Source organism: Coregonus clupeaformis, chromosome 29, assembly GCF_020615455.1.
Source record: "Coregonus clupeaformis isolate EN_2021a chromosome 29, ASM2061545v1, whole genome shotgun sequence".
Lineage (NCBI taxonomy): Eukaryota > Metazoa > Chordata > Actinopteri > Salmoniformes > Salmonidae > Coregonus > Coregonus clupeaformis.
The window spans coordinates 31,781,942-31,910,543 of NC_059220.1; the positions used below are offsets into that span (position 1 = coordinate 31,781,942).

The 128,602-nt window shown below is 43.2% G+C and overlaps 3 protein-coding genes across 5 annotated transcripts; all 3 read right to left on the reverse strand.

The window, feature by feature from the left end:
- Positions 1–6,576: 6,576 nt before the first annotated feature.
- LOC121545037 (collagen alpha-1(XII) chain-like) lies at positions 6,577–92,085 on the reverse strand. 3 transcript variants are annotated; one of them, XM_041855386.2, is made up of 66 exons: positions 91,908–92,084; positions 90,809–90,914; positions 77,244–77,360; positions 76,981–77,124; positions 76,664–76,720; positions 74,971–75,234; positions 73,105–73,269; positions 72,781–72,954; positions 72,287–72,577; positions 71,472–72,074; positions 70,201–70,479; positions 69,708–69,983; positions 69,307–69,582; positions 62,590–62,859; positions 59,450–59,716; positions 58,961–59,153; positions 58,641–58,762; positions 56,232–56,381; positions 55,948–56,067; positions 55,405–55,569; positions 54,994–55,140; positions 54,074–54,213; positions 53,047–53,176; positions 43,412–43,557; positions 42,794–42,923; positions 42,449–42,585; positions 40,949–41,078; positions 40,649–40,788; positions 40,333–40,465; positions 40,189–40,212; positions 39,859–39,998; positions 38,226–38,355; positions 37,835–37,974; positions 37,465–37,594; positions 35,617–35,759; positions 33,770–33,899; positions 33,521–33,663; positions 33,225–33,354; positions 32,646–32,765; positions 32,316–32,462; positions 32,108–32,224; positions 31,285–31,437; positions 31,029–31,103; positions 30,785–30,924; positions 30,117–30,240; positions 29,766–29,909; positions 29,303–29,467; positions 29,142–29,180; positions 28,871–29,009; positions 27,676–27,818; positions 27,049–27,158; positions 21,718–21,876; positions 21,293–21,370; positions 20,350–20,436; positions 19,745–19,798; positions 19,120–19,215; positions 18,680–18,733; positions 17,258–17,311; positions 16,754–16,807; positions 12,855–12,926; positions 12,474–12,509; positions 12,326–12,392; positions 12,043–12,225; positions 11,459–11,536; positions 9,007–9,177; positions 6,577–7,512 (listed from the first exon to the last, which is right to left on the reverse strand). In XM_041855386.2, the coding sequence occupies exons 2-66, from the start codon at positions 90,876–90,878 to the stop codon at positions 7,355–7,357; spliced, it is 9,363 nt and encodes a 3,120-aa protein (XP_041711320.2). In that variant the 5' UTR covers positions 90,879–90,914; positions 91,908–92,084; the 3' UTR covers positions 6,577–7,354. The 3 variants fall into 3 exon arrangements, with proteins under 3 accessions (XP_041711320.2, XP_045065095.1, XP_045065094.1); XM_045209159.1 differs by having other exon boundaries at positions 7,417–8,564; positions 91,908–92,085; XM_045209160.1 differs by lacking the exons at positions 58,641–58,762; positions 58,961–59,153; positions 59,450–59,716; ... (10 more) ...; positions 76,981–77,124; positions 77,244–77,360 and having other exon boundaries at positions 91,908–92,078.
- A 2,492-nt stretch (positions 92,086–94,577) lies between these two features.
- Positions 94,578–110,974, reverse strand: LOC121545038 (cytochrome c oxidase subunit 7A2, mitochondrial-like). Its single transcript, XM_041855387.1, has 4 exons — positions 110,867–110,974; positions 96,016–96,105; positions 95,039–95,123; positions 94,578–94,800 (listed from the first exon to the last, which is right to left on the reverse strand). Exons 1-4 carry the CDS (start codon positions 110,882–110,884, stop codon positions 94,745–94,747), a joined length of 249 nt encoding a protein of 82 aa, XP_041711321.1. The 5' UTR covers positions 110,885–110,974; the 3' UTR covers positions 94,578–94,744.
- Positions 110,975–111,489: 515 nt separating this feature from the next.
- Positions 111,490–121,057, reverse strand: LOC121545039 (cell cycle control protein 50A). Its single transcript, XM_041855388.2, has 7 exons — positions 120,589–121,057; positions 120,300–120,419; positions 115,736–115,843; positions 115,520–115,607; positions 113,490–113,636; positions 113,193–113,405; positions 111,490–112,893 (listed from the first exon to the last, which is right to left on the reverse strand). Exons 1-7 carry the CDS (start codon positions 120,829–120,831, stop codon positions 112,700–112,702), a joined length of 1,113 nt encoding a protein of 370 aa, XP_041711322.1. The 5' UTR covers positions 120,832–121,057; the 3' UTR covers positions 111,490–112,699.
- Between the last annotated feature and the right edge of the window lie 7,545 nt (positions 121,058–128,602).

A 128,602-nucleotide genomic window follows, 5' to 3' on the forward strand; every position in this document is an offset into this window, starting at 1 on the left:
ATTTTCACCTTTCAATATTCCATGTTCGATGCATTACTGGGTATTTAATTGCCTTTTTTCACATTTCCACAGTCTTGAAACTCACAAAAGTAAAACATAATGTGTTTTTTAAATAAATGCCAAACCAAATTCTTGATTTAAAACTAATGTATTTAGTTCCTAAATCGTAGAGGAAAACTAACATGAGAGTTAGTTATACTGTAGTTTACAGTGTTTTCAGACTATGAAATTATAAATGGCATGGTTCAACACAAAGCCAGATTTTATATAAAACCCGCATAAATGTGGAGCCTGTCAGTCTATCCGATAGCAAAACACAAAGATAGTCTGATACTTGGAGCTGCTGTCTGTGTGGTAACATAATAAAGATACAGAAAACGACGTATTGATATCCACACAGTGATCAAGACCAAACGCAGAGTTGACTAAGGCATATAACATAATATGGGTGCTACAAATGGACAGAAGTAACTAAAGACTGTTTAAAATAGTCATTCAGAGAGTAATGTTGATATTAAGGTGGTTAACTCAATTCACACATCTTTGACAAGAGCAGTGTTCATAATTTTCCAACTTACAATAAAATACCCAAAAGTAAGGTCACTTGTTTCATCAAGAGTTCTCCACTCCTAATCAGTTGTGGTTCTTTTGTGTGCGCATCTTTACCCTACAACAACTGTAACACATTACAGTATATCATCAAAAGGCACTGACCATTAACACGGTTTCATAAAAATTTTAAGATTTTCCACATGTATGTTCTCATGTTCGTTTTTATGTGTAATTTCATTTTCTGAGCCTTGATTCCAACAACTCCTCATACTAGCCTTTTCATAGACCTCTTAAAACTAAAGTTTGCTTCTCAATCACTTTTAATGCATTTTTCAATACTGGGTACATTTCGCTCATGGACTGTCCAATGTCCGTGCTTGGTCCAATTATTTTTGCCCGTTTTGGCTTAAAATTATGTGTGGTGCTTTATGCAACTACTCACTATAAATCAGACCATTTGATTAATAGCTTACAATGAATTGTAAATGGTTAAACAAAGATACAAAGACAACTTCTCAAACGTTTTTTAAACATTTATTCAGCTCTGTGGTTCGATTGTAAATCAGAAACTTGTGGGAACCACTGTGGTTATGTTTCCATCTCTTTGAACCTCCATACACACACACACACAAAGACAGACAGACAGGGTGTTTTGACTTGCCAATGTGTCTGACATTATGTCTCCACTAGGATCAGTCCTCATGGGGTCGATGTGAATTTAGTACTGTCATATCACACCAGGGAGAAAAGCCTTTGAAACATGCAAAGGTAGGCATCTTAGTGATGATGTTATTCTTGTAAGAGGGTAAATCAAAGCAGTGTGGTAGACTGTTTGGAATAAAATGCAATATCAAGTTACTTATTCAATAGAAAGTGAATCTAACCACATACTGTACCTATCAGTCCTCATATGGTAAGATATCGATATAGGTCCCACTTTATGTTTTCTACCTGTGACTGACGGTTGTCCGCTGTGAAAAAAAAAAGAAGGAAATGTCACCCAGTCAGATCTTCGTGAGTCAAGTGTCAATTAGTGTTGAGTGTTATGAGTCAAATCAAAAGACAATTTTCCATCATATGTACATGTTGTTGGACAATAAGCTTTTTGAATGGAATTTAGAAGTGCAACGAGGACAAGAGATTTTCTTTCAAGGAATTCTATTTTCTGAACATAAAACTGTCAATGTCATTAGGAAGCACGGCAGACATGTCATCCCATCCGGCAGACCAAATACAGTATAATCAATGAAATCTGTCTTGTAGTCTACAGAGAAAATTAGACATAATTGCAGGTCTGAGCCATATGAAGCTAGTACATTGTCTGACAATAAGGGAGACAACTGGAAGTGAATTAGGGAGCCAGTAAAGATCTTTCACAACCAGAGTCTCTGAGACATAGCCCACTTTAAACACTTGCCACAAATTGATCACAGAGGCACATTGGGTTTTGGCGGATTCTGACAAACAACCAGACGGTAACCAGACATGGTGACTTGTACCAGGATGTTGCCAAAACTGAGTTGGACTTATTTGTGTGTAGACAATATAATTTTATGATTTGGGGCTATGGTTGGTTATGATGGTTTTATGAAGAACAATGAAATAGCCATTGTTTAGTCTACTAAAAGTAGTCATGATTCAGAAATGCTGAGGAGTCAGGTTTTGAAGAGCATGGAATGTGGTGTTTTCTGTTGATTTTTTACTTATTTCCGTAGTATACTCCCTTCCTAATCAGAACAGTAGTGCTTATCGGCTTCAAAGAACAGTTGGTTTAACATCTTAAAAAGAGAGAGGATTGGTTTTTATTGCACTTAACAATATCTTATAAACAAACTTATTTTTGTTTCACTGCTCTGATTCTCATATTTCCTTTGATAGTTAATGATCAAAACCCCTAAAGGGTTAGGCTACATACATTAGTGGGTATGGTACTCGGATTCCATTTTTTTCCCCAAGTTTTCTCAAATTGTTCATGGCTAACACAAATCATCTGGTCACAAAACCTTACCTGCAGGCAGTTTAGCACTCACTGTTATAAGCAGGGCTCTATCAAATAAAAAGCTTGTATCTAATTTATTTGATGATCCAAGAAGCAAATAAAATGTTTTTAATAAGCCGTTTTACAGCCGTTAATGTTTGCATCCAGGCGGAGTGTGAAAACACTTGGATCCTTTGACTGCTGAGAATCCAGTGTTTTCAACAGTTTCCCATGTCTGCTGGGGTAGAAGTCTTGACCTCCAAATGCCTCTTCTCCCACTCTATCTCAAGGGCTTTCTTCTATAGAACTCCCCCTGTAAGGCATTTTCCCTTCATCATGATAAATATAAATAATCTCATTTGTTCCTTACAGTGCATTCGGAAAGTATTCAGACCCCTTGACTTTTTCCACATTTTGTTACATTACAGCCTTATTCTAAAATGGATTAAATCGTTTTTTTCCCCTCATCACAATACCCCATAATGACAAAGCAAAAACTGTTTTTTGGATGGGGAGTGTCACTGCACAGCTATTTTCAGGTCTCTCCAGAGATGTTCGATCGGGTTCAAGTCCAGGCTCAGGCTGGGCCACTCAAGGACATAGAAAGACTTGTCCCGAAGCCACTCCTGCGTTGTCTTGGCTGTGTACTTAGAGTCGTTGTCCTGTTGGAAGGTGAATCTTTATTAGTCTCCCAGTCCATGCCACTGAAAAACATCCCCACAGCATGATGCTGCCACCACCATGTGTCACCGTAGGGATGGTGCCAGGTTTCCTCCAGACGTGACGCTTGGCATTCAGGCCAAAGAGTTCAATCTTGGTTTCATCAGACCAGATAATCTTGTTTCTCATGGTCTGAGTGCTTTAGGTGCCTTTTGGCAAACTCCAAGTGGGCTATCATGTGCCTTTTACTGAGGAGTGGCTTCCATCTGGCCACGCTACCATAAAGGCCTGATTGCTGGAGTACATCAGAGATGGTTGTCCTTCTGGAAGGTTCTCCCATCTCCACAGAGGAACTCTGGAGCTCTGTCAGAGTGACCATCGGGTTCTTGGTCACCTCCCTGACCAAGACCCTTCTCCCCCGATTGCTCAGTTTGGCCGGGCAGCCAGCTCTAGGAAGAGCCTTGGTGGTTCAAAAATTTAGGAATGATGGAGGCCTCTGTGTTCTTGGGGACCTTCAATGCTGCAGAAATGTTTTGGTACCCTTCCCCAGATCTGTGCCTCGACACGATCTTGTCTCAGAGCTCTGCGAACAATTCCTTCGACCTCATGGCTTGGTTTTTGCTCTGACATGCACTGTCAACTGTGGGGCCTTATATAGACAGGTGTGTGCCTTTCCAAATCATGTCCAGTCAATTTAATGTACCACAGGTGAATTCCAATCAAGTTGTAGAAACAACTCAAAGATGATCAATGGAAACAGGATGCACCTGAGTTCAATTTCGAGTCTCATAAGAAAAGGTCTGAATACTTATGTAAAATAAGGTATTTCTGTTTTATATTTTTCTTACATTTGCAAAAAATTCTAAAAACCTTTTTTTCGATTTGTAATTATAAGGAATTGTTTGTAGATATATGTTTTTAAACCAGACATTTAAAAAAATTATCATTTTAGAATAAGGCTGTAACGTAATAAAATGTGGAAAAAGTAACTTTCCGAATGCACTGTACATCACAGTTCTGACCTTATTCAGGTACTCACATGGAGGTCATTTCGATAAGTGCTTGTTTCTATTCTTTGGATAGGGATCTGCAGACATTTTCCAGGTGCTCTTTGAGCCCAAAATTGATAGGAGTAACAACCTGATCACTATCACATAGTTATTATTAAGCTACATGTACAATCAACCATTGATTGTACTTTAAAACAAGTGGTTCTGATAGAGCCTACGTTTTTAGTTAGGAGAAAATGATGTATTCTTGGATTCTGAACATTCTATCTTTAGACAGACCCCTTTGGTGGACTCCCATATTGTATTCCACAGAGTGTTTTTCTTCAGATAGTGTACCATGTTTGAAGTTTTTAACCTTGTGGTCATGGCAATATAATAAAGGCTTTTAAACTTTCCACAATTGAAAGAGTGCCTGGGAAATGTTTTGAAAACTGAAGTAAGCTCCAATAACTCCAAAGAGCACCTTGTTTAAACACACACCCAAGCACTGCTCATAACTTTGCTTTCAGTTCTAAGTGTCTTTGATGAGTACATCCCTGTTCCAAGTCTGCATGTTTTCAACGTTATTTTAGGGGGTAGATCAGCTTTAATATTGCAGATAGATTGTAACTTCAATCAATGTAATTGTCTGCATCATTTCCAAACCCCCATATACAGTACCAGTCAAACGTTTGGACACACCTACTCATTCAAGGGTTTTTCTTAATTTTTACTATTTTCTACATTGTAGAATAATAGTGAAGGCATCAAAACTATGATAAAACACATATGGAATCATGTAGTAACCAAAAAAGTGTTAAACAAATCAAAATATACTTTAGATTTTAGATTCTTCAAAGTAGCCACCCTTTGCCTTGACGACAGCTTTGCACACCTGTTAATTGAACTGCATTCCAGGTAACTACCTCATGATGCTGGTTGAGAAAATGCCAAGGGTGTGCAAAGCTGTCATCAAGGCAAAGGGTGGCTATTTGAAGAATCTCAAATATAAAATATATTTTGATTTGCTTAACACTTTTTTGGTTACTACATCATTCCATATGTGTTATTTCATAGTTTTGATGTCTTCACTATTATTCTACAATGTAAAAAATGGTGTGTCCAAACTTTTGACTGAGGGAAGGAGGTTCTCACCCAAGATTTGACGGTACATGGCCCCGTCCATCGTCCCTTTGATGCGGTGAAGTTGTCCTGTCCCCTTAGCAGAAAAACACCCCCAAATCATAATGTTTCCACCTCCATGTTTGACGGTGGGGATGGTGTTCTTGGGGTCATAGGCAGCATTTCTCCTCCTCCAAACACGGCGAGTTGAGTTGATGCCAAAAAGCTCGATTTTGGTCTCATCTGACCACAACACTTTCACCCAGTTCTCCTCTGAATCATTCAGATGTTCATTGGCAAACTTCAGATGGCCCTGTATATGTGCTTTCTTGAGTAGGGGGATCTTGCGGGCGCTGCAGGATTTCAGTCCATCACGGCGTAGTGTGTTACCAATTGTTTTGTTGGTGAGTATGGTCCCAGCTGCCTTGAGATCATTGACAAGATCCTCCCGTGAAGTTCTGGGCTGATTCCTCACCGTTCTCATGATCATTGCAACTCCACGAGGTGAGATCTTGCATGGAGCCCCAGGCCGAGGGAGTTCTTTTGTGTTTCTTCCATTTGCGAATAATCGCACCAACTGTTGTCACCTTCTCACCAAGCTGCTTGGCGATGGTGTTGTAGCCCATTCCAGCCTTGTGTAGGTCTACAATCTTGTCCCTGACATCCTTGGAGAGCTCTTTGGTCTTGGCCATGGTGTAGAGTTTGGAATCTGATTGATTGATCGCTTCTGTGGACAGGTGTCTTTTATACAGGTAACAAACTGAGATTAGGAGCACTCCCTTTAAGAGTGTGCTCCTAATCTCAGCTCGTTACCTGTATAAAAGACACCTGGGAGCCAGAAATCTTTCTGATTGAGAGGGGGTCAAATACTTATTTCCCTCATTAAAATGCAAATCAATTCATAACATTTTTGACATGTGTTTTTCTGGATTTTGTGGTTGTTATTCTGTCTCTCACTGTTCAAATAAACCTACCATTAAAATTATAGACTGATCATTTCTTTGTCAGTGGGCAAACGTACAAAATCAGCAGGGGATCAAATACTTTTTTCCCTCACTGTATTGGCCTATGTGTAGCTATAACCTTGGAAATTGATTTGGGTCTGCCAAGTAGCTCTTATTCCTGTGTATTAATACTCACTCTACTAAATACATTTTTGGGGGATTGGCATCTGCCATGTGATCATACTGCATCTGATGTTTGCAGCTACAGTGCATTTATCAAATAGCTGGGACATAGACGAAGACACCACAGACATGAGACTGAAACAAAATATACATTTTCAGTAGTTTTATTGAAAAATGCCTCTTCTGTTTCAGAAATAAATAAGAAAATAAGGCTGTGGAATTCACAATGTGCAGTTAAAACATGAGAAAAGCAATTCTATGTCCATAGTCTTGCAAACAAATTCCAACTGCATTTGGTATTGATACAAAACAACAACTATATTCCGTGTTAATTTTTTTTATCTTTACTAAATGTACAACACAGACATGCAATTCCACCTTTGGTAAAAATCTGCTGTGAGTTGGCATTATAAAACAGACACACATTCGGTCTAAAGTAACTAATTGAAAGCGGGATTTAACAGTCGTTGAGAACCTTTAATGGAGCTGGAACCAGTAACCCTCTTTCTGATGAGGAGGGTGGCAAACTACATGATTTCAATTGAACAGACAGAGCTTGACATTGTGAAGCTGTGAGGGACAGGGGTAATGTGGATGGGTACAGAGACATACACTTCCCCCAACGTATTTGCTGACTTTGACATGATTAGTGCATTAAACATTGGACTCTAATAAACACTTAATGCAGTTATATTACAAGCAGAGACACTTAAGGGAACAGTTAGCAAGCACACAGATTTGTAATGAAATAATGTCTAGATTCTTTATATTTTTCACTTAATCTTCCTAAACTTAGCTTGTTTATGTGTAAAAATATGCTCAATAAAGCCAGGGGTATCAAACCCGTAGATTGTATTCTCTGAATTTCACTAATACATGTAAAAATTGAGATAAATTCAATATAACAATTATTTGTTTGTTTTTGTTTATGGTGCTATCCTCTCTGTATCATCTCTTGATAGTGACCTCTTTCCTCTCTGGTTTCGTGAGTAACCAGGCGACTGTATAGCCTCAGATTCGTCTTCCGATTCTTCCTCAGGTATAGGGACTACGTAGGTTTCAGGATCGGGCTCGTAGCCGGTGGCTAGAAATATTAGTTTGCCAATCAAACAGGACTTTAGTCGACAGTCTCAGAGTTGACATGCACAATGTACAACCTAAACTTTTGACTATCTCCTAAACATGAATAATCAACCGAGGTATTCACTGTATGGACCTAAATTCTCTGTTTCTAAGAATGTTAGTGATTCCATGCACTCTAGCACTTAATGTTATTGACAACAATCAACCATATTGAACACACACCCCAAATAAAGATAAATACCAATACAAGTAATACAGCTGGGATGGAATTTGTAACAAAACACTAAGACGACACTGCCACTAATCTCTTGCTCTAGCCTATATCCTATTGCTAGTCCTAAAACCCACTGAGGTATTAGAAAACAAATGTTCTACAGCAAATGAACTAATACGATGTATATATATATTTTTTTAAATGAAGAAAATGGCAGGGAAATAACATTTAGCATAGATTAGGCAAACATACAAAGAACATCATTATTAAATCTACAAATGGCACATGCTTCAGTTTGACCAGAGCACAAGCTGTGTAAATCACTCAGGCATCATAATAAAACAGAGGTTATGCTGGCAGTAAGTCAGTAAGAAGCGGGTTATAAGGCACAAGCTCAATACAGATGTTAACTGGTTTTAGTGGATTGTGTGGTTCAAACATAATTTACAAGGCACAATTAGTTTATTTACAGATATCACGTCTACATGTTAACACTGTTGTTCTTTTGTTATGAGATCCAATTTATTAGTATTGTTTTATTTTTATTTTTTACATGCTCCTTCCTGCGTAGAGAAGCCCTCTCTCAGTTTGCTGGGGTTTTTGTTCAAGATGCAAACAGGCCAGTAGGGTTGCCATCTCAGCTTGTCTGATAGTAGCTGTGAAGTGGTGTTAGTGCCAGTCCACTCCTTTCTTTCTCGTTTTGGGTTTTTAACGTTGTTCATTAGTTATGTCCACGATGGTTATCCTTACGGGCTCATTAGCCAGTGAGCTAACATCTCAGAAACAGGACTTCAAAGTGTAAGCGGCACAGGCGCCTTAGAAAGTTTACTAGGACCGACCTGAAAACAGTTCAAACAGGGGGTTAGATCTCTCTGTTGGAGAAAGTTATTTGCCATTTCTATTTCTACTTGGCAGTGTTTTACATGCTATTATGAATATCTACTCTATAACAAACATATTGAGACCTTGGAAGTAAAGGGTTCATAATGTTGTGAAAAGCCTGTTGTGGGCACTAAGATAAGTCCACTATTCCATTTGCAGAAAGTTTGTTGGATCAAATGGAACTGGGTACTTATAGCTGAATATCAACATTGCACTTTTGTTAAAAACCCTTGAAACCCATGGTCTCCATTCATTGAACCAGAGCAGAAAGTTAGCTGTTGAGTACATATCTCTCTGTAAGTTGTAAATAAATGTGTGTGCATACGTTACATTCATACATTCACTATGTATTCAGCTATCCTGCCATGCAGATAGAGATTCAGTCAGTCGTGGACATACCTGGGTAGCCTTGCCCATTGTAAGGAATGCCAACACACTGGGAGGAGTCACAGTAGCCAGGGGGCCCAGGTGGTCCCCTCACTCCTGGGGTTCCCTGGCGACCAGGAGAGCCACGAGGCCCAGCAGAGCCCGTAGCACCTGTGGGGCCGGTCCGAGCCTCACCTGGTGGCCCTGGGAGTAGATAGAGGAAGGTGGGATGTGGGAATTAAATAACGAATGGTCAGACTCAGAGCGAAACCCCACTGACATTACCCTTAAATCCCAACTGGAAGTGGAGGTTTCTACCACTGTAATTTAGATATTTAGACGGCTCAATTAAAAGTCTGAAAAAAAGGGAGCCAGTCAGGGCTGTGTGGAGTTACCCCCTATCCCAGTCTGTCTAGACAGTACAAACCAAGGATGGAATTTTCCCCAGCACTCTCTCGCTCGCTCTTGCTCTCTTAAGTGAGCACATGTGTTGTCAATGAAGGAGCCACCAAAGCAATGCTCATTGTACAAAAATCTGATTCTCCCACTCAACAATGAGTAATCATCACTAGCTAGCTTACTCCCTCTGCTGCTCAGTTGTGTCTCACTTCATTCACAGAAACAGACTTGGCAGTGTTCGACTGGAGGGGAAAAGTAGACATCAATGACTTGCATGATATTTCCACTAGCCCCTGTGATATGAAAGCTTCTGGGGACTCAGGGCCTTTACATGCTGAATTTCAATTAAAGGGGAATGCTATGTTAAAGGGGTCTCCATGATGACAGAATAGCATCAACAGTGAATAAAACTCTTACTAGAGACTAATCCTCAGCCATTTCTAGAATGGGTTTGGGATCACTGGTGAATGAATAGAGGTACAGTGGCTTGAGAAAGTATTCACCCCCCTTGGCATTTTTCCTATTTTGTTGCCTTACAACCTGGAATTAAAATGGATTTTTTGGGGGTTTGTATCATTTGATTTACACAACATGCCTACCACTTTGAAGATGCAAAATATGTTTTATTGTGAAACAAACAAGAAATACATGCCTTTTGGCGAACACCAAACGTGTTTGCTAATTTTTTTCTTTAAGCAATGGCTTTTTTCTGACCACTCTTCCGTAAAGCCCAGCTCTGGGGAGTTTACGGCTTAAAGTGGTCCTATGGACAGATACTCCAATCTCCGCTGTGGAGCTTTGCAGCTCCTTCAGGGTTATATTTGGTCTCTTTGTTGCCTCTCTGATTAATGCCCTCCTTGCCTGGTCTGTGAGTTTTGGTGGGCAGCCCTCTCTTGGCAGGTTTGTTGTGGTGCCATATTCTTTCAATTTTTTAATAATGGATTTAATGGTGCTCCGTGGGATGTTCAAAGTTTCTGATATTTTTTTATAACCCAACCCTGATCTGTACTTCTCCACAACTTTGTCCCTGACCTGTTTGGAGAGCTCCTTGGTCTTCATGGTGCCGCTTGCTTGGTGGTGCCCCTTGCTTAGTGGTGTTGCAGACTCTGGGGGCTTTCAGAACAGGTGTATATATACTGAGATCATGTGACAGATCTTTATTTAACTCATTATGTGACTTCTGAAGGTAATTGGTTGCACCAGGTCTTATTTAGGGGCTTCATAGCAAAGGGGGTGAATACATATGCACGCACCAAACAAGTTATTTTTTCATTTGACTTCACCTATTTGGACTATTTTGTGTATGTCCATTACATGAAATCCAAATAGAAATCCATATAAATTACAGGTTGTAATGCAACAAAATAGGAAAAACGCCAAGGGGGATGAATACTTTTGCAAGGCACTGTAGATTATTTTGATAAGAGAAAATAGGAGCTATAATGCATCAGCACATATTGAATCCTTCATTCAGAAATAGACCTAGGCCCTCAGTCATTTGTTGTATAATACTGTATGTTGATCTTCCATCGTCAGACTTGTGGTATGTTGATCAAGAGGAACTTTAATTCCCATGGCAAACGTGTGAACACATCTGTGTGGACCGATCCCATGAAGAAGAAGCATAAATTCTCTCTAGAAAATAAAAGTGTTTTGCTGGGAATACATTTGACCGTTCACTAAGAATTTATGAAGCACAGCGGCCCAAACGAAGGTTCTTGAGACACAGCTAGGTAAATCTTGGCCTGCCCCTTGGGTCTGTCATTTAGATTGCACTGGGAGGAGTTCTAAAGGTCACAAAGAGAGGTCCAAGTAGAGGATGTAGAACAAAATGGCTGCCATGGTAAGACTAGGTTAGAACTGTAGTGAATGGGAACATACTGTCTCCAGCTGTTGAAAACAACCGTTTAGAGTAAATATGCAGGAAGATTCTTATGTTCCATGCCTGATTGTTAAGGTATATGAGGTTAATTAGAGTCAGAGGCTTGCATTAATGGTCCCTGTTTTCTTGTGAGATGGGGGGGACCTTGGAAGAGGCATTGGGTTATTGTACATGAGAAGTGAGGAGTGAGGTCCGAGGTCTTACCAGGCGGACCACTGAGTCCTCTCTGTCCTCTCTGTCCTGTTCCAGGGGATCCTCGCTCTCCCTTTTCTCCTGGCGTCCCTGCAACAGAACAATCAGACACAGAGAACGGGTTATTAGCAATGACAAAAGATCCCATTGTACAGTACAATGTATCTGTTACAGAAAATAACTGTTCTTGAAACCACAAATGAGCATGTTTGAGGATGGAGGAAATTGTAGCATACAGTAAATCAGATTTACTGTAGGAAGTGAAGCATGATGGCAGATGACCATCAGGTCTTAGCATGATGTCACGTTCCAACTTCAACCCTATATGTTCAGACTACTGTAGATGGGGTTATGCACAATTGCTTGCAATCAAAACTGCCATTTGATCTCTGTGCTCTTGTCATTATTTAATTATACCATTGTTGTAAAAGTTGCAATGCTACTCCAGACGTTTTGCTATGAGGTTACATAGGATAAACAAGAGCACAGACTGTGTCCTACATGTAAGTCACAACTTTAAGTTCTGCATCTCTGATAGGTTGTAATTTTAACAGGCAAACAAAAAACAACAGATAAATGGCACATCTCACACTCACCTCTCTCTCCTTGGTTTCCAGGTAAGCCGGGGTTTCCAGGGAAACCGTTTCGGCCAGTCTGTCCAGGTTCTCCACGAGGACCCGTGTTACCGGCAGGACCAGGGGGGCCGGCAGGGCCCGGGTTGTTGCTACGGTAACCAGTGGGGATCTGGTTGATCATATTATCAATTCTGCTCATTTGACCTGAGAGGAATGAATAAAGATATGATGTCAGACAATGAATCCAGTGTGTGTTTGTGTACCAAACCAATGCTGGTTTATGAAGTTCTAAATTGCCACTCACTGTTCACAAGCTGTTCGCAAACTTGTCTGGCAATGGAGCGCATCAGATTTTGAGATGCAAAGTCTCCCTGGAAAACAGACACATTTTGGTGAGACAAGGTAATGCTACTCTGAAAAGTTATGATGTGTCCAAAAGATACAGTACATACCCTCTCTCCCTTTTCTCCCTTTATTCCAGCCAATCCCTGTGAAAGAGAGGAAACATGGATTTCTCAATAACAGGAATGACATTCATTTGCATGAGATTTGCAACGTTTTCCAACTGAATCGAATGCAATCAGGGGTAAATGTTCCGAATAAGGTCCTCCAGTCAGAACCAGAGTAAAATCCAAGACACAATGCAATCAACTGATGCAGTTTCCATTGTTTTTAACCAAACCATCCCTTCATGCTTCCACAAATGAGGTTTAGAACTGAATTACTAGAGTGGGAGGAAATTCTGCAGAGGGGCACTATTTTGGCACATCTTGGCCATTGTCTCCTTGATGACCCATGCAAATCACCATATGACCACTTGTGTTTGTACATACTGGGTTTCCTGTGTCTCCTGGTTTTCCTTGGTTGCCTGTGTTTCCTGTGTTTCCTGGAGATCCTGGACTTCCCTGGATGATGGAAAGATAACAGCGTTATTGTTACATCTACTTACCAAAGTTACCAATGAGTAAATACAAGAACAACAACCACTCCCGGTCTCTGTTAAATAACATGTTGTATAATAAGGTCCAGCCCTATATTGTGTTGTATATCCACAGTAAAGGCACCATACAGTATACTGTGCCAAGACCACTAAAGTGGGTGGAAACACTCCCAAGAGGAATAGGATGCTTAATGGTCTTCAGAGCAGTCCTTATGGTAAAGTAGGCTGTATGTAAATTCAGCGCTGTCCCTCTTCCTATTTGCATGGTGTGGCCATTAACTGGAGGCAGGCCTCCACCACAGTATAGAGAATGAGACGCACGCTTTATCGTCAATACTGACTGAAGGACTGAGTTTGTCTGTGTTTTGACCACGTGCTGCAGGCTAACTAACAGAGGCAGTTTGATCTGGAGCCAGAGTGTCTTTTCAAATCAAATCAAATCAATTTGCCACATGCGCTAATACAACAGGGTGAAATGCTTACTTACAAGCCCTTAACCAACAATGCAGTTTTAAGAAAAAAAAAGTGTTAAGTAAAAAACAGATAAGTTAAAAATAAAAAGAGCAAATAATTAAAGAGCAGCAGTAAAATAAAAGAACAGTAGGAAGGCTATATACAGGGGGTACCGGTATAGAGTCAGCATGCGGGAGCACCGGTTAGTTGAGGTAATTGAGGTAATATGTACATGTGGGTAGAGTTAAAGTGACTATGCATAGATCCAATTTGTAAGTCGCTCTGGATAAGAGCGTCTCCTAAATGACTTAAATGTAAAATAATATACAGTCCGGGTAGCCATGATTAGCTGTTCAGGAATCTTATGGCTTGGGGGTAGAAGCTGTTAAGAAGCCTTTTGGACCTAGACTTGGCGCTCCGGTACCGCTTACCGTGTGGTAGCAGAGAGAACAGTCTATGACTAGGGTGGCTGGAGTCTTCGATAATTTTTAGGGCCTTCCTCTGACACCGCCTGGTATAGAGGTCCTGGATGAAGGGAAGCTTGGCCCCAGTGATGTACTGGGCAATACACACTACCCTCTGTAGTGCCTTGCGGTCGGAGGCCGAGCAGTTGCCATACCAGGCGGTGATGCAACCAGTCAAGATGCTCTCGATGGTGCAGCTGTATAGCTTTTTGAGGATCTGAGGACCCATGCTAAATCTTTTCAGTCTCCTGAGGGGGAATAGGCTTTGTCGTGCCCTCTTCACAACTGTCTTGGTGTGTTTGGACCATGATAATTTTTTGGTGATGTGGACACCAAGGAACTTGAAGCTCTCAACCTGTTCCACTACAGCCCCGTCGATGAGAATGGGGGCGTGCTCAGTCCTCTTTTTTTTCCTGTAGTCCACAATCATCTCCTTTGTCTTGATCATGTTGAGGGAGAGGTAGTTATCCTGGCTCCACATGGCCAGGTCTCTGACCTCCTCTCTATAGGCTGTCTCATCGTTGTCGGTGATCAGGCCTACCACTGTTGTGTCGTCTGCAAACTTAATGATGGTGTTGGAGTCGTGCCTGGCCATTCAGTCATGGGTGAACAGGGAGTACAGGAGGGGACTGAGCACGCACCCCTGAGGAGCCCCCGTGTTGAGGATCAGCATGGCAGATGTGTTGTTACCTACCCTTACCACCTGGGGGCTGCCCGTCAGGAAATCCAGGATCAAGTTGCAGAGGGAGGTGTTTAGTCCCTGGGTCCTTAGCTTAGTGATGAGTTTTAAGGGCACTATGGTGTTGAACACTGAGCTGTAGTCAATGAATAGCATTCTCACGTAGGTGTTCCTCTTGTCCAGGTGGGAAAGGGCAGCGTGGAGTGCAATAGAGATTGCATCATCTGTGGCTCTGTTGGGGCGGTATGCAAAATGGAGTGGGTCTAGGGTTTCTGGGATAATGGTGTTGATGTGAGCCATGACCAGCCTTTCAAAGCACTTCATGGCTACAGACGTGAGTGCTACGGGTCGGTAGTCATTTAGGCAGGTTATCTTAGTGTTCTTGGGCACAGGGACTATGGTGGTCTGCTTGAAACATGTTGGTATTACAGACTCAGTGTTGAAAATGTCAGTGAAGACACTTGCCAGTTGGTCAGCGCATGCTCGGAGTACACGTCCTGGTAATCCGTCTGGCCCTGCGGCCTTGTGAATGTTGACCTGCCTAAAAGTCTTACTCACATCGGCTACGGAAAGCGTGATCACATAGTCATCCGGAACAGCTGATGCTCTTATGCATGCTTCAGTGTTGCTTGCCTTGAAGCGATTATATAAGTGATTTAGCTCGTCTGGTAGGCTTGTGTCACTGGGCAGCTCGCGACTGTGCTTCCCTTTGTAGTCTGTAATAGTTTGCAAGCCCTGCCACACCCGACGAGCGTCAGAGCCAGTGTAGTACGATTCAATCTTAGTCCTGTATTGACTCTTTGCCTGTTTGATGGTTTGTCGGAGGGCATAGCGGGATTTCTTATAAGCGTCCGGGTTAGAGTCCCGCTCCTTGAAAGCGGCAGCTCTAGCCTTTAGCTCAGTGCAGATGTTGCCTGTAATCCATGGCTTCTGGTTGGGGTATGTACGAACGGTCACTGTGGGGACGACGTCATCGATGCACTTATTGATGAAGCCAGTTACTGATGTGGTGTACTCCTCAATGCTATCGGAAGAATCCCGGAACATATTCCAGTCTGTGCTAGCAAAACAGTCTTGTAGCTTAGCATCTGCGTCATCTGACCACTTCCTTATTAACCGAGTCACTGGTGCTTCTTGCTTTAGTTTTTGCTTATAAGCAGGAATCAGGAGGATAGAGTTATGGTCAGATTTGCCAAATGGAGGGCGAGGGAGAGCTTTGTACGCGTCTCTGTGTGTGGAGTAAAGGTGGTCTAGAGTTTTATTTCCTCTGGTTGCACATTTAACATGCTGGTAGAAACGAGGTAGAACAGATTTAAGTTTCCATGCATTAAAGTCCCCGGCCACTAGGAGTGCTGCCTCTGGATGAGCGTTTTCCTGTTTACTTATGGCCTTATACAGCTCATTGAGTGCAATCTTAGTGCCAGCATCGGTTTGTGGTGGTAAATAGACAGCTACAAAAAATATAGATGAAAACTCTCTTGGTAAATAGTGTGGTCTACAGCTTATCATGAGATACTCTACCTCAGGCGAGCAAAACCTTGAGACTTCCTTAGTATTAGATTTTATGCACCAGCTGTTGTTTACAAATATACACAGACCACCACCCCTTGTCTTACCGGAGTCAGCCATCCTATCCTGCCGATGTAGCGTATATACCGCCAGCTGTATGTTATCCATGTCGTCGTTTAGCCACGACTCGGTGAAACATAAGATATTACAGTTTTTAATGTCCCGTTGGTAGGATAACCTTGATCTTAGGTCGTCCAATTTATTTTCAAATGATTGAACATTGGCTAATAGGATTGATGGAAGAGGCAGTTTACTCGCTCGCCGTCGGATCCTTACAAGGCACCCCGATACCGTCTCTTTCTCATGCGAATGACAGGGATTTGGGCATTGTCTGGTGTCTGTAGAATATCCTTTGCGTCCGACTCATTGAAGAAAAAATCTTTGTCCAATACGAGGTGAGTAATCGCTGTCCTGATATCCAGAAGCTCTTTTTGGTCATAAGAGACAGTGGCAGAAACATTATGTACAGAATAAATTATAAATAACGCGAAAAAACACGCATAATAGTACAATTGGTTAGAGGGCTGTAAAACGGCAGCCATCTTCTCCGGCGCCAATAATTCCTGTCAGGCATTAAAAGACACTCCCAGGAGGTTTTACTTCTCTTGGCTGCAATCCAGTACTCACCATCGGTCCCGTTGGGCCTCTAGGTCCCGATGGGCCTTCCTTCCCTGGTGGTCCCTGGGGAAAGAAGATGGGCAATCACAAACAGGCAACAATAAAAGTCACACTTCATTAAAAATAAGTTGGCATTAAGTTTTAATTGTAGTCATTAAGTTGTTGCTATAAAGTTGTTGTTGTTTCAAAGTTATGTTGTCGTTCCAAGAGATGGGACTATAAAGATATAGTGAAATAAACCAGGACCTCTCTAATCTCCCTAGTGACCCATCTCTGTACTGTATTTTACTGCAGCAGTCCAATGGAATCAAACTACGTCATCTGACATGGGTAGTAACATCACTAACATGCAACAGAATACTATGAGCACACAACATTTTAACTGCACACGTTGAGTTAAGTAGGTGATCACATGCACACGTGCTTAAGTAGGTGCTGGCTAGATTCATGGCCTTTCAACAGGGCCTGTACACTGAGCAGCTCTGTGTAGAGGCACAGAGAGGCAGATCTTACCCTCACTCCACCTGGTCCAACAGGACCCATAGGACCAGCAGCACCAGCAGGACCCTGCAGGAACACAACACACTCAATCAAACTGTGATAACCAGTAATAACACACACATCGGACTTGTCCCAAATGGCCCATAATTGCATTTTCATATTGCCAGAAATTATAGGTACTCGTTTCTCCCTGTAATAGCGGCTCTCTAGTTTCCTTGTGATTTAGTGAGAACATAATACACTTCGCTGATGCATCTTACGGCCAGTACATTAGGATACGTTGTCTGTTGAAATGCATGTTGTTAGCAGGAGCTTTTGACAGACAAGGCTGCTATAGCCATAATCATCTTAATGCGATGAGAAATTCTCAACAAAATTATTCTTTAGTATTATTAACTTCACAGGGTAATTGTTAGGGTTCAGGGGAGTCTCATATTCCAAAAATAAAGTCGTCCTTGATGGGATGCGAAATTCTCAACTATGTAAATGATGCTCATGTCATTGTAGTCCCCTGTAGCTAGTTGGTAGAGCATGGCGCTTGCAACACCAGGGTTGTGGGTTCGTTTCCCACGGGGGGCCAGTATGAAAATGTATGCACTCACTAACTGTAAGTTGCTCTGGATAAGAGCGTCTGCTAAATGACTAAAATGTAAACATTTTAAAAAATTGTTAACGTTACAGAATACTCCCTCCAATCGTTGGAATTAAGGGGCCTCAGATCATTCAGCACTGGAGTTTTCAGTTTGTAAAGTCCCTGGCCATGGTGGATATTGTGTGGAGGACCAGTTCCAAAGAAGTATCACAGTATGTTGTGGTCCCCTTCTAAGATGGACAAGGAGTCCATCTATGAGAAGATGAAGGATATCTTCCAAGAAAACTCCTGATCTTTAGTCCCATTGTCTCCAGAAATCGCTCTTTGGGCTTTTGATACAATGTATGCTCCAAATACGCTTTGAGAACATAATCATGTGGTCATTGGCAACCTTGAGGGATGTACTCATCCAATACTGAGGTTGTTTGTCTTCTCAATACATTCTTTCCCAGCTATTTAAATCCAATTAGTGGTACCTAAGTAGAGCAATGAATCGTCTGCAATTCCCTCTTTTTGGCCTTGACTGCAGGGTTTAGAGTATGTGCAGTTGCAGGACAGTAGTGGAACGTGTACAGTTCATTTCAATCCTCAACTCCCATTGGCAAAACCATTCTGTTTCCCATAATATCTTAACTGGTAGCCGTCCACTGAGTGTCAAACAGCAGGTTGATTGGAGAGAATACCCCACTCTGGGGACTGTATGGTCTACCTCCCACTTTGAAAGTGGTTGCAGCGTTGCCATGTGGACAGATTCCAGGCTCCAGTAGCGCTGTTTCTCTCAGTGAATTGCCTCCGGTTTCCTGTTCGAAACCACAGCTAATGAAAAAGAGAGCTGTACTCACTTGCAGCCCAGTCAGGCCCGAGTCTCCGGGATCTCCCTTTGGTCCGGGGCGTCCCTGAGAAGACGAAGAGAAGGAGAGGATTAGAATTGAGTCCAACCCTGAACAACTACAGGGATCTGGTCTTTCTCTTGGTCATGTAGTCTGTCACTGAGAGTGAATTTACACCCCAGCTTTAGGAGAATTTCTAGGAGGAAGAACTGTCTAGAATAAATAGGGTCTTCTTAACGCTCAGTAACTGTGTGTGTAAATCATAAGCCAGGGAGGACGTCCTACAGTCCCCACACACTGTGAATCCTACAGAACACTCCAGATGAAAGATAGCTGCAGTGACGGTCAGAGACATAGAAATAGAATCCCTTCAATGCAATTATATTTCTATGTTCACTAACACAAACCCCTAAGACACCAGTGTCCTCATAATCTAAGGGGGTGTTACTTACAGGTTCTCCGGGCAGAGACAAGCCGTTAGGGCCTTGTGGACCTGGAGGTCCGGATGGTCCTGGAAGTCCTTGTTCTCCACGGGGGCCCATTGAACCCTATGGTAGAAGCATAATGACAAAACCAAACATAGTCCCATTACTTTTAAACTATTCACACCATATCTCCCTGTAGACCTCAACAGCAGGGCTGAGAGAATGAGAAGGAACCAGAACAGTCAGTAACTGTTGGTGAGAAACATGTTCTATTTCTCATCAGACCTCTCGACACTGGCCTCCATAAATCAAGCTGGTGAAAAATACACAGTACAAATCAAGCTGAAGAATATACAGTACATTCAATAAGTGAGTTCAGATGTGAGCAATCTGTTTTGTCTGATGGGGCATGCGAATGGTGGACTGTACAGTTCAGTGGTAACTGCTTTGAGATCCCTACTGCATTAGGCTGAACTCTGCTTTATTGTAAATGAGTTGGGCCTTGTTAGCTCAGTTGGATATGGCTTGATTCAACGTTTGATTGCGGCTCGGCCACACAACACCATAATATCCAATGACTCAGACTCATTAATCGCTGTGTGTGTTAAGTGTGTGTTAAATAGCTTGATAATGATCCAAATTCTTGACTTACAGTTGGGCCTGAGTCTCCTCTTTCTCCTCTGGGTCCTTTAGTACCTGGTCCACCCTGGGAAAGTCAAGATAGAATGAAAGACAGAGTCAGAGACTGAGAATCAGAGCCATCCCCACAACAGGAGCTGCTTCCAGACCTAAACCCCAAGCCGGCAGGAATTCCCACAGGGGCTTAGTAAGGTTGCAAAGTGAAGCATACATATTCCAGACTCCTCTTCAAGGTTTTTCCAGTTTTCTTTTCAGATGGGCATTTATCTTTTGACACATCTCTAAGCCTGATAGCCCACACCTCATCGCACGCCATTCATCTCATCCCCCTCTCATTCGTTTTCCATGGGAAAAACACAGATACTCACATGAGGGATGTCCCCACTCTAATATCCACATGCTTAAACTTTAGAGCAGGGCAACAATTATGAAGAAAAAAGAATACCCCTGTAACACTATTCCTATATGTCCACATCATCATAGTGGAGACAGAGGTATCATCATCATTATTATATGAGAGAGTAGAGAGAGAGCTTTGCTGCCAGGCGAGGACAGACCGAAGAAGAGAGAACCCTGCCCCAAGACGAGGAGAAATGGAGGGATGGTTCATGTCTTTACCGAGGGGCCGGGTGGCCCCGGAGGACCAACGCTGTCCTGTGCACATGTGCAGGCATGGGGAAGAGCCGGGCACTTGAGCTCATCTCTCTGCAATACAGAAAGGAAGGAGAGGGGGAGGGTAAGGAAGATAATGAGAATGTAAAAAATACTTTACTAAAATACAATATTAATAGTATGTCCCATTGGGCATCTCTTGACATCAGTGGGCCTTTCTGGTAACCCACAAAATACAACAAGTGCAGATAGGAGTATCTGTATTGAAAATGAGTGCCACTGCTCTGACAACCCAAACCAATAAAATGGTGCCTTGAAGTTTTCTTCAAGGAAACCCTTTAGAAAAGCTACTAAAGCCATTAGAAAACGGGGGTGCATACTGAAACATGACTGCTGCAATAGTGGAGTGCATGGTCTACACCCAACTGTTTTGTTTGAAGGAAATATGTGACAACTTACACAACACAGCCTTCTTTGCCATGATATATGAATATATCATGCAAATGACACAGAGAGGGATAGATGGGTAATTGGCTACAGTCAAGTAAGTAAGTGCACATGTATCTGGTAATAAACATGTCACAGATGAGTACAATGATTCATCTGTTCACCACATGATCAAAAGGACCAGTTGTTTTGGTGGGATTGGAATTGTAAAACTGTACTGAGATTAGTCCAATTAAAGAGGAATACAATGGTCTATTCAGGCCTGCCAATGCAATCATTTCATTTAAAAAAAATTCCCAGCTAGGCTTCAGACAAAGTCTATACAGCACGTGCACACTTTAGAAATTACATAGAACCTCTGACACATGCATGCATGCAAGAATATAATGGCTCTCTTAATTTATAGTCCATGCTAGAATGCGAGTCAAAGTGCAAAGGCTTGATGGTACTGTACAGCTATGAGGCCTTACTGGAGGGCCGTCCACAGCGAAACTGCTCTTACCGTGGCTGGGAGGTCACAACATTTGTCTCTGCTGGTCCAGCTCAAGCTGCACACAATATCAAACATCTGGAGCTGGAACTGTACAACAGAACGGAGAGAAAAAAGAGATTAGAACACAGATGGGCGTTACACATGGCTTCCATTGAGCTCCAGCGTTGAGGACTCAAAAACAACATGGCTCCAGAAACAGGCCATCACCCACAGAGAGCTGGAACACAAGTAAAATGAGAGGGAGAGAGAGCAGCGTCTTTCATTCATCCAACAATGACTGTGAGTTGTAGCTCTTAATTGAGCATCAACAAATGAACAGCTAGGTGTAAAATCTGGGCACTTTGCACTTCACACCAACAGCTTGTGTGTGAGTGAGGGATGCATTTCCTTAGAGGTTTTCCATTTTGAATTAGTGTTGTACATTTTTCACTCACTGTTGCCGACTCCCTCTTTGATCCTCCTGACTTGGCCATCTTTCCCAGCACCTCATAGCCGTCTGTGGAGATGTTGTTGGCCTCCTTGATGGGTTTCTCTGCCACCTCCTGGCAGTCCACGTTCAGTTTGACCCTCTCGGGAGAAACACTGATGTGAAGCTGTAGCAGGAGGTGGAAGAGGAGAGGATTATTAGTCAAGACCACTCTAATCTCAATATGAAATACTACAGCAACAACAACGGGCGGCAGGTAGCCTAGCAGTTTGAGCGTTGGACCAGTAACTGAAAAGACACTAGTTTGAATCCCCGAGCCGACAAGGTGAAAAATCGGTCAATGTGCCCTTGAGCAAGGCACTTAACCCTAATTGCTCCGGGGTCACCTTGATAACGGCTGACCCTGGCAGTGACCACAGTCTCAGAGGGTGTCTCAGGTGGAGTTGGGATATGCAAAAAAACACATTTCCAAAGAGAAGTTTTTATTATTTTATTACAATGTTTGGACATCCAGGCTTGCCAAAGAGGACTGAGAGCGTCCAGTGTTTTTGACATGCCATTTCTGCATTAAAAGAGAACCTCTCTCTACAATGGAAAGACATAACAAGCAACATTATCTCGTACCATAAACCTATAGTCTAACTGATATTTATTAAGATGCTGATACTGTATTTCACTAAATCACCACTATGATTTGTTATTCAGTCCTCCTCATAATTAAGTTATTATATAGCTTAGTATCATGTAAGAACATTCTGGTTGTAGGTCCCTTGGAAGAAAGTTCATTTCAGCCACTTTCACTGATCAACGGAACATTAAATAATCTAAAAAATAAAACAAGCTATAAGCTATATATGAAACAACCCACAGAATATGGGCCTTTGAAATTATGTTATTTGTGGTACACCATCAAAAGTGCCACACTTTACATACTTTCCTGCACAGTTGCATTTTTTCGAACAGTCTGACAAGCTTTCACCCTGACAGAGAGAGCAGGCTAACATTCCTGTCCTACAGAGCAATAACAACCGCACTTGGCAAGCACTTACGAAATTACAGTGGACTTTCTTGGCAAGAGAACAGACTATCTAGCCAACCACAGGAGAGGGGTCTGATACCTCAGGATGCTGGCATGGACATAGATATACTATGATTCACTTGAGGGCTTACCAAAATAATTCTCAATGATGTACTGCAAGTGCAAATAATACGAATGTATACATAACTGGAAAATATTACTGGAAAATTAGGATTCACAAAAACACGGGCAGTGTCATTCATTTTGTCTCATCATTTGAAAGTAACATGGAATCCCATCAACTGAAACAGGCTGATGTTGGTGAACAGGAAGCTTATTCAATTGGAACACAATCAATGAATCGCACAATGACTGATTCTCTAACAAAGGCCTGAGCAAACTATCACACTGTAGCTCAGCTGGTAGAGCACGGCGCTTGTAACGCCAAGGTAGTGGGTTTGATCCCCGGGACCACCCATACTCAAAACATTTATGCACGCATGACTGTAAGTCGCTTTGGATAAAAGCGTCTGCTAAATGGCATATTATATTATTATATTATACAAAGATGATGAAAATCATCTGAATGGATCAAAAACCACAGGAGTCAAGACAGACCAGACCTTGACTTCCACCGTGACCGGCCAAGTCACAATTACACTCAATTAATCCTCACTTCCTCTGCCCATAGCTCTTCTGAACATTGGCACATCTTGGACACATCTTTTTCTTAGCACTCTATTCACACTAGAATGGATTATCCCATTGGTATACTGTGGACACCATAATAAAGGCTATATCAGAGCTAGGTGTCCAGTCCACAGACATAGCACAGTAACAGTGCATATAGTCATATTTTGGCTTCTGTTGCGTTCTTTCCCCCTGGTTCCCCTGACATACGTTCATGATTTCTATCGGACTCCATTTTATTGGTATTGGCTATGTCTTCACGGCTCCTCCTGTTTCTCACTCCTGAGCCCTGATGGCTGGGGAAATCACAATTCACATGCAGCCTCGCTACCTAAGATAGGATTCCTTAATTAGTTTGATTAAAAGCAAAAGTGGACATATCTCTCTCTCACTTATCTGACATTTTTTGATGCACTGCTAAATTGCATTCACAGATCGACAACTTTTATCAGGAAGAGACATAATCCTAGTTTATGTATACTACTGCCACCATATCCAGTCTTGGAGGACGATGCAATATTCCCATCCAGGCTTCCGAAAAGGAGCTTGCTTAGCCTTGGTTGTAAAGTCACCATTTCATTTCTGAGTGGCTTCCTCTGGTGCTGGAATGGTTGTATGCGTCATTAAATCTGCTTGGCTACCTCACGGAATGGAAGGCTTTTAAAGAAGGCATCAGAGGAAACACTGTAATACCGAGAGTACAAAGAGGGCAGTCAGGGCTATGGCAAAGTATCAGTTAGAGATTGACCAAAGACCAACGTTTTAAACAATTTGGGTTCTTTGGAGCATTTCTTCTTCCACAATTAGTGCATGCAAATACTGGCAAAACCTAACCACCCAATCCCCGAATGGAAAGTTTGAGAGAGTTTGGGTCCTCTCAGAGAATAATAGCTGCATTTGTGAAGCTTTAAGTATGGGGAAACTGCAGAGTGGGTGGACTGAATACATCTAGCTATAACGAAAACCACCAAAAACGTTCATATTTCCACTTGATCGCAAACAAAATGCAAAACCCCCAATGGCACCAATGATACATACAGTATATGAGTTGATGAAAAAACGTTCACCCTGCAATTAAACTATATGAAGTAGCTACACCCTACACATTTTACTACACTTGGCAAACATCAGGACTATAGTTCAAATGAGAGCATGGGTCAGACTAGGAATAGAGATGAGGGTTGTTTTGGGTTAGTTGTCTCATATTTTCCCATGGACATGTCTAATCTTAGTATTAACTATTCATTTGGTGAGTGAAATAGTTGAGGGGAGGAGAAAACCTCAAATGTATTGTGAGTCTAATAACAATCTATTCTGAGTTCATATAAAAGATATGAACTGCTCTGAGGTAGAGCACACTATACATGTTAAGGGCTACATTTGAGCATTTGTGTGACAGCTGGACTTTCCCTGTATTTAAGATCAGCTGTCTTTTCTGACCTCGCTGGTCACTAGTCACTAGCTACACGCTGAGGTCACTCCAAACCACCCATGGATGAACCATTGGGAACCCACAATATACACAAACAGACAACCACACCAGTCAATAACTACAGTACACACATGCACCAGACCAGGAATTAATCTGGTAGGTAGACAGCTGTAGATTCCTTTTGCCTCAGAGCAGTAACCACAGCACCACACACTAGCTCAGACTGCAGGCACCACCACAGCAATAGAAAAGAAACACAGACACATAGGTATCCAACTGGAGCTCTGATTATGTCATTGTGCTGATGTCACTGATGTCATCGGATATAGCCCTGACCCAACATTTTCCAGGGTCCCATTCATAACATTATCCTGTAATTAGCACTGCTGCTTAGTGGTCTGACTGAAACTACATTAACTTGAGGTTCTGTGGGCATACCATTCTCCCTCATAACTTCTAAGTGTTCAGAGTGGACTCATTGACCTTAGGAAGTACATTTGATGTGCACTACACTAGAGGGAGGGTCCTCATGATTTTAGAAAAAGAAATTACTAACGTTTTTATATAATAGGAGGGATATTGTTCCCCTTCAGAAACATTGGATACACTTGAAACATTATTCAAGTCCACTGGAAACAGTAATATCTTCATCTTAGATGTATCTTACATCTTGGAACATTCATAAAATAATATGAAAAAATACTGACGTTCATTGTTTAACTCCTTTTCATCTTATGATAGCTGAGCATAACAGAGGATGTTTTATATTTTGCTCTGCTTTGAGTTGGGCCTAGCGTTTGATGTCCCATGTGAGCTCCTCTACTCCTGCTGTGACATTGAGGTCCCCAGAATGTGGCAAAAACACTGTATATGATGGTTTTAAAACTTGGCATGTTACAAAATCATTCTAGAGAAACAATGGCTTTTTAAAACAATTATGGCATCATCTACAGTGTTATTTCAACAGGGTTGAAAGCCTTCAGTGACTAATGACTATAGGTATGTACTCCCACCCCCACTCAGACTTGACATTGTAATCCCACCATAGAAAAGTAACAGGGTGCCAATGGGAATCCACACTCAGAGGCAGGAAAATGTAAAGTATAGGAGATGCAATATATCTCAAAATATCTCCATTCATGTTGACAGATGTTTGTAAGTCTCTTTGGGCTTGTTGAATTTTTGGGTCGATTTCATCAGTTTATTCCCCCGGCTGCAAACATGGCGTGTGATAATACTTTGAGAGGATTTTCCCTGACTTTTAGAAACCATCTGTTAAAGGAGGAAATTATTGTTATTGACAGATAATTCGATTCAAGCAGCAAACTCTCTTGAAAATACTTAATTGGGCATACGCAGCTAGCTTTCTGTTTTGCGGTGTAAAATGTACGACCTGGTCTTTTTCCCAATGTATCAGGTTTTATTTATTGTAAACGAGGTAAACCAAAACAAACACTGATCCAATAACAGCCCACTTCCTCAGAATGTTCAGGAATTCCCACCTGACTGCCGCCAGGACAATGGCCAATCAGCACACTATAAGCCTCCATCGCTAGGCTAACTGGTTGCACATTGTGCAAGGTGACCATGGGTCACCAAAGTCTCCTCCAACCTTTGGAAAGATATTTATAGTGCTTCCAAACCATTCATCAAAATAACTGCCTAAAGTCTCAGAAAACAAAGCTAAATGCCAGATTGTAAAAAGGCCTGAATATGCCACTTTGGCACTACTGTAAGATGGATCACATTCAATGTCGTGAGAGGTAGGTAACCAGATCCTAGCTAGACCTTAGACTTTGCATTGATTATCACCTCAGGAGGTGAACTCAATGAGGCATAACACTAATCCACAGAAACGTCAACTATGAACAGACATGACCGCCCATAAAGACTCTTGAAACACCTAATCTATCATAGGTGGTGACCATATCAAGGTTACACATCCCAGACAGGGATAATCTCCCCTGAAAATGTATCAAAAAAATTTACCACATAAATCCATTATTCATGTGAAAATGTATCTTTGGAACCTGGTGTTTTGGAAGTTATTATTACAATTTATTGCAGATTATTGCTGATCTGTATGTCCTCAGGAAATCCAACCAGAAAGATAAGCCAAGATATGTGATTCCTTTGGCAAGCATTAATGTCATCATATGGCCCACAAACCGTTCTCATTCAAGTGAAATGGTGTTTACCTTGTGGAAGCTTCCGTGGAAAACTCTCTTCACTTGATCCTCATTAAACGTGGCTCTCTGGATCTCCCCTCTGGTGTCCTTGTTGTAGAACGTGATTGTTTTGCTGGAAGCTGAAAAGAGGGAACAATGGTTTCAGATGGCCCCCTAACCATACATTACAGGGAGAAGTCACGCAACACACATGGAAACACACAAACAGAGTGAGCTACAGGGGAGATAGCCCTCAAAATTAAACACTTACGAACAAGTAAACACTTGAATACTTAACAAGTAACAAGTGACTACTTAGGTACAATACTTGATCACAAACTTAGGCACACAAGTGAACACGTACGGACTTGGAAATACACACAGAGTGTGAAAAGTCAGTGTCAAACCAAAACACTCTATGAGAGACAGCTTGATACAGCCAAGTCCTGGGGTTAATACTTTTGCATTCAGAGGTCTGAATCTCCTTTATCCTGAATTTACCAACAGGGGATCAGTGGACCTTAGTGGCCTACAGGTCATTACACTGGTCTAAGTTTCTAAACACTTATCTGATGCAGTAAGGAGGGGAATCACACCACAGCTGTTGGGCAGCCACAGCTTACCCCATAAGAGAAACAAAGCATGATGGGGGCTTACGGTTGACGGTGACCCCGACCTCAGGGTTGTTGTTGCCGTCAGCAATCTGCCAGATATCAAATGCCTGGTTGGGGGTGTCGGGGAGGAGACGGAAGAGCAGGATTATGGTGTAGGATCGAGGAAGGCCCTCTGGGTGGATCTCCCTGGCAGGAACAAAAATACAGGTGTCATGGCAGAGCTCTTTCATGGAGCTAAGGGATTTTACTTTTGTAAGATGGTCAACTTCATAGACACCAGCCCTGAGAATATCTGATCACTAGTTTACCCACTGGGCACAGACATCAATTCAAAAGTCTATTCCACGTTGGTTCAATGTAATTTCATTGAAATGACGTGGAAACAACATTGATTCAACCAGTGTGTGCCCAGTGGGTATAGATCATCAGATAATCATAAATCTTTGAGCAACATGAGAGAGTCCACTAAGACCTGTTTGGATTAAGATGGCTAATCGTAATCTATAGAGCCTTTGGCCAGGATGAAATACTAGATCCTTTGTAACTCCTGGAAGACCAAAGATACATAGCAACAATGTTGGTACCTTAAAAGCCACACCATAAACCAAAAAGACACACAATATCCACCCTGTCACATTGGCCACACAACCTGAAAATGGTTGCCAGTTCTACCCCAACCTCGAAAAATTACTGACATATTGAAAGTATTTTTCAGTCCCTACCTAACTGCTGGAAGTGTTTTCATTTGTGCACATTAAGTCAATGGCTTACCCACGCACAAATACGAATCATTATGGACAAATTAACAAAGCATGCTCGTGCCTTAGATGTTAGAACAGAATTCTTGAGCAGCTTAGCGATTGCCTGAAGACATTTTAATGGGCTCAATAAAGAGCAGGGCTCAATAAAGAGCAGGGCTCAATAAAGAGCAGGGCTCTTGACCTCTGGCTGCTTTGGCTGCTCCCTCTATGACATATGTGGGAGAGGGCCCTACCCTGGGAGCTTTACACTCCGACCCAAATTATTTTCTCTTACTAACACCTCATATTCTACAAGCTGCAACAACAAACAGAACTGGCAAGGGGCTCTGTAGATGCTGGATGGGCGCTGGGGGGAACGCAGGCTGCCGAGCCTTTGAAGGTCATTAAAAATAATTACACAGGCCAACATTATAGTACGCAGGAGAGGAGCAGGCAGCCCGCAACGGAAACAGGCTGCAAACACGCACACACACTTACTTTGTGGGCGCAGAGAGGAATGCGTCCTTGTGAAGCCTGTAGGCTATAAAGCTGTTGAAGGAGCCAGATTCCATGGACACGCCATTCATGGCAGCGAAGGTCCTGTCTGTAATGTTGAAGCCCTCAAGCATTCTGAAGCCTGGAGAATACACATCAGGTCAATACACAATAATGAGAAAATACAAGTCAATACATAGGAAGATAGTGCACAGTACTGACTAGCCCGTAGGTGTTATCAGTAGCTGTCAGTTTATTCCGAATATTTACTTACCAGGTGAAGTAAACCCGTTGATGTAGATCAAAGGACAAGCTGAAGAGGGAGAAATGAAACAACATGATAAGTTGTAAAAGACTGGAGGGCAACAGACAGCAAATGTCAATCTGGTTTCACTTGTGTCTTAAGGTATCGTGTAATGTCAATGCCAATCTTACTGGATGTGGCCGTTTCGCAGATGAATGTGATGAGGTTGTCCTGGATCTTGGCGAATGCGTCAAAGTCATCCACAACAAAGACGTGTCTTTCACTTGGCTTGCTGCCAATGTTCCTCAACTCTGCCATGTCCACGTCAGCCACACCAACCACAAACACACTGTAACCTGGAGTGAGGTGAGTACAAAGACAACCATTATGATCCATACACCATGGCCTAATCAATCCTTAGTGGCTGTTCAGATCTATTTCACAGCGGTTGTTTAGATCTGCCAGTACTTCAAACACTCCAATTTGAAAAACCGAAAACCCCCAAAAGAGCTAAACAATGCTATACCTCAAAACAAGTTATGTAGCTAGCTACACACAAAGCATGTTTAAAGTCAACTAAGGTTTACTAAACCTTGACTGAAAAGATCCAGTTTCTGACTTCTATAAGGACAAATCCCAACGTTGAACACTTACTAGAGTGTATCAGGTTGGATGCACTCTTCTGGACCTCGTCTTGGGAGCGACCATCGGTGACGACCACCAGAACCTTAGGCACATGCTTCCTCATGCCATTGTCTGAGGTGAACACCTTCTCACCAACGTGCTTCAGAGCAGCACCTGTACACAGAGGGGTAGGACATCAGTCTCAACCTTTAACTATGGACTCATTCAACTCCACCAGCATGATGAAGACACTGTGATGACATTGACGCTGAGTGAATGTATCTAGACTTTTTGATTAACTCAACATTATGCATTGAGTGTTAAGGATGTCAGTCAGTAACATTGAGAGTAGAAGTCAGTCAGAGTGGTCTGTGGGTGTACCTGTTTTGGTGTTTCCTCCCATGTAGCGGACGAGCTGCAGCGCAGCCAAGGTCCTTCCCTTGTCTTGGTAAGTGTTCAGTTTGAACTCTGTCTTGGCACTGTCACTGTATTGCACAAAAGACACCTGTTTCCAGAAGAAGAAGAAAAAGAGAGAGAGAGAGAGAGAGAGAGAGAGAGAGAGAGAGAGAGAGAGAGAGAGAGAGAGAGAGAGAGAGAGAGAGAGAGAGAGAGAGACAGAGAGAGAGAGAGAGACAGAGAGACAGAGAGAGAGACAGATAGAGAGAGAGAGAGAGAGAGAGAGAGAGAGAGAGACAGAGAGAGAGAGACAGAGAGACAGTGAGAGAGAGAGAGAGAGAGAGAGAGAGAGAGAGAGAGAGAGAGAGAGAGAGAGAGAGAGAGAGAGAGAGAGACAGTGAGAGAGAGAGAGAGACAGTGAGAGAGAGAGAGAGAGACAGTGAGAGAGAGAGACAGAGAGAGAGAGAGAGAGAGAGAGAGAGAGAGAGAGAGAGAGAGAGAGAGAGAGAGAGAGAGAGAGAACATGATAGAGCATTGATGTGAATATACTCTTAAAAAGGAAAAGAGAAGGGAATATGCTGTAAACAGCCAGAGACTCATCACTTTCGTTTTGAAGCATTAAATCTCAGAGGATAGTCTTCATGGCTATGTACCTGCATGCCGCCAGGGTGGATGACGTCGAAGGCGCCGATCATGCTGAAGACAAACTGGATCACTTTACTGAAGCTCTCGTCTCCGATACTCCAGGAGCCGTCAATCAGGAAAACCAGGTCAGCCTTGGCTCCTCTGCACACTGTGGAACACATAGAGCAAAGTTAATGGACATGTCAGGTAGGAGACGTATAAAGAGTTTCTTCACGTCGCTCCACAGCATGCTGACTTGAAGCCTCTCCTTACCGTCCAAAGCAGGGGGGATGGTGGCGGGCGGAGGTGGGGTGGGGGGCTCAGTTGGGGCCTCTGTGGGCTTGATCACTATAACAAAGACCAAAACATAAACAGTCAGACCATTTGGACTTTACTAGAATGCCATGTTAGCCCCCTGCAAAGACACTGAGGTGTTTTCTTACACCCTGAGTGGGGTGGGGGGTATACATACGTATGAATACAATGGAAGTGACATGTGACAGGTCTGATGGTTAGTGGGGTTTCTTACGCGTCCTCTCCTTGACGCTGACTCCGGGCCCCTCCAGGTTGGGGGTCTGTGTGTACACAGTGGCATTGTAGAGGGCGTCAGGGGTCAGGCCGTCCCAGCAGTAGTGGCTCTCAGACCCAGTAATGGTGGTCTCCTGAGCTCCCTTGTTAGAGGCTGCAGGGAAGAGGAAAGAGTTACCCACATTGGTAGTGGATCAGGTGATTTATCCCCATACACTCTAAACGTATTCCCTCAGAGGGGTTACAGCCAATAGTAGCGCTTGGACTGAGGCAGCAGCGGGCTTATACAGTGTTTTGTGTTATTCAACAGATACCCTTTCAAACAAACAAGAATTCACTTAAGGTTGCAAAGTGCACTGCTTCCATCTATAATGGCTACCATACTGTAAACAGACTTAAATATGTTTTATTTTACAGTACTCTAGCATCGGAGAGTTAATACGAAACAAATGGATCATTAAGACATTTTATCAACTACACCTTTGTGATAGGGTGGTAACTTTGGCTACATATCTGATCGACAGTAGACATTCTGAAATAAATATAAAACAAGAGCTACTGTATAGAAACAGTCCTCCCCCATTGGGATCAATGTAATATGGACTGAATGGGCTCCCAGCAGAGGAGGCTGGTGGGAGGAGCTATAGAAGGACGGGCTTATTGTAATGGCTAAAATGGAATAAATGGAACGGTATCAAACACAAACATATGGAAACCATATGACTCCATTTCATTTATATCCATACCAGCCATTACAATAAGCCCGTCCTCCTATAGCTCCTCCCACCAGCCTCCTCTGGCTCCCAGCCAGGTACAGTACTTACAGTTGAAGGGATTCAGTTTGAGTCTGTAGGATGTGGCAGCCCTATGTGGGGTCCATCTCATGCAGAAGGTGTCATAACCAACATTGTAGGTGGTCAGGTCAGTGATGTTCAGGTACACTGTGAAAGACAGGAACAGTCAATCAACTAACCAATCAATCAATCAACCATTTGATCAACCAAACAATCAAACAACCAATCAATCACTTACGTGTGGTTCCTTGTCCAATGAGAGGTCCGCTAAGGCCAGTGTCATACTGGGCCAACACCTTGAGGTCATAGGTGGTTCCTGGCTGCAGGTTGGGCAGCTGGTAGGTGGTCACATCTCCAACAAACGTCTCCATGGTCTGATCAGTACCTGCAAGCACAGACAGGGACACTCCAGGTCAATAACAGCAGGCAAGCGATCACATCTTCAAAAGATATCTGTGACTTTCTTCTATTGCAGGATAGGTATTTTAAGCAAGTAAAGTGATTTGTCATCAGACAATGTTCTTTCACGGCAGAATAGAATAGTAGAATAGAACAGTAACTATCTGACCTTCAGGTGAGTAGACCAGTTTGTAGCCCACCACTCTGGAGGGGGCGGGGTCCCAGGACACTCTGAAGCGAGTGTACCACTCATCTGACACTCTCAGGTTCTGAGGCCCCAGCATGCCAACTGTGGGGAAGGAAACACAGACAGTCAAAACATATTAAAAACATATTACAACGCTCTTAACATGGATATCATAGCCATGTGATCCTAAGCTAAGTCTTTGCTTTGATGTGGTGTAATTTGTTAGTGGAAATGAGACTGGGTATTGGGCAGCTCCCGTATGAGATCTCCCATTGGAGGACAGCCAGTTCACATCTCTGGCACACACAGGCAGACTGAGCTGAAGCCAAGTCATGGAGTTTCTATTGTTTCTCAGATCCAGGATAATAATCAGTGGCTGAGTTTATAAAACCCCTCTACTGGGAATTATTTCTCTCCATTAAGTGTGTGTGTGTGTGTGTGTGTGAGTGACTATGACTTACAGTATGTGTCTGCAAATAACTGTGCGTTTGTGGAGCGCTGTGTGGGTCTGTTATTCTATCATGTTGCATTGAGGACCAAGCATATAATGTGCTAGCATACCTGTGTGTCCGTCTCCATCCAGATCTCCCCCTGGTCCGTCGAGGTAGATGGCCTGCACGTTGATCTTATAGGGAGTGTCTGGATCCAGGTTGGGCAGGATGACAGTATTTCTGTTCCCAGGAACCATAGTCTACAGGACACACAGGCAGGACACTGCATGAATATTTGAAGCTACAGGTACTTCAAACGGCGGAGAAATAAGGACTTTGGGCTACACATTGCGCCTTGGGCCATATACAATTTTGGTGGTGTTTGATGAGTATATCATCAGAGAAATCAGCAATATGTGTGCTTACGTGCTCCTCAATGGGGTCTCCAGTGGTGGGGGCGTAGGTGATCTTGTACTGCTGCACTGGACCTTCAGCATGTTCCCATGCCACGGTCAGAGAGCTGGTGGTGGCATCATACACACGAATGTTCCTTGGGCCACTGCGGGGAACTGGGCCCGGGATAATAAAGAAGTTAGCACGATATCAAGCACAAACGTGGATGTAGATAAACCTATAAAGGCCACATGATCTTATGTATGATTTAGTGGATCTTACGTGTTTTGCCCTCGTCTTCGGCCGGCGGTCCTTCTCCGTCTGTGTAGATGGCGACCACTCCCACATTGTAGGGCGTGTCTGGGACCAGCTGCTCCAGCAGGGTGGTGGTTGATGTCCCAGAAACCAGAATCTGAACAGGAACAGAGAGGACAGAGACACAGGTTTCAGTGCTGAAGGACCGGGCCCAATGGGAGGATGAAGCAAACAGCAGGCATTACAGGGGATTGGATTCAATCAAACTACTACCCTCATACCCACATGTTTGATTCTGAAAACTAGAAAAACACTGATCAATAATATAATTAACAGTAATAGCAAGGAGATCTGTGGAAGAACAGTAATCTTCTACATCAGTTAAGCTAGCCTACACTGACACATCCAGATGGGGGAGGAGTACTTCCTGTTTGAAAAGTGTGTCAGCTGTATGGGGAAAACAACAACCATGCCGTAATGCTGTTGTGACCCGCATGGTCCTGGCAGCTATGACCCCCCAGCCTGACAGCTGTTTCAGTGTGACACCTCGGACAGCTTGTCCTCACCTCACTCAACGACCACTTGTGTTGTCACTGCTCAGTGCTCACTGAAAGGGGGAACAAAAGTATGCTTTTGATGTCAATGATGTAGGACCCATCCAGACAGTCAGGGCAATAATATACTGAGTAACTAACGTAATGTGTTGACAGTTGCTTACAGCCGCCTGGCTCTTCTGACCTATCTGTCTGGCAAGCAGTCGTCTGTGTGTGTCTGTGTTAGCCCTGAGTTCACCCATACTGGATACCAGACCCCACTTGTCTGTGTCTTGCCAACATGATCTCAAAGGTAAGCTAGTCTCTTCTCTGATCTTCTCATCTACCTGCCATGTCCTAGTCACCTAGAGTCACATACTATACAAAATATACAGGAGTCCTGTCCACACCCATCTGGTTTCCCTCTCACTTCTGACCCAAAGCAGCATTGCGTCATGCTCAATGTGTGTTTTTTCTATCTCTCTGCTTCACATGACTGTTTTTGATGAGCGTCATCAAACCCTTACTCCGGTCACTGCTCTGGGTTTAATAGCAACATGTTCCTCTCAAGAGGTAAACCTAATATTACAAGGCTGCTTTCCTAATTTGGTAAAGCATACACCAAATCTCCCAGGGTTACATTTGATTGTAGGTCATGACACTGGCCACATGAATGCTGACGTGGAAAGCTGGCTCTGCCACTGGAAAAACCCAGCCCTGACTCCATCATAATATTCCCCAAGAAACAAAATGTGATGACTTTATAAAAAAAACAAGAGTACCTTTAGCTATAAATAAAATGGAACAGCATCACTCTTCAAATAACTAATGTTCTTTGACTTTAAATAGAAAACTGGGTATCAGTGTCTCAATGCTTCTCACAGATGTGGCTGTTTGCGCAGTGTCAAGTAGCACTCTATTAGTTGTTTGTGGGGCATTTAGCTTCACCATACATCCTTTATAACTCCAGAGATGTGGGCACAGCTATGCCAGAAAAGGAGGGAAAAAGCCCAGACGGGGTTTCCTGTTTTAATTAATAAACATGAACATCTTGCCTTAAACCAGTACTAGACTGTTAAATAAAACCGCCACCAGAGAGACAGTCCATATGGAGCACAGACAGAGAGAGCTTTCTTTAAATAACATTAAGTCAGGGGCATGGTTGAGGTTGATGTTGTTCCGTTCTGTTCCTTCACAAAGAGCTGTAGTGCTGTAAATGAACTGAAGCGTTGGACTCGGCCACCCTTGCACACACCCAAAGTCCCTGGACTCTAACATTTGACCTCTGACCTGGGGCAGGGTCAATCAGAGGCCCTGTGGGTCTCCTTGGTGGTGACTCACCGACTCGGAGGGCTTGGTGCCGCTCATGGGGGCGTAGACAACCCTGTACTGCACGACCTCGCCAGAGGCGGGCTCCCAGCGTACGTTCAGGGTGTTGGTGGTGGGGCCGAAGACCTGGATGTTCCTCACAGGAGTACGCTCCACTATAGCGAGAGACAGAGAGATGGAGGGATGGCGAGAGGGAGAGGGGAGAGGGGGGAAATAAGAGAGTGGGGTTGAGTGGGGAGAGAACAGCAGCTGAAAACATTAATTAGAGAGTCTGACTAAAGATTTATTGGTGCCTGAATGAGACACTAGGGAACGTTCGCAATGAAGCCATCACTGGGCCTGTGTACAATACAAAACTGCAGAAAAACACGACATAGTTGGCCAGTCTTCAATACCACACAGACTCTGCTCTAAACAGACATCAGCTTTACACTGTACACCTTTAGTGAACAACACTATAGTACCTAGCTAACGGTTGCTCAGAAGAAGAGGAGAGAAGGTCTGTAGCCCTCTGAAAATGTCCTTTAAAACTAAAGCAGATGTTTCCAGTCTTTGTACCACTCAGCAATGTACCCTCATAAAGACAGAGTGGGAAGTACATGGTGAGCTTCTTTACTTAGAGACCAGACAGTATTGGCCAGAGACAAAGAATGAAAGGACTTCATCAATGGATAGTCCATGTCCATAGCCTCTGTCAGAGCAATACATCAATCCATAAATTGAATGAGATGACCCAAGGCCACGATAAAATGTATCTGTTTAGTTTGATTAATAACATTTGTCGGACTGCCTGAAGAGACATAGATTCCACTGAGAATGAAGAATGCAGATGTAGAGTCCTATAATTCTGATTGAGATCAAAAGCTTCAAAGCTATCATTGCTCGGTGTCCCCTGGGGTACGTTCTGATGGACTCAATACAGGACAGAGGAACTAAGGTCTCTTACAGGATAGACAGGAAACCATTAGGCTATGGCTTTGGGGGGGGGTCCAGTAACAGTAACAACATAAATATAGCCAGTCTAGAGAAGACTGCTGAGTTGAATGTCAAAAAAGACTCTCTATTCATTCTCTTCACTCCTCTAGTTTTTTCTTCCATGCGGGGAGAAGATTACTCACGCCATGCTAGCCCTCCCCCCGCTGTGCTACCACCACCACTACCAGGCATTACACCCCATAAACGGACCCCATTACCGTAAGGCTGGAGACACCACTAGTGTTGCCAACGCAGAGGAATTCCTTGCTGTGCAATCAGCCCACTAAAGACTAAGTCACACTGAGGGGAGGCCCAGCCTTATAACTGGGGGAGAAACTGGGGGAGAGATGTTCTGTTCAAAACTGAAATAATAAACTAAATATAGTGTCTACAGTGAATCACACTATCAAGCATTGAAGTGGATATTTCAGCAGTAAACAGATGAGAAGCAAACCATGTTAGATCTTTTTGGCATTGCCTCCAGATATAAAAGGGGTTGGCTTATTTTATGAGGAAAATTCATGTACAATAAGACTGGGACATATTTTGGGCGCATTACAAGAGCTTACTGGTATAAGGAGTAAGCAAGCCAATACTATTCCAGAGAGTGGATGCTCTACAGATATACCAGCTCTAAAAGAATGACGAAACAAAAACCCAATTCGTAATCTGATATTGTAGCCTTTAGCATACTGTACAATCTTCTCCTCAGGAAATTCTGAACCAATAATGGTAGAAATATAACCATGTTGTATTGAACACAGGTTCTTCATTACATTCCAGAGTGGCCAGGGTATATCATGACAACTACAATGAGAAAATGGTTGTTGAAGCTGTACTACATAACATTAACCATCCTAACAGTAAACCTGTACGTGGACTCACGTGTCTTGCCGTTCTCAGACATGCGTTTGCCCTCTCCAGGGGGGTAGACAGGGACCACAGTGACGGTGTAGAGGGTGTCAGACATCAGGTTCCTCAGCACAGTGCTGGTGGTGCTACCAGAGACCTGGGACTGTAAATACACATACCCACACAACAGTCATGCTAGCTACACAGAGCTGATCTGATATAAAACTTCTGGTAAAGGAACAGTATTTGTACACGTGTGTTTGACTGTCTGAGTGAATATGCCAAGTATCCGTGTATCAGTGTGTGAGTATTCTTTCAGCAGTAGATAATGGATTTGATAACGGATGTGTGTGCATTCCATAGTGAGATTCAGTAGTGATTGGTTAGAGGTGGCCCAGCCTACCACATCCTCAGCTCCTCCAGCAGCTGGTACATAGTAGATCTTGTACTGGCGGACGTTGCCCTCGGCAGCCTCCCATTGGATGTTCAGGGTGCTGGTGGTGGGGTCAGTGACCTGGAGGTTTCTCACTCCACCTAGAGGCTCTGGAGAGAGAGAAGAGAGGCCATAGGATTCATACTATGTTGAAAAAGAACCCTGAGGTTCTGATGTTAAAATGCATGTGGAGGTGTGAATCTATGTTTTACAAAGACAGAATGTAGGGAATCTTTAACATGATCATCTAGGTAATAAATGTAACCCCGGTTCCCTGAGGGAGGGAAGGGCAGCTGAGAGGCCGAAAGGGAACATGATGTAATCATGAAGGCCTTTGACAGGCCACAGTAAGGTCACTCACTTGTCTTTCCGTTGCCAGAGATGTCCTTGCTCTCCCCGCTGCCGTAGATGGCTGCCACTGTGATGGAGTAGGGAGTGTCAGGGGTCAGCTTGGGAAGCAGCACCGTGTTCTTCTTCCCTCCGATCTGCGTCTGTTGGGGGATGAAGACAGGTTAAAATGACTGTTCTCACCTGGTCAATAATCACACTCGGGACCTAAGGGCTGACTAATTTTGCAATTTTTGGATCAACCATAAATGGTTCTTATATTCCCTTCAGATTACAAATGCATCAAATCATTTCTTCAGTGTGGCCTCAGAAGAGACGATACAGGAAAAAATAGATGTATTTTCTTATTGGATGTGGATGCCTCTGATTCCAGCTTCTCTCCCTTGACAGTTTCTGTCAGTGTCAGCAACTTGATGGAAATAATTCAAGTTGAGCAATAGCAGACTGTCAAAATTTTTGTCAGAGGATGCAGCGAGCATTTTTGGTCTTTCTTATTGTAAGAGCCAAGGTAAATCTATCCTCCAGTGGGATTTGTTGTCTTAGAGGTATGAGTGGTGAATTTAGTGCATTGTTTTTGGCCAGGGAGACACTGTATTAAAAGGAACACTGCTGGGTTGCATCGCCTCACAGAGACGGCTGACTCAGTAAACCCTGTGTGTGTGAGTGTGGGTTTTCTAGTTCTTTTTGAAGTTATGCTTTGTAGTGCCTGGGGAAAACGCTTATCAGCAGGCAATGGGAAACTGTATGATGGAAGTCATGTTATTCGGCACCAAGAAAATGTTCTGTGTACACAAGAATGGAGCGTGTCTCCCATTTCCTACACAGACTTGTTGTCACAAATGAAACAAAGCGCGGCCTCCTGAGCTCTCCATACTTGTTGAAAAGCTGTCAGTGAACCAAAAACACTTGGCTGAGCTTTGCTCATTAGCTTCCAGCTTTTCAACAATGCCTCAACGTTTAGCGTGCGATATCAAAATGGCTGGCCTATCATACATTACAAACAAGTCTGATAAGATAAGAGAGGGAAAACGTCTCAAACTGCCTCTATCCATTTACTATATCTCTCTCTCTCTCTCTGTGTGCCTCTACATCACGCAAACTCTAAGCGCCTAAACATCTGGCCTGATGAAAAAAGCCTGTCTGACTAAACTACTATCCAGCTCTAGAGTGGAGCAGCAGCAAGGCCAGACAGCATTGTGTAAACACTGTCTGAGGTCAACGACCCCACTGGTACCACACTCCCGTCCTGTTACATAAACACACACACACACTCAGACACACACATCCACCCACACACACACAACCCGGCTGAGCCCAGGTATTCCATCTCTCCCCCCTCCTCCATCTCTCCCTCTTTCCTCACTGATAACACTCTCCCCTGAGGCTCTGGTCAATGTCCCTGACCCCCACATGCTCCTAAAATGTACACTGTCATCTTTACTTGGGAGATTTCGGTGGGAGACTCCCATGGGTTTATATTATAATTCTAAAATGCCTCCCTGGACATCATTCCTCAAAGTGTTCCTTTTCCTTTCATCATCCAGAGGATGGTTAGGATTTAACAATGGCGTTAGCACTATGAAAGGCTTGGGACTGTGATGCCCTAAGGCTTAGGCTGAGCTATGTGGCTACAGGCTGGTTCTTACCGACTGGGTCTTGCCTCCGGCGGTGGGGACGTATGTGATCTTGTAGGTCTGGACGCGACCAGGGGCGTGGTCCCACTTCACAGTCAAAGTGGTGGTGGTGGCGTTGAACACCTGCAGGTTCTGGGGAGGGCCTGTGGGGGCTGGGCACAAACAGAAGAACATAACCACATAAACACACATCCAACCAACACAGATCATCTTTACATTTTAACTTCTGGATTGTGATCACCCGTGTAAAATTTGCTGAACAAAATGGAATGTATTTGATTCAAATGCATGCTCTCTCTGAGTGCTGTATGGATTTTGCTTGATTATAACAAACAAACTTACCAGGGGTGATGATGACCTTGGACACTGGCGAGAGAAACAGAAATATAATGAGCTCTTATTAGTAAATCTGATCAGGCATTGATGGGCATCTACAACTATGTATCTTGATTGATATCATTAGATTAGATGATGGACTTGTCTTACATGTTCTCTGGCTGCCCAGCAGGTCTTCACTCTCAGACTCGTCGGAGTAGATGGCGGTGACGGACACGTCGTACAGAGTGTCTGGCTCTAGGTTCTCCAACACATTACTGGTCTCATCACTGTTCAGGATGGCCTGGGAGACACAACACAATGGACCTTAAGGAGCTGGAACACCACTAAGACTTTAAACTACCGAAAGCCAACAAATGTTTTGCTTGTAAGGGTTTATTGACATTTGTTGCCTAATGTTTTCCCTCATTCGACAGGTTTTTTTTGTATATTAAAAGATGGGAACCAGTAATACTAGTGCTCTTACATATTGGAAGTTGGTTTCTCCCTTCTTGGTCCAGCCGATACGGTAGAGGGCCACATCAGGGGCCCCATAGTCCCAGTGGGCTCTGAAGCTGGTCTGGGTCACCTCAGAGAAACGCAGGCTCTTAGGAGCAGGAACAACATCTAGACAGAAGAAAGGAACATTTATATGGGTGAGATTGCCATGCCATCACTAATGTTTTTCATGGTCAGGCCTCACCTACTGTATAGTACTGAGTAGGAGTTCCATGGAGTGTAACCCCAATGTGTTAACCCTGTACTAGGCTGTGAAACTGTACTGTACCTGTGATGGCTGTGTTGAGCATGGGGTTGCCAGCTCCCTCGTCGTAGATGGGTGTAACAGCAAGGTCATACTCAGTCTGAGAGATGAGGTTGACCAGGGCCTTGGCAGTCACGTCTCCTCCCACTTCAAGCTGCAGACCAAGAAAACATCCTTGTTTAGATCAAGCTTCTCTGTGTCACAGTTATTAGGTTTTAAAGCATGCTTGTATCAACAGCTGAATTACTACTTAATTTTTTGTAAATGAAGAGTTAGGGTTAGTAATAATGAGTAATAATGTCCTCATCAAGGTCATGTTGAATGGCTTCCAAAGTCTCATTCTGGTCTCAATGATGAGTTCCAAAGAATCTGTGAGAGAACTCTGGGCGACCTTAAAGACAGCCTGTAAACTTTACTTCATTCACAGGGAATTTATAAATCCTCAGCACATCCAGAGCTGGAGAGAGATAAACAATGAACAGAACAAAAACACTGTCCCAGTAGAAGCAGTAGTATCCATTCACCATAACTTCCCCACTGCTTTCCATGCCTCTGGAATCTTATGATCACGCCATTTGGTAGAGGAGGTCATTCCCAATGTTCCTTAATCCGAGATCTCTGTCTTTCTTTTGATTTATTGTTTTTGCATTCAGAGTTGTACTGGGACACATTTCTTTGCGAGGGGCTCTGGATCGTAAATCCACAGCAAACGTTTTTCCTGGGTGCAGAAGAAGAGCCCTTCCTGTTTTCTCAGTGTCCGGAACAGCGCTGGAGCTGCTAATCCAGGCCTGCATCATCATCCATCAGCTAGCCCAGACCGCTGGCACTTTCTGGGCATGAGGTTAGCCGCTGCTCCCCTCCCCTCCACCGCATCACAATCAGACGTGTGGATGTGTTTTTTATCTCTTAAGTCCAATGGAGGGACAGAAGAGTTACGAGGCGTACCGCCATGTCATTTATACCCCAGGATGCGGGGCAGGGCCAGCGCTAGACCTGCCATGGTAGAACTCCCAGAGGCCTCGGCTGTAAAGCATAAGAAGTCCCACGCTGCTGGCGGATCATGATGGTGTGGTCCGCACCTATCACTCAAACATCCAGCAGCCCCAATTCCAACCCCAGCTCCCCCCGCCCCCTCCTGTGTTCAGGGACCTGCTCTCCCCATCTTCTGCCGACAGTGGTGTGATCCTTCCACCAGGTACCCGGTCCAATAGCAAAGCCCCAGAGGTCCCCTGCATACCCCTCTCACCAGCTGCCTTTCCCATTACGCTGTCTAATGTCATACCTCAAATGATCTGTCAAAAGTATCAATATCAATCTGCTAGCTCTCTATCCAGGTTCACTATCATGGCTTATTATGGCATAAACAGAGAATGGGCTAAGCACAGGAGCTGGTTTCTGCTGTGACCAGTAGGAGGGGTAGCTAGGCCTATACCTCAGCCCCATGGGGAGTATATATCTAGGGTGCAGAGTATTGCTTTCACTGCCGTCTGTATCCAACAGATGTATTGTGACATTGTGTCTCACCTCTTTGGCTTCTCCCTCGTCAGGCTTGTAGGTGATGATGTATTTGAGGACGGCTCCAGGTGCTGCATCCCAGTTCATCTTCAGGGTGCTGTGGGTAACGTCTCTGACCCTCAGCTCTCCAGCAGGGGGCATGGGCACTATGGAGGGGACAGAGGGACAGAAAGATGAGGATTACTAAATTCCATACTTTATTACTTGAATCACTTTAGTTCCATAGACCTGGGAGTGAGGAGCCTTGATTTACTCTGTAGGAGTTAGGACCTGTCGTCCTTTACTCCACATTATGCACTGAGAGTAAAACATGAACATGCATGTGAATGTAGAGGAGTTCTTTGCTGCACGTACGTGTGACTCCCTGCTCGGTGAGGGGGCCGCTGGCTGACTCTCCGTGCAGGGCGATGATGGACAGAGTGTAAGCCGTGTTGGGGATCAGCTGCACCAGCTGGGCATCAGTCATGTCCTCTCCAACTCTCATCTGCAGGGGGGGACCACAACGGAACAAACATTAGTTTACAATGCTTACTGTCATTCAGACAGGCAGTTTGGATGAACATGTCTCCAAAGATTACAAATCTTAGGTGGTGTCCAGTGTGCTGAAACTATCTAAGTGTTGCCAATACTACAGACGATCTTACCCTCTGGATTTGACACTATGAGCTAATAATCGTCACATCCCTCTGAGTCTAAATAATTGTGTGTTTTGTCGTCTCGGTATCCGTAAAACGAGAGTTACAACACTGCTCACTTTGTAACTCATCACTGCTCTGTGACATCTGCATGCTGTCAGGAGACATTGACAGGGGACCGGTATATTTGGTAATTGGCAGCATCTGTGTGTGTGTGTGTGTGTGCGTGCGTTCGTGTGTGTAGTGGAGACTTTGACTGTGTCAGTTCCACAGCTGGTCTGGCCTGGAGTCCCTTTCTCTGTCTCCTCTCTCTCTCTCTCTGGCCCGGCCTTCTCACCTCTTTATCCACAGAGGGCTCGGTGGCATTGAGGGCACTGTAGAGCAGCATGTAGCCCGTGGCGCCCACTGCCTCCTCCCACTTCACCCTCATGGTGGTGGGACGCTCCTCATAGATGGTCATCTTCCTCACCGCGCTGAGGGGCACTGGACAGGGGAACAGGAAGAGGTGAACACTGTAAGATTCTAAACACACATGCACACGCACACAATCCCATCCAAAACGGCATGTTCGCAGTGAGACGCAGCCATGCAGATTTCATGTAGTGAGAACTAAAGAATTAGTTATTTTATGGGAGCTTTCATGGAGAAATTACTTGCTTCATAAAATGACTCTGTTCTAGATTACAAATAAAGTACAACTGAAGAACAACGTTAAAGAAACATCTAATTCTCACTGCAGAGAGTGAGTGGGCGCAGATATACAGTGGGGAGAACAAGTATTTGATACACTGACGATTTTGCAGGTTTTCCTACTTACAAAGCATGTAGAGGTTTGTAATTTTTATCATAGGTACACTTCAACTGTGAGAGACGGAATCTAAAACAAAAATCCAGAAAATCACATTGTATGATTTTTAAGTAATTCATTTGCATTTTATTGCATGACATAAGTATTTGATCACCTACCAACCAGTAAGAATTCCGGCTCTCACAGACCTGTTAGTTTTTCTTTAAGAAGCCCTCCTGTTCTCCACTCATTACCTGTATTAACTGCACCTGTTTGAACTCGTTTACTGTATAAAAGACACCTGTCCACACACTCAATCAAACAGACTCCAACCTTTCCACAATGGCCAAGACCAGAGAGCTGTGTAAGGACATCAGGGATACAATTGTAGACCTGCACAAGGCTGGGATGGGCTACAGGACAATAGGCAAGCAGCTTGGTGAGAAGGCAACAACTTTTGGCGTAATTATTAGAAAATGGAAGAAGTTCAAGATGACGGTCAATCATCCTCGGTCTGGGGCTCCGTGCAAGATCTCACCTTGTGGGGCATCAATGATCATGAGGAAGGTGAGGGATCAGCCCAGAACTACACAGCAGGACCTGGTCAATGACCAGAAGAGAGCTGGGACCACAGTCTCAAAGAAAACCATTAGTAACACACTACGCCGTCATGGATTAAAATCCTGCAGCGCACGCAAGGTCCCCCTGCTCAAGCCAGCGCATGTCCAGGCCCGTCTGAAGTTTGCCAATGACCATCTGGATGATCCAGAGGAGGAATGGGAGAAGGTCATGTGGTCTGATGAGAAAAAATAGAGCTTTTTGGTCTAAACTCCACTCGCCGTGTTTGGAGGAAGAAGAAGGATGAGTACAACCCCAAGAACACCATCCCAACCGTGAAGCATGGAGGTGGAAACATCATTCTTTGGGGATGCTTTTCTGCAAAGGGGACAGGACGACTGCACCGTATTGAGTGGAGGATGGATGGGGCCATGTATTGCGAGATCTTGGCCAACAACCTCCTTCCCTCAGTAAGAGCATTGAAGATGGGTCGTGGCTGGGTCTTCCAGCATGACAACGACCCGAAACACACAGCCAGGGCAACTAAGGAGTGGCTCCGTAAGAAGCATCTCAAGGTCCTGGAGTGGCCTAGCCAGTCTCCAGACCTGAACCCAATAGAAAATCTTTGGAGGGAGCTGAAAGTCTGAATTGCCCAGCGACAGCCCCGAAACCTGAAGGATCTGGAGAAGGTCTGTATGGAGGAGTGGGCCAAAATCCCTGCTGCAGTGTGTGCAAACCTGGTCAAGACCTACAGGAAACGTATGATCTCTGTAATTGCAAACAAAGGTTTCTGTACCAAATATTAAGTTCTGCTTTTCTGATGTATCAAATACTTATGTCATGCAATAAAATGCAAATTAATTACTTAAAAATCATACAATGTGATTTTCTGGATCTTTGTTTTAGATTCCGTCTCTCACAGTTGAAGTGTACCTATGATAAAAATTACAGACCTCTACATGCTTTGTAAGTAGGGAAACCTGCAAAATCGGCAGTGTATCAAATACTTGTTCTCCCCACTGTATACACTGCAGGTCAAACATTTTAGAACACTTACTCATTCAAGTGTTTTTTTGTTTTTGTTTTTTTACTATTTTCTACATTGTAGAATAATAGTGAAGACATCAAAACTATAAAATAACACATATGGCATCATGTAGTAACCAAAAAATATGTTAAACAAATCAAAATACACTGCTCAAAAAAATAAAGGGAACACTTAAACAACACAATGTAACTCCAAGTCAATCACACTTCTGTGAAATCAAACTGTCCACTTAGGAAACAACACTGATTGACAATAAATGTCACATGCTGTTGTGCAAATGGAATAGACAACAGGTGGAAATTATAGGCAATTAGCAAGACACCACAGACCACTTCTCAGTTCCTATGCTTACTGGCTGATGTTTTGGTCACTTTGAATGCTGGCGGTGCTTTCACTCTAGTGGTAGCATGAGACGGAGTCTACAACCCACACAAGTGGCTCAGGTAGTGCAGCTCATCCAGGATGGCACATCAATGCGAGCTGTGGCAAGAAGGTTTGCTGTGTCTGTCAGCGTAGTGTCCAGAGCATGGAGGCGCTACCAGGAGACAGGCCAGTACATCAGGAGACATGGAGGAGGCCGTAGGAGGGCAACAACCCAGCAGCAGGACCGCTACCTCCACCTTTGTGCAAGGAGGAGCAGGAGGAGCACTGACAGAGCCCTGCAAAATGACCTCCAGCAGGCCACAAATGTGCATGTGTCTGCTCAAACGGTCAGAAACAGACTCCATGAGGGTGGTATGAGGACCCGACGTCCACAGGTGGGGGTTGTGCTCACAGCCCAACACCGTGCAGGACGTTTGGCATTTGCCAGAGAACACCAAGATTGGCAAATTCGCCACTGGCGCCCTGTGCTCTTCACAGATGAAAGCAGGTTCACACTGAGCACATGTGACGCCGTGGAGAACGTTCTGCTGCCTGCAACATCCTCCAGCATGACCGGTTTGGCGGTGGGTCAGTCATGGTGTGGGGTGGCATTTATTTGGGGGGCCGCACAGCCCTACATGTGCTCGCCAGAGGTAGCCTGACTGCCATTAGGTACCGAGATGAGATCCTCAGACCCCTTGTGAGACCATATGCTGGTGCGGTTGGCCCTGGGTTCCTCCTAATGCAAGACAATGCTAGACCTCATGTGGCTGGAGTGTGTCAGCAGTTCCTGCAAGAGGAAGGCATTGATGCTATGGACTGGCCCGCCGTTCCCCAGACCTGAATCCAATTGAGCACATCTGGGACATCATGTCTCGCTCCATCCACCAATGCCACGTTGCACCACAGACTGTCCAGGAGTTGCCGGATGCTTTAGTCCAGGTCTGGGAGGAGATCCCTCAGGAGACCATCCGCCACCTCATCAGGAGCATGCCCAGGCGTTGTAGGGAGGTCATACAGGCACGTGGAGGCCACACATACTACTGAGCCTCATTTTGACTTGTTTTAAGGACATTACATCAAAGTTGGATCAGCCTGTAGTGTGGTTTTCCACTTTAATTTTGAGGGTGACTCCAAATCCATACCTCCATGGGTTGATACATTTGATTTCCGTTGATAATTTTTGTGTGATTTTGTTGTCAGCACATTCAGCTATGTAAAGAAAAAAGCATTTAATACGATTATTTCATTCATTCAGATCTAGGATGTGTTGTTAAAGTGTTCCCTTTATTTTTTTGAGCAGTGTATATTTTATATTTGAGATTCTTCAAATAGCCACCCTTTGCCTTGATGACAGCTTTGCACACTCTTGGCATTCTCTCAACCAGCTTCATGAGGTAGTCACCTGGAAATCATTTCAATTAACAGGTGTGCCTTCTTAAAAGTTCATTTGTGGAATTTATTTCCTTCTTAATGCGTTTGAGCCAATCAGTTGTGTTGCGACAAGGTAGCGGGGGTATAGCCCTATTTGGTAAAACACCAAGTCCATATTATGGCAAGAACAGGTCAAATAAGCAAAGAGAAACGACAGTCCATCATTACTTTAAGACATGAAGGTCAGTCAATACGGAACATTTCAAGAACTTTGAAAGTTTCTTCAAGTGCATTCGCAAAAACTATCAAGCACAATGATGTATCTGGCTCTCATGAGGACCGCCACAGGAATGGAAGACCTAGAGTTACCTCTGCTGCAGAGGATAAGTTCATTAGAGTTACCAGCCTCACAAATTGCAGCCCAAATAAATGCTTCACAGAGTTCAAGTAACAGACACATCTCAACATCAACTGTTCAGAGCAGACTGTGTGAATCAGGCCTTCATGGTTGAATTGCTGCAAATAAACCACTACTAAAGGACACCAATAAGAAGAAGAGACTTGCTTGGGCCAAGAAACACGAGCAATGGACATTAGACCGGTGGAAATGTGTCCTTTGGTCTGGAGTCCAAGCAAGTCGTGTCTTTGTGAGACGCAGTGTGGGTGAACGGATGATCTCTGCATGTGTATTTCCCACCGTGAAACATGGAGGAGGAGGTGTTATGGTGTGGGGGTGCTTTGCTGGTGACATTGTATGGGATTTATTTAGAATTCAAGGCACACTTAACAAGCATGGCTACCACAGCATCCCATCTGGTTTGGGCTTAGTGGGACTATCATTTGTTTTTCAACAGGACAATGACCCAACACACCTCCAGGCTGTGTAAGGGCTATTTGACCAAGAAGGAGAGTGATGGAGTGCTGCATCAGATGACCTGGCCTCCACAATCCCCTGACCTCAACCCAATTGAGATGGTTTGGGATGAGTGGGACCGCAGAGTGAAGGAAAAGCAGCCAACAAGTGCTCAGCATATGTGGGAACTCCTTCCAGACTGTTGGAAAAGCATGCCAGGTGAAGCTGGTTGAGAGAATGCCAAGAGTGTGCAAAGTTGTCATCAAGGCAAAGGGTGGCTATTTGAAGAATCTCAAATATAAAATATATTTAGATTTGTTTAACAATTTTTTGGTTACTACATGATTCCATATGTGTTATTTCATAGTTTTGATGTCTTCACTATTATTCTACAATTTAGAAAATAGTAAAAATAAAGAAAAACCCTTAGGTGTTCTGAAACTTTTGACCTGTAGTGTATATATCTATCTTCTTTTTTTTTTATACAATAATAATAATAATGCTATCTTTAAGCCTCATATGGTATCATAAACAAAACAGTTTTGTTCTTTCTTTAACGTTGAAAACAGGGACCACACAAGCATCACAAGAACATGCACACAGTGGTGTGCTAAATGTAATGGAAGAATGTTTGTTTTACAGTCCCAAAGATGTTCATTAGTTGATCCTATAGTGATTACGTTTGGGCAGTGGCGGCTGGCCGATAGAGGGCGCTAGGGCGCCGCCCCCTTAAATAAAATTATTTTAAAAAATAAAATAAAAAATAAATAAAAATAATAATAATAATAATAAAAACATCAGTATGTCAATATTTGTGTGTTTGAAATATGGAATGCACACAGTAATATGTGTAAGATATGATAGAAAATCATATTCGCAACCTTTCCTCTGCCTGTCAAACGCCTCGTCAGCTCTGGGCGATACAGAAAGTGCCCCGAGGAGGCGGGTCTACGTAGCAGTTAAGCCAATTGCTAATTTAAGATATGAATGTATGACATAAAATGTAGCCAATCAGCGATCTTAAATCGAATCCAAGGAGGGCGATTATTTTATCGCCCCAAGCTCGCCCCCTGATAAAATAAGGACCGGGCTCCAGTGGCGCCATTTTTACTAGATGACAATGGCGAGCGCAAACGTTACTCCTCCAAGACCCAACCCTAACTCGGTGAAATCTCTCCTCCAAGATCCGTTTGAGAGGAGAACTTTGTCAGAGAAAGTTCGGGTGAAAGAGCTGGGCCCAGATCAACCTGACCTCTCAATCAGACAGCAGGCTAGCGAGAAAGGGAAGCAGTATATGCGCGGCTTCTCCCGTAGCTGGTACACCAGGAAGGCTTGGCTAGCTGGGTGCACTGATGCTAATGCTTTATTTTGCTTTCCGTGCTTGCTTTTTAAAAACGACGGGGTCAGATTCAGCATGGACAGGTACCGGAGTGAGGGATATGAAGCACCTGTCAGAGAAGGTAAAGAAACATGAGAACACCAGGGCACACATGGACAACTCTGTAAAGCTAGCTGTATTAGGAAGGGTGAACATTGCTACGCAGCTGGATGACGGCCACAGGATTGCGGTGAGGAAACACAATGAGGAGGTGGATAAAAACAGGCACATTCTATCCAAAATTATCGATTGTGTGAAGTTCTGTGGGGCTTTTGAGTTGGCCTTGCGTGGGCACGAGGAGACTGACTCCTCGGACAACCCCGGCATTTTCCGGGGCTTAGTGGATTTTGTTGCCTCCCTCGACAGTGTGCTGGAGGAGCACCTGAAGACAGCTACCGTTTTTAAGGGCACGTCAAAGACGATACAGAACGAGCTGTTGGACTGTATGCTGTCAGTGCTTAAGGATTACATCCTGGAGGAAGTAAAGAGTGCTGATTTTATCGCCATTCAAGCTGACGAGACGACTGACGTTTCCACCCACTGCCAGTTGGTGCTTGTGATACGCTACATCGATGCTAAAAGTAACGTCCAAGAGCGTTTTTTCGAGTTCATTTTGATCGAGAACGCAACCGCCGACACCATCGCTACAGCGCTGCTGGAGAGGCTCAGCACCATACTCTCACATGGACAAAAGGCCAAACTTATTGCCCAGGCTTACGACGGAGCAAGTGTGATGAGGGGAGCCACCGGCGGAGTGCAGCGTAAAATAGTGGATGTGTACGAAATGCGCACTACGTCCACTGCTATGCACATCAGCTGAACCTCATCATGCAGCAGGCTACTTCACGCATCCCCAGGATCGGCACTTTCTTTTCCGACCTTGCAGGATTTTCTGCTTTCTTCTCCAGGTCTCCCAAGCGAACCACCGTGCTTGACGAAGTGGTTGCGCATAGACTCCCCAGAGCCTCTACAACACGGTGGAACTTCCACAGACGCGCTGTAAACACTGTGTACGAGTACAGGGATGACCTCCTAACGTGTTTCCAGACCATCAGAGACTCTGGGAACTTTGATGCCCCGACTGTCAGAGAGGCGGGGGGCTTTGTGAGGATGCTCGAAGACGAGGCTTTCTGTTTTTTCCTGGCACTGTTCCACAAGATCATGCCAAATGTGGACATGCTTTTCAGCCAGCTGCAGAAGAGGAACATCGACCCTGTCTTCATTAAAGCACTTGTCCAGAGGTTCACAGACAGCATGCTAACAATCAGGTAAATAACTATATTTACTATTGGCTGATAAAGATGTTGTTAGAAAGATGAATAGTTCACTTACAACAGTTTAAAAGCCTAAATGTGTCTGGTCATCAAAGTGAGTGATTATCATAGAGCCGTCACAATTATACTTGTTTTAGTATTTTAAAAGGAAAGAGAAGACACAATCAGACGTTGATAATAATGCAGGAAAGTACTACACAGTTTGTAATAATTATTCAGGTGTCCACCAGGTCAATTTCTAGAAGAGGCCTAGTTGTTATTGAAGATTAACTTTATTGCTAAGTGCACAGCAGAACAAAATGATGTTGCATCCCTCTCACAAATGTAATAGAAAAAGGCTTTAAAACGTAATAACATCAGTTAATTATGTACATCACAGGTTAAAAGCAGTTACTAGACATAGTTTGTGTGTATATACACACATATCTGTCTGTCTGTCTGTCTGTCTGTCTGTCTGTCTGTCTGTCTGTCTGTCTATATATATATATATATATATATATATATATATATATATATATATATATATATATATATAAAAAGTCACTGGTTGTGTGTTGAGGGGGAATTACAGTGAGTTAAGAAGTCTGATTGCAAGTTATCAAATTAAACTTTATTTTTTGGACCCAGGGCCTCAATTCCCCTCTTTGTGTGGGGACAGCGCATCTGACGAGCAGCAACAGCCCATCAAGCGACGGAGGATGCTGGGACCAGGAGAACAACAGAGGTTGGCTATAGAGGTAAGTTGTGATGTAATTGTCAGTGTTTCCCCCTAGAACTTTTTTCAGGCCTGGTAGTATGTAGCCAAAACCCTGAACAATCAGCACCTTGGTAATCATATACTTGAGTTGGACATAGGCATGTGTCAGTCAGGATCACTTGCATCAAAATAGCTTAATTGCAAATTAAAGCTGATGATGTATCTTTTACAGGTATGTGATACCATCCTGAGTCATGCCAAAGAGAGGTTCTCCTTCACCCAGCACCTCATCAGCGCAACACTATTGCACGGAGAGTTGTTCCCACAACACAGTGTGAAGTTCCCCGATACAGCGCTTGAAACAACCGTGGAGGCGTACCCCATGTTGAACAAGGCCAAGCTCAAAACCGAACTGTCCCTCATCTATGAGAACAGTGAGTTCAAGGCTTGTAGTGGTGCAGTGCCCCTGTACCAGTTCTTCATGGAGAACAACCTTCAGAGCACTTTCACAGAGACTGCCAGCCTCCTCAAGATCCTCATCACCACACCCATGACAACTGCTGAGTCAGAAAGGTGCTTCTCTACACTGAAAAGGATCAAGACCTTCCTGAGAAACAGCATGACACAGGATCGCCTGAACGCTCTGGCCATGCTCTCCATGGAGAAGAAACTTGTCAGGGACATTCCTGACTTTAATCAAAGGGTCATTGAGAGGTTTGCCACTCAGAAGGACAGACGGGCAAAATTCCTGTACAAATAAGATGACAGACACACACACACAGAGCAGCTCTGGCCGCATGTTTCTTTGTATATAGTTGACCTTAGCATAAAAAATCCAGTTATATATGGTACTCTAGAAAGTCTTAATAGTGTCTTTGCTAATATTACTGTATATATGTTGTTTTGTATCAATTAATTGTTGCAGTTCTGGAGCACATTAACAATTAGTCACATTTAGTATGATCATAAAATACTGTATGCTATTCTTCCAGTCAAAGGTTTGAGTTCATCCACTTGATATCCATTTCTATATTATACATCCTTTTATACAGTGTAAGATTTCCTATAAACTTTATAATAATTTCATGTTATTGTCCACTTTCCACTCTGTTCTGACAGCATGCCTGTTGCGTTGCCTGTTTACTACCAATGGTGAAAAGTTCACTTTAAATGCAAATGAAAGGCTTGGGTTTGTGTAATATGTTTTTGTGTAAGAATGCCTCAACTTTTTAATATTGGCATTAAATAATTACTGAATGTTTCACTGAGCACTGCTGTCCTGCAGTTTGTGTTAAAATATATTGCGATGGTTACAGGAAAAAAAAAGTATGGCACAGCCCCACCGAGAATATTTTTCACCAGCCGCCACTGCGTTTGGGACACAAGTATGCTGAAGCACAGTAATGGACAGGTACAGTATAGTGCAGGGTTTCCCAAACTCAGTCCTGGGGCCCACCCTGGGTGCACGTTTTGTTTTTTGCCCTAGCACTACACAGCTGATTCAAATAATCAAAGCTCAATGACGAGTTGGTTATTTGAATCAGCTGTGCAGTGCTGGGGGGAGGGGGGGCAGGACCGAGTTTGGGAAACCCTGGTATAGTGGATCAAAGAAGAACACAGAAAAACAGATTAGGACTCACAGGTGGTTTCAGTCCCCTTCAGTGGGTCGCTGCTCTCCTCTCCGATGACAGAGTAGACGTTGACCAGATACTCAGTCAGTGGGTTCAGGTTGGGCAGGATGGCTGTGGTCACTGAGCCATCAACAAACATCTACAGCCAACAAGAGTACACATGAACCAGGCGAATACAGTATGAGGATGGAGAATTACTTTGAATGTCTATTTTAAGTAATCCGGAATGTCTATTTTAAGTAATCCGTTTGTTTCTGTTGGCGGACAAATAAGACAAACAATACAACAAACTACAGCTATCAGTGTTTTTTGTGTTGATGCATCTGGTTTCAATTGAACCACAAATTAAGTTGTAGAACTCTGACTGGTTTCAACCCAGTGTGCGTTTCTATTTATAAGAGTCAAACACAAAAACAACTTCGATCACATACTAGACCACTGCCTCACTAAACCATGAGAGCTGGACTAAAACAAACACTTTATAAAATTAAATTGGAGTCCAAGGAGTTGGAAGTGGATCTAGCAGCTAGCCTTCCCTATTCTAGTACTCTAGAGCCAATACCCTGCAGTCAAAGGGATATTACAATAAGAAAAACAAATCTTTATTGCTACTAGTACTCTAAATTGAAAGCCTTATATTTTCTCTGGTCTTACCCTCTGTCAACTCCATTTTACCAAACACCCTCACACTGAACAGCCAACACAAGCTTGAGGACGTTTCTGGGGTTTCCTTCAAGTCTCTGGCATATCAAAGAACTAAACCCAGGATAATGAGAAATACTTCCTATAAAACTGCCCATATGTCCTCAAAGCTACATGTGGGGTAGGTGTTGGGTAAGGATGAATTCTAATGTAATCTCTTCAATCTTTATTTAGCCAAGTAAGTCACAGAACATAGGCTTTACTACAACTTGCTTCCATCCTCAGGCCCAGGGTGGGAGTGACAGAGGGGTTTGGGGGGCTGATAGAGAGGGATTGACCGCGGAGATTGGGGTTGGTTGTGGTTACCGGTCGTGTGGAGGTTAGGAGTACTAACCTTCTGAGGGCGTTCAGACAAGGTCATGTACTCCACACGGTACTTCTCCACTGGACCTTCAGGGCCTGTCCAGCTGGCACGGAACGAGTAGTGGGTCACCTCCGAGGTCACCAGGTCAGTGGGCGCCTGGGGGCCACCACCTATCAGGAAAAAGGGGGGGGTCAAATCAACCCTAAGTATGTCATTGCATCTTTCACGGGTTTGGAAACAGCTCCCTAGCAGAAAATCCAGTAGACAGACATACAGACAGTCTAAGCCTTTTCTAAAAAAACGTATCTTTCATAGTATTCAGTCACAGCTTTTGAATTTGATTAAGGTGCAGACTATTTCTCATTTTAGAGAGGAAAAAATAAACTATCAGCAGGGATAAGAGGGCTTTAGATTCTAAATTATTTCCAGTGGTTGGCTGGCGTTCAGCTCCTTGTATTGGCTCCCCTGGTGCACCAGACATGCTACTCTACTGAGGGTCTCCCCTAGCCATGAACTAAACCCTGTTTACATAACTACAGCCTCACACAGCACGGCTGGCTGTAAAGATCATCACCCGTATTCACAAAGAGTCTCAAAGTAAGTCTGCTGATCTGGGATCCGGGCCCGTATCCACAAAGTCTCAGAGTAGCAGTGCTGATCTAGGATCAGTTTTGCCTTTTAGATCATAATGAATAATATTATATGGACAGATCCTAGATCAGCACTACTACTCTGGGATGCTTTAAGAATACGGGCCCAGGTCCCCCCGTTATTCATTACGATTTCAAAGGCAAAACTGATCCTAGATCAGCACTTTTATTCTGAGAAACTGTGAATATGAGCCTTGAAGGCATTAGAAATAAGACTGAGGGATAACCTACATAGCCCATTTAGACTGCCACCTTTACTGTCACGGCAGGGAATGTACAGTAATGCCAGCCTGACTGTACCTGGTCCCTTGACGCTGTTACAGAGGTTGTTGGTCAGGTCGTCCACTATGTCCAGCAGGAAGGAGAAGTCAGCCACGTTGTACATGTGGATCTCATCCGGGTCAGTGGCGATGGACCTCAGCTCATTCTCATCAGCGTTCTTCACACCTAGGAGGAGTCAAACAGGACATCAAGTCAGTTATCCCCTCAGAGCAGGTTGAGGATACATTACAGACACTGTTAATGAGGAAGATAAGTGGCGTATGGCAAAGGTGTGTAAGGAATTATCCTGGGAAACTCGAGCATTCACACTCTACTTCAAGACGACAAAGATAACTGCCATTATTCAAGTTGAGATAGATACAAGGAGCTTCAGATGTCCTATCTAGTCAAAATATGTGAAACTGCCTAGTGATGATGGCAGAGACTCACCAATGGCATACAGCTCAATGCCCTGGTCACGCAGGTTCTGGGAGTTGGCAATGATGTCATCCTGAGACTTGCCATCAGTGACCAGCACTCCGATCTTACGAGCGTTGGGTCTCATCCCAACATTTTCCTTGAAATTGTTCTGGAGGATGTAGTTTAAAGCGAGACCTGCAACGAGGGCAGAAACAATTATTCACACTGATTATATGGATTAATAATTTCTCTGAGGCCTTTCCAACACGGCAGCTAAAGAGCAAGGAGATTATGATAAAATACATTGTGAGCCTATTAGGAACAACTCAGTTTTATTCGCATAATGGAGCATACAATTCAGTTTCCTTCACCCTCTGGCTATCACACAAACAGCTCAACTGCCAAGAACCAAAACAGTGGCACAGTTTTCATTGTGAAGTTTATGAACTGGAACTTATTTCAGTAGCTGTCTAAATAGCCAATAGAAGCTTGAACATGATAGAGCTTTAAATGGGACTAACGGTATACAACAGTCTCTGAATTGAGGTTGTGGTTGTAGATTGAGTACAGTACCAGTAAGGGTGTTGCCTCCTTTGTAGGGCAGGTTGGCTACAGCCTCCAGCAGTGAAGTCCTGGTCCTGTGGGCATTCAGGTGCCACTCAGTCTTAGGATCACCACTGTACTGGGCCAGACCTAAGAGAAACACACACACACACAGAGCCTCTGCCAGATCAGATGCCTTGTATAACCATCCAACATGGTAATGCCTAGCGAACGACTAAAGAGTGGAGACACAATAGTGTTATCTGCAGCAGGTAGCAGGAATGTACATGTCCTGTGAGACAGGTTTAACCTACCGATCTGAACCCTGTCAGGGCTGATGTCGAAGACTCCCACCATGCGAGAGATGAAGGAGCGGATGGTCTTAAAGTTCAGACGGCCGATACTCCAGGAGCCATCGACCAGCAGGACTATATCAGCCCGGGCTTTGGTCTTACACACCACATCTGAGAGGTCAGAGGTTACAGCTCAGAGAGATAGTACAGAACAGTGATGGGGCACTAGTTATTATAATGCAGTTTCAGGTATAACACAGGTGAAGTTATGAGGGCAGAGGTGTTCAAAAATGCATGAGTGAGAAGGGAGGTGAAGGAGTAGGAAAGAAAAGAGGTCATTGACATGACATTGTTGACATGGATTCACAGTACATCACACAGACTTCCCAAACAGAAAACAAACACATCTCTATCTGTCTCTTTACAAGCAAGCAGTAAAAACACTTTCTATCCATTTTCAGGGTTACGAGCTATTTTCATCATCACACATTTCATTTCCAGGTGTCGATATAATTGTTGTCTTCTTTTCTTCCAAGTTGATCTCTCTCTGAGTAGTGTTCTTCTCTGGCCACTCCTCAGACTCTCCCGGGGAACAAAAAGAAGCCCTCCTGATATGATATACGAGGGTCTCCTTCGTGAGAGTTACTGTGCATTCCTCACTGGCACAGCTTTCACTGTTTTCCGGACACCTGCATGATGAGAAGAAGGCCTTGTCCGCAGTCTGTTAAGACCGCAGATGCACGGCAGCAAGACACAGACATTGCGCAATCTGCCACTGTTACATGTTTGATTTACAGACTTCTCTTTCTATCCCCATGCGACCCACAGATAAACAGATGTCCTGCGGAGTGTGAGGGTCCTAGAGTGGCTGAACCATGTGTCGTTCAGACTACAGTCTGTTTTAGTTAGTCGTAATAAAGAAAATTATCTAAGGCTATCGGACGGAGACAACAGGGGAAGATTTATTGGCCATGCCAGATGTTTGTCCTTTGACTGCAATACGCATTTCACCAAATTAATAAATTCACATCCAGTCCCTGTTAATGGCACTATAAATTCAACGTTAGGTTTACAACTTGTGCATTATAGCACATACGTATCCGTCAGTCAAGAAAAGGTTATCTTTCATTTACAGGAAGAAAAATACAAACTTTAAAAGTAGAAACAAGGAGACAAAACTGTTCATTACTGTCTGTTGTAAAATATCTTCAAAGGAGAGGGAGGCTGATGTACGGATGACTTTAGTCTCTTTTAGTGCACCCAATCCCCTCTTACTCTCAGTCCTCCTCCAGCATCGGGATGGGGGGGATTAAATTGAGGAGTACTGGGTGAGGAGGAGGGGGTAATGGGGTGGAGAAGGGGTTTTCTGCCTCCTTTATTAAATTATATTATTGTGGGCGCTTGACTGACAGGGTCTTGTCACTGTATCTGCTCCCTATTAGAGGAGGCCTTCCAGGCAGCTGAGGGTCGGGACTGGCCTCTCTGGAGCCTTCCTTAATACACATAACATTTTCCTCTCTCTCTTTCCTCTCCTCACACTCACTGCCCATGTGTCATGCTGCGTGCTCACACCCGTGAGGTTGTAAAACATTTATAATTGCAAACAGATTATATTTTTTGTCAATTCTGCTGCTCTTAGCTGCTGCTGGATCCAGAAAAATAAAAAGGAACCCAAAGTGACGAAATGCTGAAAAAGCGAGCAGCCAACAGATGGAATAGTCGTTACATCTGTTATTTGGTGAGACAATTAGCTTTGAGGGAAGTCATTTAGGGCAACTCATCTGTTTTTATGGGGAGAGGGATTATAACGGATTTTCCTAATGAAAAATGGACAATGTGATATATGTCCCACACTTCGGCTATGGCCGCAGAAGACACAACATATAATATATGTACTGTATAAGGTCTTAAGTATGATGAGGGAGATTAAAAAAGCTTTACCCACTGGGCACACAGTGGTTGAATCAACATTGTTTCAGTGTAATTTGTCAACGTTTTACCCTAATTTCAATGTTTACGACACTGGTTGAAATGAGATGAAAACACTACTGGTTGATTACTTTTTTCAAACCCAATGTATTTTCCACATTAATTCCACGTCACAATACATTGACAAATTACGGTGAAACAACGTTGATTCAACCAGAGTGTGCCCAGCGGGTAGGGCTGTTGAGTTCTTTGAGGAAAATGTGTTGTTTCAATTTTGCCTCTCCAAAATGGATCATAGCTTGTTAATACAATTCCTACAGACTAATATTCACCTTATGCATGACCTTTTACTTTTCAACATGGCTGCCGTGCCTGTTGATTGGCTGGGCATAAGGTGAATACAGTACTTTACAGTGTAGTCTCCTGTGTAATAGTGCTGTGTGGCTGGTGTTGCTGGCTATATGATAAATCATGAAGGAGGAGTTTGAGAGGAGGCATTACCTCCATCATACAGTGGTGGTTCAGGGGCATCAGAGAGAGTGGTCTTCTCCTCACCAGCCAATGGCTGGCTCTCTCCCCCCTCGAACATCCCAAACACACTCACTGTGTACTTGGTACCAGCCCTGTGTGAAAAACCTAAATCAGTTACACTTCATTCATCTCGACAAGTTTGTCAGTTTGTCTGAGAGAAATTACTGATAGATGGACACAACAAATTGGTGAACTAATGAAAAAGCAGCATAGTCAAACTTTCTTTGCAAGGCAATACAGTAACTGTGACAGTCCATCTGATATACTTTATATTCCAAGGATAGACCTACCTGAGCTCCTCCAGAACCACAGTGTTGTCATAGGGTCCGACCAGCAGCTCTCCCAGGTCTATATCATTTCCAATGGGGTGGAAGGTGACTTTGTAGCCCTTGACTTCCCCTGGAGCGTGGTCCCAGGTCACTCTGAAACTGGTCCTAGCGGGCTCGGAGGTCTGCAAGTTTCTAGGGGCTTTGTACGGTGACACTGGAACAGAGAACATGATGATTTGATATAAGCAGATGACTATAAAGTGGAAGTAAAATTAGGCTAAACGTTAGGCTAAACATTAGGTTATTACAGGAAAAATGCTAGTTCTTAGCGGCCTCTTTGGAGACCCATTTTCTCCTATCCTAGATTTAGTAGTTGATGATGATTGAGGATGAGTACATGATACGAGTCTGCATAACCCTCCAGCGACTAACTACTGTACAGGACTCCCCTAAGCTAACGCAAGCAGCACAGAGCACAGTTCAGTTGTGGTTAATGATAGACCAACGTACGTGTGGTTCCTACTCCTTGCCTTGCTTTTCCTTCTCCCTGCTTGTACACAGGCAGCACTGTGATGTCATAGGTGGTCATGGGCGTCAAGCGTCTCAGGATGGTGTTGGTGGTACCACCGGGCACCTTGGCGGCCAGCTGTCGCCCTCCTGACGCTGGCTTGTATGTCACCCGGTAGTTGACAACATTCCCGGGTGCAGGCTTCCAAGTCACCTTCATGCTCTTCTCCGTCTCCTCAGAAACCACCACAACTTTTCCGGCTGCAGACACTGAGAGCACAAAAGAAAGAAAATTAAACACCAATGCTTGATGTATTGATATCGGTATCATGATGTGAGTTTGAGCAGAGAGCAGAATTGAAATGCATGCCAAATTGCTGCCTACATTTCCAAATGGTCCAAAGCCATAACGTCTTGTGGGCAATCTAAACATTGACATGTTTGGTTACCTCTGAGATTTTTTACTGAGGAATTGGTTCAGTTTTCATATGCTTGTGAACACAAATCCACCCAAACGTTGTTTTATTTCCCAGTCAGACCATACACTGACCAGACCCACTGTGCAGATTTCCATACTATGACCCCAATGTGTTTTTGGTGCAGGAAGGACAAGTGTGAATTGTTAAAACCCTTAACGAGCTCAGGAAAATATTCAAACAGCTAGACTTCAGAGGGAGAAGTTTTATGGATGGAAAAAAGCAGTCTGTCCAGGTTTTCAGTGTGTGGCTCAACCCAAATGGACCCGTCCTGTTAGCACAGACAGAGAGAGGGCTTGTGGTTCTGGTGGAGGAACCCGCAGGGCGAAGTGACCACAGATATAAACCATACAAGCCTCTAGAGGTGCCTCAAGGTTGTTTTTGGTGTAAATTGCACCAGTCCCGCTTGCCAGAATCAATAAACAAAACGATGGAGCGACAAAGTTTCCCATTAGCACATTTTGTCTCGCTAACCAGTGGATAAATTCCCCAATCGGGGCGAGTTTCCGTCAATGTGCTTTTCTCATTTCAGTTGGTCGCTGTATTCGAGGAGAGGGGAAGCACTGTCTACTCCCATGTCTATCTGAATCCACAATCTCCCCTGATAACTGGTAGCAGGTGTGGCGTATTGCGTCATGGCCATATACTATGTAATACACATGCTTGCACAAGCACACACCGACACACTGACACACACACACACACACACACGTCGTCACCCTGATTACAAAAGCATTTCAGTGGCCTTTTAGATGGATCAGGTGAATGCCAGAAGCGGTGACGTTATCTGCAAGCTCAAAGAATGAGCCGTAACAGTCACCGTATCTCACTTTTTCCACATCACACCCAAGAATGGGGCTCAAGTTTGGTTTCCTGCATAACTCTAAAGCCTGTGTCACTCCTTTTGAAGGCTGATAGGATTGAAGTAATTTTATGTTTTTTCTTACCATGCCTAGGTTCTATTTGTGGATTATATGGGCTATGAAAGCTATGCATTCATGGTTTATTTACGGAAATAAGGTCTGTACCCAAATCCAATCTCTTCAAGGACCGAAGCTATCTTGACACGCTCCTTTTTGTCATCAGACAAATATGACCCTCTCTGCCCCTCGTCTTCGTCCCAGGTGCTCTACTTAGGCTCATTCCAGTTATATAAAGACCCACAGTGCCTTCAGAAAGCATTCACACACCTTGACTTTTTCCACATTTTGTTGTGTTACAGCCTGAATTTAAAACGTATTACATTTTGATTTTTTTGTCACTGGCCTACACACAATACCCCATAATGTCAAAGTAGTATTACATTTTTCGAAATTTTTACAAATGAATTGTAAAAATTTCTTGAGTCAATAAGTATTCAACCCCTTTGTTATGGCAAGCCTAAATAAGTTCAGGAGTAAAAATGTGCTTAACAAGTCACATAATAAGTTTCATGGACTCACTCTGTGTGCAACAATAGTTTTTAACATGATTTTTGAATGACTACCTCATCTCTGTACCTCACACATCCAATTATCTGTAAGGTCCCTCAGTCGAACAGTGAATTTCAAACACAGATTCAATCACAAAGATCAGGGAGGTTATCCAATGCCTCGCAAAGGTGGTCACCTATTGGTAGATGGGTAAAACATTAAAAAATATATATTGAATAACCTTTGAGCATGGTGAAGTTATTAATTACACTTTGGATGGTGTACCAATACACCCAATCACTACAAAGATACAGGTGTCCTTCCTAACTCACTTGCCGGAGAGGAGGGAAACCACTCAGGGATTTCACCATGAGGCCAATGGTGACAGAGTTTAATGGCTGTGATAGGAGAAAACTGAGGATGGATCAACAACATTTTAATTACACTACTCCACAGCACTAACCTAAATGACAGAGTACTCCAAAACATGCATCCTGTTTGCAATAAGGCACAAGTAAAACTGCAAAAAATATGGCAAATACATTTTTGTCCTGAATACAAAGAACTGTTGTTATGTTTGGGGCAAATCCAATTCAACACATAACTGAGTACCCCTCTCCATATTTTCAAGCATAGTGGTGGCTGCATCATGTTATGGTTGTCTAGCAATGATCAACAACCAATTTGACAGAGCTTGAATATTTTTTTCAAGAATAATGCGCAAAGGTGTTTCTACACAGTATTGACTCAGGGGTTTGAATACATATGTAAATTAGATATTTCTGTATTTAAATTGTAATACATTTGCACACATTTCTAAAAACATGTTTCACTTTCATTATGGGGTATTGTGTGTAGATGGGTGAGATAACATTTTTTGATTCAATCCATTTTGAATTCAGGCTGTAACAACAAAATGTGGAATAAGTCAAGGGGTATGAATACTTTCTGAAGGCACTGTAGATATAACACACTGCGGTCATGGGGTATTTTTATATCCTACATCTATATATGTTTTCCAGCTCTGAGGTAACCTGGGGACGAGAAACCAAGAAATGCATCTTCTCAGGCAGAAAGAGAGAGGGAGAGCTACAGAGGCAGAGCGAGAGAGAGAGAGAGAGAGAGAGAGAGAGAGAGAGAGAGAGAGAGAAAGGATGAGACAGAGAGACAGAGAAGGGGAGAGAGACACAGAGAGACAGAGAGAGAGGTCCCACAGTAAGTGTGTGTATGGTGGAAACATTAGGGAGTGACTTACCATCTGTGGTCTCAGCACCCACGAGCGGCTCCCCCTCTCCCCTGCCGTAGGCTGCGTACACAGAGACCTGGTAGCGCGTCTCCGGAGTGAGCCCCTCCAGCATAGTGGTCATTACGTCCCCGGGGACGGACTTCTCCCCTGTCTCCTCCGTGTACAGCGACTTCCACTTCAACCGGTAGGAGCGCACGTTACCGAGCGCCGCCGTCCAAGAGACAGCGAAGCTGGTGTCTGTGACGTCTTTGGTGACCAGGTCTTTAGGGGAGCCAAGGACTGTGTGGGGAAAAGGGACAGAGTTATAACCTTAGGACGCTGGGAAACATCATCTCACATATCAGTGTTAGTGCATAGAGTCTTTGACAAATGGACCAGAAGAGAGTTTGTGTCAGGTGTGCTAGTTGATATGGTTGTTTGTCTGCATCTGGGTGCTGGTGATTTCCAGGCAGACAGATGCAGTCTGGGGGAGTGTGTTCTATTGAGTAGGAGAAATTAGCTGGTATAGCGATAAACCACCAACAATCATTGATCTGTCTCTGTTTAACCCTCAGGGTGTTTTTAAAACCAGTGATATACTTTGTTCATAATCTGAGGGTTTGGAAAAAGCTCTGCAAAACCAATCACCCAATTCCAGCCCTCAGCTCAGCTCAGAGCGTCTAGCAGCACTTTCATTTTCCATCGAAACAGAAGAAACTTGATCTATTGAAGTGTGTTTGCTACAATCGCAGATGTTGCTCTCTCTCTCTCTCTGTCTCTCTACATCGCTCTCTTTCCTGAGAGACTATTGGGGTGGGTGGGGGAGGGAAGTGGCAGATGCTGAGTTACGGGAGAAGGATTTGCGGTGGCGTTAGCTGTGGTCTGCCAACAGATCTTTGGCTGTTTGGGGCGCCCCTATTGAGATCGGCTCTCTCAACACAGCCTGGCTGCGCAGACAAGTTTCACTCACCACAGGGGGAGAGACCACCTCACATCTCCCTCCCACACAACCTCAGGACAGGACAGGAGTGGACAGGGCTGTTGCTTTTACCCACACACAGCCTGCACACAGCCTGGACCTAACACTGCTAATGAGGGAACAGCTAGAGATACCAGATCAGATATCAGGTAGTTCATGTGTGCCAGTAAAGTGACTGGTTTGGCTGTAAAGCTAGCATGATTCTCTGTGTTATCAAACGTCATCAATCTAAATGAATAATCCAGGGTTCACTATTCAACCACTATTCACCAACCAGGCAGTTTGGGTTGCACAGAGAGAGAAAGAGCTGCTCCAGATCTGAGGAGTAATGAATTCAACAAGGAATGAATGGAGAATTCCAGATTTTGGAGGGCCTGTCTAGGATAATATGCTGTGGCCCCTCTAAATGCCAAGTCCTCTCTATCCAGGGTGCAGCGAGCTGCTGCCAAGCGCTAAGGAGAGAGGCCACTGACTTTCCCGGCTGTGCTGCTGCACAAGAGGGACCGGATCACACGATAATCACTGCAGACAATGGCCCACTTTTCCTCAGTACTATGAGAACAGCACAGTCATAGGGCCCTTTCTGACCAAGCACTAAAGTACACACATGAAACACATGGAACACAGAGAGCTAGCTGCTGCCATTTTGAGTTCATCATCAAAGTTTAATCAGTTGGAATTAGCTAAACTTGCAAACCAACAATTGCAAGCAGAACTTAGATTTGTAACTAGATAATTGGGCCTAGCCTCTGTGTAGCGAATCAAAGAAAAGCATTAAGGAAGTACTGAGGAAGGAGCTATCAACCAAGGATAAATTAGAGCACATATTCATCAGCAAATTGGCTAAACAGTTGTCACCATAATCTCCCAAATCTCCAATAGCCAAATAAGGAAACAGATCTGACAAACACAATGGGTCTTCACTAGATCACTGAGACACAGAGCCTAATCTGTATACTTCACTAACTGATGTATAGGAGTAGACCAGCCAGGCTCTTCATGTAACCAAGGCATGTTCGTTGATGTACCTAACATTCATATTGAATGCCAAAAGGCTTGTGAGTTTAGGCTTGAATTGGACAAACATCAATGTGTCAAGAGGATGAGTCAGATGCTCTGAAAAGTATATAAAATGCTCACCCTCTCCGCTCACATGTGGACACAAATAGCGCTCTTATCAATGTAACATAATAGCATGCATTGACTGCATTCATACAGTACATACTTTTTTGTCCAACAAACAGCCTACAGACTGTTCTACTTCTTGAGCACACAGGTAAAGAAGAAACGCCATTGGAAATGGAGAAACTCACTTCAATTTACAGATCAGCAGTTTAGTTCAGTCTGATTTGAGAACAGCTCTTTCCAGATGGCTGGTCTAAAGAGAATCCATCAAACCCACTATTCCTCCCAAGTGCCATTTTAGGCCTGGCACTCCCATTTGCAGTTCCTTCATTTAACTGCCCTGGAGCCTGGTCCACCTAGGCTCTGTGTAGGCCAGACCACGGTAAAGACACAGGGTTCACCAGCATGTGAGGGATGCACTGCTCTGCCCTTTTGCCTAGAAGGACCTTCAGTCTGGAGGAAAAACAGCTGCTACTGGCTCCGCTGCGACACTGAGCCTGGCAAATCACCGCCCCGCCAGGAGCCCAGTTTCCAAAGGGATCGTCATGAAAGGAAATTAACTCAAGCGGCTATGAATTCACCTGGTTTCACGCCACACTCTGTGGCCCATGAAATGCTTACTACTGAAAACCTCAACTCTTATGCCCTCAGACAAACAGTCACTCAACATTAGCTGTGCAAATGCATTGCACATTATTGTCTCCAGCTACTTGCACACCAGCTAGCTATGTCCTTTCATGACTGTGGTTTGCAGCTTGTACAGCATACAGTGAGCTCCAAAAGTATTGGGACAGTGACACATTTTTATTGTTTTGGCTCTGTACTCAAGCACTTTTGAAATGATACAATTATGATAAGGTTAACGTGAAAACTGTCAGCTTTAATTTGAGGGTATTGTAATTTTATGGGACCAATGATTACATTAAGCTTGTGACTGTAAAAACTTGTTGGATGCATTTGCTGTTTGTTTTGGTTGTGTTTCAGATTATTTTGTGCCCAAACAGAAATTAACAGTAAATAATGAATTGTGTCATTTTTGAGTCACTTTTATTGTAAATAAGAAAATATTATGTTTCTAAACACTTCTACATTAATATGGATGCTACCATGATTACGGATAGTCCTGAATGAATCATGAATAATGATGAGTGACGCACAAATACGCACAAATATCATACCCCCCAAAAACGCTAACCTCCCCTGTTATTGTAATGGTGAGAGGTTAGCATGTCTTATATTCGTGCATCTGTAACTTTCTCAGTCATCATTATTCTGCACAAAACAAAAAATGTGTCACTGACCCAATACTTTTGGAGCTCAATGTATATAGTGTAGCTAGTGATATGTACACCAAACTGCTCTTCAAAGGTCCAATGCACCAGGCAGGCCAAAACTCTATCCCACCACAACAGGCTGAAATTTCAGGCAGCCGTTTCACCCCACTTTAAAGGTCCAATGCAGCAGTTTTTATATCAATATTAAATAACTTCTGGGTAGCAATTAAGTACCTTAGTGTGATTGTTTTAAATTAAAATGGTAAAAAAAATTAAGCTTCTTAGCAAAGAGCAATTTCTCAAGCAAGAATTTAGCTAGGACTGTCTGGGAGTGGTCTGAATGGGGACAGGAACATGTTAAACTAGCTGTTATTGGCACAGAGGTTTATTAACTAATTTAGCACCTGGGGATGTCACCAGGCAGGCCAAAACATTATGATAATGTTCACAATTTCACAGTATTATTCCAACATCATAGGGTGGAAATATATATAAATACAGGAAAATCACAATTTGATTGCCCTGGGCCTTTAAGAGTTTTATCGAAAACATATTTTCGCCCACCGACCCAAAACAGAAGTAAACGTTTATTTATTCTTTGTTCTTCAAACTGGGTTTCGTGTGGCGTATGTTCTCTCTGCTCTTTCTCTTTCCATGTTCTTTGGGCCCCTCCCTGGCCTGGGAGGAAGTGGACAGTCAGTTATCTGCTGGAGGAACCAGCCAGCACTCGACCGCTCACAGCTTTGAAGTACAGTACCTCCTAGGTAAAACCTAACACATGTTGAGAAAGACTCCCCGCTTTAATACATATTCTCACCATTTTGTTTTCTAAAGGCTCACATTTGGAATATGAATCTCAGCAATTACTCAGCCCCCACTTTCCATGATTCGGGGCCAGAGTTGACTCCATTAATCAAGCCAATCTTTAGTGGTCAGGAATCAGGAAGTAGTAGGCTCAACATACAGTAAGCTTGCCACAGGGGGTGCTATTGTCTCCATCAGCCTGTTAGCATTCTCTACCACACAGCTTGACTGTGTCTCCGGGTTCCCCAGGTCTGCCTACATAGGCTAACTCACACGGTCGATGACTGGAAGTCTGTGGCACCCTAAACAATGAGATCAGTGTTGGCCTGTTGTTCTGACGTCAAGCTTTGCTGCTGTAACCAGAACAAATGCTTTGTCATGGAGCACAGAAAGGGGTCCAGACACTGGTTCTATTCTGGTGGGAGGCTAGGGCTAATGAGTCAGCATAACTGAAACTCAGCATCCGACTTCTGACCTTCTGACCATGCCCGGGCTGGAGGTCCAGAGGTGGACAAAGGAGGTCAGCTTTGTTGTCAAAGAAGGGGGAGAAGGTAGCCCCAGGCAGTAGAGTCCCATGGAGAAAGAATGAATGTGCACCATTCAGCTTGTGAACTGAAAATAGCTACATGATACTCCATAGCAGGATACCTCTCCATTGTCCTCAAGTGTAGGATAATGCTTCTGATATTCTCTTGTGTAGAAGCCATTTGAACTGCTAGAAATGTTGTCATTAGTGACATTTAGGTAGGAGAGACAACAAGGACATTGAGAGACAAGGACTCCCATTCTTTGGTCATGATGAGTGATATAAGCTTTGATGTATCGTGGGCTCAAACTGCTTTTGAGAGGAGAGACCATTTGGCATCCACTACCTGCATTCAACTTGGCCTCTGAATGAGAGAGGGTGACACTCTTGCTCAGAGCCAGTTAGGGTTGAAGTTCTATCTGTACAACAACAAAAAAACCTCTCTGCCCTCAATTCATTTCCATTCGAGTGATCGTCCAGTGACAAGGACTATTGATCTCTAGTTCAAACACAACATACTGCTGACCCCCAAACCAAACTAAAGCACAGCACATACAGCCTCCTGAGTGCCTGACCCCAGTCCTAGTTGGGCCTCCCCTCCCCAGAGCTTTCTCTCGTAGACCACCCTGATCAGAATGGAACTCCACTAATGTCATAAAGCTATCCAGAGACCAGTGATTGGGCTGCCACGAGCAGAATGGATTGTGGGGGCATGTTAGTTCTGGCTTGTGTGATACAGTGGTCTTTGTGGTTGTTGGGCACCCTGGGGACCAAGCCAGCGTGACCCGGACCATAACCTCCTGCTGGTCTGAAGGTTCTCCTCTAGGCAGAGCTAGAAAAGCATATATAGCATTAACAGATGTTCCTCACACTAATTCACTGCATGTCAGTCCTGACTAATGGTCAGCTTTCTAACACTATCCCCTAGGGTTAGAGAGAGTGGTATAGTCTTCAAAGGGTTTGGTACATTTTGGCTAATGTTGCTATTTATAATATTGAAGACGTAGGCCTACGTATACATCAAGGTCTATGGTTGAGGATCTTAGTTAGAAGAATAGCAGAGTTAGCCATCTATGATCAGCAGCATTGCTTACCCAAATGGTTTACAAATCGTTAAAAGTGATATCGAAAAAAAATTATACAACTCCCCATGTGCCACATAAAATAATCTCTAATAAACCATATGTCCCCGGAGTGTATAAAACTGCATGAGCTAGCCTAGCATGGCATGTGTTGGCTGTTCCAGGAGCTTTTTTAGGTTTACGAGAGTACACCCACTCATTTCCATCTCTCCCAGCTTCATGGGCGGTAAAGCAGAGCTAACCTACAGTCTGTCTGTGCCACATGAATTACATAAAGCTCCACATTCCAGCTTTTGCACAGTTTCCCTTATACACTGAGTCAGAGAAGAGGTATCCTGAGATATCTAGGAAGGATTTCTAGGGCAGTATGTTTTTCTAAAGACTTTTACATCGTATTCCGAAAACAAAGACAATACATTTTCTTTTTTTTATCCCTTTACAAAAAATGGAAGGTTAAGAAACAGAGGCATACACAATTACATTTTAGTCATTTAGCAGACGCTCTTATCCAGAGCGACTTACATTATCTTTTATTTTTATTTTTATATACTGGCCCCCCGTGGGAATTGAACCCACAACCCTGGCATTGCAAACGCCATGCTCTACATCCCTGCCGGCCATTCCCTCCCCTACCCTGTGCCAATTGTGCGCCGCCCCATGGGTCTCCCGGTCGTGGCCGGCTACGACAGAGCCTGGATTCGAACCAGGATCTCTAGTGGCACAGCTAGCACTGCGATGCAGTGCCTTAGACCACTGTGCCACTCGGTGGAGCAGGACACAATGCAGTACACAGTGCACAGAGATGGCCAGTCTAGACACTCACTTTGAAGATGGCCTCAAGCAAATTTTCACACTTTCTCTCACATCAGCTGTCAAAGAAACACAACCCCATGCTTCAAAGCAGCCAAAGAGCAGACAGTCATAATAAAGACAGACACAAGAGAGTTGTTACTGTACCTTCCAGGGTGGTGCCTGTACCCAGGAGGGGGTCTCCCAGCCCAGAGGTGTACCGGGCACTGACAAACAGCTCATATTCAGTAGCAGGCTGGAGGTTCTTCAGCAGGGCCACGGTAGTGTCTCCCTTCACAGCGATTTCTTTCCTCTCCCCGGTGCCGTCGGCTGGTTTGAAGGCCACGCGGTACTGGAGGACGTTCCCGGGAGCGGCCCGCCATGACACAATCATGCTGGACACGGTCTCATTGAAGACGTTGAGATCGCGGGGAGAACCACGGACTGAGGGGGAAAAGACACATATGGGTCAACCAATTACTGCATCTTCACTTATGTACAGTAAAAAACTGCATTAGCTACAGGTAAGGAATTTAAATGTTAATAGCCATGCTGGCTAACTGACTGACCTTCCTTGGTGGTTCCGTCCACCTGCATCTCGTCTCCCAAGCCGGAGGTGTACTCTGCAGACACTGACACGCTGTAGGTGGTGATAGGGAACAGCTCCTGGAGCACGATGGTGGTGTCAGGTCCGTTGGTCTGGGCCTCCAGCCTCTCTCCTCCCCCCGTCATGGGGACATAGGACAACCGGTACCTCACCACGGGTCCTGGTGCCGCCAGCCACGACACCCGGAAACTGTCCGTTGTCTCTTCAGACACACTCAGTCCCAGCACCGTCCCTTGCTCTGGAAGGGAGAACGTTTAGGTTTGTTTAGCAGTGGCTTGTCAATATAACTTTTAAGGATAAAGACTCTGGATAACCGATTGAATGATTTTGCATCTAAAGGAGGCAACTTGAAGAAGCCATGTAAGTTTCTTGTGAAAAAACAAAAGCACTAAAACATCTCTCTTCACTTGCTTACACTGTGAAACCCCTGAACGTGTACGCTTTTAAGCCATTACCTTCCAGAGTGGTCTCCTCCCCCGACAGAGGGAAACTGTCTCCTTTGTCGTACTGGGCGAACACGTTGACCTCGTAGGTGGTGAGGGGAGTGAGGTGTGGCAAGATTGCGCTGGTGGTGTCGGCTGGCACAGCCAGGGAGATGTAATCCTCAGTGATGTCCTCGGCCTTACGGAAACGCACCAGGTAGGACATAACGTTGGTGGCATCGGTGGCCCAGGTGGCACGGAAGCTTCTAGACGTCACCTCAGAGAACACAAGGTCCCTGGGTGCAATCAGACCTGATGAGAGGGATAAAACACAATTAAATGACTGGTTTGTGTTTTGTCCTCATAGACAATGTCATAATAATGGCTTTTGATAACATTAAGGAGAACTGTCCATCTTATTCATTCAGAAAAGCTGGAATGGAACCAATTATTTGAACTCATTCCACTTCGTTCACAGTTCCCGCTCTCAACATTTATTTTTCATGAGTGTCTTAGCAATAGGAAACGCTCCTCGTATGCTAGCATTATGCATTCAGTCGACAGGGTTGCAACACATTCATATTACAAACCCCTGGACAATGCCAATGCCTAATCGTTCTGTGTTCTTGTGACAGGGGGATCATTACCAATATGTGCAGCAGAGAAACTCATGTCATGCTACCATAGTGTTAAAAACCATCTACAGTCCTGCTGACTTTCAGAGACAAGTGGTCTTTGAATTAGCAGGACAATTAGGTCAGAATAAAAGTATCCAGTCAGTTACTATAGTGTTTAAAAACCGTAAACAATAACAAATGGTGTAACGGGCTCCCCTGAGATGCAGGCATATGGTTCTGTGGTATTTTGGAGGCAGTGTGCTCAGTCAGGGAAAGTTAAAACAATGAATATGCCTCACTTTTGTCTGCCTGAAACAGACCCAAGGCATTGTGAAATATAAGATTAAGAATTATTACTCAGCCTTTTTGTGTTGTGTAGATGTAATTACATCGTGACATCACTATTTCAGTAGCACAGCTCAGTTTGACCTGCTGTACCACATCGCAAATAACGGATTACAATAGACTGTATGGAGTTTGAGGTCCCTTAGCAGCTGCCACTAAAGTTAACCAGCATGTATGATTATACAGCTATAGTTACAGGTACATGTACAGTCCATGGTAAGCATGCTCAACTTCAAACAGGGGTATGTGTTATGAGTAGGCCTAGGAGTTTTTGTTGACCACATGCCCAGACCAAGAAAACCCTGGTCCTTTGTTATAAGGGTATGTTAAATGGCTACTCACTCCTCTTCTTGATGTTGAGGAGCTCCTGTTCGATCCTGAGGCAGATGGACTGTGTGAGCTCCTTGGAGATCCTCTGGAAAGCATCAAAGTCCTCCACAGTGTACACGTGGGTGGCTGCCGGGGCGTTAGCAATGGCTTCCAACTCGGACCTCACAGCGTCCTTCACACCCACAGCAAAGATCTCCACGTCTATATTCCTCAGGTTGGTGGCAGCGTCCTTGAAGGAGTCAGAGGACTTCCCGTCAGTGATGAGGACCATGACACGCGGGACACTGTCGCGAGACCCTCGGGTGGGGATAAAGATCTTCTCTCTGACGTAGTTCATGGCCTTGCCAGTGTTGGTGGAGCCTCCGCGGTAGGGGAACGTCCGGACAGCCTTGACCACTGAAGCAATGTCATTATAGGTGTTCAGGGCGAACTCGGTGTGGGGGTCTCTGCTATACTGGACTAAGCTGAGCCGGATCTTGTCGAGCCCGACGTTGAAGGAGTTGACCAGGACCTCCAGGAAAGCTCTGACCTTGGCAAAGTTTTGTAATCCGATACTGTAGGAGCCATCAACCAGCAGGACCACGTCAGCCTGTACGTCCACTCCAAGAGAGCATTCTGGGGAGGAAAGGACATTAGATACCTTCTGTATATGTTCTACATTGTGAAATCTTTTTTATAGCAACAATGTAATGTTTCAGTGAGTGAATGAATGAGTGAGTGAGTGAGTGAGTGAGTGAGTGAGTGAGTGAGTGAGTGAGTGAGTGAGTGAGTGAGTGAGTGAGTGAGGGACTGGATCGCTGATATGCTGTTACAGAGCATTATCTCACCCAGTGAAACCTTGACGGGCTGAGTCTTCTCCATGGCCAGAACAGCGTCACTGGGGGTCAGACCCTTCAGGGCGAACAGACTGATCTCGTACTCGGTCTCTGGGGACAGGTCCCGGACGTTGACAGTGGTCTGGGTGGGCCCCACGTATACCACCTGGCGCTTCATCCCAGCCATCATGGGCATCAGGATCAGCTTGTAGCCCGTGATCTCCCCTAGAGAGGCATCCCACGTCACCCTCATGGACTTAGAGGAGATCTCAAGCACCTGGAGGTTAGAGGCTGGTTCCACCACTAGAGACAGAACAAATAAACACGGTTGAGGTTGGAATGTACTGTAGCATGGTCGGAAAACACTTTAGCGATACATTTACAGTTACATAGTTGTTGTTGTTGATTCGTTACATTTAGCATCTATAGACAATGTACTTGAAATAAGTGAAGATTTAAATCAAACCATGGAAATGTGATGTAATGCATAATCTATAATGTCTTACCATCATCTCCGCTCACTAGAGAGTTGAGCTGGTCTTCCACACCGGAGCACACCTGAATGATGAGCTTCTGCTGCACTGCCTTGATCATATCAAAGTTAGGTACGTTGTAGACATGTATGCTGTGGGGAGTTGAGGCCATTTCCTTCAGTTCATCCTCATCTGCTCCTTTGATGCCTAAATGGTGAAAAACATCTCAGAAGTTAGCCTGAGAAATGGAGTACTGTGGAAATCAGCCATTACGGAATCTCCAGAAATTCAAAAACTAAAAGCATTATAGGGATGTTCTCAAGAGAGAGTAGCATTCAGCAGTAAAACATACAGTACCTAAGGCAAATACTTCCACTCCAATGTTCCTGAGTCGTTTAGCGTACTCCTCCACTGGGTCCTGGGATTTTCCATCTGTGATGATCATGGCTATCTTTGGAAAGCCTTTCCTGGCGCCGGCCGCCTCCGTAAATATGTTTTTCAGCAGGTAGTCCAAGGCGTCCCCTAGACACAGAGTGTAAAATGTTTTACCTATAAGAACATAGCGTTTCTTAAAACATTTTAGTGTAATACAGTGAGGGAAAAAAGTATTTGATCCCCTGCTGATTTTGTACGTTTGCCCACTGACAAAGAAATGATCAGTCTATAATTTTAATGGTAGGTTTATTTGAACAGTGAGAGACAGAATAACAACAAAATAATCCAGAAAAACGCATGTCAAAAATGTTATAAATTGATTTGCATTTTAATGAGGGAAATAAGTATTTGACCCCTCTGCAAAACATGACTTAGTACTTGGTGGCAAAAACCTTGTTGGCAATCACAGAGGTCAGACATTTCTTGTAGTTGGCCACCAGGTTTGCACACATCTCAGGAGGGATTTTGTCCCACTCCTCTTTGCAGATCTTCTCCAAGTCATTAAGGTTTCGAGGCTGACGTTCGGCAACTCAAACCTTCAGCTCCCTCAACAGATTTTCTATGGGATTAAGGTCTGGAGACTGGCTAGGCCACTCCAGGACCTTAATGTGCTTCTTCTTGAGCTACTCCTTTGTTGCCTTGGCCGTGTGTTTTGGGTCACTGTCATGCTGGAATACCCATCCACGACCCATTTTCAATGCCCTGGCTGAGGGAAGGAGGTTCTCACCCAAGATTTTACGGTACATGGCCCCGTCCATCGTCCCTTTGATGCAGTAAAGTTGTCTTGTCCCCCTAGCAGAAAAACACCCCCAAAGCATAATGTTTCCACCTCCATGTTTGACAGTGGGGATGGTGTTCTTGGGGTCATAGGCAGCATTCCTCCTCCTCCAAACACGGCGAGTTGAGTTGTTGCCAAAGAGCTCAATTTTGGTCTCATCTGACCACAACTGCCTTTAGATCATTGACAAGATCCTCCCGTGTAGTTCTGGGCTGATTCCTCACCGTTCTCATGATCATTGCAACTCCATGAGGTGAGATCTTGCATGGAGCCCCAGGCCGAGGGAGATTGACAGGTCTTTTGTGTTTCTTCCATTTGCAAATAATCGCACCAACTGTTGTCACCTTCTCACCAAGCTGCTTGGCGATGGTCTTGTAGCCCATTCCAGCTTTGTGTAGGTCTACAATCTTGTCCCTGACATCCTTGGAGAGCTCTTTGGTCTTGGCCATGGTGGAGAGTTTGGAATCTGATTGATTGATTGCTTCTGTGGACAGGTGTCTTTTATACAGGTAACAAGCTGAGATTAGGAGCACTCCCTTTAAGAGTGTGCTCCTAATCTCAGCTTGTTACCTGTATAAAATATACCTGGGAGCCAGAAATCTTTCTGATTGAGAGGGGTCAAATACTTATTTCCCTCATTAAAATGCAAATCAATTTATAACATTTTTGACATGCGTTTTTTTCTGGATTCTTTTGTTGTTATTCTGTCTCTCACTGTTCAAATAAACATACCATTAAAATTATAGACTGATCATGTCTTTGTCATTGGGCAAACGTAAAAAATCACCAGGGGATCAAATACTTTTTTCCCTCACTGTATAACATTTACTGTCTGTGGGCGGAAGCCTAACTTGAGAACAAGCGCGTAACCAGAACATGTACGTAAATCAATGGAAGACTTGTTCTAGTTACACACACGGATCTCAAGTTAGGATTCAGTCTAGCAAGAACTTACAAAACATTGCCAGTACTGTATATCCATGCTGTCTAGTCCCTCCTATCATGTATACCTGTCATGGTGTTTCCTCCCTTGTAGGGCAGGGTGTTGATGGCTCTGAGCAGCTCTCCTCGTTTGGAGTGGCGGTTGAGGAGGAATTCAGTGCGGGTGTCTGTGCTGTACTGGACCACAGCCACCCTGGTCTTGTCCTGTCCGATATCAAAGGCCCCAGCCATAGCACTGATGAAGCTGCGGATGTGCTTGAAGTTTTCCCTGCCAACGCTCCAGGAGCCATCCACCAGGAAGACCAGGTCTGCTATGGCACTGACTGAACACTCTGGAGGGGTGGAGAGGGGGATGGGGTAGAGCAGGAACACAATCAATTGTCTGGACACAATCTGGCAGATTGGCACACCTTTTCGCTACTCTAATGAATACTGTATATCTGATAGACAGTCTCTGACAGATGGTATTCCAACAGACATGAAGACAAAAATGTGTTTTTATGGACCACATAATCACTTAAACTTTCAGCTGCATTGTTTGGTTTTATGTTTTCAAACCCCCATGTTTAAGAAAAAAATTGTGACACTCTGGCTCCAGGGACTCTGATTGTGGAGCCAGGGTTGTTATTTTCATTTAGGGTGTATTTCTATGTTGGATCTAGTTGTTCATTTCTATGTTTGGTTTTGTTGTTGATTAGTCATATGACTCCCAATCGGAGGTAACGAGTGTCAGCTGTCGGCTCGTTATCTCTGATTGGGAGCCATATTTAAACTGTGTGGTTTCACCTGGGTTTTGTGGGTTTTTGTTCCTGTACAGTATTTGTAACTGTGGACTTCACTAGTCGTCTTGGTTTATTGTTTTTGTCGTTCGTGTACTTTTCTCTAATAAAGTCATGTTCGTTCAACGCGCTGCGTTTTGGTCTCCTTCGCTCATTGACGACCGTGACAGAAATAATGGATCGTTCAGATTCGCTGTAACATCCAAGATGACTGCATTGCAATAATTGGCAGGACTTCTATGAATGTCTCAAATCTTAGATCCCGTAGGTCTACTTGACTCAATATCCATCTCACATCTTGTTATTCACGACTTTTGAAGATTTCTTGACAAAACATCAAATATCAAGTTCTACGGATTTATCTGGCCAATTAGGTCAATTGTGAAAGAGTGCTATGAGCGTTCCACCAGAAATAGCATCTAGGAGCAAAGGTTTTTGGACCATCTGGACCTCTGGGTTCAATTTCCACCCAAAGCGTACATGGTGCGGGAAAAAGTGAGCATGTCTCCCTGTCAGTGCACAGACTGAACTCACAGAGAGGCACAGAACTCCAGTAAAATGACTTCTGGTCAGAGCAGTAATCCTTTCCACTTCTTTCAACATTTAAAAAGACGGAAATGCACAGAGCTGGCACGACAGTGACGTCATCCTTCTGCTTGGATTATGCGAGAACAAAAGGAACTAGGTTGCCTCCATGATGCATAACAGAACCCTCTCATTCTTAGATTTTGATGTGAAGACTGTTTTCAATTACGAACTAATTCTCAGCCACTGTCGGAACCCCCTTTCTGCTCAAATATTGACACTCAGCAGTACAGAAGGGGTATTTGAGGCTGAGGAAATTATTCCAGGGAACAATATTATGATTATAATGGAAGTCCATGGAAAAACTAAAAAAATGGACTGGCAAGATCGTAAAGCTATGTGGACAGGCAATGGGCATGGCACAGATGGGTTGACATTGACGTAAAAACATACTTACTGATTGCATCTGAAGTCGGCGGCCTCCTTTCTGTTTCACTTGTGTTACTGGACTGAACTGAAACACAAGAGAATTTGGACTGTTATCATGATATCCTGTGTGCCATGTAGGGGGAATAAATCCAAGACAATCAACAAATCATCAATCCTCTTCAATGGGATACCAATCACATACATATAAACATGTAATGGGTCCATTGTTCCTTATGACTGAATAACCCTTTTCATATCAGTCCATTTCAGCCTTTTGAGAAAGCCATCGGATTTTCCCAAAGTAATTTTTTACCTTGTAACAGCATCAGAATCTTGAACACTTACTAGTGAGCTGGCCAAAGATGGGTATACTCTCCTCTGTGCCATCATAGGAGTTGATGGACACTGAGTAGTCCAGATCAGGAGTTAGGTCTGTGATAGACGTCTTTGTAGCAGTGGCTGGGAGGCTTAACTCTCTGGCTGGTTCATCTGGGATATAGAGAATCGGTTGCCATTAGAGTTGGTGAAAATGATCATTCGGCTTGGCATGAAAAGCTATAACTAGTAAGGCAAACATCAATGAACTGATGAGATCAATAAATACAAACCTGTATCCGATACAACTTGTATTCTGTAGCCCTGTATCCTATGCGATGGTTTTCTCCATGACATTTGCACTGTGTCCTCATTTAGAATGGTAAATTTCAAGTCTGAGGGGGGCTCCACTGCAAACAAAAAAGGAACTGATGTTAACTTACATACATGAATAACAAAACGTGGGTATGAGTATAAAAATGTTGATCAAGTATTTCAGCAAGACATTTTATATCAAACATTCACATTTAGCCCAACGATAAACACTTCATGACTGAAGTTGAGACGTTCATTGTTGAGAGAGACAAGAAGAACCAACATCCATGATAAAAGTGACAAAAAAGAAACACAACAACATTTAAAAAGTGTGAGAAGCCATTTTGGAAAACAAAATGGCATTTGTTTGAGTTGCACAACCAGGTAACCCTAGTCAGCAACTCAAGCACTGGAAGTCTGGAGTACACAACATTAATACAGACCAACTCCACACAAAACTCCCCTGAGTGCAAACATTGAGTGAACCATCCAATACATGCTGAGTGCAGTCATTACCACGCATGCCCAACCAACCAGCACCAACACGTTGATCTGAACAACACACAAGTACAACAACATTTTCCTTCCAATGTTATTGATTATACAATGGAGTCAAGATTGCCAGGTAATGTTCAGGATGGCATTTGCTGAATTTAACACCCAATGTTTCACATGCTCTAAAGTTGGATGTTTTGCTGCCGCTAGGGTAGTTCAGATGGCTGGTTTTACTGAGGAATGTGTTTGTTTTTCATGATGGTGTTTTGTAAGTTACTTTTCTTAAATTACTTGTAAATGTTGTATGCTTTTATTGCATTGGAATTGTAAATATTGTGAATTTGTATGATTGTGTGCAGGGCTCCCTTGTAAAAGAGGCCTCAATGGGATTTCCCTGTTTAAATAAATACAAATACGGAGTATGTATACATAATTTGACAAAGAAGTGAAGTGTTTGTGTATAGAGAGAGACTCTAGCACAAGTAATTGGCATAGATCCATTGCAAACCTTGCAAAAAGAATACACAATGTGTCACAGGAGACTGTTGTGTATGTTCTTTTCATTGGCAGAGTGTACAAGATGGCATGAGGTGACGGCACACTGCTTACACAGTCAAAATGAAGAGAGAGTTGAGATACAGAGGAAAATAATGTACACATTGAAAATAAACAAACAAAAACCACGACAGATGCAGTCCGACAACACACGTGTCCACATTGAGCTGGTTGTCACAGCACCATGCATATATACATGAGAAAGTTGTTGAGGACAACTTCACAAATTGGATGAAAGTGTTTCCATGTACACGAGGGACCACACATAGAGACAATAAATGTATTTTAAAATGATATTCTTCCTCACTGGGGTTTCACATGCAACCTATTTAGATCCGAGTGTTGAGTGATATTTAATCTTTATGTGAGTGCAGTTGAAGGAGATGGGAAACAAAGTGTTTGAAAAGTACACATTTTTGTTTTGGACAGACAAACTTGTACTTGAGGGTAAACAGCATAGCAAGCTAAAACTGTTAGAATATAATACATTCTTAATATATATGAGGTGCTGTAGGAGTGCCTATCCTTCCTGTAGCCTATATCTGTATATGTACTTCTCATAGGCTACATACTATAGTCCATGATGATGATGACATGATCAAGACATACATACAAAGGCTGGCCTTTCAGACCATGTCAGCGGATGGATGGCATGCAAGCTGTTGAGGAGGGGCAGTGGGATGGGATGCAAGAATATCACTGTAAAATACCTGCTGAGAAAGCCACAGCTCAGGACACACTGAATGCACAGGCAGACAACATTTAGGACCTGAGCCAAGCTAGTATTGGTACACGGTAAAGGAGGATCACCAACCTGCCACATCAATTCAGGGGGCCCGGGTAAGCTGCCCTCCTCTCCAAGAAAGTATCTCGAACAAGAATCAATAAACCCACTTGGGGGTTGGGAGGGGGCAGTGGGGAGGGAAGTTGGGTAGGGAGGTTGTCTTCACTCACAAGAGCAAAGAGCTGTGTCACCTCGCTCAAGGTGTTTGATCATCGTTATACAGAAAGTCGCAAATAGTTGGAGACATTCATTACAGTTGTTACTTCACACATTTTCTTTTCAATCTTCTCATCTTGCGTTTTAATGTAATTTTTTAAAACAAAAATACTTTGAAGATATAAAATAATCATAATAAACATTAGCAGATATCTTTTCAGTCTCGTTCCCTCTGCCAGGTGTGGATGCACATCACAGCACCTTACCTGACCAGAGGACACCTCTGCCTTTCCCATGGCCAGACTTTGGCTACTGTCAGTAACCTCAGTCTGCGGCAAGTCAGCCATTCATCCTGGCCTACTGCCAGGCCAGCCAGTCAGAGAAAGAGCTCCGACTCTCCCAAAAAGGCAGAACAGATGCCAAAGTAATTCTGCAACATGTGCTGACATTAAACATTACTGCATATTAACTTTCTATATGGATTGCAACTCAGCGTTTTTGAGAATATCCGCAAGAAGCCTAAAAAGGCTCTTTGTCTTTGCCCTGTCTGAGGACTAATTTAAGATTCTCATATTACATCTTTCCATTCCGTTAGTGAAGATATATGGGAGTAGACATTGGACTCACACAAAAAGCTTTCAGGGGAAAGACGGGAACAATTGAATGTTCCAGTTTTTCAACATCAAGGATATTGATATTATGATCTCACATTTCTACAAATGATCATGACCACTAATTTTGTTTGGATATGAAATATGAGAAACACTCAAATCTAGAACTTCAATGTAACAACATAATGACAGAGGGGAATAGCTAAACCATGAAATAATTGTAGCGCTACTTAATTATAGTGTTCTCTTCTTTGAGAAAACAAAATAAAATAAACATTTTCTTCCTATCCAGGACTAACCATTGGGTCCTGGATTCTTCTACAAACCATAATGTCAATAAGACTAAGGCAACACATTGATACATGGCCCTGTGAGGACACTGACATCAATGTAAGAGTCAGATCCAACTGTTACAGTTGACAACAAGAGTCACTGATTTCTCATTGGTAGAGTTGGAGACATTTCCAGATTTTGGTTATGACATTTATAAAACCAAATTGAGAATATATATATATATACAGCTGAAGTAGGAAGTTTACATACACCTTAGCCAAATACATTTAAACTCAGTTTTTCACAATTCCTGACATTTAATCCTAGTAAAAATTCCCTGTTTTAGGTCAGTTAGGATCACCACTATATTTTAAGAATGTGAAAAGTCAGAATAATAGTAGAGAGAATTATTTATTTTCTCTTTTATTTCTTTCATCACATTCCCAGTGGGTCAGAAGTTTACATACACACAATTACTATTTGGTAGCATTGCCTTTAAATTGTTTAACTTGGGTCAAACGTTTCGGGTAGCCTTCCACAAGCTTCCCACAATAAGTTGGGTGAATTTTGGCCCATTCCTCCTGACAGAGCTGGTGTAACTGAGTCAGGTTTGTAGGACTCCTTGCTCGCACACGCTTTTTCAGTTGTGCCCATACATTTTCTATAGAATTGAGGTCAGGGCTTTGTGATGGCCACTCCAATACCTTGACTTTGTTGTCCTTAAGCCATTTTGCTACAACTTTGGAAGTATGCTTGGGGTCATTGTCCATTTGGAAGACCCATTTGCGACCAAGCTTTAACTTCCTGAATGATGTCTTGAGATGTTGCTTCAATATATCCAAATAATTTTCCTTCCTCATGATGCCATCTATTTTGTGCACCAGTCCCTCCTGCAGCAAAGCACCCCCACAGCATGATGCTGCCACCCCCGTGCTTCACGGTTGGGATGGTGTTCTTTGGCTTGCAAGACCACCCTTTTTCCTCCAAACATAACAATGGTCGTTATGGCCAAACAGACATCAGACCAGACCAGAGGACATTTCTCCAAAAAGTACAATCTTTGTTCCAATGTGCAGTTGCAAACCGTAGTCTGTCATTTTTTTGGCGGTTTTGGAGCAGTGGCTTCTTCCTTGCTGAGCGTCCTTTGAGGTTATGTCGATATAGGACTCGCCAGACGTGTCCCCCTGCTTAAGCCAGTACATGTCCAGGCCCGTCTGAAGTTTGCTAGAGTGCATTTGGATGATCCAGAAGAGGATTGGGAGAATGTCATATGGCCAGATGAAACCAAAATATAACTTTTTGGTAAAAACTCAACTCGTCGTGTTTGGAGGACAAAGAATGCTGAGTTGCATCCAAAGAACACCATACCTACTGTGAAGCATGGGGGTGGAAACATCAAGCTTTGGGGCTGTTTTTCTGCAAAGGGACCAGGATGACTGATCCGTGTAAAGGAAAGAATGAATGGGGCCATGTATCGTGAGATTTTGAGTGAAAACCTCCTTCCATCAGCAAGGGCATTGAAGATGAAACGTGGCTGGGTCTTTCAGCATGACAATGATCCCAAACACACCGCCCGGGCAACGAAGGAGTGGCTTCATAAGAAGCATTTCAAGGTCCTGGAGTGGCCTAGCCTGTCTCCAGATCTCAACCCCATAGAAAATCTTTGGAGGGAGTTGAAAGTCCGTGTTGCCCAGCGACAGCCCCAAAACATCACTGCTCTAGAGGAGATCTGCATGGAGGAATGGGCCAAAATACCAGCAACAGTGTGTGAAAACCTTGTGAAGACTTACAGAAAACGTTTGACCTGTGTCATTGCCAACAAAGGGTATATAACAAAGTATTGAGAAACTTTTGTTATTGACCAAATACTTATTTTCCACCATAATTTGCTAATAAATTCATTAAAAATCCTACAATGTGATTTTCTGACATTTTCTTTTTCTCATTTTGTCTGTCATAGTTGACGTGTACCTATGATGAAAATTACAGGCCTCTCTCATCTTTTTAAGTGGGAGAACTTGCACAATTGGTGGCTGACTAAATACTTTTTTCCCCCACTGTAGATACATTTGTAGTTGTTTCCTCCAGCATCTTCACAAGGTCCTTTGCTGTTGTTCTGGGATTGATTTGCACTTTTCGCACCAAAGTACGTTCATCTCTAGGAGAAAGAAAGCGTCTCCTTCCTGAGTGGTATGACGGCTGCGTGGGCCCATGGTGTTTATACTTGTGTACTATTGTTTGTACAGATGAATGTGGTACCTTCAGGCGTTTGGAAATTGCTCCCAAGGATGAACCAGACTTGTGGAGGTCTACAATTATTTTTCTGAGGTCTTGGCTGATTTCTTTTGATTTTCCCATCATGTCAAGCAAAGATGCACTGAGTTTGAAGGCATGCCTTGAAATACATCCACAGGTACACATCCAATTGACTCAAATGATGTCAATTAGCCTATCAGAAGCTTCTAAAGTCATGACATCATTTTCTGGAATTTTCCAAGCTGTTTAAAGGCACAGTCAACTTAGTGTCTGCAAACTTCTGACCCACTGGAATTGTGAAACAGTGAATTATAAGTGAAATAATCTGTCTGTAACAATTGTTGGAAAAATTAATTGTGTCATGCACAAAGTACATGTCCTAACCGACTTGCCAAAACTATAGTTTGTTAACAAGAAATGTATGGAGTGGTTGAAAAACAAGTTTTAATAACTCCAACCTAAGTGTATGTAAATATATATATATACAGTACCAGTCAAAAGTTTGGACAATCATTTTTAGTATTTTCTACCAAAAAAGTGTTAAACAAATCAAAATATATTTGAGATTTGAGATTCTTCAAAGTAGTCACCCTTTGCCTTGATGACAGCTTTGCACACTCTTGGCATTCTCTCAACCAGCTTCATGAGGTAGTCACCTGGAATGCATTTCAATTAACAGATGTGCCTTGTTAAAAGTTAATTTGTAGAATTTATTTCCTTCTTAATGTGTTTGAGCCAATCAGTTGTGTTGTGACAAGGTAGGGGTGGTATACAGAAGATAACCCTATTTGGTAAAACACCAAGTCCATATTATGGCAAGAACAGCTCAAATAAGCAAAGAGACACGACAGTCTATCATTACTTTAAGACATGAAGGTCAGTCAATACGGAACATTTCAAGAACTTTGAACGTTTCTTCAAGTGCAGTCACAAAAGCCATCAAGTGCTATGATGAAACTGGCTCTCATGAGGACCGCCACAGGAAAGGAAGACCCAGAGTTACCTCTGCTGCAGAGGATAAGTTCATTAGAGTTACCAGCCTCAGAAATTGGGAATTAACTGCACCTCAGATTGCAGCCCAAATAAATGCTTCACAGAGTAACAGACACATCTCAACATCAACTGTTCAGAGGAGACTGTGTGAATCAGGCCTTCATGGTTGAATTGCTGCAAATAAACCACTACTAAAGGACACCAATAATAAGAAGAGACTTGCTTGGGCCAAGAAACACAAGCAATGGACATTAGACTGGTGGAAATCTGTCCTTTGGTCTGATGAGTCCAAATTGGAGATTTATGGTTCCAACCTCTGTGTCTTTGTGAGACGCAGAGTAGGTGAACGGATGATCTCCGCATGTGTGGTTCCCACCATGAAGCATGGAGGAGTAGGTGTGATGGTGTGGGGGTGCTTTGCTGATGACACTGTCAGTGATTTATTTAGAATTCAAGGCACACTTAACTAGCATGGCTACCACAGCATTCTGCAGCAATAAGCCATCCCATCTGGTTTGCGTGTGATTCATGATTAACGACTTATGGTATACCCGACCTAGAATACCTCACAATCAAATGCCAACCATATTATCTCCCAAGATAATTTTCCTCCGTTATAGCCACTGCCGTATCCCCTCAAGTTGATACCACGACGGCCCTCAAAGAACTTCATTGGACTTTATGCAAACTGAAAACCACATATCCTGAGGCTGTATGTATGGTAGCTGGGGATTTTAACAAAGCAAATTTGAGGACTAGGCTGCTGAAGTTCTATCTACATATTGACTGTAGTACTCGCGCTGATAAAACTCTGGACCACTGTTATTCAAACTTCCGCAAAGCTTACAAGACCCTCCCCCGCCTTCCTTTCGGCAAATCTGACTACGACTCCATTTTGCTTCTCCCTTCCTATAGAAAGAAACTGAAACAGGAAGTACCCGTGCTAAGGACTATTCAACGCTGGTTTGACCAATCGGAATCCAAACTTCAGAATTGTTTTGATCACGCGGACTGGGATATGTTCTGGGTAGCTTGCGAAAATAATTTTTATGAATACACTGATACCGTAACTGAGTATATCAGGAAGTGTATAGGAAATGTCGTACCCACTGTGACTATTAAAATCTACCCTAACCAGAAACCGTGGATAGATGGCAGCATTCGCGTGAAACTGAAAGCGCGAACCACCGCATTTAACCATGGCAAGGTGACTAGGAATATGGCAGAATACAAACAGTGTAGTTATTCACTCCGCAAGGCAATCAAACAAGCAAAACGTCAGTATAGAGACAAAGTGGAGTCGCAATTTAACGGCTCAGACACGAGACGTATGTGGCAGGGCCTACAGACAATCACGGACTACAAAAGGAAAACAAGCCACGTCGCCGAGACCGACATCTTGCTTCCGAACAAGCTAAACACCATCTCCGCCTGCTTTGAGGATAACACAGTGCCACTGACGCGGCCCGCTGCCAAGGACTGTGGGCTCTCCTTCTCCGTGGCCGACGTGAGTAAAACATTTAAACGTGTTAACCCTCGCAAGGCTGCCGGCCCAAACAGCATCCCTAGCCGCGCCCTTAGAGCATGCGCAGACCAGCTGGCTGGTGTGTTTACGGACATATTCAATCTCTCCCTATCCCAGTCTGCTGTCCCCACATGCTTCAAGATGGCCACCATTGTTCCTGTACCCAAGAAAAAAAAGGTAACTGAATTAAAACGACTATCGCCCCGTAACACTCACCTCTGTCATCATGAAGTGCTTTGAGAGACTAGTCAAGGATCATATCACCTCTACCTTACCTGCCACCCTAGACCCACTTCAATTTGCTTACCGCCCCAATAGATCCACAGACGATGCAATCGCCTTCACTCTGCACACTGCCCTATCCCATCTGGACAAGAGGAATATCTATATAAGAATGCTGTTCATCGACTATAGCTCAGCATTCAACACCATAGTACCTACCAAGCTCATCATTAAGCTCGAGGCCCTGGGTCTGAACCCCGCCCTGTGCAACTGGGTCCAGGACTTCCTGACGGGCCGCCCCCAGGTGGTGAAGGTAGGAAACAACCCCTCCACTTCGCTGATCCTCAACACTGGGGCCCCACAAGGGTGCGTGCTCAGCCCACTCCTGTACTCCCTGTTCACCCATGACTGCGTGGCCAAGCACGCCTCCAACTCAATCGTCAAGTTTGCAGACGACACAACAGTAGTAGGGCTTGATTACCAACAATGATGAGACAGCCTACAGGGAGGAGGTGAGGGCTCTGGGAGTGTGGTACCAGGAAAATAACCTCTCACTCAACGTCATCAAAATAAAGGAGATGATCGTGGACTGAAGGAAACAACAGAGGGTGCACCCCCCTATCCATATCGACGGGACTGCAGTGGAGAAGGTGGAAAGCTTCAAGTTCCTTGGTGTACACCAGGGTTCTTCAATTCCGGTCCTGGAGGGCCGAAACACTTCTGTTTTTTATTTCTACCTGGTAGTTAATTGCACTCACCTGGTGTCCCAGGTCTGAATTAGCCCCTGATTAGAAGGAGAGGATGAAAAACAGAGGTGTTTCGGCCCTCCAGGACCGGAATTGAAGAACGCTGGTGTACACATTACTGACAAACTGAAATGGACCACCCACACAGACAGTGTGGTGAAGAAGGCGCAACAGAGCCTCTTCAACCTCAGGAGGCTAAAGACATTTGGCTTGGCACCTAAAACCCTCACAAACTTTTACAGATGCACAACTGAGAGCATCCTGTCGGGCTGTATCACCGCCTGATATGGCAACTGCACCGCCCGCAACCGCAAGGCTCTCCAGAGGGTGGTGCGGTCTGCACAACACATTACCGGGGGCAAACTACCCGCCCTCCAGGACACCTACAGCACCCGATGTCACAGGAAGGCCAAAAAGATAATCAAGAACATCAACCACCCGAGCCACTGCCTGTTCACCCCGCTATCATCCAGAAGGCGAGGTCAGTACAGGTTGATCAAAGCTGGGACCGAGAGACTGAAAAACAGCTTCTATCTCAAGACTGTCAGACTGTTAAACAGACATCACTAGCACATTAGAGGCTGCTGCCTATAGACATAGACTAGAAATCACTGGCCACTTTAAGAAATGGAACACCAGCCACTTTAATAATGTTTTAATATCTTGCATTACTCATCTCATATGTATATACTGTATTCTATACTATTCTACGGTACCTTAAGTCACTTAATAATGTTTACATATCTGCATTACTCATCTCATATTTATATACTGTATTCTATACTATTCTACTGTATCTTAGTCTATACCGCTCTAACATCGCTTATCCATATATGTATATATTCTTAATTAATTCCTTACTTAGATTTGTGTGTATTGGGTATATGTTGTGAAATTGTTAGATAGAAGCACAAGCATTTCGCTACACCCGCAATAACATCTGCTAAACATGATTTGATTTGCGCATAGTTGGACTATCATTTGTTTTTCAACGGGACAATGACCCAAAACACACCTCCAGGCTGTGTAAGGGCTATTTGACCAAGAAGGAGAGTGATGGAGTGTTGTATCAGATGACCTGGCCTCCACAATCACCCGACCTCAACCCAATTGAGATGGTTTGGGATGAGTTGGACCGCAGAGTGAAGGAAAAGCAGCCAACAAGTGCTTAGTATATGTGGGAACTCCTTCAAGACTGTTGGAAAAGCAATCCAGGTGACTACCTCATGAAGCTGGTTGAGAGAATGCCAAGAGTATGCAAAGCTGTCATCAAGGCAAATGGTGGCTACTTAATCTCAAATATATTTGTATTTGTTTAACACTTTTTGGGTTACTACATGATTCCATATGTGTTATTTCATAGTTTTGATGTCTTCACTAATATTCTACAATGTAGAAAATAGTCAAAATAAAGAAAAACCCTTGAATGAGTAGGTGTGTCCAAACTTTTGACTGGTACTGTATACCAAGATGGACTAAATGTCATTAAATTGTAATTATCCTGAAATAACTTATAGAATAGGACTCCTAGAATGGGGCATCATATTACATCACAGAGCAAGATAAGAGGTGCAGGCAGAAGCATCATGCCCAGGGGCACGTGCCCTCTCAGATTTGTCATGTAAAAAAAAAAATTCAGACGTAAATGTAAATTGATACACTCCTTTACACATTTATTTTGGGATCCATCCCTGTAAACGTTGTTTGCCTAATGTGGAGAAGGACCGTCTCATTTCAAGCAAGCGCATTTCCATCCACGTTCACTTTCCTCGCTGACTCTCCTCGATTAACTTTGACAATTTTCAAAAGGAGGCGAGAGAGGATGGAGGAGAGAGGATGCAGGAGGTGAGCAAATCTCATTGATAAAAGGCCAGTGTATAGCAGAGACGGAAGAGGAAGCGAGAGGACATTTCCGGCTCCCTCATTTTTTCTGTTTCAATCATAGAGAACGATAGAGGGCTCTAGTAGTTTTAGCATGGGCAACGCCATTGAGGGCTTCCACCATTAATGTGGTCAATTTGGTGGGACTTCCAACTTTATTGGTTGATCCCTCCTGATGACTCTGTTGGAGTCATGTCCAACCGGGTCATCAGGAGGGATCAGCTAATCATTTAGAAGAAAATGGACTACTTCAACATGGAGATAGCCTCAATGGCGCTGCCATTGGGAACTATATAGGGATGCTATCATTCTCTATAGAAGGGTTAGCTGACAATGTCACGAAAGCAATACGCGCGCTTCATTCGGGCAGAAATCTGCGAGTTGTTGTGATTCTGGATGGCTAGATAGCTACCAACAATGACAAGAAACTGCCATGTGGGGAATTGTGATTTGTTTTAGATAGTTTCATCTTGTTCTTGATACCATGTCTTGTTTTGAGGTGTTTTGACTGATGTCATGTCAACGCTACTATGGTAAAAATTCGCTAGCTAGCTAACCAACAACTGTAATGATGTATTTCAGAAACCAACCCATCTATTGTTTCAATGGAAGTCTGAACTAAGTAGACCAGACCCAGCTGCTATTGCATTAGAGTCTATGGGAGAGCACGCCCCTTAAGTAGATCGGAACTGACCATTTTTTAAATGGTAAATGGCCTGAGTTGACGATCTTCACAGAGTAAGAGTATAATATCCACCATCTTTGTTGTAGACTAGAGTGACACGCTGCACGCACATACACTACATGACCAAAAGTATGTGGACACCTTCTCGTCGAACATCTCATTCCAAAATCATGGGCATTAATATGGAGTTGGTCACCCCTTTGCTGCTAGAACAGCCTCTACTCTTCTGGGAAGGCTTTCCACTAGATGTTGGAACATTGCTGCGGGGACTTGCTTCCATTCAGCCACAAGAGCATTAGTGAGGTTGGGCATTGATGTTGGGCGATTAGGCCTGGCTCGCAGTAGGTGTTTCAATTTATCCCAAAGGTGTTCGATAGGGTTGAGGTCAGGGCTCTGTGCAGGCCAGTCAAGATCTTCCACACTGATCTTGACAAACCATTTCTGTATAGACCTCGCTTTGTGCACAGGGGCATTGTCATGCTGAAATAGGAAAAGTCCTTCCCCAAACTGTTGCCACAAAGTTGGAAACACAGAATCATCTAGAATGTCATTGTATGCTGTGGCGTTAAGATTTCCCTTCACTGGAACTAAGGGCCCTAGCCCGAACAATGAATAACAGCCCCGGATAATTATTCCTCCTCCACCAACCATTACAGTTGGCACTATGCATTGGGGCAGGTAGTGTTCTCCTGGCATCCGTCAGATGGTGAAGCGTGATTCATCACTCCAGAGAACGCGTTTCCCCTACACCACTCCAGCTGACGCTTGGCATTGCACATGGTGATCTTAGGCTTGTGTGCGGCTGCTCGGCCATGGAAACCCATTTCATGAAGCTCCCGACGAACAGTTCTTGTGCTGACGTTGCTTTCAGAGGCAGTTTGGAACTCGGTAGTGAGTGTTGCAAATGAGGACAGAGAATTTTTACGCACAGCGTGCTTCAGCACTCGGCGGTCCCATTCTGTGAGCTTGTGTGGCCTACCACTTCGCGGTTGAGTCGTTGTTGCTCCTAAGTGTTTCCACTTCACAATAACAGCACTTACAGTTGACAGGGGCAGCTCTAGCAGGGCAGAAATTTTACAATCTGACTTGTTGGAAAGGTGGCATCCTATGATGGTGCGACGTTGAAAGTCACTGAGCTCTTCCGTGAGGCCATTCTACTGCCATTGTGTGTCTATGGAGATTGCATGGCTGCGCGCTCGATTCTTTACACCTGTCAGCAACAGGTGTGGCTGAAATAGCTGAATCCACTAATTTGAAGGGGTGTCCACATACCTTTTTATATATAGTGTAGTTTGATTTTAGCTGCCGGTGAATGTGATGGGCAGAACTAACAAGAGGTATGTTTGTAAATTAATTTGATATTGATAGCCTATTGATTCCTTCTTGATGAATAAATAAAACTAAAATGTTTTGTTGTTTCTCTGTAATTCTATCCAGGTAGCAAGCAATGTTATGAAGTTGGCTTTAGCCAGTTAGCATCTATAAATGGGCTCCCAATCTCCCAACCTCATAACGAGCTTCCAATAATCAATTTCAGGCTATCAATCAAGTTTGAGCTAGCTTGTCTAGCTAGCCTAACTATCTTAGCTGGCAATTGCATGCCTGCAGGCAAGGTTGCTAGACTTTAAAAAAGCAAGCAATTACTAAATGTACTGAATAAGACTCAGATTCCTTTCAATCGTTTACCCATATTTTAGCAAAGATGCAGACTGGGGCTGGGGAAATGTAACCACTGAAATTCATAGACCGAGCTATGCATGCAAAGATTGACAGATATTTAGAGTGTTCTTTTCAAAACTCTAATGACAAATAGATGCACAATTGACTAAAATTGATTTCATTCTTGGGTTGTGATACTATATACCCATGTGGCAGTTGTACTAAAGGCATAAAAGTTCTTAAAGAATCAATGTCCATAATTTATTAAAATGACAATTGAACAGGTAAAGAGGTAGTATGCTTAGATAATCTACGCAGAAAAATATAAACTTTTTTACATAAAATGAGGCATAATGATTATGTCTCTAGATTCCAGGAAAAAGCTGTTTCAGGTGTTTGAAAAATGCAATATTCACCCGACCACCCCCTACAACATGTACTTTGTGCCCTCAGATTTTTGGGGTGCATGATGCCCCTGGGTGCAGGGCAAGTCAAATCAAGTAAAACACACAACTGGGTATCATTTTATGAATCATAGTGTACAATGCATTAGAATTGTTTCCATGTCATGGTTCTCACACAATAAATCCCCTAAATCCTAAACCCTGTAGGCTTATATCAAACAACTAGAGAGAGAGAGAGAAGGGTGGGGGGGTATGTGAAAAGGGCAGGAGGGATAGAGCGGGAGGGAGGCACATTTACCTTGAGCTTCAACTGAGGCGAATAACACTGCAATGAAAGCCGACACGGCCAATGACAGCCTTATCTTCATTTTTAGACGTTATGGGTCAGCAGCACATGAATGAATCTGAGGAGAGAGTTGTGTTCAAACCCATTAAGTTTAGCTTTGGGAAGAGAATGGGCAAAAAGTCACGAGCCCTTGAAAGGGAATAGATTAAATTGGCGTGACTGAAGAGGCATTTGCCAGCGGAGGAATTTACTGAACCCACTGTCTGGGTAAATGTGGTTTAAAGGAGTGAAGAAAGTAATAACCTATCTTTTGTCACCTCATGCACCGTGGTCTCAAGAATTATCATCAATTTTTATCAACTCTATTCATTATTAACCATTAGTAAAAAACGAATTTGTTCACATACTTTTAATAAATAATTAAATCATAATTCGACCTGTCATATAGGCTAGACATTGAAAACGTTTTAGAATTTAATCAAAAGCAAACATGCTTGGAATATCAGAAATAGGCTACTGGTCCTAAAGGTTGTGCGCCCCGCCTAGTGGCACAAGAGCTCATACGGGCCTACTGCAACTGGAAGGACATTTCATTCAGTTATCCCATTTGGCTCCTAAGACCCTCAGAAGTGGCCCTTATATATCCTATCATGAATGTCAACTTAATATACATCAGGCCCATAGATATCTTAAAAAACGATGTAATATAAATAACTTTAGCCAAAACAATTTGCCTATTAGCAAATTTTACTAATGATCAACTAATTTATTTGTTACTTTGACTAGGCTATACTAATTCGATGCTCATACACTAATACAGTATACTTCTTGATTCCACACAGATGTACCGTCATAATCCAACATATATGTTCCTTTATGGAAAAAATACAGGCTGAAGAATTAACCAAGCACAAACAGAAAAAAAGATCACCTGTCTGGCAGTTATTCGCAGAAAAGGAATTAAATCAGTCCTTGCGTTAGTAAAAGCGCATAAATATAGCACATACAGCTAAGCACAATGTTTTATTAATTGAAAACCATTTATTTTGTATAAATCTTATATTATTTCTAACCCACAGCAGAATAGAAGAAAATAAAATATGTTGCTCACCTGATCAATCTTGACAGAATAAAATCAAAAAATGTAACTGCACCCGCCTTGAAGACTCCCCCTCTAGAAACTAATAGAGCACTTTCAGGAGCTCTGGGTGGACCCTTCTCTCCTCTAGCTGGCTACTGGAAGCTCCAACAGCATGTGTCCCAGAAAGAAAGCCTCTTTCCAAGTGGGAAGAATCTTTCCACAATCTGCTACTTAATAGGGGGCTGTCCCCAACTCTCATTTTACCATAAGCTCTTACGAAACTCCACTGGTAAACCTTGCCATGGTTTGATATATGAAACATCCCCCAAAGTGGGAATACACTTCTGGAAACTGCATTCTTTTCTGCATTAAATATGGCATATCTTATGAGTTTGATGTGCCTAACGGGCAACCGTGCAGAAATTAAAATGTAGGCTATATATATATATATATATATATATATATAGTCAAAAAGGTGCCTACTATATATTTATATTTCATTTTAACTATTTGTTCAATCAATAAAAATCTGTTGAATTTACTATCCAACGATCCGTTTGTGGATTTTCTTGTGGATCTCTTGATGCGCTCGCCCAGGCAACTTTTACACATAAAACATTTGAGTAAACCAATTTGAGCCACCGATGATAAAACACAGTAACACAGTCCTATATTTAATGACAATTACAAATAATAAAATATATAACTTATTTAGTACCATTTCGCTTGATTAAGTCATTACAGGTCAGGTAGGCCATGTAAACAGCCTTGAACAGTTTTGGTATCATTGAGGCCGTGTCACCTTTAATTGTAAAGGTTCTGAATGGATCATAGTTGAGAAGAAATTGTTAGTCCAGACAGTTTCCTCAAACCAAATCTAGATTCCGTCACTCATTTCATGGTCAATGAGGCCCTCTAGTGTTTAAAAGTAGGACATACATCTAGGGCGGCACAGACAGTCAACCATGTGCGGAAGTGACCATTAGGCTATAGGCCCTGGGGCTTTTATCCCATAGAATGGTTCATGTATTGGTTCATGTGCACAATCACAGCTAAAAACAGAATTGTCATATACAAAGCTTTTTATATACAGTACCAGTCAAAAGTTTAAACACCTACTCATTCAAGGGTTTTTCTTTATTTTGACTATTTTCTACATTGTAGAATAATAGTGAAGACATCAAAACTATGAAATAACACATATGGAATCCTGTAGTAACCAAAATTGTTAAACAAATCTAAATATATTTTATATTTGAGATTCTACAAAGTAGCCACCCTTTGCCTTGCAGTCTTGGCATTCTCTCAACCAGCTTCATGAGGTAGTCACCTGGAACGCATTTCAATTAACAGGTGCGCCTTCTTAAATGTTAATTTGTGGAATTTCTTTCCTTCTTAATGTGTTTGAGCCAATCAGCTGTGTTGTAACAAGGTAGGGGTGGTATACAGAAGATAGCTCTACTTGGTAAAAGACCAAGTCCATATTATGGTAAGAACAGCTCAAATAAGCAAAGACAAACAACAGTCCATCATTACTTTAAGACATGAAGGTCAGTCAATACGGAACATTTCAAGAACTTTGAAAGTTTCTTCAAGTGCAGTCGCAAAAGCCATCAAGTGCTAAGATGAAACTGGCTCTCATGAGGACCGCCACAGGAAAGGAAGACCCAGAGTTAAATTCATTAGAATTAACTGCACATCAGAAATTGCAGCCCAAATAAATGCTTCACAGAGTTCAAGTAAGACACATCAACTGTTCAGAGACTGCGTGAATCAGGCCTTCATGGTCAAATTACTGCGAAGAAACCACTACTAAAGGACACCAATAATAAAGAAGAGACTTGCTTGGGCCAAGAAACACGAGCAATGGACATTAGACCGGTGGAAATCTGTCCTTTGGTCTGATGAGTCCAAATGTGAGAATTTTGGTTCCAACCGCCATGTCTTTGTGAGACGTAGAGTAGGTGAACGGCTGATCTCTGCATGTGTGGTTCCCACCGTGAAGCATGGAGGAGGTGGTGTGATGGTGCTTTGCTGGTGACACTGTCTGCGATTTATTTAGAATTCAAGGCACACTTAACCAGCATGGCTACCACAGCATTCTGCAGCGATACGCCATCACATCTGGTTTGTGCCTAGTGGGACTATCATTTGTTTTTCAACAGAACAATGACCCAACACACCTCCGGGCTGTGTAAGGGCTATTTGACCAAGAAGGAGAGTGATGGAGTGCTGCATTAGATGACCTGGCCTCCACAATCACCTGACCTCAACCCAACAGAGATTGTTTGGGATGAGTTGGACCGCAGAGTAAAGGAAAAGCAGCCAGCAAGTGCTCAGCGTATGTGGGAACTCCTTCAAGACTGTTGGAAAAGCATTCCAGGTGAAGTTGGTTGAGAGAATGCCAAGAGTGTGCAAAGCTGTCATCAAGGCAAAGGGCGGCTACTTTGAAGAATCTCAAATATATTTTGATTTGTTTAACAGTTTTTTGGTTACTACATGATTCCATATGTGTTATTTCATAGTTTTGATGTCTTCACTATTATTATACAATGCAGAAAATAGTAAAAAAATAAAAACCCTTGAATGAGTAGGTTTGTCCAAACTTTTGACTGGTACTGTACATATATTTTTTTAGCTGTCTGTATATGACAACATTAAATGCATTGAGATTTTAAAATGAAGACATACACATGGATATGACTTTGTATTGAGGTCGTTTTATTATCTGTGGTAGATTAAATTGTACAATCAATAAATATTGATCCCAGGCAAGAAACATATTGCCATTATTGACAGGACAAATAATCTCCCAGATCATACATATGTACAACAGAGAACATTAATGTAGGGATGGACAAGGGCACTCATGCCTTCTTGGGCATTGCTGCACTGAGGAGTTCATACAAAACAAATCCACTTCCTGTGAAGAGAAGGGAAAGATTTTGAATATAACAGGCAAAGCAAGAAATGTGTGTGAAACTGGCATTTGACTGCACTGTTTGTGGTTAGACTTGAAATGCAAGACATGACTCTAGTCAAGATTACATGACTACCTGCTGTAAAGATGCCATTAACACTTAATCAATGTCACATTCAAGGAGGTTCATATCAGGGCTGTACAACATCACATACCCAATTTCAGTTTAATGCAGACTTACCAAAGACTGTAAGGGCCATTGTTAGCCTGTACAGAATAGCATCCTTGGCTCCTCCCTTCAGATGGACTGGAATCCCGTTATCTGCCTGCGGAAAGAGGAAAAAGGAAATGTTCATCCGACATTCAGAAAACTGACAAGCCCTTTAGGGCAACGTAAATGAACCAAAAGTTAAATGATTCTGCATGGGTACCGGTCTGATGGTAGTATTGTAAATGGTCTAAACACTTTGCACCACCTGAATATGTTTATTGATGCATTTCATTCATCAGCAAGGCACTATAATAGCACTGGCAAAGCCTCAAATATTCAGTGAGACGTATATAACCCCAATTAAAACAACTAAAGGTTTTTAACAAGAGAGCAAAGTGCTGCTTGGGAGATGTTATAGCCGAACCTAATACAAACGGAAACACTTACCGTAAACATATGACCTTAAAAGGGTCAGGAAGTTCTTAGGCTAAAATGTATTTCAACAACAAATTGCAGAGAAGCAGTCATTGCTTTAGCTCTATGATTTTAAGGCAGAGTGAGTGCCAGCAGAGGACACCATAGGGGTTAGACAAGATTCAGCAAAGCATTGGATTTTGCATTGGCTGGTGCCTGTTTGCTTATCATACTGCATGCAAAAATGTGTTAGTCCAGCCCAAACTATGAGTGAACCCTATGAGCAAACACATACTTATCTTTCAGGCTACAAAGGGGAGGAAATAAGATTCTGTTTCCAGAACCTGGGAATAAAGTGCAAACTTTAACATTAACCTTAGCATTACTGCACCATTACTGGTCAAACAACAACAAATATTGACTGTCAAATGAGGTAAATAAAACTAAACCAGGCTAGAATTGCCAACTTCTACTTTTAAAAACAGTATTTCAGCTTCGGTAGACACGTGTTCAGTTCCACATTTCAACTGCTCTTCAGGGGAAGTCTCAGCTGCATCGTCACCCGTTTGTCTCGACCCCGGCCCAGACCTTACCTGGAACAGCTTCTGCTTCTCTTTGACCATGTTGTCCACCTGTCTGCGGGCACTACTGGAGATAGTCCGCCTGGACAGCTGCTGAAGACTCTGAAAAAACAGGTGATCAGGAAAAGATACATGAAAATGTTTGTCAATGATTACTGAAGTAATAATATGTGGACCAACTAGTAGCCTATAGCTACTTCTTCTGCTAGATACAGTAGATTAACCCTGCTTAAAGGATGTATAGTCCTAGGCCTATGTTGTTGTATTGGTGGAGTTATGGGCCAATTTCCATATATTCACTTTTATTTTGTTTCAAACCACTTTGAAATGTTGATCCAAATGTCACACATTGTCCCCATTATATTACGAATCTGGAGGAAAAAGCCAGTAAAATACAAGCGCAACAACTACATCGATCTGCCGCATCACATACAATTGCACAAATAAATGACAGTAATGGTATGGCCACCTGTGACAACAATAAAATAAACTGTGTTCAAAAACGTATTCTAATTTATATCAGAATCCATTGAAAACACTCCCTTAATTGAATCATTCTTTAAAACAACCTCTCATTACCCACTCTTGATTCTAGAGATATAGATACACTTGACAAAGAGCTAAGTGTCAATAAAATAAAAAAAGCTATTAAATCAATGCAAACTAATAAGTCACCTGGACCTGACAGCTTCCCATCTGACTTATACAAAACAAATGTCCAACTCGCGCCTATTTTGCATGCAGTTTACTATGAATCTTTTGAAAACAAATAACTTCCTCCATCAATGAACCAAGCATGTATGTCATTACTGTTAAAACACAATAAAAGACCCACTTGAGTGTGGTTCCTATTGCCCCATATCCTCAATTAACATGGACGCAAAGAATTTAGCTAAAGTTCTATCTCAACGGTTGGAGACAATTAATCAATAGATATCATTGGACCAAACCAGATTTATACAAAGTCACCTGTTCTCCTGCAATCTTAGACAGACATTGAACATGTATAACTCTACAGATTTATAAATAAATTAGCTTTTAATATCATTAGACGGCGAAAAGGCATTTAACCGCGTAGAGTGGGATTACCTCTTAGCAACGTTATGAAAATTTGGATTTGGCTGCAATTTAATTTCCTGGGTAAAAGTATTGTATGCTTTACTATGTGCTTCAGTAAGAATTAATTGCCACAAATCACAATATTTCCTTACTAAATCGTGGAACTAGGCAAGGGTGACCACTTTCGGGGCTCCTATTTGCCATTGCGATAGAACCCCTGGCCATTTCAATCCGGGCCACAAAAATATTAGTGGAGTGAAAAGAGAGGACAGAACAGGAAGTGTATGTACAGAATTTTTTTTTTTTTTTTTTTTCCTACTTGGAGTAAATTAGTGCACAACAATGCCCAGGCCTCTACTTCCAGTCTATACTTACTATCTACACCTTATGGACACAGTTAATTTTACAATAATTATATTATATATATATATTTTTTTGCTCCTGAACTTCTTCTACTCTCAACCTCTCCGATCATTTTCATGATGTCCATCCGGTTTGCTTCTATATGCCATATCTTTCTAACTGTGCTCTTTCCCAAAAGCTCCCAACATACAACCTATATACTTATTTTGGACACAGTATGCTTACATTATTAGCTATCTTTGTTATTATTTGTTGTTATTTGTTATTAGTCCCATCCTTCAACTCTATTCAATACCTCCCATCTATCTCTTAACACCATCCATATAGGATTTCTATTTGCCATATATATTTCAACCGTACTGTGATGTTTTACAAAAGTTCTGAACCTTTCTATTCTCATTGCTTCTACAGATTGTGAATTAAAAATAAACATTTTTGCTAAAAGTATTATTATATTATTGATCGATTGACTATGACTTCAGATCACCCAGTAATGCTATCTGCAAGGTTAGCTCCAGGTAAATATTGCAATCCTTTAGCCATTCCTGGACCTGTGTCCAAAAACAAGCTACAAATGGACAGAACCAAAACAAATGATCTAATGATTCTGTCCCTTCACAGCAAAATCTGCAGAGCTGGGAAGATTGTATCCCCCATATAAATAACATTCTATTGGTAGCAAGAATTTTATATAATAATTTCAAATTGAAAGATTCAAATTTTTGAATCCGGTGTCGTTTTGCGTGTCAGTTCATAAACACTATGCCATGGGATCGGTACGTCAAAGATCTCTTCCCAACTATTTTGCAATCTATATGGTACGGCTGTCAATCCTTTGGTCCTTAAGTGAAACTGATATACTTTTTTATTTATCACAGTTTTCCTTAACTAATTATGTTCTTTAATGTAGAAGACTTGCTTTTATACATTTCAGACCCGGTTGCTTCTATTCCACTGGTCCTTAATATTTTAACTCAATTTGGGAACATCTCAGGATACAAACTAAATTACAGCAAACATTAACTGTACCCAATTACAAAAGACTACTCTGTCTAATACTACTCTTAAATGGCCCATTTAAAATTGTTACAGATCATTTTAGATGCTTAGGAATTACTGTAACGCCATCCTCGTCACACTTGAAGGAAAATCTCTTGCGGCAATTGGAAATGACTAAGAAAGACCTGATACACAATGGTCAACCCTACCAACATCAGTTACGGGTCGAACACATTTGTGGGGGATGCTGACGGGAGAGGTTGTGTTTTCTCTAGCAGGAGGTAAGCTTGGCTTCTTATATGGTGTTGAGTAAAGCTTAAACCATGTATTTAGATTGTAGGTAGGTATTGTAGTTAGGTATTATAGGTAGTTTACTCAGGTAGTTATTGTAGGTAATTATTGTAGGTAAGGACTGTATTCGGCGGACCCCGGCGAAGCACGAGGCTAGCCTACCCACTACTTGGACCAACAAAGCTAGCTAGCTAGCGGGTAGCTACCGGTAACTTTTAGCAACTGTGGTTAGCTGTTTCCAATGTTATTTCACGCTTAAGAGTACCTGTAATTGAGCCAGCTAGCTGCCACCTTCAGCTGTTTTTCTAACCTCATTATCATTAACGTTAGGTGGTTGGTAGCTGCTGTACTTAATTTCGGCTACTGATTGCAGTCTGCCAGTTTGGCTTTATACATAGCCTGGGCTTTGTCGAGTAAGGCTTAAACTATGTATTTAGATCGTAGTTAGGTACTATAGGTAGGCATCGTGGGCTGTATATTATTAAGTAGTATAGGTAGGCATCGTGGGCTGTTGTGGGTAGCTGTTGTGTAGTTATTGTAGGTTACTTTTGTATTCGGCGGTGCCGGATGTAGCACGAAGCTAGCTAGCTAACTCACCTCCTGGATTAGCTGGCGAGTAGCTATTAGCAACGGTAGCAACTAAAAACAATATCCTTTTAGCCAGCTACATTCGTTCGCAGCGACGCCGTTTTTCAAACAAAGTCAACACAGTAGCCATTGCTAGCCAGCCAACACTACCAGCAGGCTGTACTGTGGTAGCTAAATACAATATCTTTGTGCTAGCTACCCAACGTTTAATCATTGCTGCATTATGAAAGGTAAGCTCGGCTTCTTATATGGTGTTGAGTTAAGCTTAAACCATGTATTTAGATTGTAGGTAGGTATTGTAGTTTGGTATTATAGGTAGCTTACTCAGGTAGTTATTGAAGGTTATTGTAGGTAATTATTGTAGGTAAGGACTGTATTCGGCGGACTCCGGCGAAGCACGAGGCTAGCCTACCCACTACTTGGACCAACAAAGCTAGCTAGCTAGCTAGCTAGCTAGCTAGCGGGTAGCTACTGGTAACTTTTTGCAACTGTGCTTAATTGTTTCCAATGTTATTTCATGCTTAAGAGTACCTGTGATTGAGCCAGCTAGCTGCTACCATTCAGCTGTTTTTCTAACCTCATCCGAGGCATTAACGTTAGGTGGTTGGTAGCTGCTGTACTTAATTACAGCTACTGATAACAGTCTGCTGTAGTTTACAACAATTCTAATTTCTAAAGTGGAAGTTGGGAGAGTTTTACTCGGGTGGTTCAGTGAAACACTTATAGTTTCTGAGGTGGAAGTTGGGAGAGTTATATATATATATATATATTTTTTTTTTTTGGTGAGGGAGGCCTGCTCTCTCCTTTCCCTGATGTTTAGTTCATTTCATCCCGATCTCCTCTGCATTATTGTAGCCATCTGCTGCAGCCTGTCAACTATGCCTCTGCCTATCCCTGTTCTCTCCTCTCCGCACAGGCTACACAAACGCCTCACACCGCGTGGCTGCTGCCTCTCTAACCTGGTGGTCCCTGCACGCACCACACACCTGGAGTTCCAGGTCTCAGGCAGCCTCTGGAACTGCCGTTCTGCCGCCAACAAGGCTGACTTCATCCCAGCCTATGCTACCCTCCAGTCCCTCGACTTCCTGGCACTGACGGAAACATGGATTACCACTGAAAACACTGCTACTCCTACTGCTCTCTCCTCGTCTGACCATGTGTTCTCGCATACCCCGAGAGCATCTGGTCAGAGGGGTGGTGGCACAGGAATCCTCATCTCTCCCAAGTGGTCATTCTCAAATTTTCCCCCTAACCCATCTGTCTATCTCCTCATTTGAATTCCACGCTGTCACAGTCACTAGCCCATTTAAGCTTAATATCCTTGTCATCTATCGCCCTCCAGGTTCCCTTGGAGAGTTCATCAATGAGCTTGACGCCTTGATAAGTTCCTTTCCTGAGGATGGCTCACCCTTCACAGTTTTGGGGGATTTCAACCTCCCCGCGTCTACATTTGACTCATTTCTCTCTGCCTCCTTCTTTCCACTCCTCTCCTCTTTTGACCTCACCCTCTCACCATCCCCCCACTCACAAGGCAGGCAATACGCTTGACTTCATCTTTACTAGATGTTGCTCTTCTACTAATCTCACTGCAACTCCCCTCCATGTCTCCGACCACTACTTTGTATCCTTTTCTCTCTCGCTCTCCTCCAACACTACTCACTCTGCCCCTACACAGATGGTAACGCGCCGCCCGCAACCTTCGCTCTCTCTCTCCCACTACTCTCTCCTCTTCCATCCTATCATCTCTTCCCTCTGCTCAATCCTTCTCCCTCCAATCTCCTGATTCTGCCTCCTCAACCCTCCTCTCCTCCCTTTCTGCATCCTTTGACTCCCTGTGTCCCCTATCCTCCCGGCCGGCTCGGTCCTCCCCCTCCAGCTCTGTGGCTTGATGACTCATTGCGAGCTCACAGAACAGAGCTCCGGGCAGCTGAGCGGAAATCGAAGAAAACTAAACTCCCCTGCCGACCTGGCATCTTTTCACTCCCTCCTCTCTACATTTTCTTCATCTGTTTCTGCTGCTAAGGCCACTTTCTACCACTCTAAATTCCAAGCATCTGCCTCTAACCCTAGGAAGCTCTTTGCCACATTCTCCTCACTGCTGAATCCCCCCCTCCTCCCTCTCTGTGGATGACTTTGTCAACCACTTTGAAAAGAAGGTTGACGACATCCGATCCTCGTTTGTTAAGTCTAATGACACTGCTGGTCCTGCTCACACTGCCCTACCCTATGCTTTGACTTCTTTCTCCCTCTCTCTCCAGATAAAATCTTGCGACTAGTGACTGCAGGCCGCCCAACAACCTGCCCGCTTGACCCCATCCCCTCCTCTCTTCTCCAGACCATCTCCGGTGACCTTCTCCCCTACCTAACCTCGCTGATCAACTCATCCTTGACCGCTGGCCATGTCCCTTCCGTCTTCAAGAGAGCGAGAGTTGCACCCCTTCTCAAAAAACCAACACTCGATCCCACTGATGTAAACAACTACAGACCAGTATCCCTTCTTTCTTTTCTTTCCAAAACTATTGAGCGTGCCGTCTTTAGCCAACTCTCTTGCTATCTCTCTCAGAATGACCTTCTTGATCCAAACCAGTCAGGTTTCAGGACTGGTCATTCAACTGAGACTGCTCTTCTCTGTGTCACGGAGGCTCTCCGCACTGCTAAAGCTAACTCTCTCTCCTCTGCTCTTGTCCTTCTAGACCTGTCCGCTGCCTTTGATACAGTGAACCATCAGATCCTCCTCTCCACCCTCTCCGAGCTGGGCATCTCCGGCGCGGCTCACTCCTGGATTGCGTCCTACCTGACCGGTCGCTCCTACCAAGTGGCGTGGCGAGAAGCTGTCTCCGCACCACGTGCTCTCACCACTGGTGTCCCCCAGGGCTCAGTTCTAGAACCTCTCCTTTTCTCCCTATACACCAAGTCACTTGGCTCTGTCATATCCTCACATGGCCTCTCCTATCATTGCTACGCTGACGATACACAACTAATCTTCTCCTTTCCCCCTTCTGATAACCAGGTGGCGAATCGCATCTCTGCATGTCTGGCCGACATATCAGTATGGATGACGGATCACCACCTCAAGCTGAACCCTGGCAAGACGGAGCTGATCTTCCTCCCGGGAAGGACTGCCCGTTCCATGATCTCGCCATCACGGTTGACAACTCCGTTGTGTCCTCCTCCCAGAGTGCGAAGAGCCTTGGCGTGACCCTGGACAACACCCTGTCGTTCTCCGCCAACATCAAGGCGGTGACCCGATCCTGCAGGTTCATGCTCTACAACATTCGGAGAGTACGACCCTGCCTTACACAGGAAGCGGCACAGGTCCTAATCCAGGCACTTGTCATCTCCCGTCTGGATTACTGCAACTCGCTGTTGGCTGGGCTCCCTGCCTGTGCCATTAAACCCCTACAACTCATCCAGAATGCCGCAGCCCGTCTGGTGTTCAACCTTCCCAAGTTCTCTCACGTCACCCCCTCCTCCGCACACTCCACTGGCTTCCAGTTGAAGCTCGCATCCGTTACAAGACCATGGTGCTTGCCTATGGAGCAGTGAGGGGAACGGCACCTCCGTACCTTCAGGCTCTGATCAGTCCCTACACCCAGGCGAGGGCATTGCGTTCATCCACCTCTGGCCTGCTGGCTCCCCTTCCTCTGCGGAAGCATAGTTCCCGCTCAGCCCAGTCAAAGCTGTTCGCTGCTCTGGCACCCCAATGGTGGAACAAGCTCCCTCACGACGCCAGGACAGCGGAGTCACTCACCACCTTCCGGAGACATTTGAAACCCCACCTCTTTAAGGAACACCTGGGATAGGATAAAGTAATCCTTCTACCCCCCCCAAAAAAAATAAAATAAAAAAAGTATAATTGTAAAGTGGTTATCCCACTGGCTATAGGGTGAATGCACCAATTTGTAGTCGCTCTGGATAAGAGCGTCTGCTAAATGACTAAAATGTAAAATGTAAAATGATAAAAATGAACATCCTACCGAAAACATTTTCCGATGTATCCCAAGGTGCTGGACACAATGATTTCAGAGTTTATATGGAATAATAAAAAGCCACGAATCTGTAAAGCCATACAGCAAAAACCAAAAGAACTAGGGGTTTGGGGCTCCCTCATTTTCAGAAATATTATTGGGCTGCAAACATTTGTAATGTTTTGGATTCATCCTCATGACTCAAACTCCAGAGTGGACAATCATAGAATCCAAATCCTGTACGGCCACATCGTTAAGAGCTATTGTATGCTCTCCCCTTAAAGTTACCTTCGGTAAGAATGACCTGGTCAGACAAACTCTCAAGATATTGAATAACCTAACACACTCACCACACCAGCCGCGTTGCGTGGTATGGGCAGGCATAAGCCACGGAAAACCAACACAATTGCATTTTAATCTATGGCAATTTGAATGCACAGAAATACTGTGACGAGATCCTGAGGCCCATTGTGAGGCCCATTTCTTTAAAAGGTATGTGACCAACAGATGCATATCTGTTCTCCCAGTCATGTGAAATCCATAGATTAGGGCCTAATGAATTTATTTCAATTGACTGATTTCCTCATATGAACTGTAACTCAGTAAAAGCTTTGAAATTGTTGCATGTTGCGTTTATATTTTTGTTCAGTATAGTTCATTCAGAGTTCGTTTTGATATTTCAACCTGCGTGTCCTGATCGCATCTGGTGTGGATGGACAAAATCACCATGCGCATGCCCGGTGTAGTCAGCATGTATGTCTGAACTTAGATAGAGATATTCTTCCCTACTCCCCTTTAGTTTCTAACCATTTATTGCCACCATCCCCTGCAAACAAAATTATATATGGAGACAAAATGGTGTGAAATCACTATGACCTCTATAAAGATGTTACATTTGCATCATTTGAATATATTTTAAATACATTCAATATTCCAAATAACCATTTCTTTATGTACTTACAAGCCAGAGACTGGGCCCCAAAAAATGACAAATGATTTCCCACAGGTACCATCTCACATCATTTTGGACAGAACTGCAAAAGAATGTCAATCAACTGTGTTTTCAAAATTATTAATTGTTGGCACTCCATGCCTACAATCATTGAGACCAACTTGGGAACAGGATTTAGGAATCGAAATTTCAACTAATAGTTGGGATCTATATATATATTTTTTAAATGTTCCTTATATATGTACCAGGCATGTTGTTAAACACTTTAAAGTGATACATAGAACTTACTACACAAATCCCAAGTTGACGCCAAATGTGAACGATGCCAATATAACACTGCAACTCATATACAGTTGAAGTCGGAAGTTTAAATACACTTAGGTTGGAGTCATTAAAACTAGTTTTTCAACCACTCCACATATTTCTTGTTAACAAACTATAGTTTTGGTAACTCGGTTAGGACATCTACTTTGTGCATGACAAGTAATTTTTCCAACAATTGTTTACAGACAGATTATTTCACTTATAATTCACTGTATCACAATTCCAGTGGGTCAGAAGTTTACATACACTAAGTTGACTGTGCCTTTAAACAGCTTGGAAAATTCCAGAAAATGATGTCATGGCTTTAGAAGCTTCTGATAGGCTAATTGACATAATTTGAGTAAATTCAAATCAAATCAAATTTTATTGGCCACATGCGCCGAATACAACAGGTGCAGACATTACAGTGAAATGCTTACGTACAGCCCTTAACCAACAGTGCATTTATTTTTAATAAAAAAGTAGAATAAAAAAAACAACAAAAAAGAGCAGAAGTAAAATAAAATAACAGTAGGGAGGCTATATATACACAGGGTGCAGAGTCAATGTGTCAATGTGCGGGGGCACCGGCTAGTTGAGGTAGTTGAAGTAATATGTACATGTGGGTAGAGTTAAAGTGACTATGCATAAATAATTAACAGAGTAGCAGCAGCGTAAAAAGATGGGGTGGGGGGGCAGTGCAAATAGTCCTGGTAGCCATGATTAGCTGTTCAGGAGTCTTATGGCTTGGGGGTAGAAGCTGTTGGGAAGTCTTTTGGACCTAGACTTGGCACTCCGGTACCGCTTGCCGTGCGATAGCAGAGAGAACAGTCTATGACTAGGGTGGCTGGAGTCTTTGACAATTTTGAGGGCCTTCCTCTGACACCGCCTGGTATAGAGGTCCTGGATGGCAGGAAGCTTGGCCCCAGTGATGTACTGGGCCGTACGCACTACCGTCTGTAGTGCCTTGCGGTCGGAGGCCAAGCAGTTGCCATACCAGGCGGTGATGCAACCAGTCAGGATGCTCTCGATGGTGTAGCTGTATAATTTTTTGAGGATCTGAGGACCCATGCCAAATATTTTCAGTCTCCTGAGGGGGAAAAGGCTTTGACCATGATAGTTTGTTGGTGATGTGGACACCAAGGAACTTGAAGCTCTCAACCTGTTCCACTACAGCCCCGTCGATGAGAATGGGGGCGTGCTCAGTCCTCTTTTTTTTCCTGTAGTCCACAATCATCTCCTTTGTCTTGGTCACGTTGAGGGAGAGGTTGTTATCCTGGCACCACACGGCCAGGTCTCTGACCTCCTTCCTATAGGCTCTCTCATCGTTGTCGGTGATCAGGCCTACCACTGTTGTGTCGTCGGAAAACTTAATGATGGTGTTGGAGTCGTGCCTGGCCATGCAGTCATGGGTGAACAGGGAGTACAGGAGGGGACTGAGCACGCACCCCTGAGGGGCCCCCGTGTTGAGGATCAGTGTGGCAGATGTGTTGTTACCTACCCATACCACCTGGGGGCGGCCCGTCAGGAAGTCCAGGATCCAATTGCAGAGGGAGGTTTTTAGTCCCAGGATCCTTAGCTTAGTGATGAGCTTTGAGGGCACTATGGTGTTGAATGCTGAGCTGTAGTCGATGAATGAATGAATGAATGAATGAATGAATGAATAGCATTCTCACGTAGGAGTTCCTCTTGTCCAGGTGGGAAAGGGCAGTGTGGAGTGCAATAGAGATTGCATCATCTGTGGATCTGTTGGGGCGGTATGCAAATTGGAGTAGGTCTAGGGTTTCTGGGATAATGGTGTTGATGTGAGCCATGACCAGCCTTTCAAAGCACTTCATGGCTACAGACGTCAGTGCTACGGGTCGGTAGTCATTTAGGCAGGTTATCTTAGAGTCCTTGGGCACGGGGACTATGGTGGTCTGCTTGAAACATGTTGGTATTACAGACTCAGTCAGGGACATGTTGAAAAATGTCAGTGAAGACACTTGCCAGTTGGTCAGCGCATGCTCGGAGTACACGTCCTGGTAATCCGTCTGGCCCTGCGGCCTTGTGAATGTTGACCTGCTTAAAAGTCTTACTCACATCGGCTACGGAGAGCGTGATCACATAGTCATCCGGAACAGCTGGTGCTGTCATGCATGCTTCAGTGTTGCTTGCCTCGAAGCGAGCATAGAAGTGGTTTAGCTCGTCTGGAAGTCTTGTGTTACTGGGCAGCTCGTGGCTGTGTTTCCCTTTGTAGTCTGTAATAGTTTTCAAGCCCTGCCACATCCGACGAGCATCAGAGCCGGTGTAGTACGATTCAATCTTAGTCCTGTATTGACTCTTTGCCTGTTTGATGGTTCATCGGAGGGCATAGCGGGATTTCTTATAAGCGTCCGGGTTAGAGTCCCGCTCCTTGAAAGCGGCAGCTCTACCCTTTAGCTCAGTGTGGATATTTCCTGTAATCCATGGCTTCTGGTTGGGGTATGTACGTACGGTCACTGTGGGGACGACATCATTGATGCACTTATTGATGAAGCCAGTGACTGATGTGGTGTACTCCTCAATGCTATCTGAAGAATCCCGGAACATGTTCAAGTCTGTGCTAGCAAAACAGTCCTGTAGTTTAGCATCTGCTATATCTGACCAATTTTTTTATTAACCGAGTCACTGGTGCTTCCTGCTTTAGTTTTTGCTTATAAGCAGGAATCAGGAGGATAGAGTTATGGTCAGATTTGCCAAATGGAGGGCGAGGGAGAGCTTTGTATGCGTCTCTGTGTGTGGAGTAAAGGTGGTCTAGAGTTTTATTTCCTCTGGTTGCACATTCAACATGCTGGTAGAAATGAGGTAGAACGGATTTAAGTTTCCCTGCATTAAAGTCTTTAGGGTGTATTTCAAGGCCTACCTTCAAGACAGAACAGAACAGAACGCGTCTCCTTCCTGAGCGGTATGATGGCTGCATGGTCCCATGGTGTTTATACTCGCGTACTATTGTTTGTACAGATGAACGTGGTACCTTCAGGCATTTGGAAATTGGTCCCAAGGATGAACCAGACTTGTGGAGGTCTACAATTATTTTTCTGAGGTCTTGGCTGATTTATTTAGATTTTCCCATTATGTCAAGCAAAGAGGCACTGAGTTTGAAGGTAGGCCTTAAAAATACATCCACAAGTACACCTCCAATTGACTCAATTGATGTCAATTAGCCTATCAGAAGCTTCTAAAGCCATGACATCATTTTCTGGAATTTTCCAAGCTGTTTAAAGGCACAGTCAACTTAGTGTACTTAGTGTATATAAACTTCTGACCAACTGGAATTGTGATACAGTGAATTATAAGTGAAATAATCTGTCTGTAAACAATTGTTGGAAAAATTACTTGTGTCATGCACAAAGTAGATGTCCTAACCGACTTGCCAAAACTATAGTTTGTTAACAAGACATTTGTGGAGTGATTGAAAAACGAGTTTTAATGACTCCAACCTAAGTGTATGTAAACTTCTGACTTCAACTGTATATATGATATACACATACACAAAAGTATGTGGACACCCATTCAAATTAGAAGATTCAGCTATTTCAGCCACACCCGTTGCTGACAGGTGTATAAAATTGAGCACACAGCCATGCAATCTCCATACATAACCTTTTCATCATTTAGCAGGCACTCTTATCCAGAGCGACTTACAAATTGGTGCATTCACCTTATAGCCAGTGGGATAACCACTTTACAATGTTTTGGGCTGGGGTAAGGGGGGGGTAGAAGGATTACTTTATCCTATCCCAGGTTATTCCTTAAAGAGGTGGGGTTTCAAGTGTCTCCGGAAGGTGGTGAGTGACTCCGCTGTCCTGGCGTTGTGAGGGAGCTTGTTCCACCATTGGGGTGCCAGGGCAGCGAACAGTTTTGACTGGGCTGAGCGGGAACTGTGCTTCCGCAGAGGTAGGGGGGCCAGCAGGCCAGAGGTGGATGAACGCAATGCCCTCGTTTGGGTGTAGGGACTGATCAGAGCCTGAAGGTACGGAGGTGCCGTTCCCCTCACAGCTCCGTAGGCAAGCACCATGGTCTTGTAGCAGATGCGAGCTTCAACTGGAAGCCAGTGGAGTGTGCGGAGGAGCGGGGTGACGTGAGAGAACTTGGGAAGGTTGAACACCAGACGGGCTGCGGCATTCTGGATGAGTTGTAGGGGTTTAATGGCACAGGCAGGGAGCCCAGCCAACAGCGAGTTGCAGTAATCCAGACGGGAGATGACAAGTGTCTGGATTAGGACCTGTGCAGCTTCCTGTGTAAGGCAGGGTCGTACTCTCCGAATGTTGTAGAGCATGAACCTACAGGATCGGGTCACCGCCTTGATGTTAGCGGTGAACGACAGGGTGTTGTCCAGGGTCACGCCAAGGCTCTTTGCACTCTGGGAGGAGGACACAACGGAGTTGTCAACCGTGACAAACATTGGCATTAGAATTGCCTCACTGAAGAGCTCAGTGACTTTCAACGTCGCACCGTTATAGGATGCCACCTTTCCAAAAAGTCAGTTCGTTAAATTTCTACCCTGCTAGAGCTGCTCCGGTCAACTGTAGGTGCTGTTATTGTGAAGTAGAAATGTCTAGGAGCAACAACGGCTCAGCCACGAAGTGGCAGGCCACACAAGCTCACAGAACGGGACCGCCGAGTGTGAAAGCGCGTAAAAATTGTCTGTCCTCGGTTGCAACACTAACTACAGAGTTCCAAACTGCCTCTGGGAAGCAACGTCAGCACAATAACTGTTCGTCAGGAGCATCATGAAATGGGTTTCCATGGTCGAGCAGCCGCCCACAAGCCTAAGATCACCATGCGCAATGCAAAGCGTCGGCTGAAGTGGTATAAAGCTTGCCGCCATTGGACTCTGGAACAGTGGAACCGCGTTCTCTGGAGTGATGAATCATGCTTCACCATCTGGCAGTCCGACGGATGAATCTGGGTTTAGCAGATGTTAGGAGAACGCTACCTGCCACAATGCATAGTGCCAACTGTAATGTTTGGTGGAGGAGGAATAATGGTCTGGGGTCTGTTTTTCATGGTTCTGGCTAGGCCCCTTAGTTCCAGTGAAGGGAAATCTTAACGCTACAGCATTCAATGACATTCTAGACGATTCTGTGCTTCCACTTTGTGGCAACAGTTTGGGGAAGGCACTTTCCTGTTTTAGCATGACAATGACCCCGTGCACAAAGCGAGGCCCATACACAAATGGTTTGTCGAGACGGGTGTGGAAGAACTTGACTGGCCTGCACAGAGCCCTGACCTCAACCCCATCAAACACCTTTGGGATGAATTGGAACACAGACTGCGAGCCAGGCCAAATCGCCCAACCTCAGTGCCCGACCTCACTAATGCTTGTGGTTGAATGGAAGCAAGTTCCCGCAGCAATGTTCCAACATCTAGCAGAAAGCCTTCCCAGAAGAGTGGAGGCTGTTATAGCAGCAAAGGTTGGAACCAACTCGATATTAATGCCCATGATTTTTGAATGATATGTTCGATGAGCAGGTGTTCACATACATTTGACCATGCAATTAATTAATATATATGACGTTAACCTCAATACGAGGATATAAAGAATAGAAAATCATTGAGTAACATTGGGGTGGATGGGGAGGGAGTGTGGGTGAGAGGGATTTGGACTAATATATTAATGCTCTGCCATAAGTGACTACCCTGTTTTTCTCCCCTCTCATTTCTTGAATGCTATGCCGTCTTGGAACACATCAGTTGGGCTGCATTTGGACGGGCAGCCTTGTTCTGGTCTTTTGACCAATAACATCAGTTCTGAAAAAGATCTAATGTATCTAACTATTTGTGTTGATATTGTACATATTTTTTAAGTAGCTCTTCTGCATACCTATCAATGATTGTACCTTTGTATGACCTTGTGATCAAATGAACGTTTTTTTTTTAAAGGAAATGTGTGACTATTCTCATGCTGTGACTTTTAGTAGCCCTATGCGACCTCTACACTTGCCCTCACTGTTTTTCTTCTGTAAACACTTGTTCACTGTAGCTGAGATTAAGGGGCACACTTAACTTGATTAACTACAAACGTTAAGTAGCAAGCTAGCTAACTTAATACACATTGAGCTAGATATCTAACAATAAAATACTGTATAAAACAACATTGCTAGCTATGTGTTTACATCAGAAGCCTATCATGATTTTATCAAGCAATTGTAAAATAGCCGGTCATAGCTAGCATTAGCAAGCTAAGAATACAAGCTAGCTAGTTAGCCAACTACCCTGATGTAACTAGCTAGGCTAGCTAGTTAATAATTGAGGAGACATGTCAGATAACTGCAGTAGCAATGAAGAGTTCAAACAAATATTATTGAACACTTACCATAAGTTGCTTGTACATTTGGGCAATTTTTTTTTATTTCGAGGTGAGTGCACAAGGACACTTTGAAAACCTAGCTACTGCTTCCGGTGATATCCCAAGATTCTTTGCGGCAGGCAAATTGCTACATTTCCGGTCATGTTGACTGGCTGCTCATTGGTTGATTTTTGTGAAGGCTGTACTCTGCTAGCCTGGTGCTATCGAATACATATCAAACAGTTTACATTATATGAGTGACAATGGGCGTGTTTGCATGGTCCGGTGCCCCGGGTGGCCGAGTTTGTACATTTTAAACCATCCGTTGGTCCTTAAGTGAAATCTCCACCCATCCAGGGCACCAGGACAAGCAAAATAATTCACTTATTGACACCACCTGGAATACTGATCTATCAGAGATCAATATTTGGGTCCATCATGTGTCTGTGTGCGTTTGTGTGTTCTCTGTGCAGATGCTTGGCCTGACATTCAGTAGGCTGCTGACTGGCAGGAACATATAAAATGTGTAAATTGTGATAGAAGACCTGTGTGTGGGAAATTACACTTTTTTATGTGGCAAGACCAAGGACCTTACATTTAATTGCCTTTAACACCATTGATGAGGGAAACAAATCAATAACTTGCAAAAACCATTTTTAGAATTTTATTAACTTCTGAAATGTCAGTAAATTATCCAACACAATATTAAAGAATAAAGGGCGGAATTAGCTTTGAAAAAAAGATAATGACCAAATGAAAATGTAAGAAGAACTGCATAACAAATGTGACACTTGTGAAATGCATAGCATTTGGTCAACATTGAAATGATAGATTTGTAAATTTGTTTTAAAATTGATTTTGATTGTCAAGTGTCATCGTAGAGACAACATCAGTAGCATTGGTCCATAACTTCAAATCAAGTTGGCTGTGGATGTATCGTCAGATTATAAAATAGGATTGCACACATACCATAGTGGATTTAAGCACTTTGACCAATAAATAAATACAGTAATTGATAAAAAAAAAAAAAAAAAACATTTGATTATACATTGAACTATTAGACATTGACAAACAAATTGGAGGCAATAAAATCAGTATGTGAACTGGTCAAACCTATGACTGCTTTTGTCCCTTAAACAAAGCAGAAGCAACATGGCTATGAGCTTTTGTTCCCCATTCCATATTTACGCCAGTTTGAAACAGCTTCAAAGTTATGTAAATTAAATACATTAGTACATTCACCAGCAGGACATATTACATAATAAGAGTGTAGAACTTACTTTAAAATAGACATCGTTCAGTATCGAGCCATTAATGACACGCATTGCTCAAATAATATACATGTTCTCCATTAAGATAACATCTGGATAAATAGAAACAATGTACTTAAGGACCACAAACAACATTTTCAGCAGTCATGTTGTACAAAGACAGAGTATCCTAAGCTTCCAGAGCCTTCTTGTGTCTCGTCCCATTAGTTTACAGGGTGTAACTCACTCTGCAACACACACCTGGGGCTTATACAGGAGGGCACAATGTTACAGACATTTCAGATATAAATATATTGTGTAGAACAGACTTTCTTGTCACTGCGAATCAGCAACTATGTCAGTTCTATACATTCCAGATAGATATATTTTGTATCACCCTTCTGAACAAACACCTGACTGCAGCCTTCCACTGGAGGTGGGGATGAGTGAGCTAACATTACAACACAAAACAAACATTTGAGCAAACAAAAACCAGTGCATCCAGGCTAAATCAGCAAGCAGTCCAGAGCAGAGCAGGGCCAGACCAGTGATGCCTAGACCCAGGAATGCAGAGGGAGGAGGAAGTACAGTCACCATATTAGGAAGCCCTTCAGCTGTGAATTTCTGCACTGTTGTTACGGTTGCCATATTTATGGTGGATGATGAGGAGGATGATGCCCAAGAAGAAGCAGACTGAGCCCACGGTGATATAAGCGATGCCCAGGAAGGGATTCTTGCCGCCCATCCAGGAGATGGTGCTCAGGATAATACGCTTCCTGCCCTCAAAGCTCCGCACGGGATAATCTGAGTTCACATGGTTAAAGGAAAAGACAGAAGCAGCATCTGGAAAGTTACAGATGGGTCAGTGAATGTATTGTATCATGTGTACAACTTGTGAATGGTAAAAAAATACAGATCAACTACAGCAAACATTGTCAAAGATGGAGTTGGACATAGGTTGACCCAAATGGAATAAGTGTATAACTGAACACAAACTCATATGCCTCTATGCCTTCTATGTGCAATGTTCTCTCAAAACAAACGTATATGCCTGCCATGAATCTCTATGTTGTGATTTATTGCGATCTTTCTCATAAGGATACTGTAGGTGACCTCAAGGATGTATTCTCCTCGGGGCAGAGTCGGGGTCATGTTGTTGGGCTTCTTATGGATGATGCGGTACAGCTTGCGGAAGGTGGGCAGGGCAGCGGTCCTCATCCACACAATGAAATCCTCATTGATGAAGCCGTTGTTGTCAGGGTCCAAAGGGTCCAGCTCATAGACAGGCTTCCTCCAGTTGACAGGTTTGCTTGTGCCTGAAGGAGGAAAAAGGCCTAGTCAGTCATGATAATTTAATTATTACAAGGCAGTTGTGTCATTTTGCATGGTATGCAAATCACCTTGGAAAACTACAGTGAGGTTGTCGTTGTTTCCACCGGGGTTCCTAAACTTCACATGCTTGTCTGTCCACCATGCAATACCCTTCTTCACCAGAGGAATCGCCGTTCTGGAGCCATTGGGGTCAATGTAATACAGCTCCAGAGTGTCTGATGAGAAACACAGTACAACATGGCAAACCAACAGTGATGCGCTACATGGCAAACTAAAGTAAAACCACTTCAACCTGAAACGGGAAAGACTATATACAGTGGCTTGCGAAAGTATTCACCCCACTTGGCATTTTTCCTATTTTGTTGCCTTACAACCTGGAATTAAAATGGATATTTGGGGGGGTTTGTATCATTTGATTTACACAAAATGCCTACCATTTTTTTAAGATGCAAAATATTTTTTATTGTGAAACAAACAAGAAATAAGACAAAAAAACTGAAAACTTTAGCGTGCATAACTATTCACCCACCCAAAGTCAATACTTTGTAGAGCCACATTTTGCAGCAATGTCAGCTGCAAGTCTCTTGGGGTATGTCTCTATAAGCTTGGCACATCTTGCCACTGGGATTTTTGCCCATTCTTCAAGGCAAAACTGCTCCAGCTCCTTCAAGTTGGATGGGTTCTGCTGGTGTACAGCAATCTTTAAGTCCTACCACAGATTCTCAATTGGATTGAGGTCTGGGCTTTGACTAGGCCATTCAAAGACATTTAAATGTTCCCCTTAAACCACTCGAGTATTGCTTTAGCAGTACGCCTAGGGTCATTATCCTGCTGGAAGGTGAACCTCTATCCCAGTCTCAAAACTCTGGAAGAGAAACAGGTTTCCCTCAAGAATTTCCCTGTATTTAGCGCCATCCATCATTCCTTCAATTCTGACCAGTTTCCCAGTCCCCGCCGATGAAAAACATCCCAACAGCATGATGCTGCCACCACCATGCTTCACTGGATGGTGTTCTCGGGGTGATGAGAGGTGTTGGGTTTGCGCCAGACATTGCGTTTTCCTTGATGGCCAAAAAGCTCAATTTTAGTCTCATCTGACCAGAGTACCTTCTTTCATACGTTTGGGGAGTCTCCCACATGCCTTTTGGCAAACACCAAACGTTTGCTTATTTTTTTCTATAAGCAATGGCTTTTTTCTGGCCACTCTTCCGTAAAGGCCAGCTCTGTGGAGTGTACGGCTTAAAGTGGTCTTATGGACAGATACTCCAATCTCCGCTGTGGAGCTTTGCAGCTCCTTCAGGATTATCTTTGGTCTCTTTGTTGCCTCTCTGATTAATGCCCTCCTTGCCTGGTCCGTGAGTTTTGGTGGGCGGCACTCTCTTGGCAGGTTTGTTATGGTGCCATATTCTTTCATTTTTTTTATAATGGATTTAATGGTGCTCCGTGGGATGTTCAAAGTTTCAGATATTTTTTTATAACCCAACCCTGATCTGCACTTCTCCACAACTTTGTCCCTGACCTGTTTGGAGAGCTCCTTGGTCTTCATAGTACCACTTGCTTGGTGGTGCCCCTTGCTTAGTGGTGTTGCAGACTCTGGGGCCTTTCAGAACAGGTGTATATATACTGAGATCATGTGACATTTAGATTGCACACAGGTGGACTTTATTTAACTAATTATGTGACTTCTGAAGGTAATTGGTTGCACCAGATCTTATTTAGGGGCTGCATAGCAAAGGGGGTGAATACATATGCACGCACCACTTATCCGTTATTTTTATTTTTTGAAACAAATTATTTTTTTCATTTCACTATTTTGTGTATGTCCATTACATGAAATCCAAATAAAAAGCAATTTAAATTACAGGTTGTAATGCAACAAAATAGGAAAAACGCCAAGGGGGATGAATACTTTTGCAAGGCACTGTACAAGGGTTGGCCCAAATTTGCAGACCCGTATCTAAATAACATTGTGTAAGTAAGTACAGGACAATATGATAAGATTGTGGTTAAGCATTAGTGTGTGGGTATTGTTACTTGACTCCTGTACTGGAAATGGGACAATTATTTGCTAAGGGAAAATGTATCCCTCTAGTCTTACCATTGAAGAGGCTGTTGGCGATAGCACCACATGGAGCAATAGGCTTGTTGTCACTGGTGCGGTATGGCTCACATTCCTTGCTGGGGCTCTGTAAAGAGTGCCAAGATGTTTCAGTGCAAGTTAAAAATCATGACATGTTGAAATCAAACAATTAGGTCTTCATCGATTCAATGTATAATGTCTATGTTCTCTCTACTAAGTGCACCTGTAACATACCTTTAGAGAAGTTTTGTCTCCGTTCAACTGGCTGTCATCTCTAGACTTCACATAGCGTCTGTGATTCTGATAGAAGTTTGACAATCCGTAGTACATGAAGACGTTGCTCTAGAGGGGAATAATTGCAGATTAAGGCAATGAATTAGTTTAGTTATTCATCGGATGAGAGCATAGGCCTTCAAAAGACAATGCAACAATGTCACAACCCTAAAATGAAAGAGCAGGGGGTTGAGTGAGTCTAAATAAGGAATTCCTGCAATCAATAACATCCTCCTATAAAAGCTATTTGTGTGAATAATAAATAACATTCAGGGCAATTTTTTAAAATAGTAATGATTGATTCTGAGGACAGAGCTTGACCATTAAAGAAAAAAATCCACCCAAAACCACTCATTCCTTTCATTTACAGTGTTAAATAACACTAATATGTGAGAACTATATTTTTGTGAACAAATGTTTCATTTTGGCGTTATAATAAAGGTTGGTAGCAACATGGAAAATCGTTGTGGAAATCTGTTGCAGCTCAAGTCGACTACAAAATCCACAATGCAATATGTATGGGCTGGCTGGCTAGCTAGCAAACATAGCTACACACAATATTACCAAAGACAATATCAGCATGTAACGTAGCTAGTTAGCTGTAAAATCGCCTAAACAAACTGCACTATCAATTTAGGTGTCTACAATCTCACCATGTTCAACCTGCAGATCGATGTGCCTCACAGAGTGGAGTCTAACATTCGCAACGGCAGATATACTTTTGAGGAGATGGGAAACGTTGCCCATGCTACGTCAATGGGCCGCGCGGTGCATTCTGGGAAATTCTGGGACAAGGAGTGCTCTCTCCTTCAAGGAGTGTATTGTCTATTGGGCGCTAGCTCAGAAACTCAACATCAGCACAAATTGTCAACAAGAAGTAAACATTACAAATATTTTCCCAAGATATGAGATAATTAACTTGCTATCTGTAGTATTGTAGAGCTTTGGAATCGTGACATTACGTACCTTCAAGGAAAATAGGCACGTTTCTCGACATATACACTGACTTTTGTGAGGATTGCGTGATGATTATCTTAGCAACCATGTGACGCATAATGACAACGTGAACGCAACTGGTCGACAGTTAGAGTACTAATTCTTATTCTATATCATCTTATTCCAGTTTAGAGTACATTGATAATGTGGATTGAGGAATGGGGAAGGTTAAGTTGGAACTGTATAACGTGGAACTTAAGGTTTACAGGAATGGAGATGTGGAAACAAGACTACCTAGGTCGATCAGATAGCGCCCCAAATGACCAGAGAAAAGCTTGGGGTTCCTCTGAATGAACATGTATGAAGAAGACTGACATAATTTTTATTTAGATATATTCATTTGACTATATTATAATATCCATGTAACTTAGAAAGGGTCATGTATCTTGGTATTTGAGTGGATGATGTCATGATGTTCACAATTTATTTATATGCATGTTTTTCTTGGTAGCATGTCTAAGATGATGGGTATGTTTGATAAGTATGTATATAAAAGGGGTCACTTAAAAAAATGGGGACGGTCTTATACAAGTAAGGTTTTGACAACATAGATTTTTAGCATGAATATATAGTAGTTAATCATGTGTCTATATTTTACTCAGACTGAGTCCATAGCAGGTTTGAGAGGTTTGATAGTGCATGAGATAGATGACTGAGAATGTATAACTTTGTTGATTAAATATATTGAGAATCTGGTTGGATTCAGGTATAGAAGGTAGAGAGGGGTGAATTCTCAGTTATCTAGCATAGTTTAGACTCTAGTCATATATATACACTACTGATTGGAGAACATTGTATTTTATATTAAGTTTTATGTGAATTGTTGGGGTTAAGTAATGTTACTTACCACAAGAGAGAGAGAAAAAAAGGACTGTTATGATGTTTTCATAGTGTGGTGGGAACCAGGTTAAATTTAGTAGAAAGTGACTTGGCGCCGCACAGTCTGGAGGCCAAGGATTCCATTATGTCAAGGGAGATTACTGATGTTTATCTTAGAATGATTGATGGATATGATATACTGACTTGGGGTACAAGGAAATAACATCAGAGAAGGGAGTGCCCACTGATGGTTACCAGATGTAGTTGAAGAAACGTGTAACAGAGGGTATATAAACTGAGAGGTTTTCTTTGTCTAGTTAGTTCGGAATAGCTAGAGGCGAAGCACGTGCCTTTTGTTAGAACAAACCCGGTACCGACTATTAAACATTTGTATTAACTTTCCACATAATTGTCTAAGTACACTGCTCAAAAAAATAAAGGGAACACAAAAATAACACATCCTAGATCTGAATGAATGAAATAATCTTATTAAATACTTTTTCCTTTACATAGTTGAATGTGCTGACAACAAAATCACACAAAAATTATCAATGGAAATCAAATTTATCAACCCATGGAGGTCTGGATTTGGAGTCACCCTCAAAATTAAAGTGGAAAACCACACTACAGGCTGATCCAACTTTGATGTAATGTCCTTAAAACAAGTCAAAATGAGGCTCAGTAGTGTGTGTGGCCTCCACGTGCCTATATGACCTCCCTACAACGCCTGGGCATGCTCCTGATGAGGTGGCGGATGGTCTCCTGAGGGATCTCCTCCCAGACCTGGACTAAAGCATCCCAACTCCTGGACAGTCTGTGGTGCAACGTGGCGTTGGTGGATGGAGCGAGACATGATGTCCCAGATGTGCTCAATTGGATTCAGGTCTGGGGAACGGGCGGGCCAGTCCATAGCATCAATGCCTTCCTCTTGCAGGAACTGCTGACACACTCCAGCCACATGAGGTCTAGCATTGTCTTGCATTAGGAGGAACCCAGGGCCGACCGCACCAGCATATGGTCTCACAAGGGGTCTGAGGATCTCATCTCGGTACCTAATGGCAGTCAGGCTACCTCTGGCGAGCACATGGAGGGCTGTGCGGCCCCCCAAAGAAATGCCACCCCACACCATGACTGACCCACCGCCAAACCGGTCATGCTGGAGGATGTTGCAGGCAGCAGAACGTTCTCCACGGCGTCTCCAGACTCTGTCACGTCTGTCACGTGCTCAGTGTGAACCTGCTTTCATCTGTGAAGAGCACAGGGCGCCAGTGGCGAATTTGCTAATCTTGGTGTTCTCTGGCAAATGCCAAACGTCCTGCACGGTGTTGGGCTGTAAGCACAACCCCCACCTGTGGACGTCGGGCCCTCATACCACCCTCATGGAGTCTGTTTCTGACCGTTTGAGCAGACACATGCACATTTGTGGCCTGCTGGAGGTCATTTTGCAGGGCTCTGGCAGTGCTCTTCCTGCTCCTCCTTGCACAAAGGCGGAGGTAGCAGTCCTGCTGCTGGGTTGTTGCCCTCCTACGGCCTCCTCCACGTCTCCTGATGTACTGGCCTGTCTCCTGGTAGCGCCTCCATGCTCTGGACACTACGCTGACAGACACAGCAAACCTTCTTGCCACAGCTCGCATTGATGTGCCATCCTGGATGAGCTGCACTACCTGAGCCACTTGTGTGGGTTGTAGACTCCGTCTCATGCTACCACTAGAGTGAAAGCACCGCCAGCATTCAAAAGTGACCAAAACATCAGCCAGGAAGCATAGGAACTGAGAAGTGGTCTGTGGTCACCACCTGCAAAACCACTCCTTTATTGGGGGTGTCTTGCTAATTGCCTATAATTTCCACCTGTTGTCTATTCCATTTGCACAACAGCATGTGAAATGTATTGTCAATCAGTGTTGCTTCCTAAGTGGACAGTTTGATTTCACAGAAGTGTGATTGACTTGGAGTTACATTGTGTTGTTTAAGTGTTCCCTTTATTTTTTTGAGCAGTGTATATATACTTTTTTTTTTTCTTTCTCCGGGCCAGTAGCTTTCAGTTGGTAGTGGAAAATATACCTGAATGTCGAGTACTGCTGTGTGAGGTGTGCGTAAGGCCTATATGTCTACCACTTTGTGTAGCCGTTAGCAATGCTAATGATGGCCTTACCGTTTTCGAGTAGGCAATTAAAGGTAGCCTATGCCTACCTGGCAGAATCATGATTATTTGCATCAATCCAGTAGCCATTTGTTTTGAGAAGTTAATCACAAGTGCACTGTGTGGCTGGTACTCACCTGAATTAAAGGGTAACTACACAAAAAAAACTATTTCTCAGATTTTCTCAAAAATGGATCCCTGATGTGGTTTAAGCATTGTTGTGGACTGGGGAAAATCACTGCCCTTCTTCCCACTATCTTTTTTTCCCTGTGGTATCAGTATATTTTTTTCCAATTCTGCCCTCTAGAGGATTTTGCAGAAAAATAACATAGCACTTTGAAATCTGCAATAATGTGATTTGGATATAAGACATCCCGACCAGATTTCAACCAGTAAAAGACAACTTTATCATGTCGTATGCCCACTAGGTAGTGGGTGTCTGGAACAACAATGACTAGACATTTGATCTGCAAACACTAACATAAATTATTGAATGATTAGCCTAAACTTTTAATTGTGATTATACAGTAGTTTGGGGATCCTAAAGGTTGCAGGTTCTGTTCAGCTTACCTCAAATGGTTGATCCAGAGAGAAGGGGACAGAGCAGGTACATGGCTTTGTGCTGTTCCAGCTGTAGCTTTGTGAGCAGTTATAGCACGGACTTGACATGTCAACACCAGTGTAATCGATCTGTAAAGTAAGGAGATGATCAATGACACTTAATAGGTGTATATAAATAAGTGTTATACACTGAATACAAGATAAGAACTTAAAGAAAGCTTGCCAAACAGAGCTAACACATACATACACAATCAATTGGCTACTCTGTTGTGTTGGCTTGCTAGTTAGTTAACGTTACCTCTAACTCTTTTATGTTGTTTGATGTCACGAAGAGTCCAATGCCGATTGGGATGAAGATGAGACCAATGACAAAGAAAGCTGGAAGAACAGTGCCCGCTGTCAAAATAGGTTGCCAAGCAGGCAGTCGTTGCTGTTTGAACGCAGTGTTGTCCGGTTTTTTATTTTTCACAGTTCCTGCTCCTCCATGGCCCATAGCACCAGGCTCCTCTTCCTTACTAGCGTTGTAGTTGGACGCCATCATGGCTGCAGTTATCTCGTCGAGTAAAATAATCCACACTGTCAACAATAGTGACAGCTGGCTATGTCGCGAGAAAGCGGATTGATTGATTCCCTTAGAAACGAAAGTTATCTTCTCGATAATGTTACGTAGCGTTAAATGTAATCATTTAAAAAATACACACATTTTGGATATGCTTTGGAGAGGATTTCGAGCTACTTCGAAAGTAAGCAGCAACGAATGAGATGGAATCAGGAAACTCCTAAACCAATGGTGTTGCACGTGATCAGGTGAGGAGCACTCCCCTTTCACGTTCTAAAAAAAGACACTCACCAATCCATGAAGCCATAGAAATGAATCAGAATATATTTTTCGAAACTCTGAAGTCATTCGAAAATAAAATGTTCAATGATTGATTACACTCCTTCGAATATTTATAAAAAATGTATTTCTTTGTATTGTTGTATAGGATTCATACAATCATTTTGAATTGATCACTTTATTGTGTCACTCAGTGTTTCATTATGTTTTCATGTGACAGGACATTCCATCACATATGAACTGTCCTTCTCCATCTTTGGAGGAAGCATGCACTCAAAGACTTGGCCTCTATTGGTTGACCTAATTATAGCTAGGCTACTCATGATTTATTGCTTATTTGCTTTTTGTTTTTGAAGTGCTTTGAGATTGTTATGAAAAGCGCTATAGAAATGTAATACATTATTATTATGATTATTAATATTATGATTATCCTCATAGGATTTCAGTGGTACATGCAGGGGCTGACTGGGACCAGAAATCTGCTCTGGCATTTCTAACACACTGGCCCATTTTTTTCCTTGAGGCTCCCACATCAGCCCATTTTATTTCTTGAAGCCCCCATTATTAACCAGATAATGATCATTTAGCAAAAAACTAACAAATTAGACAGGCCCACTGGCTAAAAATGGACCAGCCCATCTGGCATTTGCCCAAAATGCCAAGATGGCTAGTCTGCCCCTGAATACATGTAATCTCAATTCAATGTATGTGATGTGCATATACATGTAGCCTAATAAGACTTCCCTGAAGTCCATCTGTGAAAAATGTAGTTATTCTATTCTATTTTATTACATTCTATTTACCCATGTTCACTGACTGTAATTTGTGGCCTAATATGATTGTGGCGTTATATGGAACCCACGGTATTGTTAAATACTCAATTCTGATTGGCTTCAAGGGCATTCTAGAGTTTGAGTTATAAATACGGGTTTGCTTTGATATCATCAGTGGGATTCACTTTACAGAGTGTGTGTCTGATGTAAATGGCCCTGTGCTTTTATCTGCCCAATGGTATCTTCACTCAGGATTGGATAGGCCTTTTGTATAAACGTGCGCAAGGTAAGCATACAGTTGAAGTCGGAAGTTTACATACACCTTAGCCAAATACATTTAAACTCATTTTTTCACAATTCCTGACATTTAGTCCTAGTAGAAATTCCCTGTCTTAGGTCAGTTAGGATCACCACTTTATTTTAAGAATGTGAAATCAGAATAATAGTAGAGAGAATGATTTATTTCAGCTTTTATTTATTTCATCACACTCCCAGTGGGTCAGAAGTTTACATACACACAATTACTATTTGGTAGCATTGCCTTTAAATTGTTTAACTTGGGTCAAACGTTTCGGGTAGCCTTCCACAAGCTTCCCACAATAAGTTCGGTGAATTTTGGCCCATTCCTCCTGACAGAGCTGGAATAACTGAGTCAGGTTTGTAGGCCTCCTTGCTCGCACACGCTTTTTCAGTTCTGCCCACATATTTTCTATACGATTGAGGTCAGGGCTTTGTGATGGCCACTCCAATACCTTGACTTTGTTGTCCTTAAGCCATTTTGTTTAAATTTGGAAGTATGCTTGGGGTCATTGTCCATTTGGAAGACCCATTTGCGACCAAGCTTTAACTTCCTTACTGATGTCTTGAGATGTTGCTTCAATATATCCACATACATTTCCTACCTCATGATGCCATCTATTTTGTGAAGTGCACCAGTCCCTCCTGCAGCAAAGCACCCCCACAGCATGATGCTGCCACCCCCGTGCTTCACGGTTGGGATGGTGTTCTTTGGCTTGCAAGCATCCCCCTTTTTCCTCCAAACATAACGTTGGTCATTATGGCCAAACAGTTCTATTTTTGTTTCATTAGACCAGAGGACATTTCTCCAAAAAGTACGATCTTTGTCCCCATGTGCAGTTGCAAACTGTAGTCTGGCTTTTTTATGGCGGTTTTGGAGCAGTGGCTTCTTCCATGCTGAGCGGCCTTTCAGGTTATGTCGATATAGTACTCGTTTTACTGTGGATATAGATCCTTTTGTACCTGTTTCCTCCAGCATCTTCACAAGGTCTTTTGCTGTTGTTCTGGGATTGATTTGCACTTTTCGCACCAAAGTACGTTCATCTCTAGGAGACAGAACGCGTCTCCTTCCTGAGCGGTATGACGGCTGCGTGGTCCCATGGTGTTTATACTTGCGTACTATTGTTTGTACAGATGAATGTGGTAGCTTCAGGCGTTTGGAAATTGCTCCCAAGAATGAACCAAACTTGTGGAGGTCTACAATGTTTTTTCTGAGGTCTTGGCTGATTTCTTTTGAATTTCCCATGATGTCAAGCAAAGACGCATTGAGTTTGAAGGTAGGCCTTGAAATACATCCACAGGTATACCTCCAATTGACTCAAATTATGTCAATTAGCCTATCAGAAGCTTCTAAAGCCATGACATAATTTTCTGGAATTTTCCAAGCTGTTTAAAGGCACAGTCAACTTAATGTATGTAAACTTCTGACCCACTGGAATTGTGATAGAGTGAATTATAAGTAAAATAATCTGTCAGTAAACAATTGTTGGAAAAATTACTTGTATCATGCACAAAGTAGGTGTCCTAACCGACTTGCTAAAAATATAGTTTGTTAACAATACATTTGTGGAGTGGTTGAAAAACGAGTTTTAATGACTCCAACCTAAGTGTATGTAAACTTCTGTCTTCAACTGTATGTGTCAAGCTATAATTACTACTTTTACTTTTAATGTTTTAGTTCAGAAAGCTCAGTCAAAACAAATAACTTTTGCAATCACTTGACTTCAGTTAATCAAAATTGCATTTTTATATTCCGACTTGGACAGGTGGCCTCGCACCACGGGAATGTACATTTACCCAGACACTGACTCATGCAATGCATTATGCATAGCCTACTGATATCGATGCATATTACTGGCTCATCCTAATATAGCCCAGGGTCTCATAGTCCAAAATCAGCTTTGGCCATTGGAATGCTCATTGACTGAACATTCCAAATTACCATGGCAATTGTACATTGTTTTCCAGGCCCAAAACATATTGTAGCCTAGAGGCTTGTCTTTTCTGGTGTATCAGTCATTCCATTGCTGACCCAGATAGGATGCTCATCACATAAAGGATTAGCTTAATCTAGAGTCATGGATACCTTTCCAGTATTTAGTCAGACACCAGATTATTTAATTACCTCAGAAGGACCACTGAGATTGCAATATCTGGAAGCACTGTCTCATGTAGAATTGTTAATGTTATTTATCTGAAATGTTTACCTGACTGTTTCATAAAGGCAAGCACATCACAAGCTGAAACTAGTGGGCAAACTTGTGACAAGATTGGCCAAAATAACAGGGGACAATATTTTCATGGAGGTAAGCACAAGAAAGAGGATTTCGACACCCACCATTTCAGATAATTGTTATGACATTTATGTTGTTAGAAACAGCTAACTTTAGCATTCCTGCAGCATGATTTTGTTGAAATATAATTTGATCTCTGAGAAATTAAGCTAATTGATTGCACACAAAATTGGCAATTTTAATTTAGAGGATTCATATAATATTGAATAAATATAGTACCAAACATCCGATTTGCATCAGACTTTTTGGGGAGAACGGGCTTGGGGTGGAGTGGCTTCAGGGCACTCCACCTTAATTGGGGAGAACGGGCTTGGGGTAATGGCTGGAACGGAATGGGTGGAATGGTATCAAATACATTGCATTTGGAAAGTATTCAGACCCCTTGACTTTTTCCAAATTACAGCCTTATTCAAAAATGGATTAAATTGTTTTTTTCCCTCATCAATCTACACACAATACCCCATAATGACAAAGCAAAAACAGGTTTTTAGAACATTTTGCAAATTCAATAAAAATGTATAACTGAAATATGACATGTACATTAGTATTCAGACCCTTTACTCAGTACTTTGTTGTGGCACCTTTGGCAGCAATTACAGCCTTGAGTCTTCTTAGGTATGACGCTACAAGCTTGGCACACCTGTATTTGGGGAGTTTTTCCGCATTCTTCTCTGCAGATCCTCTCAAGCTCTGTCAGGTTGGATGGGGAGTGTCGCTATACAGCTATTTTCAGGTCTCTCCAGAGATGTTCGATCGGGTTCAAGTCCGGGCTCTGGCTGGGACTCTCAAAGACATTCAGAGACTTGTCCCGAAGCCACTCCTGCGTTGTCTTGGCTGTGTGCTTAGGGTCGTTGTCCTGTTGGAAGGTGAACCTTTTGTTTATTCCATATGTAACTCTGTGTTGTTGTTGTTTTTATCGCACTGCTTTGCTTTATCTTGGCCAGGTTGCAGTTGTAAATGAGAACTTGTTCTCAACTGGCTTACCTGGTTAAATAAAGTTTAAATAAAAAAAATAAAAGAACCTTCACCCCACTCTACCATAAAGGCCTGATTGGTGGAGTGCTGCAGAGATGGTTGTCCTTCTGGAAGGTTCTCCTATCTCCACAGAGGAACTCTGGAGCTCTGTCAAAGTGACCATCGGGTTCTTGGTCACCTCCCTGACCAAGGCCCTTCTCCCCCGATTGCTCAGTTTGTCCGGGCATCCAGATATAGGAAGAGTCTTTGTGGTTCCAAACTTCTTCCATTTAAGAATGATGGAGGTCACTGTGTTCTTGGGGACCTTCAATGTTGCTGAAATTTGTTGGTACCCTTCCCCAGATCTGTGCCTCGACACAATCCTGTCTCAGAGCTCTACAGAAAATTCCTTTGACCTCATGGCTTGGTTTTTGCTCTGACATGCACTGTCAACCGTGGGACCTTATATAGACAGGTGTGTGCCTTTCCAAATCATGTCCAGTCAATATAATGTACCACAGGTGGACTCCAATCAAGTTGTAGAAACATCTCAAGGATGATTAATGGAAACAGGATGCGCCTGAGCTCAATTTCGAGTCTCATAGCAAAGGGTCTGAATACTTATGTAAATAAGTTATTTATGTTTTTATATTTAATACATTAGCAAACATTTCTAAAGACCTGTTTTCACTTTGTCATTATGGGGTATTGTGTGTAGATTGATGAGGAAAAACTTATTGTATCAATTTTAGAATAAGGCTGTAACGTAACAAAATGTAGAAAAAGGGAAGGGGTCTGAATTCTTTCCAAATGCATTGTACATCAAACGTGTGTTTGATGCCATTTGCTTCGTTTCAGCCATTATTATGAGCCGTCCTCCCCTAAGCTGCCTCCACTGATAGAAAAGGATTGTGTAACTCAATTACGTTACTTATAGATTATTTGGATATGAAGCGCGGAAATGCTAATATAGGTACAATTGACTTGCATTGGATTTGTGCCGCAAACGCTAAAAGGTTAGTATTTGAAACAGTGGACAACAAAACCAACGCATGGATTTCTGTCATACCTTTTCACAGGGGCGCAACTTTAGTTTTAGAAGTGGGGGATACAGAATTATTATTATTATATATATATATATATATATACAGTGGGGGAAAAAAGTATTTAGTCAGCCACCAATTGTGCAAGTTTTCCCACTTAAAAAGATGAGAGAGGCCTGTAATTTTCATCATAGGTACACGTCAACTATGACAGACAAATTGAGAGAAAGAAATCCAGAAAATCACATTGTAGGATTTTTTATGAATTTATTTGCAAATTATGGTGGAAAATAAGTATTTGGTCACCTACAAACAAGCAAGATTTCTGGCTCTCACAGACCTGTAACTTCTTCTTTAAGAGGCTCCGCTGTCCTCCACTCGTTACCTGTATTAATGGCACCTGTTTGAACTTGTTATCAGTATAAAAGACACCTGTCCACAACCTCAAACAGTCACACTCCAAACTCCACTATGGCCAAGACCAAAGAGCTGTCAATGGACACCAGAAACAAAATTGTAGACCTGCACCAGGCTGGGAAGACTGAATCTGCAATAGGTAAGCAGCTTGGTTTGAAGAAATCAACTGTGGGAGCAATTATTAGGAAATGGAAGACATACAAGACCACTGATAATCTCCCTCGATCTGGGGCTCCACGCAAGAACGGTGAGCAAAAATCCCAGAACCACACGGGGGGACCTAGTGAATGACCTGCAGAGAGCTGGGACCAAAGTAACAAAGCCTACCATCAGTAACACACTACGCCGCCAGGGACTCAAATCCTGCAGTGCCAGACGTGTCCCCCTGCTTAAGCCAGTACATGTCCAGGCCCGTCTGAAGTTTGCTAGAGTGTATTTGGATGATCCAGAAGAGGATTGGGAGAATGTCATATGGTCAGATGAAACCAAAATAGAACTTTTTGGTAAAAACTCAACTCGTCGTGTTTGGAGGACAAAGAATGCTGAGTTGCATCCAATGAACACCATACCTACTGTGAAGCATGGGGTGGAAACATCATGCTTTGGGGCTGTTTTTCTGCAAAGGGACCAGGACGACTGATCCGTGTAAAGGAAAGAATGAATGGGGCCATGTATCGTGAGATTTTGAGTGAAAACCTCCTTCCATCGGCAAGGGCATTGAAGATGAAACGTGGCTGGGTCTTTCAGCATGACAATGATCCCAAACACACCGCCCGGGCAACGAAGGAGTGGCTTCGTAAGAAGCATTTCAAGGTCCTGGAGTGGCCTAGCCAGTCTCCAGATCTCAACCCCAGCGACAGCCCCAAAACATCACTGCTCTAGAGGAGATCTGCATGGAGGAATGGGCCAAAATACCAGCAACAGTGTGTGAAGACTTACAGAAAACGTTTGACCTCATTGCCAACAAAGGGTATATAACAAAGTATTGAGAAACTTTTGTTATTGACCAAATACTTATTTTCCACCATAATTTGCAAATAACTTCATAAAAAATCCTACAATGTGATTTTTTTTCCTCATTTTGTCTGTCATAGTTGACGTGTATCTATGATGAAAATTACAGGCCTCTCTCATCTTTTTAAGTGGGAGAACTTGCACAATTGGTGGCTGACTAAATACTTTTTTCCCCCACTGTAGATTCTACATTGTAAAATATTGCTAAGATTATTATTATATTATTTGTAAGAGCGTCTACTAAATGACGTAAAAGTAAATGTATTGATCAATTGACTATGACTATCCAGCAGTGCTATTTGCAGAGGGGTACATAACTTGGCAGGGGGTGTGGGGGTCCTCCCATTTTGGGGGGCATCTAAAGCACATTTCCTGCATTTCTACACAATCTAATATCATCTAATATTACCCTTGGCCCTTCTAGCTGTCTCTATTTAGAACAACAAAAAGTAAGCAAAAATGCCCACAGTCATTAAGCTAGGTAGGAGATTATTAAATATGTTTAAGTAATTGATAAGACTGAACTAGATCCATGATAATTCAACAATCAACATTGTGTTGCACCTTTAACCAATAGCCTAACAAATGAACAACTCTTCCAAATAAAGTAATGACTTACATTTTGATTGTCTTTAATAAGACATCCTCTTTATCAAATTTCAGCCAGACCGCCAAGTCAACC

Bases quoted from the DNA above. Each gene is read 5' to 3' on its own strand.
- LOC121545038 (XM_041855387.1), bottom strand. The intron at 95,124-96,015 runs GTAAGGTCTGGG...CTCTTTCCGCAG, and splicing joins AGAAGCAGAAGCTGTTCCAG to GCAGATAACGGGATTCCAGT. The intron at 94,801-95,038 runs GTAAGTCTGCAT...TTCTCTTCACAG, and splicing joins AATGGCCCTTACAGTCTTTG to GAAGTGGATTTGTTTTGTAT.
- LOC121545039 (XM_041855388.2), bottom strand. From the start codon at position 120,831: ATGATGGCGTCCAACTACAACGCTAGTAAGGAAGAGGAGCCTGGTGCT. The intron at 120,420-120,588 runs GTAACGTTAACT...CTTACTTTACAG, and splicing joins ACAACATAAAAGAGTTAGAG to ATCGATTACACTGGTGTTGA. The intron at 112,894-113,192 runs GTATCCTTATGA...ATGTGAACTCAG, and splicing joins CATCCTTGAGGTCACCTACA to ATTATCCCGTGCGGAGCTTT.
- LOC121545037 (XM_041855386.2), bottom strand. From the start codon at position 90,878: ATGAAGATAAGGCTGTCATTGGCCGTGTCGGCTTTCATTGCAGTGTTA. The intron at 37,595-37,834 runs GTAGGCTGGGCC...GTGTATTTACAG, and splicing joins CTGGAGGAGCTGAGGATGTG to TCCCAGGTCTCTGGTAGCAC. The intron at 32,463-32,645 runs GTCAGATAGTTA...CTGTGCTTGCAG, and splicing joins ACTGGTCTACTCACCTGAAG to GTACTGATCAGACCATGGAG.